A 144,179-nucleotide genomic window follows, 5' to 3' on the forward strand; every position below is an offset into this window, starting at 1 on the left:
ATACGACTCTGGCACAACCAAGGATTAATTCAACCATTGTGACAGAGGAGGCCCCTGACGCTGATGGTGTTGATTGGAGACTCCCTGGAGGAATAAACTTATAAATGTGATCAGGGCAGGAAGGTTCCCCCAAAGTGTATCCAGTAACCACAAAAAAAGAAGGAAGGAAAGAAGGGTAGAAACTGAGATACAGGGCAATAGGAAAAAGCTGAACCAATTGTCCATAACTTAACCCAATTTGAAATCCAAAATTTTCCAGAAGAGTTTATACATCAAAAAGATAAAAGAGGGCTGGTTGCCTTTTATGCCTCCATCCCATAGACTCTGAATTGACTTCAGCAAATCCTCAAGGGCATCATTGGGCAAACCTTCATGGCCTTAATCAACACTGGAGCTCAAATTAGAGTTACACAGCAGGTATCCTGCAAAATTCAAACAAGTTATCTTAGGGGAGTTCCCAAGTATAAATAGAGGACAGAGTTATATCTCACCTTGACCATCAGAACTATTGTCCTGCCTAAATTTCCCATGATCATAGAATTAACGCCCCAGAATATCCCAAAGTAAGCATGGATTTTCTGACCCACTGACTATGTCGCTGAAAAAGATGTGCAACCTAAAGTTGAGAATTATCTCTTATTCAGTGGATTTTCTGAGGACCTAAAGCCCAGGAGACAGCCTCTCAGATAGCTCTGAGGGACTGCCCCAAAGAGGTGAGGGAGGAGCCAGGATGCAGCATAAACAGGCGTTTTATGGCAAACAAAAACCCAAAAAACAGGTAGTCAGAACATCAGAAGATTACTGTTAATTGAAGAAAATTACAGATCTTAATAAATTTAGCATTTTTCTATGTACGGGAAGATACAAAACTCTGGGTTCACTGGAATCATCCCTTTGATGTGCACCTAGGTGTCTAGGACCAGTGTCCTGTGCTTTCCCCTCCTGAGCCTCCTCAGGCCTCACCGTGGGGGGAGCGGCTGAAGTGACTGATGGCTTGGTGGCTGCAGCATCCTGTGTTTACTGATATGGCAGGCCGCATTCTTAGTCCACAAGTTGTAAAATAAAATACATTTTAATTTACATTTAAATTAGGTCTTTGAAACTTACACGTGGGCTTGACAATAAGGGAACCCATAGACCAGCCCCCCCCCTTTCTCAAGTGAACTAGTTAATATGGTCCAAAGTAAATTAAAACAGACTTTCAAGGATGGAGACTCATTATATGGGAACTGTTTGGTAAGGGAATGATTATCCTCACTGCTTTTTCATTTAATCGCCAATTTGGCCTCTTCTTAAGCTTGAAAAGGAGGAACGGTGGATTACTACAACCTGAATGTTCTGCTATCACCGGCATTATTAAAATTACTGATTTCATCCAAACAGCAACTGGTAAATATTTTGCTAACACGGAGTTGGCTAAAATGTTCTGTTCATGCCTGTTTCAATAGCCTCCCAGCCACAATGTGCCTCCACATTCAGTGTGAGATAAAACACCTTTACCTGGCGTCCCGTGGGGTATCTCATCACACACAGTCTTTCCAGGCAAGATTTTTTTTTCCCCTGTGCTATACAGAAGAAATTTGTTTTTAATCTGTTTTTATATATAGTGGTTACCCTTTGCAAATCTCAAATTCCCAAATTTATCCCTTCCCACCCCCTTTCCCCCAGTAACCACAAAATTGTTGTTTACTGTGTTTGCAAGTCTGTTTCTGTTTTGTAGATGAGTTCGTTAGCATCCTTTTTTTTTTTAGATTCCACATATGAGTGATATCATATGGTACTTTTCTTTCTCTTTCTGGCTTCCTTCACTTAGAATGAAGATATCCAGGTCCATCCATGTTGCTGCAAATGGCATTATTCTACTGTTTTTTTTTTAAATCACTGAGTATAAATATATCATAATATGAAGATAACTCAAAAAACTAAAAATAGACTTACCATATGATCTAGCAATCCCACTCCTGGGCATATATCCAGAGGGAACTCTAATTCAAAAAGACACCTGCTCCCCAGTGTTCATAGCTGCACTATATACAATAGCCAGGACACGGAAGCAACCTAAATGTCCATCGACAGATGACCAAGCAAGACTTTAGCCACATCCAGCATTTTCTGGGAGCAAAGCTGCGGATGTTTCTAACAACACAGCCACTCATCTGTAGGTGTATGTATGTTTTAGTTCCCAATGTTCCTGTCTGGCGTAATTCAGAGAGGACCAAGCCCTTACTCCCAGCAGATTCCTGCAGGATGATATTGGGGCACCCGCTATGGGGATTTAGGCTGCATAAAGCTATCGTGCCATGTCACACAGGAGGCAAATTCAAACAAAAAAGACGTATCTGAGAAACAGGAGTAATGCTTTAAAAAACCTCAAAGGAATTATCAAAACAACTTCTTTGGAGGCTTTATTTCTTAAGATTCTTAATGGGGGTTATAGCATTTATATTTCACAATAAAGTTTCATAGCTTTGTCTTTTAATGGCATTTTATCCCATTCAAGTCTTGGCGTAGCTTTGGAGTTTACTAGCTTGTGCTTGGTGCCCCAATTATTACTGCGCTTTGCTGAAGCTCTCCAGAATGCAGCCACATTTGGTCAGCTTCCTATAAATCTGTCAGGTGGACATGAGTGAGAACTCGAAAGATTCTTTTAATTAAAGGCCAAGCGATCCCAAACGCTGTTTACTTTTTATTTGTTTGTTATTTAATTAGGACGAGGAAATAAAGTTCCATTTGTTCGAAGTTAGTCTTAATAGCACTTCCTCAAATTTATTTCCCCTGATTTTGTTTTCCCGCAGTTCAGCAGTGTGTGATAATACACAGCGGTGTTGTTGGCTTTTATCTGCTGCCGATGGTTTAATTTTATACACGACATTTACATTAAGGGATCTGAATTTTGTTTTATGGGTGTTTGTTTGTTACTGGTTTATTTATTTATTTATGTGTGCTGCTGGTTCTTCACTGACTCAAAATCTTCCCGTATCTACCGTCTAAGGCAAAATATGGCAATTATTACCCAGCGTAGTAAGATACAGTTCCTCTTACCATCATGCACCACTCCCCCCTTCTCCCATCCTTTCCATGATACGGCGGCGGCTTGAGTGGCCGCCTACAGTCCAGCGCTCTTGCTGTGGGAAGTGGCTTGCTGTATCCGCAGTGCTGAAGTTTCAGGAGAGGGTGCCCCCCATGACCATGCTGCCCTCAGTCCCAGTCTACACCACACGATGCTTTCTGACGTGCAGCAAACCCTGTTACGCAAAATTCACCTGTGCCTACCTCATGCCCCTCTGCTCCGACAGTCGACTTAAGCACAGTTTCAGCACAACTATTCAAGGACTTCTCTGAAAGCGATGATTGCGTCGTCTCTGTTTCTTAACATGCTTAATTTCTCCTTGGTCCTGTGTCATCATGTCTTATGGTTCAGTGCAGTTGCTTCGATACAAGGAGGGCCTAAAGACACGAGGATAATTGGGAAGATCACAGGCTCTGCAGTGAGGCAGAAATGGCTCCCGCCTGAGCCACAGCACTTAAGATCTGCGTGGTTTGGGGCATAGTGCTTCAACCTTCTGAGGTCTAATATCATCCTCCATAAAACAGGAATATACTGCAGTCTTGGTTACTAGGAGGATAATACACACGAGTGGTTTTTAAGAGTTTCTTCTCAGCAAAATAATTTCTAAAAGTGAAGTTAAAGAATATGAAATTGAATATATGTATGTATATATGGGTGTATATGTGTGTGTGTGTGTGTGTGTGTGTGTGTGTGTGTGTGTGTGTGTTTATATCAGTGCAGTGAAAGTCTGAGGAAAAAGAATATTTGAAGATTCTTCTACTTGTTGGCAGGTGGTAACTGCAGGGATGCGGGTCCCTGGAGAAAAATTAAATATTAGGGCCTGAGTCTCCATGCAGGGCTGTGACTGTGTGCGCCTTGTGGACGAGGCGTGGGGACATGGTTCAGAAATAATGAGGCCATTTGCCGTCACTGGTTTTGCTTCCCTTCAGTAGCGATGTCCCCAGCATTTGTGCTTTTTAGTCAGTGGTCTTGTTGGATGTGATGATAAAGCAGTTTTTCTTGAGCTTGGCCTTGAATCTCAGTGCACAGTTTTTCATACATTTATTATGATTAATAAAAATAGTTCAGGTTTCTGAAAAGTGTGTAGCATACCTGAAATCATTAAAGGCATGGTCCCCCTCAGGACCCCACAAATTGTCTCTCTTCCCCTCCTATCATTCCCAGCATTGCTACCAGAGTTATTGGTCCAAAATGCATAAATCCTGTGTGGCACCTCTTGTAGGAAAGCCACTGACAGATCAATGACTGCAACCACCATGGAATACATTCTGGAAAGTACCTCCTAAAGTGGATTTTCCCGTGGCCTGTGACCCAGCACCGGTCTAGAGCGCTGACTTCAGTTCCTCGCGAGACATGTACGCAAATGTCTTTAGAGCTACTGACCACAACAGCAAAAACCCGAAGTCGTTCGCACGCCTGGCAGTGGGAGGTGGACAGGACACTGGCGTGTATCAAACAATGCAGTGATTTCTAGCAGTGAAGACAAATGAACCACAGTGTTGCACAACGATACGGACTTCGGTACCACAATGCTAAGGTAAAAAATGAATCCCCGAATAAGCCAAAAGTGGGATACCCTCTCTCTAAAGTTAAAAATAAAGAAGCAAACTTTTGAATTCTAAAATTAAAATCTAATCAAAAATAAAACTACATTAAGAAGAAAGCAAGGGAGTGATGGACGCAGGATTCAGGACGTGAACCCCTAGGGTGTGTGGGGGGGGCCTGGGGATATGTTGGTAGAAAGAATATAATCCAATGCAGGTTGCTGGCGAGCTTTTGTTTGGGACCGTGGGTCCATGAATAATTGTTACGTATTTAAAATATCTAATTAATTTTTTTAAAAGCTTAAAAAAGGGAGGAAGTCAATCAAGGACCAAAGAATAGAATATACCATGGATTAAAGGCTATGATTTATCCAAGTCAGTGCAAGTTCCTCTGTAGAAAACACCAATGACTTGTTCTCCACAGCAACAGAATCCAAACGTTTTTATTTACGCAGGCCTATTTATGCAATGTTATTGCCCTGCACACCCCAAATTCATACACACAACGACTTTTAAATTATATACATATTCAGAAATGTATTGATTTACACATTTTAAAGAATTTATGTATCAGAATTATCTGACTTATAAAATTGATAAATTTTATAATAAAATTTTCATATTTATAAAATTTATAATATTATAAAATTTTCACTTTCTATAATATGGACAATACTAGTTATACCTCAAAATATTTTTTACCTCAGAATAGACATTTTAAAAGAATTAAGATAAAATAAATATATTCTTATTTTACTTTTTAATTCTAAAAAATTACTGGTAATATAACATAATTCATATAAATACATATTTAATATTGAGAGACATATAGGATTGTAAATGGCTTATTGTTTCTGAAAATTTTCATTTAAGCCATTAAATTACTCCAAATTGAAAGTATGGTGCTAAGCTGAATATATTGTGATACTTGAGTTTGATGATTGTATATCTGAAAATCTGCCTCATGATAAAAACACAGAATTAAATGGGAAACCTGGCTCAATCGTTCATGTTATGAACCACATTTTGCAATCTTATCTGCCAACTATGCAAAGATTTCTTACTGCTACTGGAGTTCAATAGGCAAATTTCCCTTATTATACTTAGTTGTTGTTGAAAAAAAATTGAGCACTTCCATCTTTTATTTTTACACAGGTTGAAAATTCTATTTCCAAGTTCTTTGGTTGATTTTGAAAAAAATTATAGCTGGCATAAATATATATTTATATAGTTTTCATATGTAAAAATCACATAACAATGAAAATATTTCCAGTTATTTTTATCTTTTCCATGTTAAAAAGGTTAGTTTTACTTACAAATTTAAAACATCTTCTTTACCTTCAAGGGTTGCATTCTGGCATCTCTAAAAAAAAAAAATGCGGCTAAATAGAATACGACTGAAAATACCTGTTACATAAAAGGATAGAAAATTTGGCACATTTCTTTTTTTAAGCTGAACAACTCTATATAGTTCTTTGTCCCAAGATAACCAGTGAACTTGTGTGGAGAACAAAAGGTTTTTTAGGTCAGGTACTATACTTTGAAGATGAAGGGCCAACAGGACCATCCAAATGACTCAACAGAGCTTGTAAGACACATGCTCGGCTGGCCCCAGCCTCCTCTCCATGCCATACTCGGAGTCTCTCCTCTCTTTTAAGTGCGCCATGTATCTAATTTCCCCCCACCTTCCATTTATTTTCCTGAGCATGGTAAGCTCTTTGCAACTCCATCTGTCTAGAAAATTCTCACTGACTCACCAACATTCAAAATAAGTGACCCCACTTCTCTGAAATCTTTCTTCAAGTTCCAGCGCAGAATTAGTCTTTGTGCGGTCTGTGTATTCACAGTTACTGACTAATCGCTAAGATTGTACATGTTACGATATATTATAGTTATCAGTTCAAATGTCTGCTTCCCTTGCTAGACAGTAATCAGCCCAAAGGACCTAAAACTTTCTACAACGTGGCCTAATCTTATTTACCTCCATACCTCTTCCACAGCGTCTGGCACACAGAAGGAATTCAATAAATCCTTGTTAAATGACAGATTAATGAATGAACAAGTGTTTAAATAAATCAATGAATGGCTAGATGGGACTTTAAAAAGGAACACTGAATCCCAGTGAAAATTCTGATGAAGTTAATTCAATTTTAGCCAGTTTGGCCACTGGACCTATGCAGACGGTTGGTACCATTAAGTCCTTTGCAGTCATCCCTGGGGTGTTTCGATAAACAAGCAAAATGATCTGTCTCATTTCAACTTCTCATCAACACATGTTGAGAGAATCATTGTGTGATTGGTTCTGAGGCTTGAAAAAATTAAAAGATAATGGGAGAAATCAGTGCTAGATTTAGTAGAGAGACATGTGGCATGGAAGCTGGTATCCAGGAGCTGTTGTTCTTGTAGGAAACATCCAGAAAGCCCCTGGTTAATGAAAATCAAGTCAGGACATGCCTGACACATGTCCCAAGAAAGCTGCAGAGGAAAATAAAATAACTGCCCTCCAGTTCTTTATGAGAGTTTTTAAAAGGGCTTTATAAATTAAAACAAACAAAAAAAACACCGTCAACTGCAAAAGATTGTCCAGAGTGTTAAAGGGGAAAAGTTTTGATGGGCCAATGGAAAGAAAGATCACTTCTTGAAAAGGTTCTAGGACTGTGTAGATAGTGGGTGATCTGGGCATGGAAACATGATTCCACATTCTGCAGCCACACACGTGAAGCGTCACAGTTGTGAAGCCACGTCCGTGACATGATGGATGTCAGGGGAACTTTCATTTGGCCATAATGGCCAACATTAGAGCTTGGGAGAGCCCCACCTCATGCCATTAGTTAAGATCCCCCAGAAAATGATACGTCCTGAAGGCCCACATGGTTATTTTATTGAGAAGCATTTAATGGATTGACTCATCTTCAAAAATGATGGGCGATTTTGTGTGCCCAGGCATGACATCCTTTCCTAATTTGATGTATTAAGTAATGATACACCTAGCCTCCTTAAGTGATCACCTTAATTACGACAGTGGGTAACTCTGATCATTAAACTAATGACAGCTGTCACCATCAGCCCAGGAGTAATGGATGAGTTACAAGATCAAATTGACGTGAACTTCGCAATGTCTGGTGATTGAAGAGTGAGTTGTGACATGGCAGGATTAAGAATGTCTCTCAGAAGCTTTAAAGATAACACATGTGACATCGTCTGTTATCATTCTCCCCAAAGCAGTCATGGAAGGAGGCAGCTCAGCCCCCAAGGTGCATCCAGGGAAGAAGGCATTCATGAACCATCCAAATAACCAGATTCAACCAATCTTTTGTTTTTTTCCACTAGCGATTGAGACCAAATGGAAAATCAGAATGTGACAATGGGATGCGTGAATATTAAAATTTGTTCCACACAACCTGCCGTTCCCCACTGCTTTCATAGATGCCACCATTCAGCCGCTCTCCATGCCAGCAAAAGATGTGTGGCGTCCACCCCTTCCTTCCAGGACCTAGCTTTTCCAGAATGCCTTACCCTCGCTCGACATCAAAACCAAACTTCCTTATCCTGTGTCTCCTGGCAGGGCCTGTTCTCTTCTTCTTAAGGTTATCAAGAACTAACTTGTGCTCAGTCAGTGCAATATATTTCTTACATTTGAACAGAACTCACTGGGAACAGAAAGCATACTATATAACAGATATAGTTATTCTTGAATTCTGAACTGAACCATTACTAGAATCCTAAAATTCAGCCCCCCCCTTTTTTTTTACTTTTATTTTTTTGATTACCAGGGAGCTCAGAATAAACTGTGTGGTCATTTCCCCTGATATCGATATTATAACTTATCCCTCTGGAGGTTTGGGGTTTGGGGTTTTGTTTTGAATCATTCTTTTTTTTAAGTTTTACATTTTAACTCCAAATACAATTTTTGAATTTTTCTTGATTTTATAATTCTACAAGTTTTGTTCTAATTATACTCAAATAGGTGGAACACACATGATATTAATAATAAAATACAGAACTAGAATGACTTGGATTGGCAGCCATGCCTATGGAAAAATCTCAGAGTTCAGTGTTGATGGCAAAGTGACGTGGGACAAAGTAGCTCTAACCCTTAAAATTAGTGTAAATGAGAGTCAGATGTGCAGATCTGAAGTAATACTCTCATTGTACTCTGTACTGATCAGATCATATTTGGAAAATTGAATTTGAATCAGAAGACCATAAAGGAGACTGTTAACTGTTGATGATAAATTTTTACAATCAGAGTAGTGGCATGGGACAAAGGGCTGCCTTGAAAGGCCTTGAAGACTTGTCAGAAATTCCCCCACTTAATCCCCTAGGAGCGCCCCCCGTCTAAAATACGTAAACTCAGACAGCACCAAGGAAAATGCGTTGGTTCACAAGCACACAATACAGATTCAGCCAACGTGTGTTCGTCTAATAAGCCTCCTGAAATATCAGCCTTTTTACTGCTTTTGAACTTGTCAGATGTGATGGGGTGAAAAATGTTTACAAAATATTCCAAAAATTTTAAACACAAGCAAAGCATGACTATAGTAGATCAGAAAATACATGAATACCCAGTTGGAACCACCACCCCTGAGCTAGGGTGTTCTCTGCACGTGGGGAAGAGTTGATAAAGTTTACTCCAGAGAAAGGCAAGGTAAAAAGCTCTAGAGGGCCAATCATGTGAGTAGCAGATTTGTGTTTTGACTCTGGTTTTGCTTTTGTTTTAAAGCAAGAGGCTCAGAGTAGGTGAGTAGATGGACTCAATGTCTTATAATTTTCCCAAAATTTAACTTCAGAGTGTGACCCACGGATTGCTCCTACAGCTTTTCCCAACACAGTGACTCACATTTTTTCCCATTACCTTTAAAATATGATTTAAATTCTTTGATCTGATAGTCAAAATTCTCTAAGATACATCCTGAAGGAAATTACTCTATTTCCTTGTAAATGTAAAATGTAAAACTGGGGTAGAAAGATGCATGTATCTCCTCAATTGTGGAAAGATGAAACAATGCAGCGTAAAGAGGGCACAGTCATGGAGAAGCAGTTACCCTCCATCACTGTCTTCATTAGCAGGTGTTTCATCATTCCACGGTATTTTTTATCTCTTTTCTCAACATACACACAATTTGGGGCTCCAGAGAGAGAGTGTACTAATCTATTTATTCTGAGTAAAAGAATAACAACGTTAATAATAAATTTTGTCACAGAAAAAATTTGATGTTTTGCTATTCTTCACATTTCAGAGAAAAAGGTGAGTCACGTGAAAACCATAAACCATCAAATGAATGGTTGCAAAACAATAAAGTCCTCCACTTCTTTCAGTGTTGTGAGACCATTGTCACTGTAATCTCCCATACCTTCCCTCTCTCTCTGTCTGAGCTTGAGGAGTCCTTGGGAGACGTGGAATCACAGAGTGGTCAGGATCTCATACTCGAGCCTAACAGACGAGATTTGCATCCTGGTTCTGCTGCTGACTAGCAGAGTGACCTGGGTCAAGTTACATACTTTCTCTGTGCCTCCACTTCCCATATTGTAAAATGGGATTACAAAAATGTGTTTACCCCATAGGGTTGTTGTGAGGATGAGCGATGTAGGATACTTAAAGCGGGTCCTGACACACAGCAAATTGGAGATGAGATGATGGTGGTGATGATGAAATGATTGTGGTAAAGTGAGAATTTATCTTCAAAGTGATTACTTGCAAGAGTTTCCATCATAAATACAAATCCAATTACATTTACTAGACTCAGATGACCGAGACAAAAGAAGAGTCTTAGATATTTAAGAAAGGTTAAAAAAAAAAGAACCACAAAAAAGAATTTCTCAGATGAGCCTTTAGTTAAAAATAAATTTTTAAGAACTCTTCTACCTCCTCCCCAGTCCCTAAAAAGTCAGCTAATGAAAGTACATTAGACACCTTTACTGTATAACAAATTAGCCTAACATTTAGCATCCTAGAACAACACACAGTTATGGTTTCTATGGGTTAGGAATTTGGGTAAAATTCAGCTGTGTCCTCTGATTCATGGTCTCTCACAGAGTTGTGATCAACTTCCTACCAGGGCCACAGCCAACTTGAGGTTCCACTGGAGCAGAATTTGCTTCAAGATTCCATCAGGAGTTGTTAGCAGGACTCAGTTCTTTGAAAGTCTTCTGCAGGGCTGAGAGTCTTAGTTCTTAGTGGTTGTTGACTGGAGGTCAAGGACTTCTCCATTAGACCCTTCAGAACACAGCGGCTGGCTTCCAACAGAGCAAGCAGAGAGTGAGGGGAGAGGGTGAGCAAAATAGAAGCCTGAGTCTATTATAAAAGAATCTCGGAAGTGCCATCCCTTAACTTTGGTCAAATGTTATTCTTTGGAAGCAAGTCGCTACGTCCAGCCCACACTCAAAGGGAGGAGATTACACAGCAGTAGGAATGATGGAGTGGGTATCACTGGGGGAGCATGTTAGAGACTGCCTACCACAACCTTGTATAAAAGATAATGGAATATATGCATGTTCATGTATAACTGAAAAAAGCAACACAACATTGTAAACTGACTATAACTCAATTTTTAAAAATGTAAAAAAAAAAAAGTAATGCACCATATTTGGCAGAACAGTCAAAAAAAAAAAAAAAAGATAATTGGTTCACATGTTACCAACCACAGGTTGGCTTCATATTCTATGCAGACTAATACAATCTTGTCGGTACGGTCATGAAGGGCTTAGACTGAAATCCTCTAGCTGCCAAAGTGGGGAAAGGTGGTGAATATGAATGTCCATTTGTTCGCTTGTTGCTCACTTTTGTTTTTTCTATTTTGAGGGGAACGTGAAAGGGGGGCATTTTCCGGTTGGTCGAAACTCAGAAATGCTTCCTCTTCCCATCCAAAGCCAGAAAATAGTGTAATATTCTTCCCACTGCTGCATCACAGATCAGGGAGGAGATGGGGAGGGAGAGAGAGAGGGGGAGAGAGGGCAGAATCAGAAGCGATGAGGCAGAGAACAGAGATGGCACAGCTTGAGAGAAGACCCGTCCAGCCTAAGACACAGCTGCAGCCAGAATGCTTCAGAACCTGGCAAAAGAGGATGCGCTGTCTCACCCCCCTGAGATGCAAGGCACACGGGTCTCTAATCACAGTCCATAAGGGCAATAACTTAAACTTCAGGGTCATTCAATTTGTAGTAGACTACTCCCACTTCATAATTTTTAACTCATTTTAATCTTTACAACAACTCTAGTGGGTCCAGTCATCATTCTTTTTGCAGATGAGGAGACCTAAGACATAAATAGGTAAAGGGATTTGCCCAACGTCATACAGCTTCTTAATGGCAAAACTGGGACCTGAACAGAGACAGGAGGCTCCAGAGACATCACGAAGCCACTGGTGACGATGCTCTACTTAGAACGTGGTGGTACCAGTTACCATCCCCCGCCATACGCATGGGCCAAGAACAGCACAGGGCAGAGGCAGAGTTAATGACCCTGAATGAGAAACAATGTGCAAATAAGCCAAAGCAGAGGCATTTTCTTTAACTGCCTGGTTGGTTACAGTTTTACCAATTGCCCATGAAGACAAGCACTGTTCCAGTGAGTAGTTCATTGTTCTATATATACTAACGCAGCTATATAATTAGAACAAATTTAAATACACAGTTTATCATCCTCATTCTGTGGGGTGAGTTCAGTTATCCTCAAGTAACCCTTTCCTTGTCATCCTAAAGCCCTTTCTGATGAAACTGTATCTAGTATTGGAACAGATGATCAGACAGATCTTGGCCATAAAGTATTATGTTGTTGTCTGTAGTGGGCAAAACTTATAATCAGTAATTCATACATAGCAACGTCTCAAAAAGGCTTACTCTCTCCTTAGTGTGTAAAGATTGCACTTATCTCTCTCTTACACACACACACACACACTTCTTATCACCTGGTGGGGAAGTGACAAAGGGAATAAGGAAATTTGCCAAGTCAAATTACCCCCAAAGAGTGTACTGACTTGCAATTACATTCTCCCAAAATGTACTGAGCATCCAGGATATTCCAGGAAGCATTCGCCTGATATCCAAGCTCAAACCCAGAGCCTTGTTTTCACGGTGAAGACAAGATGGAAGCTTCTGAAGCTTTAGACATCCACTGAGTCGGAAAGGAGATGGTGGCCATGACCAACGCTCGCGTCCACACGAGGTACAACACACAATAGGTGATTCTGAGAAAAAAAATAACAGAAAAGCCGATTGCTCCGTGTATAAAAGAGGGTCGGGGCGGGGGTGGCGGGGGGAGCAGGACTAGGTCACCTTGCCCAGCTGCTTCCTCTCTGTCCTTTTCCTCCTCTTACAGAAGATTGCTTGCTCCTTGGGGATTTTCAATTAAACAGGAACCTGAATACATTAACCTTTTCTGTTTACAATACATTCATCAGAACAGCCTTGGCATGCCCTTGGATTCCGGGGATGGGCTCTGAGGGAAGTTACCATGATATCCAGCAAACTGGGGGCAAAACTTGTCCAGGTGAGGCTTGGAGAGCTTGTGTTGGGGTGCATAAAGGAAACAACTTTTTAAAAAAAGGACCTTTTATAAGTGCAATTTTGAGGTGGAGAAAGTGCCCTAACTATATTTATTTGCTTAACTCTTTTGTAAAATAAGATTGTAATACTAAATAGCCATCTATCCACATTTTAACCACAAGGGGTGAAGCCCTATTCTTAACTTAGCAGACTCGTGTATAGCATCTCATTTGAGCCTCAAAGCAACCTGTGAGATAGGGAGGAGAAAAAGAAGGAAAAATAAAAGAAAATATTATCAATTGAGATACAGACTGGGCACTATGTTAGGGGCAAGTAGTTTTCATATTTTCATTTGTGTAGATGAAAATGTCAAGATCCAATAAACCTAAATGACCATGTTCAAGATCTCTTAAAGCAGGCATTCCTGGGCACGGCGAGCAGGACTGTTCTTTGATATTATGGGACTGGCCTGGACTTCGCAGCACATTTGGGATTTCTGGCCCTGACTGTTAAGCAGCATGAGTACTTTCCAATCAATTTTTTTTTGCATTCTTTTTTATTGAAGGATAGTCGGTTTACAATGTTGTGTCAATTTCCGGTGTACAGCATCGTGTTTCAGTCATACATATGCATGCATATATTCCTTTTCATATTCTTTTTCGTTATATGTTACTATAAAAAACTGAATATAGTTTGCTGCGCTATACAGTAGAAACTTGTTATTTATCAGTTTTGTATGTAATAGTCAGTATCTGCAAATCTCAAACTCCCAATTTATCCTTCCCACCCCCTTCCCCCTTGGTAACCATAAGTATGTTTTCTATGTCTGTGAGTCTGTTTCTGTTTTGTAAATAAGTTCATTTGTGTCTTTTTTTAGATTCCACATAAGCGATATCATATGGTATTTTTCTTTCTCTTTCTGGCTTACTTCACTTAGAATGACGATCTCCAGATCCAGCCATGTTGCTACAAATGGCATTATTCTATTCTTTTATATGGCTGAGTAGTATTCCATTGAATGAATGAATATATATATATACACACACATATACATATATATACACACACACACACATATACACATACACATACATACACACACATACCACAGCTTCTTTATCCAGTCATCTGTTGATGGACACTTAGGCTGTTTCCATGTCTTGGCTGTTGTAAACAGTGCTGCTATGAACACTGGGGTGCATGTATCTTTTTGAATTATAGTTTTCTCAGGATCTATGCCTAGGAGTGAGATTGCTGGATCAGATGGTAGATCTGTTTTTGATTTCCTAAGGAATCTTTATACTGTCCTCCGTAGTGGCTACACCAGTTTACATTCCCACCAATAGTGTAGGAGGGTTCCTCTTTCTCCGCACCATCCCCAATCAGTCTGACAGCTAGAAATGCCTCCGTGTACGTTCACACGCCACCCATCAGAGTAGTTATGGTGGGGGGGCATACGTACAACCTCCGTTTGAGATTTGGGGCTACAGCCTGCATTTGGTGATGCAAAGATCTCTTTGCCTCCATCTGCTGAAGAGCTGCCCTTACTTTCTTGGATTCACGTGGGCAGAGTTGCCAGCCTTGTCATGCTGGAGGAATTGAGCCCTAGTCCGGGGTTAGAAATTTCAGTGCGTGTATGTGTGCCTGAGGGGCATGCTTTCGGGGCTGATCGTGTGAGACATGAGTGGAAAAGGAGCAGAAGGAAAGTTCTGGACAGGACGGGTGGCCTGGATGAGGAGTCTGAGCATGGTTCTGGAAAGCGGGGCAGAACTCAGTAATGGTGTCAGTTTAGATCCAAGATACCAAGACAGAAATAGAACGAAGAGATTTACTGAGGACATGCCGGTGAAAGTAGAGCAGAAAGAACACGAGCAGGCAGGGGAAAGCCTTCAGACCTCCGTGCATGTCCTAGCTCCAGTGATGGGAGAGGGAGGGTGGGGAGGAGTGAGGAGGGAGAGGTCCAGACGGCAGGGCTGTTCTGGGCATCTCAGCCAGGCAGCCGGGTACCCGGAGCTCAGCTGCCGATTCGAGGAGTTAGCGGAGCTTCAGGCAGAAGTGACTCTGCTCGGGCAGCCCTGCCGTGCTCAGCCACTGGCTGGGAGCATCCCAGCCGCGGAGGGCGCAGCCTAGGCGGGCTGCTGCTGCACAGCCCAGCGGTCCAGCACCGGGCTGCCGGCCAGCTGCACTGCTCAGAGCAAGGGCTCCCTCGAAGGCGCTCTGAGCAGGCACCCCTACGGTTGCCTCCATCATGCTGCAGAGGGAGCGAGTCCCCCAAGGAAGGAAGGGGTGAGGTGGGAACATGTCTGTAGGCATTTTTGTAGCCACGTGAAGTGTGCTCTGTCTCTATTAACAAGAGAAAAAAATGAGAGTGGTAAAGGAAACTCTTAATGGCCACCCCTGTGCAAACCAAACGGGACTAACTGCCAGTCCTTCCTGTCAATCACGTAGGCAGGACCAGCATTCGCTGGAGTCAGAAGATGCAGTCAGATTCCAGGGAGGATCTGGGAAACCTCAGGAAGAGGGGACGTGGCCCCAGACTGGCTCCTGCACTCACGCGTTCACTCCTACCTTGCGGTATTCTGCCTCGTGTTAACTGGGTAGGCGGAGGCTGTCAGCCCAATTCTGTCCAAGAATATTTCTCATTTTAAATTCATTCATTTGTGCTCATAACTAGAAGTCTTTTCCCAAAGTATGTGAGGTGACGCATGACCGGCAGCAGGATAACACACATATTTAGGAAACGGAGAACGCTGATGGCACTGTCTGTAGGGGGCAGGTGGCTGCTTTTAAGCAACAAGAAGGATCATGGGTAATACGCTACCTGCGGCTGAAAAACGAGGCACTTGTTAGTAGGGGCAGAAGGAGGTGGATCAATCACATAGGAAACGGCACGCAGAAGGAATGGACACACACATTGTCCATCACATCTTTGCTGAGATCCAGCACTACCTGTCCACTAGGCAAAGGAGAGTGGCTTAAACCATGAGATTCTCAAAGTGTGGTCCCCTGACCAGCAGAATTGGCATCCTCTGGAAGCTTGTTAGGAATGCCAGGTCTTGGGCCCCACCCCAGCAGTCCTGAACCGGAGATTCTGGGGTGAGGGCCAGCAACCCCGTGAACAAGGGGTTCTGGGGTACATTCACGTGTGAGGACGACCAGCCTGCATGTTTTCACAGGGACCTTCACAACTTGACGCCTCCGCCTGTGTTAGGGGCCCTGGTCCTTGGGTTATCTTTTCCCTTTTCTCTTCCAGGTGCACGTATCCCAGACTCTCGTTCTCTGCACTTCACTTCCATCTACACACACGTGCGTGTTCAGGGACCATACACTTGATTCTTAATTCTCCGTGTATAAAAATATGCATCCATCTGTCTTCAGGAAAATTTCATAGACTCACCTCAAGTATCCTTACAGTCTGGACCCCAACCTAATCCAACAGGCTTCCTAGAGCCTGTTCCCCCAAGTGTAGGGAAATCATATTTGATTTTTTCTCTACCAAGTAGATAGAGATCGCATTTGTGGCTAGAAAGTCTCCATATTCTGATAGGTCCCAGAAGAAGCATAAGGACTGTTTTTGGCTGGGACTGATGACTGGGGGAGGGGGATAGTGTTAAATCCTTTCGTGTGCTTTCTAAGTGAGTGTGTGTGTAAGACAACCCTCAAAGGGGCGTGGCTGCTGAGAAGGGGACTGAAACACTGAGACCCATCCTTGGGTGATACTTTTCTTACAAACGGGGTAGAGTGGGGTCTTAGTGATACAAGATAAATTTAGAATTCTTTACATGGTGATGTGGATAACCTTATACTGTATGCATTTTCCTTTTAATTCCTTTTTTCTCTTTTGGTGTTCTTCCTTAAATCTTTAGTGAAATCTTAGCCCCCTCTGGCTGTTAGAGAAAATAAGAAATGGGTTAGGTATAAATGCTTGGCTAGTTTTCAAGAAAAAGAAGAGCATATTTTGGGGGCCAGTGTGGCTCTGGCAAACAATAAACACTGTGAGAGACCCCAAGGGATGGTAAACCTTGAGAAGAACAGTAAATTCTTTCTAGCCCATTGCCTGCATATTCTCCATCACGGTCCCTGTGTCCAGAAGATTCTAAAAGCAATGAAAATTAAAGTCCAAAATAATTTTAAGTCATCAATGTGGTTTGCATGAGACCCCTAGCATGTATTGCAAATTGCTTCTGAAAAGCAACTTTCAGTGCTGCAAAAATACAATCGTGAATTGTTGGCTGAAATTTGCTCCCTAACTTAGCTACAAGAGCATAATTACTCCCGTCAAGGAAAAACAGACCAGGCACGCAAAGAACTTGCTGGGAAGAAGAAGGAGGAAAAAAAAGTGCCATTGAGCCGTGGCAGACTGAACACTACTAAATGGTTTTGTCAGATCCAATTTTGATGATTACTAAGCAGTCTCCTACACAGGCATCAAAGTTCCCAGGGCATAGCCTAAATTGCAGAATATTTGTAATAAAAAGATACAAGGCTCCAACTCTCATTTTTGCCAAACATTAATAAAAATCGAATTAGAAGCAAGTGCCTTGAAAGGCTGCTGGCTAAAGGTTTAGTACGGTAACAACGTGAGTCTGATAAGAAGAGGAAATGCTCTTTACGTGTTTTTTTTATTATAGTAATAATCTAGAAACTAACTTTAAAGAAAAGTTGTGAAAAAGGCAAAAAAATTCTCATATTCTAATACGCCTAGAAATGCAGTTTTTTTCCCCCACTTTGCAAAGAATACACAGATATGAAAGGCAGGCACCGTGATTAAAAGCTGCACCACCACCTCAAACCACAATAGGCGGTCTGACTCCCAGTGCCCTTTCACGGTCCTTAATGAAACGCGACTTCATTCTCCCACACACTCGAAACTGTGTTAGCTGAGAGCTCAGACGTGGAAACGAAGCCAGACACGCAGAAGAAAAGCTCCATTCTCTGTGTTCAAAGGCCGTGTGAGGACGCAAGCTTGTGCCAGGCCAACACACGGGGGGCCGCGGAGGGAGATGGGACCGCGTTCTTCACTTTGGACTTAATCCCTGTTGGACTTAGGCTGGCCCTGTGGCTGCTTCGGTTTTCAGATGCTCTCGTGAGTAGAGGGAAAACTGGTTCTAGGTCGGTACTGAATCGGATACCATTTCAGAAGAGTTGCTCTTGTACATGGACACCCCTCCAGGACGACGCCAGGGTCCTCAGAGGTCCCTTTTGCTCTTCTATTTTATTATCTAAATACATGCACTGTGGTGTTCCCAGAGGTTCAGGGGGAAGATCTTGGGATGGGGTACTGGAAGCCTCGGGTCACAAGTCCAGTCCAAATTTTTCCTTAATCTGTGGGCTCGTAAGCAAAAAGAACATCAACAAACAGGCCAGTGCTAGTACCCTGATGTGGGTTAAGCGGCCCCAAACAATCTGATCACCGAAAATCCTACCTTTTCTGGGGAGAGGGTATCCCGTTAACTCTCTCTCTCCAGTGAGACCTGGAAAGAAGAGTGTGTAGTTTTTCTTTTTCTCATTTTAGATGTAAAGGTGGGAAAAGATATGAAAGCAGAGACTAAAGGGAATTAGAAAGATAATATGCTAGAGGCTCTTAGAAGTCCCCGTGAGGGTAGGTTTCTGTCTAATGAACTTTAAGAGCAATTCTATCCAGTACTGAGTTTTAAATTAATTTCTTTTTCTCCCCTTCTTTCTGCGTTAGTAAATCCATGTGTTGCTTCCAAGTCTTCCGTAAAATCTATGAGAAAATAAAAGTTTGCGTTATCAGTGCCACCTTAGGGGCAAATGTTTATGCAGACGCTTGAGCAGCATGGAGAGGCCGTGAGTCCATAAGAGGTAACTCAGTTCGGCCCATAGCATCACAGGATCAGATGACCTCATGAGAACCCTCCTGGAGTGGGAGGCTTCCCAGAGAGGAAGCTAAATATCCTGCAGGCACAGCATGGCGTTAAAGCAGAAGTAATCTCGGAAGTGGGGGCAACGCGGCGGAACTCGGCTTACGTATGTGAAATAGTCTCAGAGTCTTTGTTACAGGAATATTCTAAGAATTGTCAGTCCTTCAGAGATGAATGTTAGGGCTCCTAGCCATCCATCCACGCGGTCATAACTTTTGCTATAATTTGCATGATAGGTTAGCTACATTTGACTAACGTCATTGTCCCCCACTCCCCCAATTTCAGCACTCATTCTACTCTCCGGGAATAAAATGGACATCTGTAGGATATCACTAAGGGAAAATTGAATTGGGAATGTTACTGCAATATGGAAAAGCACTGCAAAACACTTTTAACAAATCAGTGAAGAAATCAGAAATATTTTAAAGATTACCAGACGTTGTGGGACCACAGCCATGTCCCCCCCTCCAGGCCATTATACTGCAGTACGTAAAGCTGACCCCCAACTGCCATTTTGTTTACTTTTCTCCTAGGATCTCTGATTCATAGCCAGAGAATATAAACACCTGCCCCTGTACCCAGAACTCATCTCAAAAGTGACCGAAGATGTTGGCGTATCAATTCCCCAGCTCCCACACCCCTCGTCACTCAGGGGAGATACGACTGAAGCCTCTATACTGACTCCCCAAGTTCCCAGATTGGTTTAGGCTCAGCAGCCTATCCTGATTACATCATGAGACACTCCATCATTGTCTCTCTATGAATCTCTGTCTCACTTCCCCATTCCTCACTGATACTTTCAGGAATCATTTCCCGAATCAAACTACGTATACTAAAATCCTTTTATTGGGGGGGTTCTTCTTTTGAGAGAAACCCTAACCTGAATTGGGTACTTTCTTTTGTCATCTTTATATCTATTGTTTTATTGAGAAAAAAAATCTGGCAAAAAAATAATAGAATTTGAGGCAGAAGTTATAAAGAGGATCAATAAAATCAGTAGAAATTTGAACTATAACCAAATAGTGAAGTGAATTGCAACAAAAATATTTCTCAGCTTGTACCAGAGCAGTGTTTCTTTAAGAAGTGTTATATTTTGGAGAGAAATACTAATGGGCTCTTGGATTTTTAGTAATCCAATTAATGAAGAGGATTTCATCATAACACATTGGAAAAATATAAGTTTTCTCCTGATTTGACACAGAACACTAGCACAACACAAGACTGAAAATAAACCGCCACGATGAGGACATGGGTGACACGTGGGTTAATGAGTGTCATCCATTCAAAGCGTGTTTAAGATGAGCCATCACACGATAAGATGTGAAACCCCCAGACATTTACCAGTGCCTTGATGGGAGGGGTCACCTGCAATGGGACCTGAGCGCCCCATGTATTCTTCCTGGGTGCAACAAGAAGGCAAGGTCCCGACAACGCTTTATCTGGGCCATTTCTCAGGGTTGTGTTTGCTGTGAGCAGATTTGAGGGATGAGGTAATGTCTCCCCTTGGACAGTGGGCTTACTTCCATGGGCCACGAAAGTGGTGACTCTCCCCAGCTTCCTCTAACACAGCCCACAGCACGTGCGTGTGCCCACGGTAAGATCTTTGTGTGACCCCCGTGGAGGGAATTGTGACCCTGCCCAAACCTGTACAAACGTACATTAATCTCCAGTTGTTGCTTTTTTATTTTTAATTGAAGTAACATCAGTTACAATGTGTCAGTTCCTGGTGTGCAGCACAATGTCCCAGTCATGCATATATATACATATATTCATTTTCATATTTTTTATTAAAGGTTATTACAAGATATTCAACATAGTACTATATAGCAGAGACTTTTTAAAATCTATTTTTATATATAATGTCTACCTGTTGTTTTTGCTGTAATAAAGACCCTTGTCTTTTGTGTCTGACCCACCATAAGGTCTCTGTCACAACTACTCAGTTCCGTCACCACAGCTCAAAAGCAGCCACATACATGCAGAAATGAGTGGGTGGTGCTGTATTCCAAAAAAATTAATCACGGACACTGAAATTTAATTTCATATAATTTTCTGTTGAAGTATAAATTGAGAGTTCGAGATTTGTGAATATTAATTTCATACAATTTTCATGTGCTATGGAATAATCTCTTCCTTTTGATTTTTTTTAAGCATTGAAAAAAGCAAAAAAAAAAAGCCAGTCTTAGCTTGCAGGCCACAATATGTAGACCCTTGCTGTAGACCTGACAAGGAAGTAGGCAAGCTAGATTAATGCAGCCATACAGCGCAGGCCAAGCTCAAACATATGAAAGCTTGCAGGGCAGGAAGATGAATGCTATAAAGAGAACGGGGGAAAAGGAAGGTGTTTTATTCTATAAATGCATGCTTTCAAAACTGCAAGCTTGGAGACTGCTACATTTTGAGCATATCTGTCATTTTTCCCCTGTTCTCAGGGATACTGTAATAAAAATAAATCAGACTCACATAGTCTCATCTTTCCCACCTTTGAGTCTCCCTGCTGGACCGAGAGGAGGCAAGAGGCACTCTCGTGTAGTTATGTGATCAATACATACGTGTTGTGGTGGCTGGTGTGACACACTGCCAGCCAAAGAGGTCTGAGGTTGTCTTAAGTAGGGAGCAGGGACGAGTTTCTCTACTTTCTATACATCAAGAGCCCTCCTGACACACCAAGAAATAGTGTAATACAGAAGAAAGCGTTGCCTGGGATATGGCTTAACTTCCCAGCTCTACAGATGATGTGTTTTATAATTTTGTAAAGATAATTCACCTTTCTGACCTCGATTTTCCAAAGTGAAAGATGGGAATAATAGTAACGTCTATTTCAACAGATTGGTGTGAAGATGGATGCTGTGACGTAGATAAAACACCGAGCCAACTGCTAGCCCCTAAGCAAGTGGTTAACAAGTCTTAGGAACACCTACCGCTCCTTTCTTCCCACGTCAGGTCTTTGCCCCTCGTGGGAAACCCCTTCAGTTTCCTTCGGGTCTGGTCCTTATTCATGTTTGCTTGTTGCTGTTTAGTTAACTGTATGTAGCCCATGACCTGTGCCCGGTGCTGGAATCGCACAGGGGAAGAGCACCATCCCTGCTCTCTAGAAGCTCCCTGTTTGCAAACAGAAGCTGGAGAGAGGATGGAGGAGAAAGAGGCAGGTGGACAGGTGCACACACCGTACCTTCCAAGCAGGGGAGAGGTGGTCTGTTCAGTACACCTGGGGAGCAAATCATATTGGGGTGGGGGGTCAGACACAAGGAGAGAGGAAAGGAGGAAACAAGGAAGCCAACATCCCTAATGTCCTGCTGTGCACCGCGTATCCCACCAAGAGACAGATGTATGTTAACTCACCTGAATAGTGGATTTGACATGGAAAGATCTTGAATTTTTCTGACGATCATAAGCTAGAGGTGAGCCTTAAGAGTGCTAGGAACGTGCCAGCCGGGGAACAAGAGTGGTGAGGCCTTGAGAAAATTCCAGCACAGCTCAGGGAACCAGGGATCACCATTTGGTGGGGAGCTGAGGGGAGAGAGGCTTTCTTTTTTTTTTTTTTAATGTAGTATTTTAAATATACAAAAATTCTTTAAGAATAATAGAAGGGATATCTGTGTGCCACCATCCAATTTAAGAGATGAAATTTTGCCCGCAAATTAAGCCACTCTTGGTTGCCAAGTGGTGCTCAAACTAGGGCTGAACTCCTTACCAGCTCTCAAAAAGCATCTGATGCCTGCAGTGGTAGGAGAGGAATCTAAAACAGGGCTCAGGGTTCTTCACCTGAATCTCAGCTCCAGCTTTATAGACATTTCTTCAAGTTCAAAGCTAAAAGAAGCTTTCAATGTATCCTTTTTAGCCAAATAGTCTGCACAAAGTTCTTTTCAAAAAGCAACACAGTCTCCTCTTCTAGAGGTTGTTCAATATAATACAGAAACCCTCGTTCCCCAAGATGATTTATGCATTGAGCTGCCTGCAGACAGGGCTTTGGTCTGAATGATCCTTTTATTCAGTTTTCCTTATTTTAATCTTATTACTAAATCCCTAGGAGTTAATGCCCCTCTGTTTGCTATGAGAGCAGGCAAACTGAAGTGTCAGATAAAAATGGAAATTCCTAGTCTGATGCTTTTCATTAAACGAGAAGGAAAATGTTAAATGGGATTTCTTTCATTTATTACAGTCAGAAAACGTGTGCAGGGGGATGATGTCTACATGAGAAATGAGAAATGGAAAATTGGAGTTGTTAACTGCAGTTGTTCAAGTACCTTTCAAATACTTTTTTCTGCTCTGAATTATCTAGTGATTTCAAGTCAACATAATTTTTGGCCACGTTTAGCTGACTTTGAGTCTTTGTTTGGATGAGAATGGACCTTTTTTTTTTTTTTAAACTTAACTGCAAGGCAAGTGTACCTTACTTCGGCATTAAACCACAGGGCATGGACATAATCATTGTGAAAAAGATGTATCTTCCGTGTCTGACTTTGCAATGGGCATTGCTGGACATACTACAAAGCATGATGGAATGCTTACTTGCAACGATGTTCACCTGCCGGGGCAGACAGCCGTCGGCCTCGCTTTTCCCAGACCAGCAGTACAGGAGTTCCCAAGGAAGGAGCAGTCTGGCAGCAGGAGGCAGCTGTGACATCTGTTTTAAGTTACTCATTAGAAGTGACGTTTGGCCGTCTCGTGAACCAAGCACCCAGCCGCTACAGAATCAGCGCGGTGGAAGAGGGCTTTCCAGACGTGGCCTCTCGGGGGTCGGAATATGCCAGTCGGACCCCGAGGCTCTTACTTGTTTATGTGAATTATTTCAGGCCGTGTGTCCTGCTCCTTATTCCTGGGTGTATGTTACCCTCGTCCATAAGGAGCCAAATATCAGGAATGGCTGATACATTTCCCAACAGCTTTTTTGGGGTTTACTGGGACCTGGTTCAACACACTGGTTTTAGAGCCAGAACAAGCAGGACTCAAGCCCTGACTTCACGCTGCTGGGCGACACTGACTTGTTTACTTCGTAACACTTAGCAGCGGCTTCTCATCTCCGTCTACAAAAGGGGCTTTAACACCCTTCTCCAGAGCCCGCCGTGATAACCAAGTAAGATAAATTAGGAAGTACCCCTGCTCCACTCGAACCATGAGCAAGTTCGTTTGCTCTCGGTACCCAGGTTTTCACCTATGAAATGGGTGCAATATTAGTGCCTGGATCACAAATGTGCTGTGAAATCCAATTAGTACACACACACACATAAGAACATAATTTACATTAATGTGAATATGTAACCTTTATATTTTTTATACGTAGATGTGCATACTAATTGGGTTTTCACGCCTTTGTGAGTGAGGCACGAATTATCCCCATTTTATGTATTTATAAATTAGCCCTATGTGTTTATATGTATGTATGTTTGCATATACATATTCTTTAAATATGGAGTAAATATTTGTAATATAAATACCTCAGATGAACCTATTGTGTTATAAGGGGTCAGTGAAGGCGGTTGTTGTTTAATGGTAATCTTATTACACTCCATAAATTATTATTATTAGCATTATTATTATCATAAGATAGGTCTAAGAATTGACTAGTGTTTTTCTGTCGGCTGTCCTGTGATCGCTGGGGAGGTTTTTTACGGTCATAAAGTGGTAATCAAGTTCGCCATCTTTGACAAGGAAAAAAAAGGGGCATAGCAGTATTCCCTGATGAAGCCTCAAGGAGAAGTGTGTTGACAGCAAGTTCTTAGGTGAATGTTGAAGCAAGTAGAAGCCTGCCTTCCTTGCCTTCCAAGTCTTGCTTTGCCCCTCAGACCCTGCTTTGGTTTTTCCACCTTCCCTGGCCGCCTCCAGGCCCGCGTGCCCCGGGAACCGCCTCTGAATTTCGCCTCCGTCTGCTCCTGCCTCCCGGCCCTGGTTCTTTCAGGCTTAGGTTCAGCACTTGCCTGCTTTGCTTGGAGGCGGTTTCTCCTTGTCTCTGTCCCACGTAACTGTCAAGCTTACATTTGGGTCGCACACCACTCCCACAGTGCACACTGTCCCCCGGAATGCACGCTAAGCACTAGCGAGTGGGCTGAGGTTGAGATGACTTTCCAACCCTAACCTCAAGGAGCTTAAAGTTTAGTTGAGTGGAAAAGAAGCAAGTGCCATAATTTAGAGAATTAAACAGAACAGAATTGAGAAAAAGAGAGAACTGAAAAGAACAGAAACTGGTGTGTCTCTGAGATTTTTATGCAAGACAATGGTTTGTTATTGAGAAGACTTCTCCCACTACAAAATAAAAAAAACCCCACAAAGATACATAATTAATGATAATGTTCAATTCAGTCCTCCCCAAAAAAGTATTCAAATATGAAATGCCTGTGATCTAACACCTCTCTGTATTATTTTAAGCATCCCTAATCACCATAAAAAATGGTTGCTAAGGAAAACGTTAAAATGAAATTGCTAATAACTGTAAACTTTATTAAAGGCTTACAGTGTGTTAGCACTTCCCTGGCAAATAGGAGGAACGGGGGCTGCCCCTCAGAGTAAGGAGAGTGAGTTATAAACGGGAGGGACCCAGGGACCTGTTCACTTCCCACACGCATTAGGAGAAGAGGAAGATTTTTTTCCATTTGCATCAAGAATGACACCTCTAAGGTCAGTCACTCCCCAGGCGCTCAGAACTGGAGGGAAAAAAAGGAAAGAAAGGATTGTCCCTTTGAGGGTGCAGAGATTCAGTGCGTAAGAACGAGTTGTTCAGAAGTCAGGTGCTTCCCAAACACGGAACTGCAGGTCAAGGTAATAAACAGCGGCAGTGAGCGTAGTGAGCTAGACGGAGTCTGATTTCCCACTCAGCTCTGCTACGCTGAGTCTCCTTGCAGGGCCTGAGGAGGCTGAAACGGCCGGGAGGAATGCTTCAGGCACTAGGAGTCGGGAATGGGGGGCCTTCCTGTTCACGTGTTATGCCCAGGGTTGTGGTGCGTGGGGAGGAAAGCGCGCCGAGTCTAGAAGGGGTCAAGGGCATTTGTCTGTGTGGAGAGGAAGCGGCCAGAAATTCATGAGGGGGCCGCCACGGGACCCACGGCTCGGGGTGCATTCGAGGGAAGTTACAACTGATGCCGGGGATCGGAGGGAAGTAACAGGAAGAGGGCTGGAGGAGGAGTCCGGACAGGCAGGGGGCTCTGTCGGTGCGGCAGGCGCTAACGCTGCACCGTGCTGGGGGGTTGGCGCCAACGTCAGACACAGCTTCGCACCGAGGGGCCCAGTAACGTGCCGATTTCCAAACGAGGGGCCATCCAGACACTGCTTCCCCCTCTAGTTCTGACACACGAGGCATCCTGTCGTTAAACGATAATTTTCAAAAAGTGGTAAGAATCATGACTTTCAGACAGGCATAAAAATAAACAGGTGTTTAAGGTCTTTCTTATTATTGAGAGAAATCATCAGATGTCACAAGCAGCTCCATAGACGTATTTATAGATCCATAATATTAAAATGGATGCAAAGCAGCCTCTTCCACAGCGAGGGGGGGGAGTCAGTTCACACAATCTGCATGTCTGTAGACGAGAATTATTTTGCATTGTTATTGGCTACAGTTCACAGAGTTATAAAAGAACTCAAAGACAAGGGAAGAACAAGTTGAGGTAGACTGGAAAGGTGTAATCTTAACAGCTCCTAGTTTCCTTTGAAGTCTGGTTTTTCTCTTGAGGCAGCTCTGCCTATTTCTTTAATATAAACTATGTTTATAATGCTGGAACCTCCTCCGAAGAGCCGTGATTTCAACTCTTCATCCATAAATCCAGGTCTCCACTGTACAGTGTATATGCCAAGCCAAGAACAACTAGCAGTTTGCAATTATTCAATGAGTTCTCTACTTTAAGTATAAATAAATGTCGGAACTTTTGAGAGAGTTGCTCTGACAGTAAAACAGAAGAAAAAAGAAGTATGGTAGAGAGCACTTTCCAGAAGAAACAGAGGACTAAGGCCGAGTGGAGAGTGGCAGGAAGTGAAGGAAAAGGGCGACTCTGATGAACTTATGAGGAAGGAATGTCCCATCTGGGGCTGGAAAGAGGAGTGTCTGAGTTGGGGCTTCAGGAGGTGAGTGGGCTCTGGACAGACGGAGCGCGATTTTGAAAGTCCCAGAGTAAAAGAGAGCGTGGACCGATGGGAGACCCCGTATAATGTTGGCATGTGGACGTAGCCAAGGAAGGGAACACTGTAACGAGGAAATGAGGCCAAAACGGTTTTTTTTTTTTAAAGCAAACCATATTCAGAATAGATTTATTTCTGTTTATAATTGTATTGTCTCTAACATAGACGGCTGATCCTTTTTCTTTCTTTTTATTTTTTTAAGAGTTTACTTTTTAGAGCAGTTTTGGGTTGATAGCAAAGTTGTGAGGGAGGTACAGAGACTTCTTATAAACTCCTCCTCCCATGCATGGCCTGGTCCGTTATCAATGTCCCTCACCAGAGTGGTACATTTTTTATCAAAGATGAATCTACACTGACACATCGTAATCACCCAAACTCCACAGTTTACCTTAGAGATCACTCTTAGGGTGTTGTATATACTATGGGTTTGGACAAATATATAGTGATGTATACACATCATTATAATAACACACAGAGTATTTTCACTGCCTAAAAATCCACTGTGCCCTTCCTGTCCATCACCCCTCCAACCATCACTGACCTGTTTGTTGTTTCCATACGTCTGCATCTTCCAGAGGCCATATAGCTGTAATCCTCCAATATGTAGCCTTTTTAGATTGGTTTCTTTCACTTAATAGCATGCATAATATCCACCTCTTTTCACGACCCGATATCTTATTTCTTCTTAGTGCCGAGTAACATTCCCTTATCTGGAGGACTACATCTTATTTATCCATTCACCTAATAAGAATATTTTGGTTGCTTCCAAGTTTTGGCAATTATGAATAAAGTTGCTAAAACTATCCATGTGCAGGTTTTTGCGTAGACATAAGTTTCCAGTGCCTTTGGGTAAATATCAAGAAACGTGATTGCTGGATCCCATGGTAAGAGTATATTTAGTTTTATAACAAACTGCTGAATTGTCTTCCAAAATGGCTGTACCATCTTGCATTTCCACCAGCAGTGTATGAGAGCTGCTCTCCTCCACATCCTTGCTGGCATCTGGTGGTGTCAGCGTTCCAGATTTTGGCCATTCTGATAGGTGTGTAGTGGTATCTTGTTTTAATTTGCATTTTCCTTGCATTTTCCTGATGACATATGACATGGAACATCTCCTCATAAGCTTATTTACCATCGGTATATCTTCTCTCATGAGTTTTCTTAAGATTTTTGGCCCATTCTTTAATTGGGTTGGGTTTTTTTTTTTTTTTTTTTTTTGGTTTTGTTTTCTTATAGTTGATTTTTAAGAGTTCTTTGTATATGTTGGCTAACAGTCCTGTATCAGATGTCTCTTTTGCAAATATTTTTTCTCAGTCTGTGGCTTGTCTTCTAATCATCTTGACTGTGTCTTTCAATGGACAAAATTTCTTAATTTTAATGAAGCCTAGTTTATCAATTGCTTCTTTCATGGATTGTATCTTGATGCTACTTCTAAACTTATATCACCATATTCAAGGTCATCTAGATTAGAGCTGCTATTAAAAGACATTTCCCTGGAGGAAAAGTTATAGAATAAATAGTTAATCACTGGCATTTAGCATCCAAATGATCCAAAAAAAAAAAAAAAAGCAGTCAATATTGCAATTCAATAGCACCATTGAACAACCAAGAAGAAAAAAATCAATTGAATTACTTAACAGAACTTGGCCTGCTACATCTGTTAATAAAATGAAACCTTTAACTATTTGCCTAGAAATTAAATAAAGAAAAAAATCATGTTTAGATTTATATTGTCCAGACTTAATATACTTCTGAAGTCAAAAAATGCTAGAATTTGTTTATAAGGAAGAAAAATGAAGCCCTAAGGGGAAATAATTTTCCCAAAGTCTTACACCTAAATCGTAGGATAGTAGGTACTGCCTAGAATTCTAGTCTCATGCAGCCATTCCAAGCCCACTCTGCTCCCCAGGGAAAGACTGTATTAGAGACGCTTAGTCTTTTTGTAGGGGATCACATATAAAGACTGGGTGTCTCTAAGTCAAGAAATGCTATGAAGCATTTTCTAAGAGATTTGACTATGGGGACCTAACATTCCTGATCATGAACACTGGAAAATGTTTTGTGCCATGCTTCCTTCTTTATGCAGTCATATTCATTCTTTGCTTCCCTCTTTTGTGCATTAATACGTGTTGTCTTCTATAAACAAAGATCATAATAAGACGTATAATTAACAAATAAGTGGCATCACCAGGAGAATGATAGTCCAGAGAGCACAGAAGATGGTAGTGTATGACCGTAACACCACTGACCCCTACCCATCTGCAGGGCTTTATTGTGAGTTGCATTCAGCTAAACAAACAGCTCTGAGCCCTGAGCAGTGGCTGATTAAAGATAAAGAACAGACATAATGGCAAAGGAACAGAAGACACTTCCCCTCATCAACCTATAAAGTCAACATCTGTGCTTGGTGCCCGCATCTCCTCCATTCTAATTGCTTCTGTCCTTTAAGAATAAAAATACTGAACGTAACTGGAACTATGAAGAATTTATTATGTGCCAGGTAAAATTTAAAGCACTTTCCATCCAATTCAGCATTAATTTCACAGACTAGTTCTATGAATTAAGCGCAAATATTATTGTCTGTATTATATAGATGAGGAAACTGAGGCTGAAGTGAAATGCCAGCTGTGGACCCACAATTTAAAGACAAAACAGAAACAGACTCATAGACATAGAATACAAACTTGTGGTTGCCAAGGGGGCAGGGGGTAGGAAGGGAAAGACTGGGATTTCAAAATTTGCAGATAATGTCAGGCATATGCAGAATACATAAACAAGATTATACTGTACAGCACAGGGAAATATATACAAGATCTGTGGTAGCTCATAGCAAAAAAAAATGTGACAGTGAATATATATATGTTCATGTATAACTAAAAAATTGTGCTCTACACTGGAATTTGACACAACATTGTAAAATGACTATAACTCAATTTAAAAAATGTTAAAAAAAAATTTTAAGAAAACAGACTGAGAGTCTTGTCCTTATGTGTAATACTATTCTTTCCAACTACATCATCTCCAAACATATTCCTTATCAAACCTCCAGAAAAGCAAGCTATATCTCATTCAAATTGTATCTGAGGGGATCATCACTGACATGAGATTGAAGGTCAAAATGAGACAGGAGGCTAGGGGGCAGGGCACAACCATTAAAAGAATGACACAGCCATTGAGGATAAGACATAAACTGGTCAGAACCAACTGGGCCCAAGATGGCGGAAGATACAACTTCTCTTAGACTTTGAGCCTCATGGTATGCTCATTATACCAAAATTAACCTTACAAATAAGAAGTAACCATCACGCACCAACATCATGATACTTCCAATCAAGACAAAATAAGGACAAAAATGCCTCCTTCCATCTGGAAGATGGAGCTGGGATGAAAATCAGGAAATAGGACCCCAACCCCCTCCCTCCTCAACGAATATTCCATCCATACATTTTTACGGCCCATATAATCAACTTGCCAGAGAAACTCAGTGCAGCTACTCCCGAGTCTGTCTGCTCTCCCCTTGAGAGCAGCTATCCCCTAATAATAAACCTTGCTTCGCTTTCTTGACCTCCTTGTCTCATCTATGAATTCTTCCTGCAACAAGGCAAGAACCTACTCTCTGGTAACTAAAACCTTAAAGCCACGATGAAGTGAGAAGGCAAAATCAGCTCTCAGAAACACAAAACAAAGGGCTTTCTTTTTGCCGGAGGTCTGGTGGAAAATGGGATAGAAAGGTGCAGGGATGGAGAAAAGGAGTCAGAGAGGGTTTATTTGCCCCTTAAATAAAGCTGTAAATAAAAGAATACAATAAAGTCATTTTGCCCTTATATGAAAGAACGAAAAGTTTTACAGGAATCCCTGCTCTCTTTAACATCAGTTAGCAAACTCAGTTCCACTTTTTTTTTCTTTCTTTTTTTGTAATGAAGAGGTCTAGTCACTGCCCATTTTCCAAAGCTAGCAGGAAAACAGAGCGCAGTGTTTCCACTTTCCACACCTAATCATGACGCCCAGGCTGTCAGCAAAATTGCTAGGCATTGTCACTTGGGATCAGCAGTCATCAGGCCCGGAGGAAGGAAGTTGAGAGCCCTGATACCACCCAAATCTGAGACAGCAGCTGCTTCACATCTTTACCACGCAGGCGTGGTTGCAGAGCAGTGCTTGGGAGGGAAAGACGGTCATGCTCCTTGGGTTCACTCCGATCCTGGGTTGTCCAAGTAGATCCCCTGTCCCTTGCCACGTATCACACCAGTCTCGACAGAGCAGAATGTCGTTTCTTCCTGCTTTAACCTGCTTCAGAAATGCTGGCCTCGTTAAGGCAAGTCCTTCTCACATCTTTTTTTGACATTTAATTTTTTTTATTCCAGTTGACAGAGCAAAGTGTTAGGTACAGATTTAACAGATGCTCAAATTAGTCGTTCCCAAAATAATTTCTTGCTAATTGGGCAATTATTTTATTTTATATTGATGGAGGGGAAAGGATAAATGCACTTCAATTACAGGATGAAAGAAAAAAGTCAAGACAATGAATACTTGACTTCAGTATTCGTTTATGAAGTGTCCCGGCCTGAGCATCCCCTACATCCTTCATTCATACCTACTAGGGAATGGAAAAATAGATAAAAGAGGGTAGGTTTTCAGACTCTGTGAAGGACATGTATCTGGGGGATAGAAGGGAGTTCTTGGGAAGAGCACATTTCCAAAGGATGAAATGAGCAAACTTACTTGGTTACCGCAAACCGGCTTAAAACAATACAAATTTATTATCTTACAGTTCTAGAAGTCAGGAGTCTTGAACGGGTTTAATGAGCTAAAATCAAGGTGTCTGCAGAGATATATTCCTTCTGGAGACTCAAGGGCAAAACCTGCTTCCTTGACTGGAAAAGGGAAGCTTCTAAAGGCTGCCTACGTTCCTTTGACTGTGGCCCTTTCCTCTGTCTTTAAACCCATCACTCCATCCTCTGCTTCCACCATCAAATCTCCTCTCTGAGTGGACGCTCCTGTCTTCCTAAAAGGCATGAGTGATTCTCCTGAGCCCAACCGGATAGTCCAGGGTAAACTCCCCATCTCGAGATCCTTAACTTAATCACGTCTGCAAAGTCCCTTTTGCCGTTAAAGATGACATCTTTACATCTTCTGGGGAATAGGACAGGGACCTCTCTGGGGAACATTCTTTTGCTGACCACAGTGATTTTCCTTCAAATTGCCCAAGAAATCACTCACTTATTTTATACACCGTGCCAATACTCTCTTTTATCCACCCTCGCCTTCCCCTGCTCAGCTCTGTATCACAGGAAATTACACTTCCAAGTTGCCACCTTCTAGTTTCCAGGTAAGTTTGATTATGGAACGGGAGGCAATGGTGCAAGATTGAAGAGCCTGGGAGAGGGCGAAGTCGGGGCAGCTCTCCCCTCCTCTCTCTCGTGACGTGTTCTGGAATTGGCTGCATCTCCTCCATCTCCAGCATCCGTACTCCGATGTCATCATCAGCACCCTCCAGTTCTTACCAGATGACCCCGTTGTCCTCTTGCTCTAGGGTTCATGGCAGCTTTTTGCCAGTTGATAATGTCTAAGTCCCGTCCCCAGCGTGGTTTCTTAGCTCTATTGACCTATAACAACCTCGAGTTAAAAAGTCTGAAAGATTGAGAGTCATTTCTTTGCTATGAACCAAACCCTGATTTAGATGCCACCCCAGGAAGAACCTAAATTGGTGAATTTACTCATGGATTAATTGGACCTGAGATGGGCGCCACAGAGACTTTGCCACCCAGTGTGGGCAACACCACCCTGCCATGCATAGAAACAGCACATGGCAGAGGTCAGACTCCACCGCCTTTATACTTGATTCATCATTCAAGTGTCTCTGCAGTGATGCTTGTAAACAACCCATGAAATGAACAGGCTATATTTCGATCTCTTATGCCGCACTGTGTGAATTCTGCAAGGTGGCCAGTTGGACAGCACTGAAGTGAGAGGACTTCACCTGGTGGCCATGTGGGAGGTGCTGGGTTCCTTGGTCACGTCCTGGAGATGTGAGTGGGTCCATCTACTCTCCCAATGTCGCTTCAACGATCAAAGACATTGGGATTATTTTGAAGGAAAAAAAAAAGACTGACAGGAAATCTAAAGGCATCTTTTTTCATTAGGGTTAATGCCAAGTTTCCTCAAGGCAAACCAAAATAGTCACTGAGGTACAATGTCAAGATCCAGTAAACCTAAATGACCGTGTTCAAGATCTCTTAAAGCAGGCGTTCCTGGGCACGGCGAGCAGGACTGTTCTTTGATATATGGCACTGGCCTGGACTTCGCAGCGCATTTGGGATTTCTGGCCCTGCGTGTTAAGCAGCATGAGTACTTTCCAATCAAAATTTTTTTTGCATCCTTTTTTATTGAAGGATAGTCAGTTTACGATGTTGTGTCAATTTCCAGTGTACAACATCATGTTTCAGTCATACATACACATGCATATTTTCCTTTTCAGATTCTTTTTCATTATATGTTACTATAAAAAATTGAATATAGTTTGCTGTGCTATACAGTAGAAACTTGTTATTTATCAGTTTTATATATAATAGTCAGTATCTGCAAATCTCAAACTCCCAATTTATTCTTCCCACCTCATTCCCCCTCGGTACAATGATTAGACAACATTCTCAACACGGAAAGACATTTCCAAATTAAGTGTGACTCCCTGGCCCTACTTCCCTGTCTTCTGGCACTCAGAATCCTACCCTGAAGTGCTGTAATGAGGTATTTTGTAGAGGCAGACTTTAGGGACTTCAAGAAGGATGACCTCCTCCAGCTAATGGATCTTACTTCAGCCAGACAGCCAGGTGTGGCACACGCCAGGGTTAGGAGCAGTGGTGAACTTTCCGTGGCCCCTTTTACATTGTCAGCGTCATTAAGGACCACGGTAGAAGCACAGCCTCTGTCTCCCAAAGTACCATCAAAAGATGTTATCCTTCCACGAAGAAGCAGTAAACCTGCCTAAAGTTGTCATTTGCCAAGTGTACTCTGGCAAGTAGCCTAAATATCTCTTGTCAAAATAGCAAAGCCCTCGGTGAATATAACAAGTGCATGGTAAGAAATTTCCAAGACGGGGAAAGACTGACACCGTTTCCAGGTTTTTAGACATCGAGTCATGATGGAGGAGGAGGAAGAAAAGGAAGACACAAACAAAACTGCTTGCTCACTTGGAATTCATACAATTGCTTTACTTTTCTCCCTGCCCCCACAGCAGGTAAACAGTAATTACGGTGGAATTTCTTTTTCTGTCTCTGAAGGACCACGTTTTATATTCAGTATTGAGAAACCATGCAAATCGTTCTTTTAAAAGTAAAAATAAATCAGAAATTAAAATGTTGACTCTATCGGAAGAAATGTATTATTAGCATCGGTGGTGGAAATGATCATAAAGGTGCTCTTTGACCCTTTCATGTTATAGACGAGGAAGCTGACCCCACAAAGGGGCTGTGATTGGCTGAAGGTCACCTCATACACACGGCAGGGCTTGCGGTGGGCTGGGATTCACACTGCACCCATTGGAGTCTTCTTTCTTTTTTTTTTAAATTTATTTTATTGATTTATTTATTTTCTTCTTTCTTTTTTTTTTTAAATTTATTTTATTGATTTATTTATTTTATTGAAGTAGAGTCAGTTTACAACATTGTGTCAATTTCTGGTGTATCGCCTAATGTTTCAGTCATATATATACATGCACATATTCCTTTTCATATTCTTTTCATTATAGGTTACTACAAGGTTTTGAGTATAGTTCCTTGTGCTCTACAGTAGAAACGTGTTGTTTAGTCTTTTCAATATGCAAGGATTCACAGTAGAATCCTGTACCCAAGCTTCAACTTTCACGTGAGAAGACTAGAGACATTTTGTGGCAGTTGTCCCAGGTAAACTAGACAAACGGGATGGATTTGAGAGGCACAGAGGAAAACCAGGTTACCTGTGATTTTATGACCGATTAACTTTATTTCTCGTAGCCACAGTAATGAATCCTCCAACTTCACTTCGCACCTGCGCAGTTACCCACAAGCCTCACAAAACTGGACAGAACGGTGTCAAGGAAACTTGAGCAGAGAATGTTCCCCGAGCTGACTGATTGAAAGTGGAGCCTTACAACTGGAGCTGAAGGGAATCCCCAGACGCCGTAAACCGTTCTCAGCCAGGCGTCTTCAAAACCTGACCCAAGTGTGCAGAAACCGGAAGAATGTTGACCTTGTATTTAAGAACAGGAACCTAGTATCTGCAGATACTAACAACTGTATATAAAATAGATAAACAACAAAGTCGTACTGTACAGCACAGGGAACTATATTTAATATTTTGTAATGGCCTATAATGAAAAAGAATATGAAAAGGAATACATACAGATATATGTATAACTGAATCGCTATGCCGTGCACCAGAAATTAACACAACATTGTAAATCAGCTGTATGTCAATTAAAAAAAAAAAAGATGCTAAGTTTCAGGTTACCGAAAATCCCTATCGCGACAAAAGTGATGAAAGGCTCTTCTCATCTTCTAGTTTTTCTCTCTGTGATGTTTAATAATGTATCTGTTGGACCAATAATGTAAATAATTAGAAGATTATATTTAGTTAAGCAATGGTGAAAGAGGAAGCAGCATCAGAGGTTATCAATAAGGTAACAGAAAAACTATAAGTGCATGTACTTTGGGACATGAGGATGTAAATCCCGCACCCAGATGTGCATCACAACAGCACACTCACTCTACGTCTGTCGCTTGCTCGGGTCAGAGCCTGGCGGCTAAAGAGTCTGGTCCAAATTAAGTACTTTATCAATTCCTTTCCTTCTAGTTATGGATTTATTCCTACTGTTGTATGCTTTTAACAGCAAAAACAATCCATAACTTGTATACATAACTAAATAGAAGAAACATTATTGTTTAATTGAAGTTTAGTTGATTTACAATATTGTATTAGTTTCAGTTGTGCAGCAAAGTGATTAGGTTATTCTTTTCTTTTGATTCTTTTTCATTGTAGGTATTAATAATGTTGTGTGTAGTTCCCTCTGCTGTACAGTAAATCCTTGTTGTTTATCTATTTTGTATATGGTGGTATGTATCTGTTAATCCCATCCTCCTAACTATATCTCCCCTCTCCGCTTTGGTAACCATAAGTTTGTTGTCTATGTCTGAGTTTGTTTCTGTAAGTTCATTTGTACTGTTTTTTAGGTTCTACATAAAGTGATATAATATACTTGTCTTTCTCTGTCTGACTTACTTCATTTAGTATGATAATCTCTAGGTCCATCCATGGTACTGCAAATGGCATTATTTCATTGTTTATGGCTGAATAATATTCCATTGTTTATATATACCACATCTTCTTTATCTGTTCATCTGTTGATGGACATTTAGGTTGTGTCCATGTTTTGGCCACTGTAAACAGTGCTGCTATGAACATCAGAGCACATGTATCTTTTTGAGTTAGAGTTTTTATCTTTTCTGGATATATGCCTAGGGGTGGGATGGCTGGATCATATGGTAAATCTATTTTTAGTTTTTTGAGGAACCTCCGTGTGGTTTTCATAGTGGTTGCACCAAATTACATTCTCACCAACAGTGTAGGAGGGTTCCCTTTCTTTTACACATTCTCCAGCATTTATTATTTGTAGACTTTTTGATGGTGGCCATTCTGAGTGGTTTGAAGTGATACCTCATTATAACTTTGATTTGCATTTCTCTAATAATTGGCAAGGTTGAGCATACTTTCATGTGCCCATTGGCCATCTGTATGTCTTCTTTAGAGAAATATCTGTTTAGATCTTGAGCCCATTTTTCGTTTCGGTTGTTTGTCTTTTTGATACTGAGTTGTATGAGCTCTTTGAAATATAACTCTGTCCATTTACTCACTTCACCTTTGGGGAGGTGGAAGATATTTCTGACTGGAAAGGTTGGCAAATACGATTTGGCATGCTTACTGAAGTTCAATCTTTCTTCTTACTGGGAGGAGTTAACCTTGGAAAGGGAGTATTTTTGGCTTCTTCTCCAGGGCCAGTCTCATCGGTGGTCTTTGGGAGCTTTTGTGTCCTTTGACAAATCTGTTTTTACTGGGGTTCAATTAAATGATCCATACAGTTTTCACACCAAGATGCTTCTTCCTTATACTTTTTCATGAGTAAAACTGATCTTACTATTTTAGCTGTTTTACTCTTTGCTCTTCTCAGCATGTTCAGAATCCAGAAAAGGAAAGGGAAAAATGAACCAGGTTATGGCTAACTCCGACCATGGATGTGCCACACCAGTCATTAAAAGAGTTGCCATCAAGGGTGCTATGAGGGTGTTAAGTCTTATGCACCTGAGCCAGCAAGCACGTATGGGCCGAGCATATGAAGTAGATATTGCCGGGAACTAAACCCACAGGTGCCAGACCTCCCTCTGGTCCATACTTAGTCTCATCCCAACATCTCAGCAGTCAGGAATTTTCTTTGTTGTCCTCCATCGAGCATGACTCCAGTGGAGAATAAAGATTTTAGACAACTATTTTCTAACTAGTTTATCTATCAGCTAATGAACAGATCAACACTGGACAATGTCCCAGAAACTTTAAAACTATTACCAAATATTAAGAGTTTGGCTCTAATTAGATAAGCAGATTAAGATTACATTAATCATTATTTTATTTAGAATCAATTTCACTTCCTTTCGATGCCATTCGTAATCAATTAGGATTAATCAAAGATTAAAATTCCAACCAAAAGCCTCCAACGTGTCCTGGTTTCAGGGATTCACATTTTTACAAGTCAAATTTCCATTATAATTAATTATCTCTCAATTGTTTGTTTTGTTTGTAATGATTTTTAATTTGCTCTTTATATGTGAATTTTCCACAGTTGTCCCTTTTATTAAAGACATGCCTTTCTCTATAAGTCAGTTTCTATCTATGCAAAATAATCTATTGGTTAAATAGTTGGTCAGGAACATTAAAAAATAAACCATGAAAACAAGATCTGGGTTAAGACCAAACTCCAAGTAATCCAAGAAATTATGATAGAAACAATAATTCCAACTATGATAATAATTTTAGCACAAATATTTACATGAAAACTTTCTATAGATCAGGCTTGTAACTAATTTATAATTTGCAAAAGCTTCATGCAAAAGCCAAATCATGCTTTTTTTTAAATGCTGATCATGAAAATTTTATTATTTGACATACTCTGTTCTTGCATAAAAAGATTTGATATTCCAAATGTGTCAATCAGCTCTAAATTATTCTAAAAATGTATGTAATCTAAATAAAAATGCCAATAATTTTTGGTAACTGGAAAATGATTCTTTAGTTCATATGACTATAAGTAAATACAACTTAGAAAATTAATACATCAAAATATAATCAGAGCTAAAATAATTGAGGCACTGTAATACTGGTACATGAACAGACCAACTCATCAGTGCAACTGGAAAATCTAAAAGTAGTTCTCCAAAATATGCTGGATTTTAGTGAGGACAATATGGATAATTTATTATTTTTTATTGAGATAATTTGGTAGCCATCTGGAGGGAAAAAAGGATTATTGTCTCACATCTAAAACCAAAATAAATTCTAGGTAAATTTTAGAGTTTAATGAATAAAAACAACAAGAAAACCACACCAGACACAGCAGTAAAGGAAACAAATAATATGCATATACAGCTTATAGTAAACAAGGTATAAATGAAAGATGTTTAACCTCTTAATAAAAGTGTAAGAAAACTATCATGAGTTTTTTTTTAGCTATTACATTGACAAGATCCAAATGCTTACTTTGAGATTTGCAGATACTAATATTTATAAGATAGGTAAACAGCAAGTTCATTCTGCGTAGCACAGGGAACTATATTCAATATCTTGTGGTAACTTACGGTGAAAAAGAATATGAAAATAAATACAGGTACGTTCATGTATGACTGAAGCACTGTGCTGTCCACCAGAAACTCACACAACATTGTAAACTGACTACACTTCAATAAAAATATATATACAAAAAAATGGAATGCTTAACATTCATGGTGAAGATGAGGGGGGAAATACACTCACAGAATGAAGGTAAAAATGAAGTACACTCAGAAAAATTTTTTTCCCTTATCTTTGACATGAGTGAAGGTGTGGGGAAAAAATACAGCGGGTAACCTCACGGACTGCTCTCCTGTATGGAGTCATGGTACCTTATCCCCACGATCTAAAGAAAGTTAGCTTCTATTTCATTGTGTGTTTTGGAAAGGTGAACGTACCGAGTTACTCACCTGATGGGAACCCTGTAATTTATCGTTTTCCAAAACGTGCTCCGTGCAACTTCGCTCCTTCAGGTTACTTTGAGAAAAGAGGGCTCCTGAGTAAAACCAGAGTACGATATCTATCTCAGTTCTCCTCTTGAAGTTTAATTAGACACATTCGCACTTTCAAGGCTTTGAGAAGTTCTGTAATAAGGAAACAAATGCAGGCAGGTTTAATTTAGTCTCTCCTAAAGTTGTCTGGTGACAGAACCTTCTTTTTTCTTGGTGAAAACAAATGTAATAATCTATGTAACATACTCATTGGAAAAACCTGCTTAGCCTGTTGGATTTGTCTTTACAGTCCTGGGGGAATCACAAATAAGATGAAGAATATGTGGGTTCAGAAGCAAGAGACCAGGAGCAGCGAAGCACCTGGAATGATACTCAGAAGTCAGTGACCTTTGGGTGCCGATGGGGTAGGAAAGGAGGACCCAGAGATTGAAAAGGGTGTTAGGAAGCCATGGGGTATTCAGACGGCAGAGAGAAAGTGCAAGGAATAAAAAATGAATTTCTAACTTCACATTTTATCTACTGACCTAGTTTAACACTACAGAACTGATGGGGACAAGAGCCACCGAGGACCAGTAGGCGCAATCCTTTAGGGTAGCCAAAGGGTCTCCACCCTGCCCTGGGAGAGGGTCTGTCACGGCTGCCATACCACCGCGGGGACGCTAACCAGGTGCGGAGGTTGGGCTTGGCACGGTGCTTGTCTGGCCCTGACCCCACTGGGCTGCTCTGTTCCTTTTATCTGCTTCTTAAGGATTACACCCATCACAGACTGTCAGAGCTGGACGAAGGCAGCGAAGATCATCATATTTAATGCTCTCTTTTTACAAAAAAGAAGGAAATCACACATGGAGAATAAGGAAAAATTTTTCCAAGGTCACCCAGTGAGCTAATGTGGGAGCCCAAACTGGTTAAGAATGCAAATTTAAAAATCAGAAGACCATGGATTTGAATGTAGGGTTTGCCTTTTATTAACCTTGCAAGGTTAGGCAGGTTATCATTCCCTCAGCTTTAAGTTTTTTCCCTAAAAAAATTTGTCAAAATTTGTCAAAGAATGAGATAAAATGGGAAAAAAACAGACAGCATCCTGTTGGCAGCTAGTGAACGACAAATGCCACCTGGTAGTAATGGTGGTTGTGACAACGTGGCATCAAAGCAGAAAGGAAGCATACAGATTGCACGTTCAAACTGGGAAGCCAGGAGGCCATCAGTCTCTGTTTCGTCTCCTTGGTTTATTTATTTGAGTCACTATTCATGCTAGTCAGAGTTCTCCAGAGAAGCAGAACCAACAGACATGAGCAATGTAATGTGTACATATGTGTGTGTGTGTATGTATGTCTATGAACATCTGTCTGTCTGTCTACATAGATAGAGTTGGGGGAGGAGAGAGAGACAGACGGAAAGAGAGTGAGAAAGAGAGACCGGGTGATTACAAGGAACGGTGTCACAGGATGACGGAGGCTGACACGTCCCAGGGTCTGCAGAGTGAGTTCGCAAGATGGCGCCCAGGAGACTCAGCGGCGTAGTTCCAGGCTCAGCCCAAAAGCCTGAGCAGTGGGGTCACCAAGAGGATAGCTCCCACCTGAAGACCAGCAGGTGAGACGCCGAAAGAACCAATATTTCTCTTCCAGCCCAAAGGCATGAGAAAGCCAGCGTCTCAGTTCGAAGGCAGGCAGGCAGGAGGAATTCTCTCTTGCTCAGCAAACGGTCAGCCTTTTTGCTCTCTTCAGGCCTTCAGCTGGTTGGGTGAGACCCACCCACGTCAGGGAAGGCAATCAGCTTCAGTCAACCTGCTCCCTCCAAGGATTTAAATGTTAATCTCACCCAAAAATACCCTGACGGAAACAACCAGAATAGTGTTTAATCAAGTATCTGGGCACCCTATCTGTGGCCCAGTCAAGGTGACACACACAAAAATCATCCGTCACACAACCTTTCAGTTCGTCAGGGAGACATAGAAACAGTTCTCACAAACTCCACAAAGAATCACGAGAAGTGCTTCTTCACAATTATTCTTCCTTCCATCCATCCACCCTTCCACCTGCCCATTCATTTACTCGTCAGTTAACAAAACTTACTGACCACCTGTCAGTTTTAGGCATTGTTCTGGCCCCTTGATTCAGTGTTTTCGCAACAAAATGGAGAAAGTGAAATGGGCTTTCCATAGCCCGTTTCAAGGATTTGATAACGACTTGAAATAACCAGTGCGGGGGAATTACTTGGGAGCGTTTCCTAGGCGTGCTCTAAGGTACAGAAAAATAATTACAGGACTTGAGAAAAAGCCTAAAAGGTCATTTAGCTCTACTTTTCTCTCTAAGGCAGATTATACCACAAAGACAAAGGAATTCAGTACAACACTGTGTGGAAACAAATCTGTGCAGAATGCCTCTGAAATGAACCCTGACGTCCACAGCACCGCCATTTTCATGGTGTAATCCAGCATGTCCTGTCCAGGCATTTTCCCCTGAACATCAGAGTGCATAATTAATGAATGCTCTGAGTGTTGTAGGACGATGTAGATTTTAATCCTTTGTGCATACAGCTGGCTATTCCTTGAGTTCACCTTGAATCTCACTCACACACTGTGAATAATATTTTGGAAAATGAATGAGAGCATGCAAACCTGGTGTTAATAACATGTTTTAAACGATGCTTTAATTAGAATCATATCATTTTTTCGCATCTGCTCTGTGTCTGCATCAAGTGCTGGTCAGCTGGACTGTGGGACGTAGGAAGCTCTGGAGTTGATCCCTGTGAGTCAATTATGATAAGAGGTGACCTCTGTTACCCCTTAGCTGGAATTCTGCAGCCGCATCTCTGCTTTGGCAGCTGGCTCTTGGGAAGACTGTACCAACAGGGGTAGTGACAGGGGGGTTCAGGGCTGGGAGAGGAAGAAGGGACTTGCTTTTCCCTGTTTGATTCTTTGTTTTCTGTCCGTCATTTTAACCCAGCAATGGTTACTCACCAGTTCTTTCCCATCATAGCAAATGAACTCAGTTTGCAGGATTCTTTTAAACTTTTTTCATCTATTTATGTATTTTAATAAAATAGCAACTATACTAAAGTTATATGATATGATTGTTCGATACACATAGTGAAATGATTACTAATTAACGTATCATCATTTTACCTGGATGCTGGTGTGTGTGTGTGTGTGTGTGTGTGTGTGTGTGTGTGTGTGTGTGTGTGTGTGTGACAGGTGCGTCTGGAATCACTCTCCACATACTTCCAGCATTCAATACAATATTATTAAGTGTAGTCATTATGCCAATCCATTAGCTCTCCAGACTTCAACCTACATAACTTCAGCTTTGTTTCCTTTGACCAACATCTCCCCATCTTCCCCATCCCAGTCCCTGGTGACCATTATTCTATCCTTTGTTGCTACGCATTTGATTTTTATTTAGATATTACTTAAATGGGATATTGTGCAGTGTTTGTCTTTGTCTGCCTTACTTAGTATAATGTTCTGCATACTGACACATACTCTCATAGAAGGCAAGACTCCCTTCTTTCTCATGGCTAAATAATATAATAATTCTATAGAAATAAATGTTCCTTACTCATGTACCCATCAAGGGAAGCCTGGGTTGTCTCCATATCTTGGCTATTGTGAATAATGCTGCAGTGAACATCAGAGTGAAGACATCTCTTTGAGATCCGATCTCACTTCCTTTGGGCGTGTATCCAGTAGTGGGATTGCTGGATCATCTGGTAGTTCTAGTTTTAATTTTTTGTGGAACTTTCATACCGTATTCTATCATGGCTGTGTCCATTGACATCCCCACCTTTTCTCTATATCCTTGCCAGCGCTTGCTAGCTATTGTCTTCCTCATAATAGCCATTCTTACAGGCATGAGGTGGCATCTCATTGTGGTTTTGATTTGCACTTCCCTAATAATTAGTAATACTGAGCACTTTTCCATGGACCTGTTGGCCGTTAGTATGTCTTCTTTGGAAAAAAGATCTATTCAGTTCCTTCGGTAGTATGGAAATTTTAATATGACTTCTTCCAATCCATGAACACAGGATACCTTTCCATTTATTTGTGTCTTCAATTTCTTTCATCACATTTACAGTTTTAAGTGTACAGCTTTCCTCTCCTTGATAAACTTTTCCCCAAATATTATTTTTGTTGATGCTGTTGTAGATGGGACTGTTTTTCCTGGGGGGGTTGGGGGGGATAGTCTGTGCTAACGTATAGAAATGCAACTGATTTTTGTATGTTAACTTCGTATCCTAAAACTTTACAATTCATTTCTTATTTCTAATAGTTTTTTTTTTGGTGACGTCATTAGGATTTTCTGTATACAAGATCATACTATCTGCAAACGGACAATTTGACGTCTTCCTTTCTAATTTGGATGTCTTGTTGTTTCTTCTTGACTAATTGCTCTGGCTAGGCTTCCAGTATTATAGTGATTAGAAACAGAGAGAGTGAGCATGCACGTCTTCTATCTGATCTTCAAGGAAAAGCTTTTCCCTTTTCACCATTGAGTCTGATGTTAGTTGTGGATTTATCACATGTGGCCTTTATTATGTTGAGGAACATCTTTCTATACTTAATTGTTGACAGGTTTTATCACGAAGTAGTGCTGAATTTTGTCAGACTTTTTTCTACACTAGTTGATATGATCATATAATTTTATCATTCATTTGTCAATGTGCTGCATCATATTTATTCCCTTGCGTGTGCATCCCAGAGATGTCCCACTGGATTGTGTTATGTAACCCTTTTAAAGTGGTGTTGAATTTTATTTGCTACTATTTGTTCAAGATTTTTGCATCTGTGTTCATTAGGGATATTGGCCTGAATCTTCTTTTCTTGTAGTGTCCTTTTCTGACTTGGTATGACAGTAATGCTGGCCTCATAAAACGACTTTGAGCAGAGTGTTCCCTTCTCTTTAGACTTTTAGAAGAATTTGAGAAGGGTTGGTACCAATTCTTTACGTGCTTGGTAGAATTCACCTGTGAAGACATCAGGTCCTAGGCTTTTTTTGATGAAAAGTCAGTTTGCAATTTTTCTAACACTACCTAATCAGCTTCACTGTGCTCACCTCAGAGACAGTAGCAACAGCAGGCCAGTGTGTCCTTCTCAGAGATCTGAGTCCCAACCTCACGAGGTCCCTTCTCCAAGATCAGAGATGCCAGCCCCAGCCGAGCAGCGCCCCATCCCCTGTTGTCTGAGTTTCAGCTATTAAGCTTCTAAGTTTTAATGATGCTAGCATCTTCCCTGTGTTATCTCGCCCTTAGTGATGGACGGGGTTTCCTGCACCTGCTACCTCCTCGATACCTTAGATGTCCCCCTGCTGCCTTTTCAGTTACCCAGTTAACAACTATCTGCCTAGTTAAGAATTCTTTATATTAAATTCCCTCCACTGAAATAATATGTACGGTTTCTGTCGCCTGACTGGATCCTGACTGATGGTCTAACCATCTGGCAGAACTAACCTGGCATTGAGACTCAGAATGTTCTACCTTGCGCTTGTGTGGTACAAGTTAGGGATCTGTACCAGGAAGACACAGGAAAACACAGAGTCAAACAAAGGAGAGGGGAATGAGAATATTTTGGTGAATGTTTTGGCATCTTCACTGAGATGAGACTCAACCCGTCGGACTATCATAAACTCTCCCCTTCCAGTACCTGAAATTCTCTAATAGATGACAGTTCCCAAATTGACACATGGGCAAATAGTGCCATTTCCCCCGTGACTACGTAGAAGAGGGGCCATCCAAATGGGGAAGTAGGCCTGGTTTACCCCCAATGCATTTCCATTTCCTCCTGCCCTACTCACCTTTCTACTCACATGTAAATGTCCTTCTTCTCTCTGCCTGCCCTTCCCTGCTTTCAACTGACCACCAGATTGGAGAGCCCAAGAGCGATTCACTCACAGATCAGAAAGGCCTCAGAGTGGTGTAAACAGTATGCTGCTCCTTTCAATATTACATGTAACCTGAAAAGGGGAAAACCTTGATTGGAAGAAACACATTCCAAGCAACTGAACTTGAAATATGCTGTATGCTCAAGTGGAGTAGGGTGGATACCTAAGTAGGCATATGAGGGAAGTTCCTTCTAGCCCTCACATCACAAGAAATTATTCTACCTACGGCTGTCATTGGCCTTGAGTGTGCCATTTCCTTGAAGAGTCTCCATTCACCTAATTGTTGACATCCTTTGTCAGTGACTTAGGTGCTGGAGCAGGCTCTGAAAGCAGCAAGTGTTTAACAGTTGTTTATTTTGGGTAATTATCAAGGGTTAGCCTATAAAATTATTGTATTTGCGCTATAAGTAGGGACTATCACCTCACTCTCTGTGCTGTTCTTGTCCCTCTAAGATCAACCCCGAGTTTTCCCAAACTTACAAAGAAATTTCTGAATAAGACTTCTTAGGAACCAGTTAGCAAATGCGGCATTAAACCGCTAGATTTCTTGCCTTAGTTTTCATCCATCAGACCAATATTGAATCAGTCAACTTTGAAGAGAAGAAAGGCTTATGGATTCTAATCCAGACGTAGGGAAAAAACACCCAGTTCAAGACGTGCCAAGAAAGACCCGAATCTCTGTCCTGAAGACTGCCAGTGGAAGTTGAAAAGCTCATGGCTTTAAGTCAGGTGTTATTTTTTCTCCTGTTGAGGTGCAGTGTTCTAGTCTCAAGAAAGAGAAGAAGGCGTAAAGAAGCCGGAACCCCTGGACTGCCAGAGAAGGGCCTCATAGTCTAGGAGTTGGCTCTGGTGGCATACAGCGACAGAGCAGCATAATTAAGGAGAGACCCAGGGCCAGGTGGCACCAGGAATAAAATGGCTGAGCTGGTGTGCCGAGGAGAGCGCAAAATAGAGAGCAGTTTATATGGAGGAAAAAAATAGTGTATTCTGCATTATGGAGTGAAGCTGATGCTAGAATCAGGATAGCTAAACAAATTTGAAGGCACAGAAGTGTCCAGTGGCCAGAATTGGTGTGCAGGGTTCCCAGCTGGGCTGCACAACAGAGTTTCAGAACCTGGAGGTAAAAATTTCCAGAATAAGCATTTCAAGATTTAGGCCTACGAAAAAGAAATAGATGGAAAGTCAAGGAAACAGAAAGTATCTGGAAACAGATCACTAACATAATACTGGTACTAAGACTGTAGCGAAGTGTCGTGCAAATGTGGGCTCACTTGATGAAAACAAGTTTATAAGATCAGCGCTCTCACTGCACCCACTTTCCAGAGGAGAAAACTTGGTTTACTTAAGTGATTTGCCCCAAATTAAACTTTTATGAAGTGTCATGGGATAAAGTTAAGCCTGGTCCTGTTTAATATTAAAGATCACATGTTTAACCGCAACACTGTAGTGTCTGTTCCCAAAAACACAAGCGGGTACGCCGAGCATTCCAAGAGCAGCTAGCAGCTACCCTCCTCTACACGAAGCTTGTCTTTCGGGTAGGGGCAGAGTCAAATTCTACGTTTGCTGTTGATTTTCTGATTGCCGCTTATGGTAAGGGCGTCTGGAAGAGCCCACTGGATGCCAGTACTGGGGAAAGCCCAGCGGTGGCCAGAGCAGCGCAGTCAGAACTCACCAGGTTGCCCTTAGAAAATAAATGCTCTTTAATTCGGAAAATTGGAAGGTAGACATCATCCAAATAATGAAAGAACGTGGGCAAGGGTAAGAAAATGCCACTGATTCCATCCATCTCGCACCTCAAGTTTGATGGCAGGTTTCTATACAACATTTACATAATGAAACAGCATCAAAAAATGTTAAATCCTTGCACGTGGGGGTTTGGCAGAGCAATGGGGCTTGATGTTACAAGAGATCTCGACCTGAGTTTCTGACGCTGGTTTTCTGAAGGATCGAGCCACAGAAGATACTTTCAGAGTGCCTCCTGCAGATGTTTTGGGAAAGGCAATTGAAGTCAAACAAAGAGAGTCTTAAAATTCTAGTCGGAAGTGGAGTTGTGAGCAGGCTTGACCCAACTTGCCCAGGATGACATGTTCAGCGGTTTAGAATATGTCCACATAGAGGCCAAATCCTTTAACCTATGATCCCAGATCCACAACTAATTAACCTGTCCGTTCTCATCACTGCACACCGTGCCAGCAGAGGAAACACACTTCATCATGACCTTCAGACGACTGGAGGGAACAAGACTAAATGCGACTCTCATTGACCTAATGATCCAACAGTTGACTGAAACAGAGACTCTCAAATTCTTCTAGGAAGAGAATTCCTAAGAGCAACAGAGTTGATTTGTAACCTAAGACTCTTGGGAAGGAAGACAAAACAGCCAGTGTAAGTGTACAATTTCTCTAAACTCTGACATTCTATTTTGCTACATTTTACATATTTTTTTTAATTCAAGCATAATCTGTTTACAATGTTGTGTGAATTTCTGGTGCACAGCACAATGCTTCAGTCATGCATGAACATACGTATTATTCGTTTTCATTTTCTTTTTCACCATGAGTTACTACAAGGCCTGAATATAGTTCCCTGTGCTGTGCAGTATAAACTTGTTCATCTGTTTTATATATATATTAGTTAGTATCTGCAAATCTTGAATTCCCAATTCATCCCTTCCCACCGCCCTGAGCTCCGATGTTCTTTCTAAGATATATACTATTGTCACTTACTACTTCATACTGTATCTGGACTTTAATGTAAAACTAATATTTAAAATTACCTAACATTTTAGCAAATAAATTAAGCTTGTCCTTTGGATTAACATTTTACTCTGGAACATCTATATAAGACCCCATGGGTACAGGGACCTGGGCACAGAGCCAAAAATTAACGTTCTCTTTTTAATGGAGAGAGAATGTTAGAAAAGGACCACGAGAATGGGGTTTGCTTCTGAGTGGGTTCAGCAATCGATATAAAATTCATGGCCAGGAATGAGATTCTCATCACAAATCAGTCGATACTCAAGCATGTTGATTTAATCTCTAGGGAGAGAAAGTGAATGTGAATGGATTAGTGCAAATTCTCTTCCACGATAATAATAAAAAAAAATTACATCACAGAAACCTCTTCAAAACAGACCACACATCTTTGGCAACCCTATGTGGGTACTTCCTAAGGGCTTGCTCACAGCAGAGAGCATTTGTTCAATGACTGGCAGTGATGACTGCTTATTGATAATGGATTATCAGCATTATTCTCTCAATTCCCATTAAAATTTTTTTAATTTTAATACCACGTTTTTGGCCCCTTGTGTTCTTGTTAGATCTACATCCCTCACCTAAATAATTCTGTTCTTCCAGGATCAACCCAAGTTCCACATCCTCAAGGAAACATCTTGGTGAGAACCGTAAGAGTTATTTTGTATTTTGGAAGATAAAAAGGAGCTTAAAAACAACTCTAATTTCAGTTAAGAAATGATAACATCATCAGTGTTACAAACAAAATGTAACAATGGGAGGGAGAGTCCAGAGGAGAGAATCTGGGGAGGCTTCAAGAAGGAAGTGGTCTTTGAGCTTATTTCTTAGAATGACGGGTAGAATACAGGTTTCTGGTCAAACACTGAAATGTGAGATAGAGTCAATCTAGGAGAATAAAACAGCAAAGGCAAAACACAGAGGCCAGGAAAACTTAAAATGTTTTGGTCCAAAAGAGTGAAAAAGCAAAGTATCACTTTTTTGGTGCCTTCCTTCTGTGCCAAACTCTGTACACGTGGAATTAGCTGCTTCTTCAAACGGACATGAGTTGGTTGTTAGCGATCTGTTTTGCATGTTCTTGTGAATAGGAAACTCATGCTTAGAAGGAATAAACAATTTATATGTCACACCACAGCAAGAGGTTTTAAAAAATCTGGTCAATTAAAATATCGTTAAGTGTCCAGTTTAAACATCATTTTGTATATCCTGAATGTAAAGGGTTTTTCATCAGAGCCCTGAGAAGACCTCCCCGGCCCATGTGTCCTGCTGATTGACAGTGGTCCCCGCCGCCCCATACTTACCCCACGAAGGTTGGCTTTTCTTCTAAGCAAGGGATTCCTCTCAAAATATCAGCAGGAATCATAACTAAAAAGCTAGCTAGCCACAAAATCCTTCCCCAGTATTTTTCCCTACCTACACAACTGAACGTCATTTCTTTGCCCCCTTTAAGTTTTCAGTGGCTTTATGAGTAGGTTCTAGCCCACGTGATGAAAGTTGAAGTGATGTGTGTCTCTTCTGGGAGAGCCAGCCTGTTGGGCAAACCATGTGCTGAAGATGCCAGAGCTTTCATTGGGGTCCTTAAATGACTAAGTGAGCACACACACACACACACACACACACAGACACACACACACACACACACGTATATATACCAATTTGCAACACATACCCTGGACTTTCAAATGAACTGGAAATGAACTCTAATTTCTTAAGTCAATGAACTATTTTAAAGTTTCTTATTACTACATATTAGCCTTTAAACTAATAAAACCATAGTACTTGAAGGTAGACGTTAGAATTCTGTCTTTTTCTAAATGTTTACCCACATGTGGACTGGCCAGGGAGAATTAAAGCAGCAAATTGAGGTGCTTTCCCAGTAGCCCCATCTACCTGATTTTCAGGTGGAGTATTGGGGAGATATGAATTACCCACCTATAGGTTTCCATGTCTCCCCTCTTTAGAATAGGGGCGCTATCTTACCTACGAAGTGAGATTTCCAGTAAAGATAAAAATGATGTGGAATAATTTCATAGCAGCAGTCTAAGATGACTGAAAAGGGCTTTAGAATTGTTTTAATCTCATCATTCATTTAATTCGGCATCATCTTTTCAAATACCCCTGGCTGGCAGTTTCTAACTACTGTTTACTCTCCACTGGGAATAATGAGATCATTCTTCTGTGACCACCAAAGACTTGCCATTAAAAAGTGTCTAAATAGTAGGTTTCCCTTGTCTGTTGGTGCACAGGGCAATCTCGTGGTTTGCAGACATTCATGGACCAGAATGAGGAGCTTGAATTTCCTCTCTGGAGTTCGATTACATCAAAAAATAAAGGTGGAGAGAAAGGAAAGAAAGCTTTCCTGCAGAGGAAAAGAACTAATATGAGAAAAGTAAAACATTCCACGATGAAGAAAAATGACAGAAATTCCAGGTACATGTTAGTAAAAGCTTTGGACGAGTGCATGAGCACATTTAGGTCAATAAGGAAACACTGAAGGGAGAAAATTAGTGAGAAAGGAACTGCTCAGCACGCTAAATATGACCCTGCTGACCTGAAAGTGTTAATATAGCTCTTAAATTGAAAATTCTTCCCAGGGAGCTGATTTAAAGCAAATATGCTTTGAAAATGCAATGCCATAGACTCTCCGCTTCCATTTCTCACACAGTTTCTGTAGAGTCACTTTGTAATGAACTCCACGAGACAACTAAATTGTTTGGCCACATCATAATTTTTGTGATAATGAATTTGCTGCTAGACATTGCATTTCCCGTGTGTTAGAGCAAGAGATAAAATCCAGTTGACGCGAACGCTTCTGCAGTGAATCTGTGAGCAAGAGGAAGTGTTCGAAGGAGAAGCAGAAATGTGCCAGGCACACGTCACTGTCACCCACTGATTCTCCAAACATCTTGAGTTCTGTGTCTTGGTCGTTTCATTAGGAGTTTTGGAAGTTCAGGTGGTTGGTGACTAGGGCTGCTGAAAGCTTAGAAGTACATAATGGAGAAGGGAGTTTAATGCTAATGGCAACCTCGTGGCAGGAAAAAAAAAATTGCAAAGAGCCCATTCTCTGCTCCCTGCTCACATGGTGGTCCACACAGTCAAGCAATGTCATGTATGGCTCTATGACTGCTCCCTAGGCGAGGCCAGAGAAAGTACTATATTATGCAGAAGTCACCATGTGCAAGGCATTGTAACCAGGCATCATTACCGTAAATTGCCACTTGGAAATTTCCTAGCAGAGTCTCTGTGTGTGAAATGAAAATGTGGTGACTATCACTGATAGTCGAGAAAGCAAAGGAATCCTGGTGCCGAGTAAAAGGAGCTGCCATTAAGATTCTTTTGGGGCTGCTGAAACTTACGTATGTTTTAATGGCAGTTGCGTCAAGGAATTCTTGATGGTGATGGAGGATGCTCTCCTAACCTAAACGCCTCTCCCGCCCTGTCCCTTCCACACTCTGTGGAATGAATTGCTTCCTCCACTGTGTTTCTATTGTCCTCTATTCATGTGTATTCATATGGCTACTGTTGCATTTGTCCAACTCTATTACCATTTTGCGGACGTGTGCATGACTGTTATGAGCAAATGGAGCACAAACGTTGGTTTTTATGTATTAGTGTATTTCCCATCAGTCCAAACTATGTCAAGGGTTGAACCAAACCCTGAGTGGACTCAAGGAACTTACAGCCTACTGCAAGAGGTAGAAACATGAGGGACATGAGAAGACACGCTACAGGGAATAAGGAAGGTAAGTTTGGACGTTATGAGAGCGTAAGGAAGACCAGCACCCTGCCTCGGAGAGTCCAGGATGGCATCCTGGAGACAGAACATCTGACTGTCTTATAGACTAGTAGATAAATCTAACTAGATTGCTAGCCAGGTGACGAGATGGAAAAAGTCAATCTAGACAGAAGAGAAAGCACAACCATGTGTGTATAAAACAATAACATTTTCCCACAGCAAAAACTGCTGGAGAGGGTGTAGAGAAAAAGGAACCCTCCTACACTGTCGGTGGAAATGTAGTTTGTATGGAATGCAGCTGTTAAGGAAAATAGTATATAGATTCCTCAAAAAACTTAAAATTGATTTACTGTATGATCCAGTGACCCCAATCCTGGGCATATATCCAGAGGGAACCTTAATTCAAAAAGATACATGCACCCCAATGTTCATAGCAGCACTATTTACAATAGCCAAGACATGGAAACAACCTAAACGTCCATTGACAGATGACTGGATAAAGAAGATGTGGTATATTCATACAATGGAATACTACTCAGTCATAAAAAAGAATAAAATAATGCCATTTGCAGCAACATGGATGGAACTGGAGATTGTCATTCTAAGTGGATTAAGCCAGAAAGAGAAAGAAAAATACCATATGATATCACTCAATTTGGAATCTAAAAAAAAAGAAAGAAAGAAAAGTAAAGAAAAGAGAAAACACTAATGAACTTATCTATGAAACAGAAACAGACTCACAGACATAGAAAACAAACTTATGGTTACCAGGGGGAAAGGAGGTGGGAAGGAATAAATTGGGAGTTCAAGAATACTAACTACTGTGTATAAAATAGATAAAAAATAAATTTCTTCGATATAGCACAGGGAACTATATTCAATATCTTGTAGTAACTTATAATGAAAAAGCATATGGAAACAAATACATGTATATATAGGGATGACTGAAACATTATGTTCACCAGAAACTGACACATTGGAACTGACTATATGTCAATAAAAAAATAAGACAGTAATATTTTCAATGATGCTAGATTATACTGAAAAGCCAAGTGACAGGAGATGAGGCCAGGCCTCGTCAGACAGGAGCACGTGGTAGAAGATGCCATGGGACTTGTTACAAGAGCTTAGACTTTACCCTGTACTAATGGGCTGTCACGGAGAGATTTTTTTTTTTTTATAAACAGAGAAAGGTTGTGTGTCTACAGTTACGATGCAGCTATGCAAAGAATGAATTTGAAGTGAGTCATCCTGGAGACCAGGAGCCTAACTGATCTTAAAAATGATTTTAGTAATCCATGGGAGAAATTGTGGGAGCCTGATGCGAGGTGATAACAGAGGTGAACAGACAGATGGGGCGTGCCTGGTTCTCCACTTTGGCTTCACATTAAAGCACCCAAGGAAATTCGAACTATCCTGGTGCCCAGTGCGCACACACACCTCTACCCTAGACCGTTTAAATCAAAGTTTACACTGCAGCATGAACAGTTTTAAAAGCTGTCCAGGTGATTCAGGAGCTAAGGTTATGCTCCTGACTAGAGGCATTTTTTAAGAGGTAGAATTGATTGAGGTGAAGTCGAGAGAGACAAGTGTTCAGTATGAAACCCAGATTTCCTGCTTGGAAGACGGTGTAGATTTCGTACCAGTTAGAGGACACAGGAAGAAGAGGATGCTTCTGTGGGACCACAGTGAGAGCAGTGTGCATGTGATATGAAAGAACTATGACTGAGTATCTGAAAGAGGTTATTTATGACCATCTCTCTGAGCAAGCCAAAGAGCATGGATGTAGGATTCGGCAAGCATGGAGTTTGAGGATTGCCGCTGTCACGGAGATGCCAGTGTCCCGTGACTGGCTAGCTGCTAGCTGTGGGAGCCTGCTCTCAGAGCGCGTCCGTGGCTGCTGGGCTGGCTTTCAGAAGCAAGTTATGGAAGCAGCCGTCATTCACTGACTGAATAGTTTCCAAACAAGTTCTGATGGTAACTTGTTACTAAGGCTACTGAATAATTAATTATAATTAGTATAATTAGTTAGAAATAATTATATATTCTATATATTATATAATTAATTATAAACAATTAATAATTAATTCGTCTCCCCTCCCCCCAAATCAACTTTTATCTCCTTGTTGGAATATTTGTTTCCTATTATATTCAGTAAGCATCGATTCTCTTATTTCTTTTCTTTTCTCTTTAGACAGTTTTGTTTTATTTCCTATTGTCTAAAGTTAATGTTTTAGAGCTTTTATTTTCAGCCTTTCTTCTTTACAACTAGAGGCATTTAAAACTGTAAGCGTCCCTCTAATGATCACTTTAACTGTGTCCCACAGGTTCCTTTTTCAAAGATATTTATAGATGGTAATTGTTTCATTAAGTCAAGTTTTTGAGTTTCAGTTTAAAAACAGTAATATTCATTCATGTAGGTGTACAATCCAACAAGCTTCTGACAAGTATATTCAGTCATCAAGCTCCACCAAAATTAAATTACAGTATGTTTCCATCAAACATCTCTGATTCCTTGATATGTAATGTATATTCTTGTTTGCAAGTCTCTATTGGATACATTAAATACATGGTATCATTGCATGGTTAACTGTACTGTCTTTTTAACTTTCCTCCAATTACGCTCATGGTTCCTTGCTTCTGTGTTGTGATTCTTTTTTAAATTCTGAGTTTATGTTCCTTGAAAACTGTCTATGGAACTTCTTTGATATTTCTATTGGATCGTGTTCCTTCTAAAAGGAATTTCATTTGTTTCTGTTGGTTATCTGTGGTTACTACCAGCCTAGATCACTTTCTTTCTTTATTTTTTTAACTTATTTATTTTTTTATTGAAGGATAGTCCATTACAATGTGTCAGTTTCTGGTATACAGCATAATGTCCCAGCCATGTGTGTGTGTGTGTGTGTGTGTGTGTGTGTGTGTGTGTGTGTTTGTATATATATTCATTTTTATACATATGTTCATTTTTATATTCTTTTTATTAAAGGTTATTACAAGATATTGACTATAGTTCCCTATGCTACACAGAAGAAATTTGTTTTTTTTATCTATTTTTATATATAGTGGTTAAAATTTGAAAATCTCAAACTAACTCCCAAATTTATTCCTCTCCACACATAAGATTGTTTATGATGTCTACAAATATCTTTCTTTTGTAGATGAGTTCATTAGTGTTATCTTTTTTCTTTTCTTTCTTCTTTTTTTTTTTTTAGATTCTACATATAAGTGATATCATGTGGTATTTTTCTTTCTCTTTCTGGCTTACTGCACTTAGAATGACGATCTCCAGGAACATCCATGTTGCTGCAAATGGCATTACTTCATTCTTTTTCATGGCTGAGTATTATTCCATTGTATACATAGACCACAGCCTCTTTATCCAGTCATCTGTCAATGGGCATTTAGGTTGCATCCACGTCTTGGCCGTTGTAACAGTGCTGCTTTGAACACTGGGGTGCATCTGCCTAGATCACTTTCAAATAAGTTATCTTCTGAGCATTTTTGGACAACATTCGTTGGTACCATGTTTTCAGACCATAAAGCTATGTAAGGGATGCTGCAACTTCTTCCACCCCTACCTCCAACTCTTCAAGTCTACGTAAAGCTAATTTTCTTACCGTCCACTTAATGTTTGCAATTGCATTACTCTTCCGCCTTGCGTTGGGCTTTCGCAGCTGTTTCCTACTAGGTTTGCATCGGTCTTAGTTACCTCCAGGCTCTGGTACTTTATGAAGCTACGGAAATGGAAGGTCAGGGTCACAAGGGGAAAGCCGGTCTGGGAGCTCACTTCCTCGAGTCCTTCCTCTCCCTTCACCTTGACCTCCGCAAAAGTCTTGCTTCCTTGTCGGCTCAGTGATGGATTTAGAAGCATTGCTTAAATACTTTATCAACCTTCATAGTTTGCTGTAATCAAGAGTGCTCTTCAGAGTGCCCACTGCCCTGCACTGTGTGGGAAGCAGAAACCAGCTTGTGCATTTTGAAAATGATCTCAGGAAAGACTCTATGTATAAAAAATGTGGAAACTACTGAGCCAAGCCTCATAATGTTTACTAAATGCCTTGATGTAAAGTAGCAAGAATTCAAATAGAAAGATTAAAAGAAAAAAAAAAACTCTAAAGCATTTAAAAATGTTTAAAAACAAATGCAAAATAAGCAGTTATTTACATAGATTCAATTTTGCAAGAACACTTAGACCAGACACTCTCCACACCTCTGTTGTGGTAAAGAACTTGAAAGAGTGTCAGTCACAATTCCTGCATGGTAAGACTAACAGTCATAGCACGATTAGACTTACGTATGTCAATGCTCACACGTCAAACAAGCTGATGGACTCTCATGACCCCACACGTGAGGGAGGTGTAGTTGATTGCAAGTAATTAACCCTTTGGTCCCTACCCTTCACCTCCATCCCCTTAAGCTTCCTTAGATAAAGCGGACTTGAACTTGGTCTTAGAAGTTGAGAGTCGTTGAGTACGCAGAGCAACTTCATTTTATTTATATAGGTACTGACATGCCACACAATATTTTATTTAAAAAAAAAAAAAGATCCACTGCTAAAATTGCTTGAAAAGCATCTGTGCTAGTAGATGGTGAGTGGGAACAGATTAATCGGATACAGTAAACGCTATTGATTTTAGTGCCTTAAAGTTTAAGGGGATTATTAAAATGATTTTCAAATTGCCAAGACAGGCTGAGTCACCCTGACGACAGCCATGTACGCTGCCTAAAATAAGGTTGGCTTGACGCTGCAGCAGACGGTTGGTATTCCTTGATTTAGCTCTTAAACTTCCTTTTTGTTCAGTTTTCTGGCTCGACTCCGAATTGGTAGTTACCTAGCCAGCTACCTTGTTCCTCTAGACTTCAAATATTATTCTCTCCCTTGACGCCTGCTTCCGTGACAGATAGACTGATAAATCTCCACACAGTCTTTTGAAATGTTTAAAATAAATCCTCTATTTTTTATTTTTGGTTTGAGCTGATACATAATCTCATAGCCAAAGGTCCTAGAAGGTATAAAATACAAAGTCAGTCTTTCAACTGAATCTTCCAGCAACTGAGTTTCCTTCTCCAGAAGCCACCACTGGAGTCAGATTCTCATGTCTTTGCGCAGAGACGTTCTCTGCATGTAGACAAGTGAACATCTGTATTTATTTTTTTCCCCCTTTTTTTAGCCAAGACACAACATACTCTTCTGTACTTTGCGTTTGTCACTTTGCATACATTCTGAAGATTGTTCTAAATCCATATCTGATGAATTCCCTCGCTCTTTTTTAAAGCGAACTCTTCCAGGATGTTCCACAACTTGTTTAATCAGTCCTCATATTTAGAATGCTTTTATGCTGTGCTGTCACAAATAGTGCTGCAAGGAATATATGCACATATTTATGCAAGGATCAACATGGAACAGATTCCTAGAAGTGGAATTACTGCTTCTGCATCAAATTTTCATAGACACTGCCAAATCATTTCTATAAATACAGCACCATTTTAGACTCCCAGGAAAACAGACAGAAGTGCCCATCTTCCATACACTCAGCAACACAATGTGTTTTCAAACATTTTAATATTTGCTAATAAAAAATAATATAATTTTGGGGGGAGGGTACAGCTCAAGCGGTAGAGCACATGCCTAGCATGCGTGAGGTCCTGGGTTCAGTCCCCAGCGCCTCCTCCGAGAATAAGTAAACCTAATTACCTTCCCCCTCCCCCGCCAAAACAAAGTAATTAAATAACAAAATAATAAATTAAAATATTTTTAAAAGGGTAACCAAAGCTTTACAAAATTATAATAATATAGTTTTAACTTATATTTATCTTATTTTGAATGGGTTTGAGTCTATTTGCACATTCTTAAGGGACCTTTATGTCTACATACCTCTGATTTAACTCTTCTGGCCATTTTAACTTGGGTGATCGTTATGAGTTCTTATTGATTCATAGAACACGTTTACCTGTTAAGGAAGTTCATCCATTTCCTCTTATGTGAATTGAAAAGTTTTATTTTATTTCTTATTTTTCTGGTGTTTTTGTTATGTAGAGTAGTTTTAGAATTGTCTAATCAAAATCATGTTTTTTTCCTTCCATAACCACTATTTTACTCTGTAATTGAAATGAACTTTCCCATTCAATGTAAGAAAATTTTTCCAAAGTTTCTTCTTGTATTTTAAGTTTTATTTTTCACATTTAAGTCTTCAACACGCTTGGAATTTATTTTTTGTATAAACTGTTAAGAGAGGATATTTCTAGCTAGTTAACTTTATTAATCATCTATCTTCCACATATGCTTTCAAATACTAACTTTATAATATACAAAATTCCTATATTTTTTCCTATTTCTGAACTTTGGAGGTTGCTCCATTTATCTGTCTCTCGATGCACTAAATCATCACTGGGCATTATTTTCTGGGAAAACAAAAAGGTGGGTTTTAAGATGTTCTTACAGGATTCAGTTTTGGTCCCTTGTTCATAAGCCAAGTCTGCTGTTGAGGGTAAATTCAAGCTTCCTTTAAATTCTTCCCAGGATACTTTCTTCCTCATGACCACCTTCTCAGACTGCTTTGAGAACCAGAAATGGCTGGTCTCCGGCTCAGACAAGTACAAATGAGACCTACTCTGACCCCAGAAGGCATTGCACTGGTATCCCGGGGGCAGTGTTTTTTGGGTTTTGGTTTTTTTTTTTTTTGGTTTTTTTGGACTTAAATGAAAAGTGCAAGGTAGCCCTCCCTTCCAAGAGGAACTCTAGGTCAGCTAAACTGCATGGTACTGACCGTGCTGTAGGAAGCAACAAGAAAGTACGGGCAGCAGAAATCCAAAACGGAAGTCCTGACTAGTCTGTCAAATGCCTGCAGACCGACGTGGATGATTCTCTGGTTCACACATGGGCCAAAGAGAATCAGAATGTGAGTTAGAGAAAGCTCCGAGGAACAGGTGACCCTGGCTTCCAAGGAAGCAAAAGGAAATACATAATTAATAACATAAAAGATTAAAGGAACACTGAACACCCAGGTCTATTGCCAACGTAAGATTCTGAAGGCCCTGAAATGTTCCATGTCCCAGGCGGAAGGAATGAAAACACAGATACTTAAACAAAGAACAAACCAATTCAGTGGGAAAACGCTGCCTGACTTAAAATGTGAAATGTCTGTAACCCTTACCGAAGTGAAATAAAATGATTTAACACAGAATAGAGAATAACATGTCTGTCTGGGACGTAGTGTCTCCCTCTCCCCTCTCCGCTCTCTCATTTCTTTAGTTGTTTTCTCTCGAAAGTGATCTGGAACTCACCACCTTCCAGCAAACCAGAATTCCTCTGTGACTGTAATGACTTCATTCTCCTAAAAAGATTTCTAAAAATAGAGAAATCTGAGAAGGAAGCTTAGTGGATTCTTAAATAGGTTCTAAGGAAAAGTGTCTGAAACGTGGAAATAGGCAAAAGAGAACATTGGATGCATTCTCAGGGCAGAGTTGGGCTTGCGTGTTTGATAGACGCTCTCTTGACCGTGCTATTTACAGCTTGTAAGGCCAAGGTTAACCTGTAGCTTGTATTTTTTTTTTAACTTTTTTATTATTATTATTATTTACTGGAGTATAGTCAGTTACAAGGTGTCAATGTCTGATGTGCAGCATAATGTTTCAATCATACATAGGCACACATATATTCGTTTTCATATTCTTGCTCATTATAGGTCACTACAAGATATTTAACTTGTCGCTTTTAGTTCAGTAAAGCTGCAATTAATTTTTCTCCTGGTAGAAAATAAAGCCTTTAATACTGTGGTTTATTATTCTCTAGGACTTTAAACCATTTTATATCAAGTCCAGTTGTTTTTTCTTCCCTAATGTTCCTCCATTAAATTGCTAATGAATGCCTAGTTCTTGAAATTCTCATTTCAACTGGTCTCAGTATCTTACTGATTACCTCATTAATTCCATGCATTCATTTTATATTTGCATGAGAGTCATGATTTTACATTGTGGAAAATTATGATTTAACAAGGTACTTACAGGTATTTATTAATTCGCTGGAGCCGCCACTCTCAAGGAACATGTCTTTAGTTTGAAAGCATACCCAGAGGTGACCAGGTTCTTGAAGAATGACTTATGCTAACCGATCTTAAAGAAGACAGTGGATGAGCCAGTTATAAATATATTTATTGGCAGCAGGAAATAGGTTGTAGTTGTGTCATACACAGGCTAACTAGATCCCTGGCTATCCAGAAATCCAAAAAGCCATGTTAATTTACTAAAACACTACTTGGGGAGGAAAAAAACAAAAACGGAACTATAGGATTTGGAAGATCGTGAATGAAATATCTTTTTGTCTATAGAAAAGTCAGCCAACTGTTTTTCTTCCTAGTATTTTGTGCTTGTTAGTCTTCGTTTGCCACTGGCCCTTTCCTTTCATGCTCTTCTCCAGTTGGCTCTGTGCCCCAGGAGGCTGGTATCGACAGGAGAAGTCACCTGGACAGCCCTTCTGGTTAGTTTCCTGTTAACTTCAGCAATGGGAGGCATCAGCAGGAGACCGGGGAATAGGGGGAGAGAAAGTTTGGGGGTGTTTTCACCCTGTTCCCTCCCTGCTTTGGTGCCAAACCTCATCACCACCAGCAGCACTCCTGTCACAAGCCCTTCCACCTGCAGCTCCATCTCTCATCAGGGTCCTGTGTAATTATTTCCTCCTCTTTCCCCTCCCTGTGGGCAGTAAACCCTAGTCTCTGGGTGCCTCGACATCTCTTGTCCATTCCCTTAATCTGGGATGGTTCTAAACATGTCTGTAAATATTTGCCATGCCAAAGTCTCTTTATCTGAACCATCTCTCCTCCTTGCCCAGCCCTCCACAAAGGTGCCAGATTCAGCTCTTTGTGCTCCACCTCCTCCCCTTAGTCCTTTCGCGACAACCTTTGCATCTTTGCTACATGCCTTGCCTCCCACTGTCCCAAAGTACTCAGCGATATTTCTTCCCTCAATCACAGACTCATGTCTCCAAAACACTCCCTAATCTTTCACACACATTCTGTTCTTTTAAAAATACTCCTTTCTCTTTTTTTTCCCCACCTGCAGAAAGGACTAATCATTTCGTATACCGATCTGCCAATCCCAGCCTTTCAAAGACTGTCATGGTCTGTAAGGCACTAGATTTGGAAGGGGCGGAATGTTAGTATCTCACATACCTCTGGGCACCAAAGGGAGCCTTGAATATCCGCTCATTATGAAATTCAACAGTACCTATACAGCTCCCTGCACAGCACCGTCTTACGTCTCTTGCCGCTTTCCAAACCCTGAATGTTCCCTAATCAATGGTACTTCGAGTACACCTGCTACGTTTCATTACCATTGTGCAAAAATAGCACCTTTAGAATATGAAAACGAATGTACTTATGTATGTGCACGGCTGGGACATCGTGCTGCACACCAGAAACTGACACATTGTAACTGATGACACATTGTAACTGACGGTACTTCAATTAAAAAAAATACATAGCACCTTCATGTTCAAACTACGTCTAAGGTTTTCCACGGCAACCTTCTTTTTTGTCATCGTTTAACCTTTTTCTCGTGCCACAAGTCTCAGTGCACCTGATCATCCCTGAGACCCAAATCAGAACTCACTTTTCTGTGGTCAGTTTCCATGACGAGTACCTTTCCTACCTAATCAGCACCTCTGAGGCCTCCCGTCAGCTCGGACAGCAGTACCAGGTCTAAATTACTCTTGTCATGTTGAAAATGAGTGAGGTCTGAAAAGTGGCGTCAGAAGGCATTGTCAGTACCCCTTCCCACTATGTTGGTTCCCGCCACACTCACGCTTGAAGAACCAGCTCAGACGGAACCTTCTCTGTAAGTCCCTACTTGACTGCCTTTGGTCCTAGACAGTGCTCCTCTCTTTCTCTGTGTGACCTGCACACGGCAAATGTCTCTGTTGTAACACTTCTCACACGGCACTGTCACGGTATATTTCTACATACAGATCTCTTGCTATCTTAGGAATCCTTAAAGGCTGTGTCTGAATTGTCTTTGTATCTCTGTCCCTGAAGATTGTGATCCCTGTTGCTGAAAAATGTGATCAATAAAAAAATCTGCATAAAGGAAGGAAGGGAAGGTCTGAATGGTATTGACTAGGTTACCACTTGCTTTGGTGAGGTTCCGCTTTGAATGTATGTCCTGGTCACATTCATTGGACTTGGTTATGTTCCAAGTCTCTTAGCCAAAGGAATTCTTTCATTTGATTGATTTCTCCCATTCTGAGCTGAAACTCGGTTGTTTGACTCTTAGGAAGGAACTTTATCTTTTGCTTTAAGGACATATTTTTGTATCCACTAAGACTTGTTTGTCAGTGGGGCTGACAGGGAGCTGAGCATGTTAATAGTAATAATAATATTTAATAATCACTAAATTAATAATATCATTTTATGATAAATAATATTTGATAATAAAATAATAACCATTATTAATAAAATAATAAAACTTTGTGATGTGCGAATCCTCAGTGAATCTAACCTGCTATGACAGTCCTTTGTCACCATCAGACAGCTCAGTCACCTTCTCTGGCTCTGAGCTGAGGGACACAGCTGACCACTCTCATTTGTCTGGAACAAACCTGCGTTCCCCCAGTTCCTGACTGGGAGAATGTAAGCTTGCATTCACAGAGATCATAAAGAGAGGTGTCTCCATACGGCGACCCCAGCAGCATCCGCAGTGCTTTGTAAATTATGAAGTGCCACAACAGGATGAAAATCAAACTGTCAGCACACATGACACGTGTACCCCTTGAATTATTTTAAGAAGTCATGTTTAACACGTACCTCGACGTGACACTTCTCAGAGTAAGTCTGCACGTGTCCGTCTTAGTTTATACAGATCATCTCACTGGTGTATTGTGGATAACTGCTGATAGTCTGACCTTGCCTTCCAGGGAAGGTATGAAAAAAAAACTAATTAAGAAAGAATATAGGAAAATGTCAAGAGCAACGAAGCTTCTACTCCTGGGCATTGCTGAACGCCGAACAGAGCAGAGGCTTAACATTTTCCAATTCTCTCCCTGGAAATTGCCAAACTTACCTCTGTAATCCTAGTACGAGCATTTGCTCTCTCTCGTTGCACAGGCAAACAGAAGAAAATACGTATGTATTGGAATCACCATATGCTTCTCTTGTTTTTCTTCCACTGCTCTTGTGACTTCTTTTCTTGTTTGTTTTTGTTTTTGTTTTTGTTTTCCAGTGGAGGTGCTGGGGATGGAACCCAGGACTTCTTGGATGCTAAGCATGTGCTCTCCTGCTGAGCTATTACCCTCCCCCACCCTTGTGATTTCTTATTAAAGCCAACACAAAGAACTGGCACCCAGCTCTCCCTCATTCCTGCCATGTTTATTTAGGAGACTCGAAATTTCTTTAACCAGAAATCCCAGGACTGCTCTAGGCACTGCCAATACACAGTTGAATATCACATGAAATCTGCCTTTAGACAGGATTCAGTCCAGCTGAAATTACACGTTGCTTTTAAGGCATGTTATTTGTATGGGTTGCTTATGGTTATAAACTAGGTTTCTAGGTCCATGTGAGTACACTAGGTGGGGAACCCGTGGGTGTCCTTTATCATGTGGCTGGGAATTGAACTCACTTTGTTTTTCCTTCTGTCTTTCCTTCCACCCATCCATTCCTCCATCTATCCTTTCTTTTCTTTTCTTCCTTTCTTTCAGTTTTTGCTCTAAACTCTCCACTCCGGCTAATACACTTCACTTACTCCATTCACTAAATGATCACCGGTTTCAACTTGGAGGAATTGGTCAGGTCTGGGGCTGGAAGTGATTCTTGTAAGAAAGGGGTGTCATGAATTCTCAGGGCGAGCGGTATCCTTCGGGGTGTTTGGCCGTCCCTCTCACCAGTGTCAGTGAAAGCAGGTATTGACTGAACGACCCGAATCATCCAAGGGGTGGCAGCCTTCTCATCAGCTGGATTGCTACGGGTAAATAAAAATTTAAAAGTTAAGCAATGCAAAGGCATGCAAAGGCTTCAGGTAATCTTTTTTCCACCCCTCCAATCTTGGGTTCCTCAGTATGGAGTCCATCTCTCTGTGGCTCCCATGTGCTCATCGCCAATTCTTGGGTTCTGAGGCTGAGTCTGCATCCCTGCTTCCCAAGGATGAGGGCTGCATGGACTGAGCGAACGTCCCAGCTCGCCTGATCACTGAGCCGTAAATACATAAGACACAGACTGGTTTTTCTGGGTTTACACCCAAAACCACAGATGGAAGAAAGAAGAGGAGAACGGATGCTGTCACGGTGTGTGGTTGTAGCGGCTACCTTTCAGCTTCAAAGGATCTAATCACACTTATTTCTTTCTACACGTAAAGGATTTACCTCTAAATTTCAAGAACTTTTTGGCAGTAAAGCTGGTTTTGATATTCTTCATGCTGCATCATTTTGCCACTTTGCCTTCTTGGTCAGGCTGCTCCTGGACAGTCAGAAAGACTGCGTTCCACAGCATCATACGTTTCTGTGTCTCCTGCTTAAGTGCGCTGCGTGGGGCTGGGCACGCAATAAATACACAGCAAGGAGGTGGCGGATTCGGGCAAATTGCTGTCTAGCAGATTATTCTTCTCTATCAGGAGGCAGTATATCTTTTTTAGTTTATTCTTCCTGCACCAAGCAGAGATATCCAAGATCTGTGATGGTTTAGAGTCCGTTCTAACTGCTTGACTTTGAATTTATCATTTAGTTTTGGGCTTTGCTTTTTTGAGGGGGAAAAACCATCACATTTGGAACACAGTCTTTGTTCTGCATGCATAATTAAAACTTAAGTGGCAGGCGTTTTCATTTGGACTTTGTCCACTCAATTAAAATATTCATTTGCGTGATCTTATGTTTACCAGCCTAGTGTGGATTGAATTTGCAGGTAAGATCCCAGGTTCATTTAATGATGTCGGAGTCCTAAGGGTAATAACGTTAGAAAAGATAGATGCTCAGGAAGGAGAAATGAGCTTTATTATAAAAATAAGTTCCAGAATCTCTATCTTTGAATTTTTTTCCTTCCCCTTCCTGCCCACACACACCTGTCTGTGACTGTGGGAACATACTTAACAAAAAGAAAGAAACCAGAATCTCTTTGAGCTTTCTTCTGTTCAGTCACATTCAGCCGTGCCACAGCGTGGTTGCATGGGGACCACCTCTGACTGAGTTGGCTCTCAAAATCTGGATGAAATGGGGACCGTTCCCACAGTGGGAACAGTGCGGCCTGGCCTGCCTCCCCCGAATCATTTGCACGCCACACTTCCGTGCTTGGAACACACCTCAGGGTCATCCCATGTGCTGTGGCCTCTGCCTGGAATGTTTCCTTTCCATTTCTTTTCACATGGCTAACTCCAACCCGGGCTCCGGCTCTCGACACAAATGTCCCTTGCTCGGGTGCTTCTCCTGACCCAGCCATCTAAGTCAGTCCACTCTGTTTTAGCACGCTAGTTTCCTTCATAGCTCTTACTGAAGTTTATAATTCAATGCTTCTCTGTGTGTTTGTGTACGCTCACAGCACAGAACAGTTCTTTCATAACAAGTCCCTAATAATTATTTGTGTTTGGGAAAAAGCTGTAACCTTTAGTCTCTTACTGAGATATAGTTTCCAAATTTAAGAGCTATTAATATCTTCCCTGCCCTATGTGCCTACTGCTCCATCCATCAGGAGGTGAAATCTATTTTTCCTTCCCTGGGATCTGGGCTGGCCTAGAGACTTGGCTTGGCCAACACAACATAGAGGAAGTGATGTGTGCTGAATTCAGGACAAGCCTTTAGGAAATCTGACACCTTCCTTTTCCTCTCCCCTGGAAATGAGACACACAGTGAATAGAAGCTGGGGAGGGTCGTTGAATGATGACACAGTACACAGAAGGGACAGGGATGCAGACAGCGACCACGTGGAGGAGCACTGAGGTGCCAAACGTGGTAGGGAGGCTTTCTTAGACCTGTCAGCCCAACCCAGCTTCTAACTAAATACAGCCGAGAAAATGACCCCAGCCAATGCCCCGGGCAGCAGAAGAACCTCCCTGCTGAACTCTGCACAGCAGGATCATAATAAGTCACACACTGTTGTTCTTTCAAGGTTGGGGTGTTTTGTTACATCACAATAGGAACCTGAAACCGTGGCCCGCCAGGAATCGTCAGTGTCTCTGGCAAAGAGAAGTGAACTTCAGAGCCGTCTAAGCAACCTACCCAAGGCCACGGAGCGAGTAGAAGGTGGAACCCTGGTTGTGTGAAGCATCTTTTTTTTACTTCCTAGTCCAGGGTTTTATTTTCAGTATCATGTGCACTTTACTGCCAGTCGGATACATTCTCTGCATTCCTACGTGGCTGTAATGTTGCAAATACGTGGTATATTGTGTAGCATGCATGTCATAGTAGCAGGTGATTGAGTGGTCTGTGAAATGCAGAAGTCAACGCACTGGGGGCAGAAGACCTTCAGGGTTAGGGACTGAAGTCATCACCTTCAGCTCTGAGTGCAGTTACTTCCTTTACAAAATAATGATCATAGACCTCATCGTCATTGTCTGTGATGAACCTTAAATAAAATCTTGTATTTGAAAGCCCTTTGTAAGCTGTAAAGAGCTGTAGACATATTAGCAAATAATCACCCCCAAAATTTTAGACTCTGAAACAGAGCCCTTTGAATTATTCAGAGGTTTACCGATTTTGCAATCACCATTAACCTTTGGGGTATTATGTTCATACTGATTCATTAGCATGAGAATGACACTGTTTCCCTTATAATTCTAAAGGAAACTTCTGCTTTGAGGGAGAAATAAATTATTTGTCTGAATTTTAGTAACAATTAAACGAAATAGCCTGATCTTTGATGAGGCACAGTGCAACTCACTGAATTCCAAAAGTTGCCCCAAACCAGGGTGGTCCCACATTCTCTACATAGGCTCAGGGATAAAATACATATACAGTTAGAAAAGTCTCATATCTCAAATCACATCCCGGGGGTGGGGAACGGCTCAGTGGTAGAGCACATGCTCAGCATGCACGAGGTCCTGGGTTCAGTCCCCAGCACCTCCATTTTAAAGGTAATAATAATAAAAAAATAAAATCATATTCCAATAACTGATTCTGAGGGACAGGGCCATCCATTAATCAAGTCAAATGATGGGTAAGACAGAATTTTGCTTACACCTGAGGGAAGAAGGGCTGGCATGAATACTAGGTGATTTAAAAAAGGACCAATCCCTCAGTTCCTGGCTGTAAAGTGGAAATAAAGAGAAAATAAAAAGAGCTGGGAAAAGAGTTTTTTTTTTGTTTGTTTGTTTGTTTTGTTTTTTGTTTTTTTACCAATTTCGTATTTTGACCAGGCGCTGGAGCGTCTCAGAGGTTAATTAGGTGAAAATAATCAGTGTTACATTTTCATTAGTCATTGGCTTCCCCTAACTTTGTCTGATTCTTCAGGTACTTCTGCATAACCATCCAATCATCTCTGCTTCCCTTAAAAATATTGCACAAAGTGGGAGGCACTGTTAATCAATCTTGCTGATAACAAAATCAGAGGATTCAAAAATAGTTGTCTCTGACCTTGATGCTTTGGCTGCACATTTGTGAACAGAAAAATAATAATAATGATAATGACAATGATAATAATAATAATAATAATAATAATAATAATAATAATAATAGTAAATAATAATGTCAGCAGCTGCAGTAGACGGACTAGCCATCCAGGATGTGGATCTCTGTTGCCTTTACACCCTGCAGCCCCACATCATTTCTAAAACCCAGCTAATCCTCAATGAATAGTCCGTCTTCCTCTAAAACATCCTGGGAGAGACGTCTTCTGGACGGGCAGAAAACAATCTGAACTCGGTGACGCCTAAGAGGAGAAAAACAAATTGACTCAAAGCCAGCTAGACTGCAGCCCAGAGATGAAGACGCAGTCAAAATTAAAATGAAAAAAAAAAAAAAATTCCAGCCATCATTTATTTTACGTACATGAAGTTTCAAAGAAAGACCACAGGAAGGAATGGAATCCTGTGAGACGCAGGGTCACATGCAAACCCAAATCCTGCTCATTTCACTCTGCTACAGACTGAGGTATAATTGAATATGAACACGTCTTGCCAACCAGTCATTCAAGTGCTTGAAAAGTAAGACCAGCCCAGTCATTTCCAAAATTCTCTGTGCATTAGAAGCACCAAAGGACTCTGTGAAAAAAACAGATTTATGACATCTGCCTTAAGTATTTAGATTTTTAGCCAAAGAAACCACTGGACTAGAAGATCTTAAAGTTCCCTTAGAAGCCCCAAGTTCTGCGTGTTACATTCACTGTCTACACAGAACCCATTAGCCTACACAAAAAAACCCAAAATTCAGTAAAATCTAAAGGGGAAAATCAGAGAGGGAAATACTCATCAATGTTTTCTTTTATAAACAGGAATTGTGACAACCTCTAGAGCTCGTGGGAACAAACTGACAGAGAAGTCATCGTGGAGTAACTTACAACTCCCTTTCCTAAAAATTAACACGCTGTTGTAGAAATTAAGGCAGGGCGTGGGAAGGGAGCTCGATTTCACACTGTTTGGAGCCCTTTAATTGAACAAGAATCAAGGACGTTCTGGGACAGCAGCCGTGGGTTTGTGAGAAGTGCTGGCTTGACTTGACTTCTCAGTAGGGTAACTGTGAAAATGGTAGCCCCAGTCAAGTGACTGACTTGAGGATAAGTTTTCTGAGTGACCCCACACAGTCACCACATAAATTCTGCTCTTAACAATGTAGCTCATAGCCTCTTAGCATTCAGTTCCCTTCATCTTGGCCAGCCAACCGCCATCTTGGGTTGAGTAATCTTCAAGATGACTAAGCAATGGATAACCTCTAGTGAAAACCGAGGTTCTCGCCTTGCCGAATGGTTGACAGGTGGTGTGGTGCTAATGATTCCTCTCCCAAAACCCTTCTTCCTGAGCCGTTGTAGCCAGAAGCCAGACTTCCATAAGCAAGGGCAAAAAGAGTCATTTTGTTCATATATTTCTCTACATTTCAGGGATACGTGAAAGGTTCTCCCAAGAAGGTTTTGTTTGTTTGTTTTTTTTGGTTTGGTTTTGGTTTTGGTTTTGGTTTTAACCACAGGGTGGGTTAATTAGGTTAATTTCTTCAGCAGGCATGCAGACAAGAGATGCCAGTATTCCATTCTTCCAGAAACCCCCAGTTTCTTGGCACGCTCCTCACTTGAACAGGTTGTCTTTGGAACAATTCTCTCCTTCACTGTAAAGAGGAAGGAGATAAAGTCCAAAGCTTATGCCCACAGCTAGTGCTAAATCACGGTATCTCGATACTTCCCTCTGGCTCCCAGTCTCCTCCTTATCTATATAAGGATGGTTGGAGATGGATGATTGAGTAACTGGCAAAGAACTCTTAATAGCTGTATCAATTTTTTATTACCGTGTAATGAACTGCCAGGAATGTGGTGGCTTAACACAATACACGCTTGTTATCTCACGCGTTCCTGTGGGTCAGGTGCCCGGGTATGGCTGACAGGTCCTTGGCACAGGGTTTCACAAGACTACAGTCAAGGTGCTGACGAGGCTGTGTTGTAATCTAGAGCTTCCGTTGGAAAAGACTCTGCTTTCAGGCTCACGCGGACCGTTGGCAGAATTTACTTCCTTGCAGCTGTGTGACTGAGCCCCCCAGCTTCTTACTGGCTACAGACTGGAGGCTGTCATCAGGTGCTAGAGGCCACCCACAGCTCGCTGACACGTGACCCTCCTCCTAGCAGCTCTCTTGCTGTTTGTCTTGGTGAGACTAGGAGAAGACTGTCTTTCTGCAGGTGGTTAGGATGGAGCCTTAGAAGTGGCACCGCACATACTTTGACATAACACACGTAAAGGACATTCAGTCCCTTTGACGTCTCACATAAGCTACTCAAGGGGATGACATCCCATCACTTTGCCGTGTTGTGCTGGTGGGAAACAAGTGTGGGCTCCACCAGACTGAAGAGCAGGGAGCTATGCTTGGGTGTAACATGTCAGGGGTCCCCTCAGGGTGCGCCCACCAAGCCAGGTGAGCCAGCCCTGCGGAGATGGGTCTAGAATCCCCATTTGGAATGTGCTAGTGCTTATCTCTTTATTGCAGCTTTGAGCTTTAGCTACAATTCAAGGCAAAAGGAAAGGTCTCAGACCTCTTTCTGTTACAAATAAAAAAAGAAATGGAAACTTAGGAGTCTATGAAAAGAAAGGAAAATCTGAACAAGGCAGGCAAGGGATGTGGGAACTGCTTATGTTTGGAAACGATTTAGCCCACGTATCAGCATTACCTGAGGTATCACTCTATTTGTGATCTTAAAAGAAATTAAAATAAAATGCAGCTAATGTAAAGCAGGGAAACGTGGCAGATAAGAGAAGCCGTTACAATAATAAATAAAAATGGCCTAGTTACAGAAAGACACTAAGGAAAGAAAAAAAAATGCCACAGCCAAACTGTAATAATATTAGTAATAGAAGGGGAATCAACATTGTAGAAAATACAGCAAGTGAGGTGGATGATTATGAAGGGCAGTTAAGAGTAAACACAAGTGGCCGAGCGCCTTCCACTCATGTGGCCTGTTTGGACCAGCTCCCCGGGCTGCCTGGGTGGTGGGCTGAGTCGAGCCCAAAGAGATGTAGGCCTGGCCCGGGACCCTCAGGTCTGTGAGGCTGTTGTTCCCAGCACTCTGCCGGCCTGGGAAAAAGGGAGGAATCTGTCCAGAATCCCCACAGGGAAAGGATGGGACGTCTCAACGTGGAAAAAAATCTGCAGTGAATTAGATGGCACTTGTGATAGGAGTAGCATCAAATGATTTGCAGATATGGGTACACTCTTCTCATGCTTCTGTTATCATGTCTTCCAGGATTACATCCCAGGAAGAGGGATGTGAGGAAATAGAGTCATTATACTCTGTCTGTTGATAATTTCTTCTGTGGCAAACATCTATCTTTCATGAGGCTAACAGCTTTCATGAGTGTGTTTGTACTATCTTTGGAAATTTCTTCTGACGCCATCTTCCACATTGTTAATTCCTTGAAGAAGTATTGCAGATTTTTGGCCAAACCCTTGCAAGCTTCATCTCTACGTCCTGAATATATTTGTACCACCGCCCACGGGCTCCTACTATAAATCTCCACTCATCCAGGCGAGCCACTGCGTTGGGCGGGCACACAGGTGCTCTGTAGGAGTTATTACCTCCCCATTGGTAACAAATGCCTCTTTGCCTGGCAAATGGTAGCCGTGCTGCTTACCCATCACTATGTGCTCTTTCCATGGCCTGCCATCCCGGCCAGTCCCAGCCTGCTTCCTTTCCTCAGCAGTCTCTGGGGAAGAAGTGGGTCCCAGTGTCTTTGTTCAAGTCTACCCTCAAAACTCTTGGGGCCTGTGTAAGCGTTCCCCAAATCTCTTTCACCATGGTCCCCTCAAGTCTCATGTGTGTGCTCAGAGTAGAGGACAGGGAGGGAAGCCAAATATATCTATATTTGTACAAATTCATTTCAAAAAATCTAACAGTCTGTAACTCTGACGTTTTCCATAGGCTGGAGTTTCCTGGTTGTGACAGAGGAAGGCGGAACCAATTCTGGTATCTTGTAAGTTCTACATGGCGTGTCCAGCACTTATCTTTAAAATATACCAAAATGTCCCAGCTCACCAAGCTGATCCTGAGCTTTGTGTCTTTTAGCCAAAAACCGGAGTAAGGAGAAGGTCCTTTTTAAACATCTCATTATAAAATAATGACATTTCTTAAATGTTTATGTTACAAATGCTCACAACAACTCTAAGAGACAGGCATTATTCCTATTATCACTAAACTTTACTGGTTTAGGCAGGGGTCAGCCAGGACACATTCTGATGAGATTTGCCTACAAGAGTTCACTGGTGCATGCTCTTAGGAACGGCTCCTGTTAGCAAGTGAGAGGAGCTGGAGTGGTCAAGAGAAAAGTTGAATTTTAAGACATTTACAGAAGAAACTTCAACTGATCCCAGCGGGACGGTATGGGTGCTCCAGAGCTGAGGTTACTCTTGAGATTCATCCTGGATTACATCAGAGGGACCTGGACTTTGTATCTGCATACTGACCACTCCCAGGGCCAGGGAGTTCCTATGACTGAGGGTGACTCCTGCAAAGGGACTCAGCTGTGCACCACTGTCAAATGAGGGGAGGGGTCCTTCAGTGCTGAAAGCATGGTCTGGGTGCATGGATTACATTTACTAATGACAAAAATACAGGATTAGAGAATTTAATCATATCATCCACTTTTTATGCAGCCAACGGTTTGTAGACACAAGAAATCAACCATGCACTGCCTGACTTTGTGTATTCTCATCAGGATGGTAATTGTGCCCATCCTAAAATCAGGTTATGATTGGAGAAAAGGGAGCAAGTGTGAGGACACATACCATAAAGGAGTCAAGGACGCGTATAAACAAAGGAGAAAGAAACAAGAACAAGAAAATGTGCCCTAGAAGATGTGGGACAATTGACCAGATCGCTGCCATTGAAGAAAACTGAAAGGCAAATGAAGATCTCCTCTGGAAAAAGGCACAATGACCAGACAGGTTTATAGATGAAGTTCATCTAACCTCTAAAGACTGGACAATTTCAAAGTTATTTAAAGTCTACCAGAATGTTCAGAAGTCTAAGAACTTAGCTCATCTTTTGAAGCCAGTGTACTTTTAATACTGAAACCTGACAAAACAACAGTACAGATAAAGAAGACTATCAAACCAATTGCATTTATGAGATCTGTTGCTTTTATGAATATATAAGCAATAAGTCCAATTACATTTTCAAAACTACAATCTAATAATTCATAAAGAGTAAAATGTTCGTGGACAAGTAGTTTATTCCACAGATTCAAATAACAGTTAAAATGTCAGGAAATTTATAATATAATTCATTATTGAGAACTGAGGCCATCTGTGTCACCATGACTTAGATAAGACCAGCCTACCTATGCCACCATAACTCACCCATTTCTTCCAGAAAACTTTGGCCCAGGAAAGATAAGACAGTAAACCAATAAATTATTTCACTGTTTGCCTAGAAAATTCTCTCAGAACTATTTATCAAAGACAGGGTCTGCTGACCTGGGCAGTTTACTTGTTAAGCAACATTTTATTTCCCAGACTTGCCTCAAGGCACTTACTTTCCTATCTCTACCAATCCAAAGCTATTGTATCTTGTGTTGTGCCTGATTCCAATCTGCCCTCCACCTTGAAAGATTTACCTTAAACCACTGGAGCCCACACACCAAAGTCCTATACTTAACTCACTTCTGATGTCTTTCTCTGAAACTCTGCTAAATCTTTACTAAGTGGTCTTCTCCCTGACTGCAGTGAGCTTTAATAAATGGTCTTGCTTTATCGAGTTTTCTTGTCACATTTTGATGTGTTCAACAATATCAATAAGTGTTATAAGTTACAACAATATGCACAAGTTATAACAGAATACAGCATTTAACATCTTTTGCCATTCAGGGAATATAAATTTGAAATTGTGATGATGTATCACTACACACCTATTAAAACAGATAAAATAGGAAATAGTGACAATACCAAATGCCAGTGAGGTTGTTAAGAGACTGATTCATTGATATATTCTTGGTGGGAATGTAAAATGATATAGCTGCTTCAGAAAATTGTTTGGAAATTTCTTATAAAAGAAAACATACATTTACCACATAACTCAGCGATCATATTCCTCAACCGTTTATTGCAGGTTAATGAAAAGTTGACAAAAACCTGTAAACACTGCAGTTTATTTGTAAAACTTTATTTATAAAATTGTCAAAATGTGGAAACAGTTCAAGTGCCCTTAGCTGTAGGGGAATGGTTAAACAAACTGGGGCATATCTGTACAATGAACCCGAGTAACTAATGTATTGATACACTTTTACTGCCTGGATGGAGCTCAAGAGTGTTATGCTGAGTGAAAAAAAAAATCTCAAAAAATTGTATACTATATAATTGCATTTATAGGCATACTTTGGAGATATTGCAGGTTTGGTTCCAGAACACCAGAATAAAGCAAGTATTGAAATAAAGTGAGTCACACAGATTGTGTGGTTTCCCAGTGCATATAAAAGTTGTGTTTACACTATTCTGTAGTCTACTAAGTGTGCAATAACATTATGTCATTAAAGCATTAAAAAATATTTTGTGGCTAAAAATGGCTAACCATCATCTGAACCTTCAGCAAGTCATAGTATTTCTGAAACAGTAACTTCAAAGATTACTGATTACAAATCGCCATAACAAATATCATAATAATGAAAAAATTTATAATAGTGCTAGAATTATCAAAATGTGACACAGAGACACGAAATGAGCAAATGCTATTGAAAAAAATGGCATCGATAACCTTGGCTCAATGCAGGGTTGACAAAAACCTTCAGTTTGCAGAAAAATACAATGTCTGCAAAGTGTAACAAAACAAAGCACAGTCAAATGAGACATGCCTGTACATAATGTTTTTAAATAGCAAAATTGTAGAGATGGAAAGCAGGTTCGTGTTTTCCAGGCTCACAGGAGTAAGGATGGGTGCAACTATAGAGGAGTAGCAAGCAGAAAGGGGACCTTTGGGGCGACGGAACACTTGTATCCCTTGATTGTGGTGGTGACGGCATGGATCTGAATTTAAACATGTGATACAGTTACTTAGAAACACATTCACACACACACACACACAAACAGCATTGTTAGATGTTAAAAGGGCATTTGATAATTTTGACAGTCATTCCTAAGAAAAACTTGAAGCATGTAAAACATAAAAAAAAGTAACTAACTGTAATAACTCTGCCCAATGAAAAGCAGTAACAAATCTTAGCCAAAATGATAAAGCAGACTTTTTGCAATAAATTAATTTATTTTGCAAGGAGTTCAGAGGTAATTAGACAATATGTAATTTTCTATTAAAATAGTGTTTATCACCATGCCGTATTTTGATACAACAGTAAATTGACAACCGTGATGAATTTTTGATTAAAAATAAAACAGTTAATAACCTTTAAAGAAGCAATAACAATAATGAAAATGATTTAGTTGCTGGTCCATGATGTTCTAAATCGAAATAGCCAAGTAAGTCTCAAGCAAAATATAGAATATGCAAATACATTTCTATTAGTAAATTAAAAATCACCAATTCAGTTTCAGAAGAACAATCTCAGACATCATATTAATATATTTGTTTAAATTTGAATGGGATTGTAATTTATTTAGAATTCTATCCTTTGCTTTGAGTTTGCGGTCAAAGGGAGTCATACTTAAGATTTTTATGGAAATACATACTTAAGAGAAATTATTATGAATAATTTGAGTCAGCACTGGTGACTATGAGGATTTTCTAAAAGTTCCCTTCTCTATACAAGTTTGATGAATATTATTATTTTTCCAGCATATACTCCAGGGAACTATCCATCACACAACCAGAAAGAATTGAAACTTTCTTGTAGGGTTATAGTATAATAAATCATCATAGGTCCAATTTTGCATCATAAAACTATAACAAATATTTAAATGCTAATTTGATAAGCATGCCATAAACATCTACAAAATAATTTTATATCAAACGATTGCTGCCAAGAAATAAAATTTGTGACCAATAGATCTGCAAAAGAAGGGAGACACATAATCAACATAATTTATTGTAGGAGTGTGAAACACCACGATTGTAAAAGCTCTAAAGTGGGAAGCAGTGTGCTGAATATCTTTTGTAACGATGCCATTAAAATACAAGCTTTCATAAATTGAGTTCCTTTCTGCTTTTTTATGACATTACTAACACTGAGAAGAGTTAAGTCACACGGCTTTTATTTTACACCTACAGCAGAAAGAGTAAATTTAAAATAAACGTCGCCACTGATGGTCATGAAAGACTCAAGGACCACAGTACGGGATGCAGCACAGAGGAAGCGTCCACTCATGTTCATTTCATTTAAATTTTCAAATCCAGAAAAGTTATGTTTGATTACTGAAGTAACTGCCAAACCTAAAGTCACTATTGATACTCTCAAACAAATCCTGAATATTGAGAAAGGTAAAAAAAAAAAAGTTTTGACCACAAAAAATTTATATCCAGATTTCTGGAAACCACAAATTAATAAAATTCATACTAATTAACGGCAAAATTCTGAACTGCCATTTTTGAAGAGAGAAAATGACAGTGTAAAAATGTCAATTAAAATACATACACACATAACCTGTATTAGATTCCTTCTTTTGCTAGACTACTGGCAAGCAGAAGCCATGGAAAGCAGGGGAGGAGAATGAGAAAGGCTGTCATATGAATAAGCTCCCTGATCACCATTGTCAAGCTTAGGGGCACAGTTATCTCCAGTGGAAAACGTCAGATTGCAAGACTGATGGAGTAGGTCTGGATATAGCTCCTGGGAGGTAATAGGAGTGGACAGATTATGACAAACAGCATGTGAGTAACGACCTAGGAAATACTCAAAAGAGTGAACTTAAGTTCCAGTTCTTAAGGATATCTTCACTCTAATTGGAACAAACATTTCATTTTTAAAAGATTATTTATGTTATTCTTTTGTGCCCACAATACACTGCTGGGTGTTTTGCACATTACATAAAGCCAACAAGTTAGAAAACCCAAGAGAGGGTTGAAATTAACATGCCAACCAACACAAAATAACATAATAGACCCCTACCAGATACTGCCCCTATCTTGATTTCTTTTCACAGTCTGCATTTCATAGAGAATTATTTATAGTCACTGCTTGAAATTCATTGTAGTCTATAAACTCTTCAACTCTTACCTGGATTTGTGTCATTTTTCTGCAAAAACTGCTGCCATCACAATCATTATGACCTTTACGTAGTTAAATCCAACAGGTACTCTTCATTTATTTATTTGCTTGACTTAACAATATTTGACGTTACCGACCATGTCATCCTCCTAGAAAACCTCTTCTCCTGCTAATTCTGACAGGCAGCACTCCAGATTTTCTTCCTATCTCTATAACCATGCATATTTAATTTAGTTGGCCGGTTTCCCACTGCCACTCAGGCTCATTGAGACTCTATCTTAGAAATTCTGTAACATCCCACTCATCTCGTCTCTCTTATGACCTCAATTACCATCAGGTGGCTGATGACTGAAAACTTCCAAATCTACACGTTCCAGACACGTATAATGCCGACTATCTACATGACATCCCGTCTTAGATGCAGGCATCGGAAGTTCAATATGTCACAACTGAATTTATTCTCTCTCCGCTCACCAAATGTACTATTCTCTGGTGTTTTGTTTTATAATTTGGTCAACAGTGCAAACAATTCTCCTGTTGCTTAAGCCAGGGATTTGGAAATCATACTTCATCTGTCCCTCACCCTCCTTGCCCACTGTGCACTTCTTCAACTCTTAGTGCCCCAACGTATTGTGTGTGTGCCTATGGACATACATATGGTGAATAAATGAAACTCTGATCTGTATCTCAAGGCTAGATGATACAGTTTGACCAGTTCAGAGGTCTTTCATGTTGCTTAAGTGAAGCCACATAATTAGTCACATCAGGAAGTATCCTGCAAATGTCTATGTATTTAAGGGCTAGGCTGGAGCTTGGAATTCCATTATGACATATGTTTCTGTAACGTAGGATAACTACAATTTTAGAGCTCTCATTTAAGTGCAGTGTTAATAAGGCCCACAAATTCAGGCTGTGCTCCCTGGTCACAGACTGGAGCCTTGAATCCAAACCGTGTTTCAAGAAATGCATATGGCACCAGAGTGGGAAGCGTACAGGTAGCTGAATGTATTTCTTCTAATAACTTCTTCTGACAACACTACCACACAAATTTTATTTGTGTAGTTGGGAAGGTTTTCGGTAAAACTGAATGAAAAGAATGTAAGAGAAGGTATACTTAATCTTCTATGCTAATTATGGTTCCTACTACAGCCCAAGGTAAAAGAGTCCTGTTTAGATTGTCTAATTATCCATAACAAGCCACCCCGAACCTCTTACTATCTTTGAATGTATCTGGTTTCATATGTATTTCTTGAAAAATGGTTTGGGTTTTGAATGGTGATATTCTGGGCTTCAGAATATGCTTTAAACATAAAAAAACATTTGTAGGATACATCTACAGGAAATATAGATTCTGGTTTCATCTCAGCAACATAAATGATTTTCAAATGTGTGAAACTATATCATCTGCTTCCTAGAGACATACTTCAAAGTTCCATGTGTGTATATATATATATATATATATATATATATATATATATATATATATATATATATAAAATGCACATACATATACACACACACATACACATACATGTATGTATATATATGCACATAGCATATATAGAAGTATAAATATAAATATATATCCTGTTATGTGCAGGCATTGAGATTTGAATACATTGTGGGCAGTCTGAGTGAGGGAAGAGTCAAGTATGATTCCCAGGTTTCTAGATTAAGCAACATGGTGATTACTTGTGTTGCTCATTGAATTGGTTATTGTATCTCCAGCGTCTAGAGTTCATGGACTCAGCAGGGGGATTCTTGTTTGGGGTTCCTCATATGTTTGTAGTCAGATGGCAGCTGAGACGGGAGTCACGTGAACATATGTTCTTCAGTCACATGTTTGGCACCTGGACTAGGACGGCTAGAGAAGCTGGAGTCTAGTCTGGCGTTTCTGTGCATGCAAAGCTTGAGCTTCTTCACAGCACGGCAATCTCAAGAGTTTTACAAGGCAGTTGGCTGCCTCCATGTCAAGCTGCCAAGAGACAAAGTGGAAGCTGCCAGTCTCTTAAGTCCTAGATTGAGCACTCTTGGCAGAACCATGTCTGCCGTATTCCACCGGTCAGAGCAATCACAGGCTGCACCAGACTCACAGCAGGGACGACAGATTTCATACTCACTGGGAAGAGAATGAAAGAATTTGTGGCCATATTTAATCTGCTACAGCCCAATAAGGTAAACCATTCATAAAGTATATCAAAATGGGCTCAACCTGGTTTTTAAGTTTTCCACTCTGTCCTTATGTCTGAACATTTTAAATCGTTAACCATTTTTCAGAAAATTCTATATTTTACCTCAAAGTGTTGATTTTGTTCTGTGATCAATCATATTTCCCTAAGAGTACATTTCCTTTAACCTCAGTCAACCTAGACTATCCAAGGTGGGTGCTGGTACTCCAAGTCCTATAGAAGAAGGTCATTTACAAATGTCTGCATCGGCATAAATTGCTGATTTGTCAAGAATAAACTCTTAGTCCAGACTCACTCAGGCCCAGCCACCCCCTCTACATACACACACACATACGCATGCATCTCCCACCACACAAGAGGAAACTTTAGGTTTTAAAACTAGTAAAATCAAAGCTATAGTCGATAAGCTGAATGCATTAAGGAGTCAGAAAATAAACATAAAGGATGAGGATGGCCCAGTCTAAGAAAGAGGGAAGGTGTGTTATAGAAAATAAGATACACTCATTTCTCATCTAGAAGAGGCCTTTAAAAGAGCCAAGTATTGCCTTCCGAAATAACAACACTAGCATTATCAAAGATTCGGTGCTGCTAAGAATGAAAGAGTCCCTTAACCAAGCCGTATATTGTTTCTCTTGGGTATCATATATCTCCCAGTACTAGCTTATTTTTATTTCCCAAGTAAAACTTCATCACCCATGTCTCTTACAGAAAAATTTTACAGACATGGATGAAAATATGCCAGTCTATTTACAATATTTAATTTGTTAATATAGTTATGTATACATATTTAAACTCACATAATACGAACACTAATATACTCATTTAGAAATAGTTTTATTCACATTTCATGAAAATATTCTAATTTTTCACACACATTTTCAATATTAGTATAGTTCATAGAGTTAATTTTTGAATCATTTTAACAGATATCTAGAATATAATATATTCCCTGCTTTCTAAGTTGTTTGAGATTCTTTTTTTTTTTGTAATCTGAGCTGGAATTTTTTTCACTAAAAAAATGTTCTAAGTGAGAAGTAACTGCTTCATGATATACAGTTACTGCTATTTATCTCATTAATTTTGTGGGAATAACTTCTTACTTTTTTCAAAGCCATCACTAATATATTGCTGTTTATAGTGGTCTTTAAAATCTTTCAAAACACCAACTTACAATGATATCCAACATTTGCAATTGTGAGATGATATCCCTAGAAACAATTACTAAATTTGTGTTAACCTTTTAATCAATTCCCTGAAGAGAATCCTAGAAGCATCCAAAATTAGCCTTGTTTGATTTAAAAAATTTTTTTAACCAAATGGTAACTGTTCTTTCAAATTAAGTAATTAAAATATCACTCTAAATAAGAAAATCAATATGGATTTTTATATAAGGTAATTTTGTATCAGTCAGCTTTTGTCAGGTTTTGCTGCAGTAACAACATAATCACAATGACTTTCAACAAGGGGTTTGTTTCTTATTCACGTTATATGTCAATTCCATGCCATTGTGTTCCATGTGCTGTCTTTATTTTGAGATTCAGGCAGGAGGAGTAGGTCCTACCAGTGAAATGCATTCCCATGGGTGAATTGTTGAATCACAGAGTTTTCACTTATCACATACATTCATATTTTGTCGATCAAAGCATGTCGGACCACCATGCTCAGCATCAGCGGGATGGGGACATACACATACACTCGTGCCACAGAAAAGCACTGCAAGTCACACAGCCACTGGCGGATGTGTATAATCTTCTCCCAGGGACGGCAGTGGGAACTGGGAACAAGAACAAAATCTAACACTAACTTCCCCGAGATCTATTTCTGAAGAGCAACCTTGTCTTGTGTTCGTGCATTTATGGAGTCTCTTAATGTCTGCTCTTAGCTGCACAAAGATACAGCTGAAGCGCTGACCTGATCACTTCTTGGGGATTACTTAGATTCTTAGTGAAAGCATTATCCTCTTCCCTAAGCCGGCTGGAGGTGGTAGAGGGTGTTGATGAGGGAACAGGACACTTCAAATGCAAAGAGCACTGTGCTGTCATTCCTGTGGCTATACACTTAATTTTTCTCCTCCCAGACCTGCCATTCTCAACTGAATCCCATGGTTACCAATGTTAGAAATTAATTGCATTTATTATCTTTGGGGATTTTAGATGCAATTTTGCCAGAGTAAAAAATTGCAAAAACCTGCTCTTGGGACGTGATTTTACTATTTTTGTATGATTAATCCTGTCTGGGTCCCATAACATTTATTACCCCACCATAACAATCATACAAAACAGTATAATTGCTTAGGTGCTGGTCATCAATCTTTTATAGAACTCCAAATGAGGAAACATAAAAAGGCATAGAATTTAAGTGGTGTTTCACAGATTCTGTTCCCCATTAACACAGTTCTCAAGGTTTAGCTCAAGTCTAGGATGGTGATTAAAAACCCTAGCTTTGTTTTATACAGTCTGGGTCGGGATCACTAATCAGATTATGCTGAGACCCCCACTTAACTGCCTATGCCTCATTTTCATCATGAAACAAAAAAATCAGTTTCTATTCATTCACTGTTAGGATTAAAACAAGCAGTGCACCTACAAAGCCTGGCTTACCACAAAATAAATATCCAATAATTGATAGCGGTTCCTGCAGGTTGTAATTATTACTAACATCATCTGAATGACTTTTAAAATTAAACTGAATTAATACGTATGTGTAAATCATTTAGAACAGAGTCTTATACATAAAATAAGTACCTTTAAAGTATTAGCTATAATATATCATGATGTATTTTTTTTTTAATTGAGGTGTAGTCAGTTTATAACGTTGTGCCAATTTCTGGTGTACAGCACAATGCTTCAGTCATCCATGGACATACATATATTCATTTTCATATTCTTTTCACCATAAGCTACTGCAAGATATTGAATATCATTTCCCCTGTGCTATACAGTATAAACTTGTTTACCTACTTTATACATACCAGTCAGTATCTGCAAATCTCAAACTCCCAGTTTATCCCTTCCCACCCCACCCTCCTTATCATGATGCATTCTTACCATCAAGATATACACTCCTCTTTCCCAGAATTGTCTACCTCATGCGTAACTAAAAATACTAGTTGAGAGATCTGATTGCCATCACATTTTTACCTTGAACATACTAAGACATAAAATAATGACATTCTCAATGTCTGTTTTCCCAAACCTACCTCACCGTTTTCCCTTTGCCCTTTTCCAGTCCTCCTCAGTCTGGCACTGTGGGAGTCAGGTTATTCATGCATTTATTTTAAAAGTAGGTAATATTAAGTCAAATACCAACACTGTCACTTAATATTTCTAACATCTTGAAAAGTCATTTAACTTCTTGTAGCCTGAATCTATTCATATTTAAAATACAGATATCATTTACTTCACAGAGGGTTTTGCATGGTTCAAGGGAAGTTACGAACTAAAGGAAACTAACATCTCTTGAAGTCTTACTATTTGAGAAGCAATGCATATAAATGAGTTATTTCATTTAAAAGTAATAATTTACTACAAAAATTCACTCAGCAGTAAATAGTCCTACTTCTCAAAGTTTTGAAAACTAAAGTGGCACTTTACGTGTTTAAGGACTATTTCAGAACCTTGCTACTTTTCAAGGTAACCTAGTCCATAAACTGATAATATTAGATTGTGTTTAAGAATATGTCTCCCAAAGCTTTTCCCTACCATGCTTATCTTTCAAGACACTTTGTGAAAAAGGATCCCTTGGTCGTTTAAGTTTGAATTTTATCACTATTCAAAATAGTGTATTAAAAGCTGTGATAAATTCTGCCGAGGAAATCTGTTACGTGTAGGAATATTGAAGTAATAAACTTTATTATGACCCTAAAGGCACTTTACATACAATCATTATTAACATTTTAGGGTTCTGCAAAACACAATGGGGCATATGCTTGTTCTTCCAATTTATTACTTGAAGTCACTGGCAGACACTGAAAGACGGGTGAGGCTGGGAAACCCAAGGAGACAGAAAGTGTCATCCCCCACTCAGGAGAAATGGCCACAGGGAAGTTCCTGTTTCAAGGTATCAAAATTATGCAGAAGGATGGGGGAGGGTGTGGCTCAGCGGTAGGGCACGGGCTTAGTGTGCACGAGCTCTTGGGCCAATCTCCATTACCTCTATTATAAATAAATAGATAGATAACCTAGTTACCTCTCCCCTCAGAAATAAATAAAAGGAAAATTATGCAAAAGGTTTTTGTGAATATGCTAAAGAAGCCGGGGTATTTTAGCTTGTAATTGAAAGACATCGTCTTGGTCAAAATAATTGGACACCTGGGAAGTGAACACTTGTTTTCTGACTCCTTTTGCAAACTGTATTTCTGAATTCCATGAAGAGGCTTCAACGCTGGCTGTAATGAGAAGCTTGTGGCAGGTCAATTATCCAACCAAAATCAACCATAGAAGCCAGATTGAATTTAAGAGAAATCTGGCCAAAGGCCTCAGAGAGCCTCTGAGGCAGCCAGGACTTGACGGCCTAGGACCCGGAGAGAAGGGAATGTTATCAAAGGGCTGCTTTTTTTCTTCTGGGCCTTTGCTCATTTTTGGCGTGAGGAGAGTGGCCGGCCAGCCAGGCAGAAAGTAGTTACTGAGACACAGAGAAGCTAACAGAGCTTTAGGACAACTCACAGGGCTGAGCAGTGAAGACTGATGGTCAAGGTCACCAAAGCAGGCGGGACTGAAGGATCCGGGTCCCAGGGGGAGGGAGATGCAAAGAAGCGAGCCTAACACGAGGTGCAGGGTCCCCTCAGGAAACTTGCCTGCAGGGCTTTGCAGAAGCCGAGAAGAAAGTGGCTGCGTGTCAGAGCGGAGACTCCTACCGTCTTTTAGACCTAGGGAGACAGGAATGAGGCTCAGGGCCCGCAAAGAGGGAGACCCCCTAGGTAGCAATGCAGGCTCTTAGTTTGTGTCTCTGCAGGGCTGTCCCTGAGAAATGCCGCAGAAACAGTATTGTAACAAGTCTTACAAATACTGCAGAGCAGTTCAAGTCCCTGACTCCAGCAAGGTGATCTGCCCCTCTGCTGCCTGCCAGAGAACAGAATGAGGCCCCTCTGGAGGAAATCAAAGACCATCTTGAGGCACTACAATTTTATATATATGTAAACTTTTTTATATATATATATTTATGTATATTGAATTTTATGTATATATAAAATTCAGCATTCAATAAAATTAATTACCAAAAATAGACCAAGAGGGAGAAAAAAAACAAGTAATAGAAACTGAAACTTAATTAACCCAGATATCAGTTTTATTAGAGACATATTTTAATTAATCTTGATTAATATGTTCAAAAATAATAGATGGCCAACATTTAGACTTTCTTGCAAGAACTAGAATCTGTAAAAAATGAATGGAATAGAAGTTAACTCTGCAACTGAAAAACAAAATAGCTTAAATTAAGAACTCAGCAGATGGACTTAATAACAGGCTGGATACAGCTAAAGAGAGGATTAGCGAGACAGAAGGTAAGTCAAGTTGAAAATATTCCTCCAACGCACTGAGAGCAAACAGGACAGGAGGTAAAGATGTGCTGAGTGGAGAGACTTGGGTCTCTGGGCATTCGAACGCACTGATTTTTAAAAATGTGTTACGCTGAAAGCCTTGAACTTGAGAGCGTTTGCTTCACAGAACACATCTTGTTTTGTTTTTGCTGCTGTTGTTAATTAAGCATGTTTGTTTCTGCCTTTGCCCATTGTTCCTTCCTTTGTAGTTGCAAGCAGTTTTGGGTTGAAACAAACCCAAACCAAAGTTTTGGTTGAGCCCTCTCCCAAAGCACTGCAAATTGTCTGGAGTCACCCATTATGATAAAAAGAGAAGATAAACCACATGTTTAGAAGAAATGGGACACAATTGGTTGTACATAAGCCGTACAATTATTGCTTATCACTAGAAAAAAATTGGCGGGAAGCGAAGCTAACTCGTCTATGTTTTATATTTTTTAATGTTTTTCATTAAATTCCCAAAGTGAGGAAATAAGAGTGACGCCCTTGCTTTTTTCAAAGTTATTCTTGACCTAAGGAAGTCTAACCTTGGTTCTAATGCACACTACAGACAGTAGGAGTCTCTTCCAATGATTAACTCTCTTCCTGCAGAGGAAATCATAAACTCGATGGCATTTAGGCTTCCATATAAGTTTTTCATTCCCTTCACTCTCTATATTCTAATCAGATGAGGTGGGTAAATAACATGCTTTATTATAGGGCTCGTAAACCTGGCAAATTCTTGTCCAAAAGAGCCCAGGAATTATACTCTGTTTCTCTCCAAGCAACTACAGTTCTTTCATAGGGCTGAACTTAGATTGTAACTCAGGAGGAATGGAGGGGAGACATCAAGAGACTCGGTAAGGTGTTCTCAGAAAGGAACATTCAGTTACTTAATTATCTAAGTCACAGGTGCAGATTGGTGATAGTCCCCTTTCTTTGGAGAACAAAAAGGCTGCCCTGTCACTAAGCACTGGGAGTTTGGATCTGAGATGAATTAACATACAGTTAAAAGATCCCAGCAGGATATTTGGATCAAAGAAATAACAGTCAGGAAGAGTGGAATGTATTATGAGTTCCACATCATGAAGTAAGACAGAAACCACATGCATCATTGTTGAATCTGCAGCTCTGTGCCTGGAGATGGCCAAGCCATGGGGAAGAGGGATGAGGTCACTGGACAGGAGACGGCAGCGGAGCTGGGGGCAAGAGCTCCAAATGGCATGAAGCAGCGATGTCCCCAGAAAGAGGCTGGACATTTATTTACCCAGCGACCTGAAAAGAAACAAATCACTTTTCTTCTGGTGATGGAACCAGGGAACTAGAAAATTTGATTAACTAGTTCACGGTCAACAGAATGCAACTGACTAGTTCAACAGAAATCTTTGAAATGAAAAAGAAATATATACTTCTTTTTAAGACCCATGACTCAGGGTAGAGTGGAAACATTCAAAATATGTAAGTTCTCTTTCCATTCTTGTGACATGAGTTCAAGACAAAGTCCCATTGGTGTATTAGGGTTGTTCAAGCAATGCCTAAAGGCGCAGTCCCTCTGTTACAGGACCCCCACTGGAGAAATTAGTGACCTATGTTCAGTGGATGCTAAGGGGGAGGATATGCTCTATTCATAACTCTACACGTTTTCCCCTAAAATTGCAAGCACTTTATAGGCTCCAGAGTTGGAACTGAGCAGCTAGCCCTGGGCCTTGTGGCCTTCATCTCAAGCTACTGTTGACCTGAGGCTCTGTGGTCCAGTGGCACCGCCAAAGGGCAGAGTCAGAGGTGTGACCGTTGGGTTCTTCGCCACCACTGAGTTTCCCAGGGGGCCTCTCACTACTGCTAAGATGCAGGGAACTTGCCGTAGTTCATTATCGGGGAGGGGGGTTACGTTCAAGGTGGACTTCTATTCTGCCTTGTGCAGAAGTTCCATTTCAATGTCGTGGTAATCCAATGTGCTCCTCCTCGGTCATCTGAAACAGTAGCCGTTCCTCCCCGGAAACGGGGTGTGAGGACAGCCAGGTCTTCCCTACGACACACTCTGGGGTTGTTGCCTTTGTTTCTTCCTCAGCCTGTTGTCCATTCCTCTGGAGTTGTAAGGTGTTCTGTGGTTGAAGTTTGCATGTTTGCAGATCTGTTTGGGAAAATCATGGTATTGGGTCAGCAAGGAATGGAGAAGCCAGCTGCAAACGAAGCTGAAGCGCCTGGCAGTGGTATAACCAGCACCTCAGGGGAAAAGCTCAGCCTTTCAGGATTTGGGGGCCAATTTAGGGCACACAGGGTGGGAAGGCAATTCAGTTGTCCATTGCTAACAGATTCCTTCCCTCTGAGGCAGGACAAAGTCTCACACAAATCCATGTGGTCAATTGGAGAGCCATGAACACTCAAGAAATCTCAGTCCCAGAGATTTCAGTTTGATGCATCCAAACCACCCCACAGAGCTGGGAGCACAGCTGAACGCCCTTGGACCAGGGGAGAAGAGAGAAGGGAGGAGGAAATGGCTCCAAGGAAACCCTGTTTGAAATATTTCAATACTGCCTGAAAGCTAACGAAGAACACTGGGGTATGGGGAGAAGGCTGTAGACTCACTCCCATTGGCGAGAGGGGAGAAAATAAAGTGGAGGCGGGTACTACACTTTTTGAAGCAGAGATGGATTTTTCTAGAAATTGTAAAATACTACTTTAGACTTCTCCCCTGACGAGCATGGGATCAGAGGTGTCAATGGACTTGCAGGAGGTACTGAGCTCAGCTGCAGGCTTGAGAGATTAGTAACAAGCAGCCAGGGGGAAATTTTTGGAGAGGAGGGTTGGAAATAAGATTGAAACACAGGTTCGTCCCAGAACGCGGAGGACTGAATGAAAGTCTGTACATTTGGGCTGTGATCTCCGCAGCTGAAAAGAAGGGTCTGGGCTAGGACTGGGATCCTGGGGAGGGTGGGGCGTGCACTGAGTGTGCGAGTGAACCCCTTGGCGCTCCTTTGAGCGCCGGTGGCAGAATCCTACTGGCTTAGTGCAAAAAGGAAATGTGTTGGCTGCATAGCTGAAAAGTATAGGGAACCCAGAAACTGAAACATCACTTGAAAAGACAGCACAGCACAGATCGAGGCAAGCTCTGAAGCCAGATGGCCTGGGATTAAATCCCAGAACTGGTACCTCCTTGCTGTGTAACTCGAAGCGACTCAGTCTTTCAGTGAGTCACTGTTTGACTTTCCTCTAAAATGGAGATACGACTGGGAACTTTCTCATAGAGTTTTCTGAAAGGTTTGAGTAAAGTTGATACCCAGAGCCCTCAGAACGTGCCCGGCCCATTTGCTTTGCTCACATCAGGACCCTTCCTCTCTCGTCTCTCTCATCTCTGCCGTCCTCTGGGTGGCTTCGTTCTGGCAGGTTCTTCTCATTAGGTAGCCGGCGCTCAGCTTTCCACCTGTTCTCACAGCGAGCCCCGTAGAAAGACAGCTTCTTTTCCCAGTAGTTATAAGACATTTGACTTGCTCTGATTGGATTGATTGGTGAGTGACAATTAAATTTCTGGGGGTAGGGAGAGTAGTTGTGGGGGGGGTGCAGAGGATGGACAATTCTGTCTTTTTATGCCTGAATCAACTACCCACCCTGCTGCTGGCAGTTAGGCTCAACTCTGCACAAGCTCTGTGGACTAATCGTAGAGTGAGATGCTTTCTCGAAGGACAACTGAGGCACAGTTACCAAAAAAAAAAAAAAAGAAAAAAGAAAAGAAAATGGATTCTAGGTAGATTAAAAACAGCAGGTGCATCTCACAGCCCTGAGTTAGAGGCCCTGACGTGACTTCACACCAGTTGGGAAGCATTAGGTGAAGAACAAGAAGAGACTTTTAATAATTTCTCACCTGAGCCCCAGTTCCTCTTTTATCAGCGCTAATGTTGTCAAAATTGTCAAGCTGGTTAAGTTCCTTTGTGATGTTCCTATATTTTTCTTTAAATTAATAATTACTACCATTTATTCAGTGCCCGTTGGAGCCAGGCACTGCACCAAATGTTTTCTTTACACGCTCTCTAATTCTCTAATCTAACAGAAATTTTGCCACCTTTGTTTGAAAGCTGAGTACTTTCTGATCCCCAGAAGTTGGCAGCCAGGAGTTAAACTCAGGTCTACCTGAACCTCAGAGCCTTGCTCTGAGACATCAGGAGGCCTCCCTTTGCATGTCCTTTCTTACTCTCCACGACCCACACCAACAAAATGTGTCACTTCCCCTGTCATCTCCAGGCATCACGCACCCTCTTTGCCTCTCCACTCACCCAACCGTCTTCTCAGAAGAGCCTTGGCCATCGGTCACTTATCATTCAGTGGCTGTCCATCCCAATGTTCCCTCTGTCCAGCTCCTTGGCATTTGAAACCTCATTTCTCATGGTGGAAGGAAAGGCGTGGCTCTTGGTTAGATGCCCTTAGAGGTCATCAGTCAAACAGCGGGACAGATTTGCGGGGAAGTATTCCACCTCGCTAGTTCCCTCTTCAGCCCTATTTTATGTTCCTGAAAGGGGGCTGTTACCCCTATTGGGAAGTCAGGATGAGGACTCAAGTCTTTAGCAGCTCTGTCTTTCAGCGACTGGCATTTATGGCAGCCATCGGTCACCAACGTTCCAGCAGAGACGCTCTGCTTCAGACTAGGGAGTCCCTTCGGTGCCCCTTCCACTGTTCCAACCTCACTGATATCGCACCAGCCTCACGTCCTGAGACGCTTCTCTCCACAGGCTCAGATCTTCTCTCCACATCAAACGTGTGCAAGAAACTCTCCCGGATTGCTCCAACTCATCCTTGCCTTTCATGTAATTTGTTTGAACTGCACAACCTAGTCTTTGCTTCAAAACGCCTTTTCTGTTTTCCAAACTAAATGACATACAGTACAGGACCAGGGTTTTGTTTTTGTTTTTTTTTTTTTATTGAAATGTAGTCAGTTACCATGTGTCAACTTCTGGTATACAGCATAATGTCCTAATTATGCAGATATATATGCATCTATTTATTTTCACATTATTTTTCATAAAGGTTATTACAAGGTATTGAATACATGGGTATTCCCCATGCTACACAGAAGACATTTGTTTTTTATCTATCTATCTATCTACCTATCTATCTATCTATCTATCTGGATATATATCTCTCTATATACATATAGTAGCTAATATCAATGTCCCAAAGAACGTGGCTGAGTTTCACACATGGCTGACAATGAATGAAGGAAAAGCTGGTTGATTTTTCTAACACAATAGAATGCTGGTTTCTTCTCTTTTTTGTTTCTCAGACTATGACTGAATTAGTTGGGGGCTGTGACACGACCATTCCATTTCTTCTCTCTGTTTCTACCAGCATAAAACCAATTAAGTTTCGGTGCCGAGTCTTATCTAAAATATTCTGGTTTCATAAAGCAAGGACCTCTTTTATTGCCCTGTCATTTTTCTGTAGAGAACAAACTAAACCTACTATTAGAAAGAAAATGCAGTCTAGTCTAGAAGTTTTCCCAGTATATATATATATATATATATATATATATATATAAATAAAAACACCATAAATTCTGTTTTTGAAGTCACAGTACAATTGCCATAGTCCTAAATTTATGCCTCTGAACAGAAGTACAATTCCCATCCCCATTACCTCCTGTCTTCTCTGTGGCCCTGCATAATTTACAGTTATTCAATAACAATTAAAACAATGCTCTCAACTTGGTTAGTTACAACTGAAAATCATTATGTGCTGACGGCTTCTGGGTGATGAGGCTGGGCGGAAGGGTGGCTGTTTCCCTCGTCTGTATCGAAGCGATGACCCAGAGATGAAGGCTGAGAAGCAGATGGGGCCCGAGCCAGGATAAGAATTCATTTCCAGGGTGGGGGAGAAGGAACAGATCTGAGCAGCTGTCACCATCGTGCTGCCACTTTTCCGTGGAGCTGAAACAGTAATTGATTTTTGGAGCTGTCCATCTCGGTTTGCTCCCAACATTCTAAAGTCTGTATGAGATTGCTTGTCTGAGTCACCTGGGAAAAGGGGAAAAAAAGTGGCCGACGAGGGAGGAGGGCCACTGAGTGACCAAAGCAGTAGACGGCAGCCATGCATCGCTCTGAAACTGAGACAGGAGAGTCAAAGGGGACTCAACCCGCTCTCCGTGGTCACGCAGAACTCAGACAGCCTGGCACGTGTGCTCGACTCGGAGTCAGGAAGCCCAGCTCCTCGTCCAGCCTCTGCGTGGTGTGAAAACAGACGTAAATCCCTTAACCTCTCTCATCCTCAGTTTCCCCATCCCTAACACTAGGGTCCGTGCAGGCGTTGCAAACCCAAGTGCTTTCGGTAACAGGAAAGCATTTCAGGAAATTCAGCAGTTCAAGGAGTCAAGAAGGGCTTGGAACAAAGGCACCTGGGTGTGCCTACCTACTCTCAAGGCATTCCACATTCAGCATCAAGTTATAGAAACAAATGGCATTTCTTCAGACCTCTGGTTGTTTTTGTTTTTGTTTTGTTTGTTTGTTTTTGCCTCTGGACTCATCTCTCAATCCTTTCCTACTCAGGCCTCCTTCAAACATGAATTCCTGGGAGAGCAGGATCTCATGGTCTCCTCAACTCACCGTATTTGTCCGAGCATCTGACAAACCCTGCCTGGGACACAGTAGTTGTGAATTATAATGTGTTGAGTGGCTGGTCATTCCCCTGTCACCTTTGCCCTTACAGAGTGAGGTCTGGTTTTGTTGTTTTGGGGCTGCTTCCTCATTTGAGAGTTCTTGGCTTTCCATCATTTTCCCTTCCCACCCGTCTAGCTCACCCCCAGCTAAGCCTTTCCTGACCTGCGAGGAACACGGTGGTTTAAGGCTTTATCTGCAATGCCTGAGATGGGCTTCCTGACAACCATCCTTCCATAAGCAAGGAAGTCAGCAGTCAGCCAGCAGCCCTGGCAGGAAGAGCATCTTCAGCCCTGCTCCAGATCTTCTGCTCCCTCCTTTAAGAAACAACCCTTTTTCTGTCTTGCCCATCCCCGACCCCTTTCCAAATTCCTAATTCAGTAACCCATTCAGCTCCATGGCTGTTTCTCTTCCTGTCTGTCTTCCCGATAGAGCTGACCCAAACTCGGAGCTGCTTCCAAGTTATTTCAAGACAGCTCTGCAGGGCAGAGCGGAGGCCAGGCCCACATCCCAGACAGCTCCAGGGGAATTTCCCTCCGTTTGCACTCCAGTCACACAAAGCGGTTACCCTCCCCTTCGGCCTCAGGTGCTTGCGAGACAATCCCAGTTTTCTATTTTCAGCCTCTAAGGTCTCCCATAGAATCCATCTCAATGGGAAATCTGAAACCTAACGCAAGAAATACATCGGTGGTGCTCTGTCTCGGCAGGTGAAGAACGAGTGTTTTGCACCTTGGGAGAGAGTTCTCATACATTCTTTTGTGATTGCAAATACATAATATGTTTGAAACTGGGGCCCTCAGGAATCTCCTCTTGGCGCTTTCCTTCACTCAGGGCCCAGAGCCATACGCAGAGTTAATCAACTCTCCTGGATGAAGAAACAAAGTCTTAGACCTGCAGTAGGTGGTCCCTCCTCATTGCTCTGCCTGTAAACAGCCGAGATGTGTTTTGTGCAGTTGCATTGCGTGTAGCAAGCTGCCAAGCACTTGGAAAATCTATCCCTTCCCCTAAATTGATTGCAAACCAATACACGTTGGTAACAGTTTAGGAAAAGGAAGATGTCCCTGAGGCCGGGAGCAGTGGGATTCTTTGGGAGCAGGGCAAGGGGAGTGTCCGCAGGACCATGAAGTGTGGGCGCGACTTGAGTGGAGGGAGACAGGCATGGGTCGGGCAGAAAGAAGTGATGGCACGAGAAGTGGTCTGACTTCAGGAGGATGTGTGTTGAGCTCCAACGGTGACAGGCAGGAGGGAAGACGCTTAGGGTAACCTCGCAGGCCAGGGAGGGCGGTGAGGCTCTGATGCAGGAGGCAAAACTGATGAAATGTCTTAAAGACAGAAGTAACATCATGAGAGAAGAGTTGTTTGCAGCGGAAGTGAGCCCACTGTGGGTATCTGAAACATGGCCAGCTGGATCCGTGTTAAGATCCTGCCCCTCTTCCCCTCACCTCTTGCTTTTTTCAAATAGGACAAGGGGGACTCTGTGGTCACAATTCTATTGAACTTCAGGGATAAAAAGGTGAGGTTTTTCAGGGGGGGTCATACTAATGAAAATAAGGTGTTCCCCAGGATTTTCAGTTTCTAAGTAACTACTTTATACCTTGAATGGCATCCAGTTCGACTTCGAAGTGAAAAGGCCTCTTTTCTTCCTGACACAGGCTTTTGTAGACCGTGTCATACTGGGGCTTTTATAGTCCTTCCATCCACCTCTCAGTATTTCCATCTGTAAATGGGGTTAAGTAAGCTGCCCTTTCAAAGCGGTGTGAAGAATCAGCGGGACGAGCACATGAACGTGTTTTGCCCGGCGCAGAAGGTCGTGCCTCTAGGTACTTCCAGCCTTGCCTCAGAAAACTGAAGTCTGCATCTTGTATGTGTGCTGATAAGTCTCGTACAGTGAGCTACGTCAGAAGAGGAGTCAACAGCAGCTGAATCCTAGTTCTCTCCTGGATGACTCGTTAAGCCTTGTAGCATCAGAGAGTACCCGGAGTCAGGGACAGAGAGTTCTCCCCGTGCACTTTTTTTTAAATTATGATGTGTCAATTTCTGGTGTACAGCATAATAGTTCAGTCATACATACACATACATATATTCCTTTTCATGTTCTTTTTCATTCTAGGCTACGAGATATTGAATATAGTTCCCTGTGCTGTACAGAAGAAACTTGCTGTTTGTCTAGTTTATATATAGTAGCTAATATCTGCAAATCTCGAACCCCCAATTTATCCCTTCCCACCCCCTTTCCCCCCGGGAACTATAAGTTTGTTTTCTATGTCGGTGAGTCTGTTTCTGTTTTGTAAATAAGTTCATTTCTCTCTCTCTCTCTCTCTTAAGATTCCACATATAAGTGACATTATATGGTATTTTTCTTTCTCTTTCTGGCTTAATTCACTTAGAATGACAATCTCCAGGTCTACCCATGCTGCAGCAAATGGCATTATTTTATTCTTTTTTATGGCCGAGTAGTATTCCATTGTATAAATATACCGTAACTTCATTATCCATCCCTACACTCTTACATCAAAGGAAAAGGAAGGGTCTTAGGTACAACTGCTCCCAAACCTAACCTGATAAACTGGCACGTGAGATGACTTATTTGGGGTGTGACCTCAGGCAGCACAAGTAAGGGAGTGGGGATAGTGAATCAAGGAAGGGGGAAAAAAATCAGTAATGGGTGTGCAATTGAGCAGGTCCTCACTGTGGACAATTGAGGCTCATTCGTGCCTGCCAGGCCCCTCTCGGGAGTCTGTAGGTGTCTCAATATTTTCACATGAGTGATGGGAAGTTGGGACATTGACCTATTGACTCCAGCCCCTCACATGTGGACAGTCACTCCTGGAGGTGTTGGGTGTCTGGTCATTCTGGGCGACCACCACTCATCCACAGCTCTCCAGCAAAGCCCTCAAACAGAGGAAGGCCCCGAAGGGGCAACTGTCCACGTGTACAGACGCTGTCACCTCAGCTGTGGGTGAATTCAGAGGTGAGAGGAGGGGGCATGAGACAGCAAGGGCTTCTGTTACAGGAAGTATGATTTGTTTAAGCATGGGAGGCAACATCATCACTGAAAATGCGATTATTCACAAAGAAGTTATTCAAAGGAAGTTTCTGGAACCTGAGAACTGATACACTGACTTGAGCTCGCTCAGGGTCCCGCTGGAAACAAGGACGGGATAAAGAACACTCTTTGTTTCTTGTGAAGTTTAAGTCTCTGTCAAAAATGGAGCTGACTGGCTCAGTGAAAATTGTGGCTTCGTAGTTCCCAACCATCAGCTAGAATATATAATTTCACACAGTAAGAGGCGTGTATACATTCCAAGTTGTGTTAAAACTTCCAGTAGATGTCTTTTAGCAGATCAGCAATCAAGGGCATGAAAATGGAAGGAAATAAAAAGTGCCTCAGAGATCTAGAGGGAAAAGACTTCACCACCATCCAACTGCCCAGTAATTAGCAACCTGGGAGTTATTCTTGACTCCAGTATAACGTGCAGACCCCTTGCCGTTCAGCCACAAAGTCTGGACACTTCATTTCCACGTCTGTTTTTGCCTTGACCGGGTCCTCACACTTCTCTCCTGTAGAATGCTGCTGTTTTTCTAACTGACTTCCCTGCCTTGCGAAGTGCCCACCTCAGATTAATCCTTTGCACACCTCCCAGAGTTTTCTGAGCTGCAAATTGTCTGTGCCATCCCCCGCTACCCACGGAACAACACTGAGGATCCTTGTTGACGTATAAAGCCCCTCGAGACCTGGGCTCTTCTACCTCTCTAGCCCCACCCACCCCCTTCTCTGCCTGGAACTTTATGCTCCAGCAATATTTAAATTGCAGGCAATCATCCTATGTCTCTTGCCTTTCATTGTAATAAGCCTCTGCTAGCAAGGTTCTACATCTTCCCCTGTCCAACCGTCCCACACAGACCACTGCCCACTCCTCTTTATCTGCTTGCTTACTCTTCAGTATTTAAAGATCACCTTAGTGGCATTTCCTTGCCTTGTCCCTAGCAGATTGCACAGTTGTGACTCCATTTTTCCGCAGCACTCTGTTTACATCTTTATCATGGCCTCTCACAGACACTACTTATGCATCTGGTTTTCCCACTACCCTGGGAGACATTCCGGGGCAGGAAGTAGGTCCACAACTCCAGGGTAATGATGTGAAGTGGATGCAGAACTTTTAAAAGCTATTCTAGCTCTCATTCTGTTTTTTATTTTTATATATTTTTTAATTTTTTGAACTACAGTCATTTACAATGTGTCAGTTTCTGGTGTACAGCACAATGTCCCCATCATGCACATACATGTACATATATCAGCTTTCGATTTATAAAGGCGACCTTTTATAAACTCTCCAAGCTCAAAGGATGAACTTGTCATTCATTCATTCAACCAGGATGTACCGACTACCAACCACCGTGTCAGGGACTGTGAATGCAATGATGAAAAAACATGTTTTATGGCCTCAAGAAGCTTATGGTTAAGTGCAATGACACTTTGCAAGATGCTATGCAATGGAAAATATATAATTCTAGAATGAGTCTCACAGGATCAATACAATGATTAGGGAAGAAGGTATCAGTGACATTACAGGAAGCCAAAGACCCAGAAGTCAGAGTTAGGCCAAGAGTCAGGCCTACCAAGAGAGGGGCCCTAATACAGATACAGTGTCGGGGGCGGAAGTAAATGTCGTGGACCAGTGTGGTGGGGGGAATTGAAGTGGAGTTTCAAGCAAAAGCGTACAGAATAACTGAAAAAAAAAAAAGGTTTCTGACATGCACGGCTTGGTTTTATGGATGAACAGAAATGCAAGACATTGGTGGTGCTGGTTCCAGGGAACCAGCAGATGACTTGCCACTGTGTCCTTAGAGGATCCCACCTGTACCCCACATCGGTGAGACGAGGCCCCACTGAGTGTAGGAGATTCTGACCCCTATCGTTTGAACTTTTTTTTAATAGGGTGGAGTTTTCTCTCAACAACCACATGGCTCTCAATACACTGTCAATCCTGACTCTATTTACATTATTAAAATAAAAAGCAAACCAAGCCCTTGATCATCTCATCCCAGGACTGAGCCACCTACAGGTTAGATAGCTTTTCCTACAGAATAGGAATACTAGGAGCCTCCTTTTTCCGAGGATGAGATACGATTGAGCCCCTTTGTTGGACGTGAGATCATTGCACCAGCAGCGTAGAGTACAAGAATTATGTGCAAGCTATGCGAGTCTCTCTGAGAAGCGTGCACACCCATCCCTCCAGGCGCCTTTCTTTCTCGCTGTACTTAGGAACCTTGCACTGGCTTCTGTCTCGCCCCCGCCCCAGGTCAGCTCTAGTTCTCCTCAGAAGACGTCTCACATCTGTTCTTGTATTATTGTCTCTGGAGAAGCTCTTCTCTCCCAGAATTCATATGTCTCCCTGCTCCTGCTGCTGCTACAAAGTTTGAGTTTCATGAGTTATAGACTTACTGTAATAGAACGAAAATGATAAGAAAAAAATCAGAAAATAATAAAGAATTAGCCAACGAATTAGGATCTCTGACCCTGTTCCCAGGTTCAGAGAGCTTGGGAACTCTGCAGGTGACAGAATTCATTTGCTATTGTTTTATTTTTTATTCATTGGTTCATTCGTTTTCATTCCAACAAATATGTGCTAAGCACCGACTATGGGGCAGACATTTCTAGGTTCTTGGTTCCTGCGTCTGTAAACCTTTCAGGGCTCGGATCATCTGGCTACAAACTGCCCCTTATTCCCGTGTCACTCACATTCACAAAGGCACACAGAGGGGGCCGCAGATCAACCTGTCGTTCTGTCAGGGATGTGAGCACTTCTGGCTTGATTGCTTTTCCCTCCCTTGCCTTGACACCCCAGGTTTAGGCTTTTCCTGTTAAGACCCCCGACACCTCACTCATTTAATCCAAATGGTCATTCCCTGTCCTCTGCATCCAATGTAAGAGGTACCTCAAGCCGAGACAAACGCACGCAGCAGCAGCAGCACCTACCAGCAGACCGCTAAGTGCCTAAGCAGGGCTGATCATCTCACTGCTATGATTCCAGTGTCAGATAAGCGTCAGAGTGAACTAGAACATCACAGTGTCCAAATGGCCTTGGCTGCCCCCCAGCCCCTGCCTTGGTGGCCCAACACATCCCCCACCTGGGCTTTCTGCTTTATGCGTCAGTTCACCCTTAAAGCAGGAGTGCTTTCCTGAACTCCAGCCCTTCAGCCTGAGGCCCTAATGCCCTTCCAAGCTCTTGCCAGCTTCACCCCCAAGAGAGCTGTTGACACTTCCTTACGATCTCTCACCCACTTCCTAGAGCTCTCCTTTCCATAGACCAGTCTGCTGAAACACCGCTGTTTCGCCCACCGCCTGCTTCCACCCACCTGGTTTCAGGTGCTCCCACCATCTGTAGCCCTGCTATCATGCCCAGTCACGAGCCCCGAATTTGCCAAGCCCCGGCACACCTCCAAGAACAATTAGGGTGCACAGATGGTTCAAGGGTGGGTTGAGGCTTCCATCTTGTGCGTGATATTTCTTTCCACAGGACAGCAAAAAAAAAAAAAAAAAAAAAAAAATCAAAATTAAGCAGTGGTACAATGAATGGAAATAATTTACAGATATTTTTAATGCTGGAGAAAAAAATAATGATCCGATTAAATCTTCCCCCAAGAAATCATTCTTCTATTGAGTTCATCCAAATAGCACAGTGTGATTTTAATTATTATAATGGAACATAATTGTCACTAAACTGAGGAGTTACTTATTCTGAAAATAATTGTGCCATTCTTCTACAAATAAAATGATACAAAAATGTATTTGGTGGTTCTGAGTGTTGAATAACACCAACACAGCCAATATATTTATTCATGTGAAACTTAAGCAATAGTCACTTGCGATTCACCCAGTCTTCTCCCAAGGGTTGGATTTGCAATTTTAAACTTGCAGATTAGATGGAGGCTGCATTATGTCCCTAATGGGAAACACAAAATTCTTACAGAAGTGCCTCAGAATTGGCATTTGCCATCTATCTTAAATGCCACCATCCGGTTGGAGCATTGTTATGGGTCTCGTTGAAGCTGCCTCGTTGTTCGTCTTTCCTATGTCATAATTCTTGATCCATGGGATGATTTCCAGACAACACAGCAGAGACCCAAAGACATGAAATTATCAGACAACCGATTACTCTCAAATGAAGGCCAGCATTGTATCCCTAGAGAATGGTGACTGTTTTCTAGGGTTCAGATTGAATTAACAGCTCTCAGAGAATAAGCTAAGGAGAATCTTGGGCAAAAATAATGGAGTGAAAAGATTTGGTAGCTTAACTCCACCTCCTTCTCTGGGAATTCCTTCAGTTAATTTCAGCATCATCGCATACCCTGTTTGTAGGCTTATTTGTGCTGGCGTCTATTCCATGGCCCCAACACCCCCACACAAGCCACTGCCCCCCGAGCCCATATTCTGGGATGTTGGACCCCTTTGCCTCCCATATTAACAGTTTAGTAAGAGCCCTTTCCTCTCATGGAACCTATTCTCTGAGCACTCACTTGAATCCATTAGAGCCATTTGCGTGACCTGCTATTACAAAAGCCTTTGGCTTGAAATTATTCTTCAAGTCGGGGGGGAGGGTATAGCTCAGTGGTAGAGTGCATGCTTGGTAGGCACGAGGTCCTGGGTTCAATTCCCAGTACCTCCATTAAATAAATAAAATAAAATAAAACAAATTATTCTTCAATTGCCAGTTGTGTCCTAAAGTCAAGATAAGGGGACGGGACCTACATAATCTGGAACTGGTCCCAACAAATGTGTCAAAGATGAGAGAAACACATAAACTGAGTGAGATTTAAGGTTTAGGTGAGGGAAGAGTCAGATAAAGATTAAGCGAGTAGAAAGTTTCCTTTGGGCTCCACTGATATTACTGAAAAAAGACCGCAGGTTCATAATTCAAAACCAAGATGCTACTGTTAAGAGCTGCAGTGCAGGAAGGAGTAAGGGGCCAGAGAACGCTCCAGGCCACTTCTTTAACACAGCAACGCTACAGACTTTCTTTCAGACCTAATTATATCCTATTATTTGCCTAGTGTTTAGCAGGAAGTAAGAGCGTCATAGCACTCAGCTGGTGAAGACGAGAAAACGCAGCAGTCAACAGGGCCGTGAGCAAGAGGAAATTCAGGGAGAGGCTTGTCGTGGAAACTCAGGAAGCAGAGTATTTTAAGAAAGAAGGAGAGGTCAGCTGTAGCAAGTGCGGTCCAGAATCAAGTGAACTGAGGAGAGAAAAACGCTTACTGAATTCAGCAACCTGTATGTCACAGGTGACTTTAACAAGACTTGGTCTAGTGGAAAGCTGAGCCTGGAAAGCAGATTAGAAGGGCGGAGTGGACAACTAGTGTGGACAAGGGGAAGTAAAGACATGGGGAAAAGGAAGAGATGAAGGGTTGGTTTGGTTTGGTTTCCGTATTGCTTGGAGAGACTTAAAGTGGGCTTAAAGGTAACAGTTCAGTTCAGAGGAAGGAGTTGGATACGTAGGAGAAAGAGAAAAGATTAAGCAGTAGGGTGTGGTCCCTCAACAGGCCAGCACTCATGGGACCAAGGCAGAGCCATCAGGGTTGGCTCTGGATTTGAGGAGGGGCAGGTCTTGGCTCTGTCATTAACTCTTTTTTGTTGTTGTTTTCTTTGGTTTGATTTTTGTTTGTTTTTGGTTTGGGGTTTTGGTTTTGTTTCTTACTGAAGTCTAGTCAATTTACAATGTTGTGTCAGTTTCTGGTGGACGGCATAGGAGTTCAGTCATTCATTTACATCCATATATTCATTTCCATATTCTTTTTCATTATAAGTTACTACAAGATATTGAATATAGTTCCCTGTGCTCTACAGTAGAAAAGTGTTTATCTATTTTATATGTTAGTGGTTAGTATCAGCGAGAAGAGGTCAGTAATTCCATTCTCTCAGCTGGGACCTGCTTCTCTCTTCCCGAAACGCCAGCAGCACAGTCAGGGTTTATTCCTAGGGGGCTTTCTCTGATCTGAGATGGGGACTACATTCTTCTCTCAGTGATGAGAAACCTGAAACTCCACCTGCTGCCAGATAGAAAGGCAATCGTGAGACCGCCCTGCAAGTGTGCAGCACACTCACTGTGCATGGTGTCCCCCTAACAGCAGTGACAGCCTGTGCTTATGTTCCCGATGTATCCTCACCCTGGGAGCAGGAGGCTGAGTTGCTTATTAATGCAGAAAAACAAGGTCGAGATACATCCTAAGTGTTGTTTCTGAGATTCATGGGGAAAAAAATTAAAATGAAATCTTTTTTTTTCTTCTTGTCTGTGGCATATGTCACACCTGTGGCACAATTAGTGGTCCTGGTGGGCCACCCCTGAGATTGTGCGGATCCCACAAGAATCAAGGAAACTAAAGGAAGAGCCTGCCAGTGGCCTAGGACAGAGATCCAGAAATGAAATGAAGCACACAGACGACTCCTGCACACCCTCTGATGTGTAAATGAAGCTTTATTAGAACACAGCCATGCCCATAATTTATGTATTCTCCACGGCTGTCCTTGGGACACAATGGCAGAGTTGAGTAGCCATGATAGAGATGTAGGACTCTCGTCAACTAAAATATTTATCCAGCCCTTTTCATAAAAATTTGGGAGACCCCTGGCCTCGAGGAAGGAGAGAGATAGTTGATGCCCAGGACTGCTGACAGAGAAGTAGAAAAGAGTTCCCAGGTGGTTACAAGGAGAAGCTTTCAGACAGGTGTCATGGTCAGAACCCACAGACCCAGCCAGGAGGGCTGGGACTTAAGGACAGGATCCAAGTTCTCCTAGGTGTTCTAATATCTTTACATTGATTTGCATCTCCTTCAGTTTATTTAGTCGGTGTTTTGTAGTTCTCAGTGTGCAGATCTTTCAACTCTTTGGTTAAATACAGTCTTCAGTGTTTTACTCTTTTTGATCTACTGTGTTTGGGATCGATTTCTTAATTTTTCCTTCCAATACTTTGTTGAGAGCATAGAAAAAATACAGCTGATTTTTGCATATTGATTTTGTATCGTGCAGTCTTACTTGATTTGTATATTAGTTCTAACAGTTTCTGGGTAGAGTCTTTATTTGGGGTTTTCTGTATGTAAGGTCATGTCATCTGCCAATGGAGTTCATTTAATTTCAATTTGTGTTACTTTTATTTCTTTTTCTTGTCTAATTCCTCTGGCTAGAACCTCCAGTACTATTTTGCATAGTAGAATTCTCCAATAAAACCATATGGGGGATTTTGAATAAAAGTGGAGAAAATGGGCATTCTTGCCTTGTTCCTCATCTTAGAGGAAGGGCTTTTAGCTTTTCCCTGCTGAGTGTGATGTTAGCTGTGGACTTGTCATAGATGGCCTTTATTAGGTTGAGGTCCGTTCCTTCTATATCCAGTTTGTCAAGAGTTTTCATCATGAAAGGATGTTAAATTTTGTCAGTGTTTTTTCTGCATCTTTTGAGGTGGTCGTATAATCTTTACCTTTTATTTTGTTAATGTGGTGTAGCATGCTGATTGATTCTGTGGCTGTTGAACCGTCTTGCATCCTTGGAATACATCCCTCTTCATCGTGGTGTGTGGTCCTTTTAATGTACTATTCAATTTGGTTTGCTAATACTCTATTGAGAAATTTTGCATCTATGTTCATCAGGAATTTTGCCCTGTCATTTTCTTTTCTTATAGTGTCCTTGCCAGATTTGGGGATCAGGGGAATGATTCCATCATTAAATGAGTTTGGAAGTGTTTTCTACTCTTCAATTTTTCTGGAGTGTTTTAGAAGGATTGGTATTAATTCTTCTTTAGAAGTTTAGTAGATTTCTCCAATAAAACCATATGGGGGATTTTCTGTATTGAGAGGTATTTTGTTTCTTAGGTTTTTTTTTTTTTTTTTTTTTTTTTTTTTTTTTTTATTGAAGTACAGTCAATTACAATGTGTCTTTCTCTGGTATACAGCACAATATCCCAGTCATGCACATATATACATTTATTTGTTTTCATTTTTTCCATGAAAGGTTATTATAAGATATTGCACACAGTTCCCTGTGCTATACAAAAGAAACTTTTTTTTTAAATTTTATTTTTATATATGGTGGCTCACAGAGAGTTTTTTGATTATTGATTCAATCTCCTAAATAGTCATAGGTATGCTCAGATTTTCTATGTTGTCATAATTCAGTCTTGGTGGGTTGGATGTTTCTAGTATCCAACTTTTAAAAGAATGTATTCACTTCTAGGTTTTCCAATTTTTGGTGCATAATTGTTCACTGCAGTTTCTTTTTATCTGCGATATTGTGTTACCAGTTGTATTGTTTCATTTCTGATTTTATTTTTTACAGTCATCTCTTTTTTTCTTAGATTAGCTAACGATTAATCAATTTAAAAAAGGCTATTATGTGTTTAGTGTCTATATCATTTATTTCCACTCTGATCTTTATTTCTTTACTTCTACTAACTTGGGGCTTCATTTGGTCTTTTCCTAGTTCTTAGAGGTATAAATTTAAATATGTATTTGATTTTCTTCTTAATGTAGATGTTTAATCGCATTATATTTTCATTTTCATTTGACTCAAGATAATTTTTGATTCTTTTTCCCTTTTCTTCTTTGCTCGATTGGTTGTTCAAGAGCAAGGTGGTCAGTCTTCACGTGATTTTCCAGAATTCCTATTATAATTGATTTACAGTTTTATACCACTGTGGTAGGAAAAGATGCTGGCTATGATTTCAAACATCTAAAATTTATTAAAGTTCATGCCTCAATCTATGCCAAGAGTCCACACAGGCCTGCCCTGCCCTGCAGTGCGGCTACACAATAAGGCAGGGGTGGCAGAGGACAGGGAAGTGATCAGCTATGAGGGACAAAGGAAACTTGCACTCAAGGCTGCATCTGAGCAGAGTGAGGGGAAGAGCTGAGGGTGTCTGCACAGGCAGCGCATTGGAGCGGATACAAGCCAGGAGCCCGCAAAGGCCCAGGTTGCTTCAGCACTCCTCCCCACCTCTGCAAAAAGGTCCCAGTGCAGAGAGAGGGGAGAAAAAAAACACACTTAAAGAGACCAGAGCTGGCTTGGGCTCAACCCACAAGGCTTATGATCCAGCAACTTGGGATCAGACCCCAGCCCTGAAAGGGTGGTGATGGCCCCCGAGTAGAGGGGAATTCTCTATGGAAACCTTCCTGACCCTCTTTTTCTTCTGCTTCATCACAAAACTACTTAAGGACTTATCTTTGACTACAATGGTTTTTCCCTAAATTATACTCTCGAGTTATTTTCATGTGTTTGACATATTATAAGTACTATCTCCTTAATTAGATTATTACCCAATCCTAATTAGACTGGGACATTTTCTATATATTTCTTGTATTTTGAACCTTGTCACATTCTGGGTAATAGGTTTATCACTGACTTCACAACAAATGACCATGCCTTTGAATTATAGCCTGTCTAAATTCAGCTATGTGAGCTTGGATAAGCTTTTTACCTTTTTTAATCCTCAGTCATCATCTGCAGTAGAGTAATGAACATGTTATTTTTAAAAGGTTGCCATAGGCACCCTCAAAGCAAGAACATCGTCCACCTCATTCGCGGCTGCATTCTAGTGTGCACAAAGAACAGTACTTGGTGAACAGTCAGGGAGCAGTAAATATTTAAATAAAAGTCGAGGTAATATAAAGGGATGTTAATCAAATTTACAGCTGACACATAGTAGAAACTCAATATAAATGTCCAAATCCTGGAATTATTCAGTGGTCAATTGGCTTTACCGTTAGTTTAGCTGAGATTCAATGATTTAAATCTCTCTTTCATTTGGAATAAAAGCAGCTTCCTCACTGAACATCACAAGGCAATGGGCGGCGACAGCCACGGCAGGGGAAAGGTGCTAGGTAGGGCACAGAGGCATTCTACAAAGGAGAGGCATGTCACTCTTGTCCCATTTATAAATATACAGATGGTGTGGATCACAATGCCAAGTGTCACTTCACTCCCTGAAACTCATGATTTATGATGTTTTCACATTAAGAAGACTATTTAATGACTTCTTTTAAATCAGTGGAGTTTTATCTTAAATTCCACATTTTGGGTTTAGAAGTTTTACCATGTTCTCGTTGGACTGGGTCCCTTGGTGGAATCCCAGCAAAACCTCTTGAGTGCAGAAAACTGTATGACCAGATTTCTTGGAATTTGTCTAAGGGACGTTATTAACAAATGTTAGGAAAAATTTTTTCTTGGCCCTTCTATTACCTTTCCGTCCTTAAGTGTCTTATGGACACTGCAGGCCATAAATGGCTCCCTGGAAACTCTGTATTCATTGCAGGTTGAAAAGGAGATTATTGGAATTGTGGTAACACTGAAGGCTCTTTAGAGGTTCTGGGACATGACAGAAGAGATAACATAATGTGAGAAGCCTGAGCTTTGGGACCAGACCAAATTGTATTTGAGAGCTGGTCTTTCCGTCATTAGCTGCGTGAGTTTGAAAATCCACTTAACTTCTTGGGTAGCCTTGTCTTCCTCTGAAGAATAAGGATAAACAGTAACCGCCTTTCAGGTTTGCTGTCAAAACGACAAGGAAGGAAAGTGACTGCAACATTTTACTGCTTTGTGTTTTGAAACCCCTCTCACTGGGGATCAAGTTGTTCCAACTATGAAGAGAACATGGTAACAGAGGAAGAAACAGTGACAGTGTCTTGGAAATAATGGGTAATAGTTCTGCGTGGTATGTGAGTTAAGGCAATGCCAGCCACTGTAACAGATAATTTCCCAGAAATTTAGTTGTTTGCCATACAAAATTTTAATTTCTTGCTCAACTAACAGCCCAATGAACATGTTCAGTGTGCAGCCTTCCACGTGGTGATTTACAGGCCTACTTTCTTTCCATCTCACGGTCCTACCATCGTTTAGGGCATCTGAGTCTTTTACTTCTAGCCAGTGGGCAGAAAAGAAAGAGGATGGTAAGCGAGGTCTGTTAGAACAGGTCTGAAAGGGAGAACCATCATTTCCAGCACATTTCGGTGGCCTCTGTCGTATGGTTGTATCAAACAGAGAGTAACTGGGAAATAAAATCTGCCTCTGTGCCCGGGAAGAAAGGGAAATAGGTGTGGTAAGCAGTTAATTTCTAACACAAATGGTAAATACTGATCACCAGACGTGTATGCGGGAGGGGGCCAACATCATGCACTTAAATTATTAAATTTGGGGAAAAGGGTGCAGGTTGCTGGGAACTAAAGAGAAAGAAAGACCTTGTGGAGACAGAGAAAAACAAAATTGGATAAAAAAAAAATGCACAGGCCTTGAAATGGTGTGCATTCTTTTAACAACAAGAATGAAGGTAACCATGAATCCAGAAGAAATCTGATCAACTAGAACTTAAGGATTCATTCAAAGCTTTAACTTATAATATTGACCTTCGAATAAAATGAATTCCATGCACACAAGTAAAAATTAACCAGTTGTGAGGCCTGATGCTACTAAGTTAGTTTCACCTGGGAGAAATTCTGGGTAGAAAGATAGGAATTTAGGAGGAGTTTATTCCAAAAAGTGGAAAAAAAAAAAAAAAAGATCGTGTCAAGATGAGGACAATTAAAACTTAAGGTTTAAGGATTAAATGAGTATCAGATGCTTTGCCAGCTTTTGGTCCTGCTGGCTTTGGCCCTGGTAAACAGTCAGTGATATGACACACAGCTGCATATCCCGGCCGGCCCCGGGAGGCTCTGGGGAGGAAAATCCCCTGTGACAGGCACCTTGACCTCGGAAATCCACGCGAGGGTCCCTGTGGCTCAGAGCAGTCCGGGCAGCCTGCGTCTTGGGTTGCCTTTCTCGCATATCTGTGACCTGGAAGGTTAAGCCAGCTCAGAGCTGCGAGATTCACAAAAAGGAAAAAGGCGTTCCGTGTCACAGCCTCTTCCGCATCTGACTTCTTCTTGCTCAGAGGGTTTACTTCTAACACTGGAGGTTCAGGGGGCATTAAATCAACTCTGTTGCTCATTTCTTTTTTATGTCAGTGGTTATTTTTACCCGTAATGAATAAGAAAGTTGCACTGTGTTCGGAAGCGCCTGGGTTTGACCCAAGGCTCTCTGGATCCCCAAGAAAGAACTAGAAAAAGATTTCATTTGGCAGACACAGCCCCCTTCCTCGGTGTTCCAACTCTCCTGCCACAGTGCCCTGGATCAAACATCTAATTTCCCTCAGCGTTTTTAGTCTCCGATGTCTCTCCCCTGCTTCTTTCAGTGCTAACGTCAAAGAAGTTTTACAACTTTGCCAAAGAAGTAAAAAAGTCAACGAGGAGCTCACGTCAGATGAAGACAAATCTGGAAGAATTCCTGGCTGGAGAAAGCCTCGGAGTCCGCAGATAATCCGGATGAGCGGGCCCTGTGGGCCAGTGCAGGCTGCTTTGTGCAACTGTGGTTGCAGACACACCGACCCGTGGCTGCCTTCCCGTCGCCGGACAGAGCCGCATCGTTTTGATGGAGACCGTGTGTGGCCCCCTAGACCAGATTTTTCATCCAGGACTAAAAGATTTACTACCTAACCCTTTGGAGAAAAGCACTGCCGATCCCTGACCTGCAGTGTCATGGATGGAACAATCCGGGTATAAAAGAGTAGCCACTTTACGGCAGAGAGGACGTATGAGCAGGTCATGAACAGTAAACAGCAAGCGGCTGAGAAAGTGCAGTCGGTGAAGAACAAAAATACACAAATATATACACGTGTGTGTGTGTGTGTGTACTTGTGTTTCCCTTTACATATTCATTTATATATTATATATGCATGTATGTATTTGCATATTATATATGTATGTGTATATATTCATATATACGAAATAAATATCTGTCTTTCATATATAAACATACATATGAAAGAAACATCATATATCAATTCATGTATATGAAATAAACATCTTTGAGAATAGCGATCTTATGTTTTGATTTTTTTTTTTTTAATCCTCTCCAGTCCGTAAAGCAGGGCTAATGTAGGAAGTAACGTTCCTGGTTAACCAAATGCATTTAACGTCAAAAAACTTTATAACTACCCACGACTCTGTCTCTAGCCACTTATCTCTGTTCTTAGTCTGGGCAAATACGGACTGTTTTCAAATGGAAATTCCTAGAGGAACTTGGTTTATCCCTGCTCGGTTAATGAATGGAGGACAATCTCTATTCTTCTTCAGGGTCACTCAACTGGAACATGTCTTGAGAATTAAATGGACTTTAATTAAAGCTTAAATATAACAAGAATGTTTGCCACTTTTTAATATTTTTCTTGTGGCCAGGCTTCAGTGATAATGAGACTGAGGTCATAGACTTGATCCCCATGTGGGCCGCTTAACTCTGATCTATTCCAAGTTTAAAAATATTATGAAGCTTCTACAGTGTGCCAGGCAGTGTGCAATTCATTAAGACTATAGCACTGAAGAAGCCACAGCTACTTCCTTCAAAGAGACTAGAGCCTGGTGGGAAAGATTGGGTAAACCTGTGCACAGACGACCACAGCTGGAAGCAATGCTGTAAGAGATCTACGCAAACTGCTACAAATATTCAAAAAAGAGAGCGTGGGAAGAATTATGGGAAAAAAATGTACAGAAGAGCCTGCATTTGCAGTGTGCCTCAAAGGTAGACACTGTTAGTCTTCAGGTGGGAAGATGAGACAGGGAACTTTGTAAGGAGAGAGGAACTGGAAAAAAAATGTGATGTGTTTAGTAAACACCACCAGATTCCAATTTCCTCAGAATACGGGGTATTACATACGAGAGTAAGGAGATTAAATGTTTGTAGAAGGCCTGGAAAGTCAAACTGAAGAATGTGAGTTTCATCTGGTAAACCAAGAAGAGCCTTGCTGGATTTTAATCAGTAAGAGTGGCTGAGAAGAGCCGTCTGGCAGTCTGCATAGAATCAATTAGAGATTGAAAAGGCAAGAGAGAGAAAATTTAAGGATATGTGGCCACAGTCCTAGGAGAGAAGTAATGTAACTCCAGCTGGGATGCTGATGCTGAAAATGGAAGAGAGAGATTTGAGCAGCAATTCCGAGACCAAGTCTAGAAGACTTGGGTAATAGGTAGAGGAAAAAAAAAAAAAAAAGAACTAAAAAAACTGTTTTTAAACCTAGAATGCTCAGTTTTTTAAAAAGGCCGTCCTATTAAATGGAAAATAAAGAAAAGAAAAGCTTTGTGGAGATGCTGAGGGGAATATAGGGGAATTCCACATTTGGTGTGTTGATTATAAAATGCAAGTAAAATCTCCGAGGAAGTTGTCTGGCTGGGCTGGAACTGGCAAAGTGGTGAGGGATGAACAGACAGACCTGAAAGTCTTCGACATAGACGCTGCTTACACAGATATTATTGTGATGAGCTCAGTGTCAGGAGATGCATGTCGAGAAGGACAAGTGACAAGTCCTTAAAATAGAACCTTGGGTTATGAATATGAGAAAAAGTGAAGTCATCCTCGGAAAAAAAATAAAAAAGTACATCAGCAGGGTAGTTTGGTGTCCAGGCAAGAGGGACACCTTTCAGGCAATCTTATCACAAACAGTAGTAGAGGCAACTGGGAATATGCGTAGAGGCACCTGCTGTAGAACACGCAGCCGAGATAACACAGTGATAGCCAAGCTCACAAAAACGTGGACGGGTCACCCTAAGAACCAGCCGGGAATCGGAGGCTCAGGAATTTTAAGAGCACCCAGCACTGTGGAAGTGCTGCTGGTTTTGTTTCAAGAGAATGTATCTGGGTCAATCATTCTAACACAGTCCTAGTAATTTGGGTGGGGTGGGGGTGGAGCGCTAACCCCATCATTGTCAGTTGATGGGCACACTGTCCGGAAGAAGGCGGCTAACCAGAAGCAGTGGGCAGCATGAAGCCTTCAAGAAGGAGAACAGGTGGCTCAAATGTGTCCGTGCGCGTCTGGCACCGTCCTGCTGACGTATCCCAGTTCTGCGATCTCTGCCGTGAAAAGCAACGGGCTAACGCTCCTGCTGGGTTTCATGCCCACCGTGCAATGTCCTGATGATAAATTGGCCCTTTTAGTTTAGCTTGCTGAATAGAGGGTAAATTTGCTGACTGGAATATATTCCAGTTTACATGGCATAATATATTAATAAATCGGCATCCTGATTTATATGAACGATTAATCTCTGGATATATTGATAAATTTGAGTGTCTGGACCTGCCTTCATGAGAGCCAGACATGAAAATGAACGTACTCCCTGTCTGGTTTCTATTGGCTTCATCTCATCTCACCTCTTAGCTGCAACTCCGTCTTCAGAGCTGGGGATGCCACCCTTGAGCTACCGCTGCTGAGCTAAAAGCATCGTCCTGGTTCCTCACTGCTGCTTTACAACACCTCCCCCCGCCCCGAAATTTCAGTGGTTTAAAGGCAATAATTAAATACTTCTCGCAAGTCTGCAGTGTGGGCTGGGCAGATCCATGCACGCCACGTGGTGCCCCAGAGGGTTGGGGGTGGTGGCTCGCACCTTCCTTCACGTGCCTGGGATGGCTGGATCCAGGAGGGGCTGGATGGGCCCCTCTCTCTACATGTCTGACTGGCACTTTCTCAGGGTACACGAGTCTCGGCTTAGCTGAACATCTTCCGTGGACACTGGTTTCCAAAAGAGAGGAAGCAGAAGCTGGCAGTTATTTTAAAAGCTAAGAGGAACTGGCATGACATCCCTTCTGCTACATTTTATTTGTGAAAGCAAGGTCAGCCAGCTTCAATGGGAGGTGAAACAGACTCCTGCTTTGATGTGAGGAGCGACCTGCACGAATAGTGAAGGAGGAATTGATGGCTGTCGTCTCACACACACAGGGCAACAGGCATGTAACAGACACTCAATAAATGTCAAATAAATACGAAGAAATGAGTCAGTGGCTTACAACCGGAGAAACTCTTCTGCTTGGAAGAAGGTCTAGTTCTCTCTTCTGGAGTTTATACTTGTCTCAAAAGAGCCTTGTTTTGGTACTAAATGGAGTTAAAAATTTAATTTATCTGGATGACAGTATACTCTTTGGCTATTTGTAAAGAGACAAAATTCAACAGAGAGACCTTCAGAATAACTCTGGAAGTAAAATATTAATATTCACAACAATGATAGATAATACACATAGGGCTTTCTATGTGCTAAGGCTTAATATAACTCTTCTACATTTAATAATTCCGAAACCAAGGCACAGAGCACTGACGCCAAAATCCCACTGCTGGTAAGTGGCAGGGCCCAGGCTGAAAGCCGGGTCCGAACCACGGCACTGCACCACCTCTCCCGCCCGAAGGAATCAGCAGGTCTTGTGTTGGAATAAATCGTTTCCCTTGTCACTTTTCTTCTTCCTGCCTCCCAGCAAAAAATAGAGTTTCAGTTATTAGATAGTAGTGAAGATAATGCTAAATTGCCTTCACGTTGGTACTCTGAAGTACACGAGTACCCACTTACTAATGGCACGTCCTTACGTACCTGAGGGTACTCGGCGGGGGAACAGGACCCAGCTAGTTGATAAGATCCGCCAGCCTTCAGCACACCCACCTTGGAGCGGCGAGGAGGAAGCCTGGAGCATTTTAATGAGAAACAGTTAGGATTTAGGTGGTGAAGTCCGTTTACAGTAAGATTGGTATTAACACAGTTCATGTAGGATTTCTGATGCTCGTTTCCACAAGCGATACACAGACGATCTAAAAAGAATCAGACCCAGAAGAGCCCTGGGGATCTTTCAATTCGTTGAAGATTTCTTCCTCGATTCTGAATTCAGCTCATAATTACACAAGTAGTCATTTTAGCCGACATGCCCACTCAAATCAAACAGTTATTTTACCAAGTTTCCTGTTGAAACATAGAAGAAAATTTGGGGAAACAGACAAGTGTTAGGATTTGATTAAGCTGTTGCTGGATTTTAATTTTATACCACAGGTTTGAATTCTGAACGTTGACTTCTAACTGGCTCAGTGAACCTGAGAATACCAGTTCACATCACAAAGATGTTTTTCCCATCTATAAAATAAACAAAACTATACTCATCTCATCATGCCTTAAAGAGGGTTGAGAAAGGATTTGTTGAAATACCTGTTTCTATGTCCTTAATTTAATCTCAAATTGTTACTTACAGAATTACTTGCTACTAAAATGTTTTGAAATATGAATATTTTGAAGCTTTTTGTGTCGGACTCTTTAAAACAATATGTCGTGGGTCATGATGATAGTAATACCACAATTTATATAAGTTTTGTGGTTTAAAATAATGATTTTGTATTTCCTGGAACTTTTACAACATGCCCTGAAAAAGCAAGGACTGGCACCCCCATTTTCCAATGACAAACACGGAGGCCACTGAGATTTACGTAGTTGCCCAGAATTCAGATTTTCTCTCTAGGACTCAACCACGGGTAAGACACAGCCTTTAAGAGGGCCTTTGACAATGAACGTGGTACCGAGAAATTTTACCAAACAAGTGGGTTTTTGAATCCCAGCTCAACCCTCAAGCTACCATCCCATCTGTTTCTTTTCCCCGAATAATAAAATTCTCGAAATTTCCAGCTGCTAAGCTGCCTGCACCACCTCCTTCTCACTCCCTCCTGACTTCATGCTAGTCTGTTCCTGTCCCGACCAGAGTAACATCCCCCGATACAGAAACTTAATTTCCAGTAATTCCAGTCCAATGGGGCTTTCCTGAGTCTCGATCTTCCTTGACGTTTCTATTGTAACTAATGCTTAAGGTCGCCCACTCTCTTAAACTCCCTCCCGAGGCTTGCTTGCTCTCTGACTGCTCTTTCTCTCTTAGTTTCTTTTTCCACCAAAAGATATGTAGGTAGTCCTGGTGGCTCCTCCTCCTCTTTCTACATTATTTTCCTGATGGAACTCATCCACGCGTTGCTTCTACTCTGATACCTGTATTGGCGACACAAACGTCTACATCTTTAGTGTAAACCTTCTTATGTAACTTCACTTCCATGTGCCAAGTGTTTCTTGCCCACCACCGCCAGGGTTGCCAATGGAAGGAGATTTAAAACCTTTTCAGAATCTTATAGTTACTGGGGGAAAGGGGGTGAGAAGGGATAAATTTGGGAGTTTGAGATTTGTGAATGATAACCACTATAGACTCCACATATAAGCAATTATCACATGGCATTTTTCTTTCTCTTTCTGGCTTACTTCACTTAGAATGACAGTCTCCAGTTTCATCCATGTTGCTGCAAATGGTATTGTGTTTTCATGGCTGAGTAATATTCCATTGTGTGTGTGTGTGTGTGTGTGTGTGTGTATACACCACATCTTGTTTATCCATTCACCTATCGACAGACATTATCTACGAAACAGAAACAGACTCACAGCCATAGAGAACAAACTCATCGTTACCAGCAGGTAAAGGAGATGGGAAGGGACAAATTGGGAATTCAAAAAGTGCACCTCTTGGGGAGGGATGGAAATGTTAGCCGTCTTGATTGTGGTGGTGGTTTCATAGGTGTCTACATCTATAAACATTCATCCAATTGTATATCTGAAATATGTGTAATTTACTGTACAGAAGCCATACCACAATAAAGGTGTTAAAATTTTTTAAAAATAATGATAACTACTATATATAAAAACAGATAAAAATAAATTTCTTCTATAAAGCAGAGGGAACTACATTCAATATCATATAATAGCCTTTAATGGAAAAGAATATGAAAATGAATATATGTATATATATATATGTGTGTGTATATATATATGCTATGGCTATTTATGCTGCACACTAGAAACTGACACATTGTAACTGACTGTACTTCAATAATAAATTATTCTGCATTGTACCATATTTACAAGTGGTCTAGTCCTTTCAACTCCTGAGCTCGTCTTTTTTTGCCTTTGGCCTTATATCAGAAATGCAATACTTCACCCCAAGCATTGGCCTTGGACCAGACGTCCCCAAGTGCACGTTGTTATTAGGTCATGAGACCCCCCTTTGTTCACCACAGTGTACGTAGAAACAGAGTAATCACCAGTGCATTTTTCTAATTTCTATGAGCAGATGCCTTTTGGATCATCTGCATCAGACAAACCGAAGTGTTCTGCTGAACTGAACAGGTTCTGTCTCCCATATAAGCGTGGTACCTCGTGAAAGCCACTTCCTGAGTCAGGCCAGAGAACATTTCACTTGCAAATCTGTCAGGTCTCTAATCAAAAATGCGTGTTACGCATATGTTGGAGTCAGATTCTGTGAGACTCTGAGTAGGCCCAGACCTTGGTTTCATCTCATTCAGATGCAAACAAAAAAATCTGTAATGAGATTTTTTTTTGAGAAACTCATTTGCAAGGAGTTTTGTGCTCCAGAGGTGTCAGGGCCAGGGAAGAACTGAGTGCTATTACTGATTCCAAACCCAGTCCTTTCTCCCTCCCCAGTGAACCAGCGCTGATCTATGGCAAACTCAGGGACTGGAAGCCTCATTATCTATTCAGGCAAATTTTTCACCTGGCTACCATGCATTGAGGGCCTGACATGCCTTTATTGAATGAGATATTTTGCTTTGGGCAAATAAAAATCCCTGAAAGATTTAAATAGAACATTAAATTAGTTTCACCTGCTTTCTTCGATGCCACCGGAGTCCTGGCGAAAACAGAGTGAAACGACAAATCTATTTCTGCCTTTTGCAAAATGCATCTGTGTATACAGCCATTCTGATTATCCCACTGATGAATTAACCCTCTGGCTTACTCAGCTGCCTTGTTCTAAAGCCAAACGAGAGCAGTTCTCGCCTCTTGTTGCCCTCAGAGCAACACTTTTCATTAGTAGGAAAAGTTGCTATTTTAACAAGTATTCATCGAACAATAAATACCAGGAGAAGGACCACTGCTGAGCTTCTGCCGTATAGTTCTCACTCTGCCAGGCTTGGGGACAGATGTCCTGCTGAAAGAACTGGTTTCTGACTGGACAGAAATCGGATGCATCAATGGAGACACAATACATAGAAACCACGAGCTTAAATCCAAAGCTAAAACAAGCTGCTGTTACACAGAGGTGCAGCAGAGTGCTGTGCAAAGTGCTTAGGAAGGAACAATAAGTTCCGTACGGAGGCTGTGAAAAGCCTTCAGTGAGGAGGAGGAGGAGCATTTGAGCTGGTCTGTGAAGGTCATGTGGACTCTCAAAGGTCGGTAGATGGAACAAGCGTTCCTGATTGGGAGGAGAAAAGTCTAGAAGCATGAAAAACCCTGCCATACACAGGGGTTCTCCCTCTGTGGCCAGAATATCCCTCATCGTGGGAAGCCGTGAGGAACGAAGCTGCAAAGACGGATCCCGGAGTGATCTATTTCAGTGGCTGGTGGACACGTGCCGATCAGGACTTAAGTGTCGAGCAGAGCAACCCTGAGTCCTTATCTGCCGGGAGCCTGACAGTGGCCAACGCCACTGCTGATGAGAGAAAGCAAGAATAATTCCATTTTGCTTGACATTCTATTCCCAGAGGGAGAGTGTGTTAATTGGGAGATTAAGTCTTGACCTGAATGAAAGCCTCTTAGGGCATGCACATATTTTGCTGGGCCTACATCTGATCTGAAATTGGGAACAACTTGAAATTATAATAGTTATTATTTTTGGTTCTCTTTCTCTGTGTATATATAGACAGATAGATGATAGATAGATATGTGTGTGTATATGTATATTTGGAGGGAGGGGGAGACAAAGTGTGTGTGTGATATATATATATACACACATATATAATATATCTTCCAAAGTGGTAGTAATAATATTAAGTATGATTTATTGAAGAGTTACTGTGTGCCAGGTATTTTGTGTTGTTCTCATCTGATTACTAATAGTTACTCTGCAAATCAAAGTTATTATCCCAGCTTTCAGGGCAGAAAACTGAGTAAGTGTTTGGAAAGGTTCAGCGTGCTGCACAGGACACGCAGCCACCGACCCTGCGACGGAGCGGCAGTTTAAGCGAGAGAGCCTCTGATACCGAGGACTTGCCGTTACACATGCTGTTGGAGGGAATGAGTGGTGCCGAATAGTTCAGATGTTTCAAGTTGCGAAGTTAGAAGTCTATAAGTGTCAGAGCGTTCTAAATTTTTAATTTTTTTTTCAAGGAAATGCTTTGAAAATGTGCTGTGACTTTGGCTTCTGTAACAGAAGTTCAAACATAAAATCCTTCATGAACTCTCAGGAACCTTTCAGTGGACAAATGTGTCAAACAACAGCATTCTTCCTGTTTAACATCTTTGAAGAATCAGCAGTCTGGACGACCTTCTCCTCTTCAAAACTCTCCCCTCCTTTGGCCTTGTGTTTAGCCAGACCCTAATCTCATAGCTCCTTCCAACCTTCCTGTTCTCGCTTATGATCCTCTGTTAGACTTTTTTCTTCTATTGCTCGGTACAGGCCAGTGATTCCCGCATCATCATCTTCTCACTCCTGTCTCACTGGTCTGCACATGCTCCCTGTGGGCTATCCTAGTCCCACAGTACCAGTTCCCCACTGTGGTAGGCTGAACAATGGCTTAATCTCCAGAACCTGCTAATATGTTACCTTACACAGCAAAACGGGCTTTACAGATGCAGTAAATTAAAGGTCCTGAAACAGGGAGCTCATCCTGGATTATCTGAGTGGGCCGAGTGTATCACAAGGGCCTCGTGGGAGACAGGAGGGTCCGAGACAGAGAAGACGTAAGGACAGAATCAGAAATCAGAAAGGAGAATAAATGCCTTGCTGCTGGCTTTGACGAGGACACGAGGGGCCACCAGTTAAGGAGTGTAGGCAGCTTCTAGAGGCTGGAAAAGGGAAAGCAATGCCTCCTCCTCTAGAGCCTCCTGAGGGATGCAGCCCTGCCAACACCTGTATTTTAGCTCAGTAAAACTGACTCCAAACTTATGGCCTCCAGAACAGAAATACAGTGAGGTCATGTAGTTTGGAGCCACTAAGTTTGTGGTGATTTGTTGCAGAGGTAATAGGAAAGAGTTCCTAAATACTAAGAACTTTCAAGTCTAGGAGTTCAGTTCACATCTCTCTCCTGAACTTCAGAGTTAAATATAAAACTACTTGTTGATTATCTCCACCCAAGCATTCCACAAATATGAAGTCACACTGACTGAAGTCCAGCTGTCACCACCGCCCACCTAGTGAACTGGCAAAGCACCTCAGGAGTCCTCTCTGCCAAGTCCTTCTTTGCTAATAACCCAGAGCCAAGCTTCGACTCAAAGACGGTCTTAATCTACCCTGACATAAACAAATGACAGATTAAGCCACAACTTTGCATCATAGAACAAATCATAATTTTAGCGTGACATTCATCCAAAGTTTGTCTTGCCATTTATCTACCAAAATGTTAAAATGTCTCAATAAGGCACAGATAGTCTCTAGCTATAAGACATGCGATTTATTGGTGAACTTTGGAATATGAGCTGGCTCCATTGGGGAAGAAAACAGAGATACAGACTAAATGTAGAGGAAAAAAAAAAGAGTGGTAAATGTAATTTTCTAAAAGAGTCCTCCCACATGGTGACTAAAGGAACTTAGATTCAAGAAATGTCAGTCAAATCCACACATCACTCTTCAGCTCATACCTAGGGAATCATATTCAATTCTTGACACATTTTTCTTCAAGTGATATCAGATTAACTGGGACTCATTTAGAGAAGAATAACCAGAAGGAGGAAAAGGAAATCATAAAAATTTTATATGAGGAATGAAAGAAGAAATAAAAAAGATTCAACAGGTCTGGGATATTAAAGTGTTCACATGGTATGAACTCAAAGTTTCAAACTAAAACAAAAACCTGAAAATGCATTTTGACTCCCCAATAGTTGAGGAAAGAAGGATTACCAATAGGAGTTTAATAGTATATTAATTATCATCCATATGGAATGAGTTATCTGGAGAAACAGGGAGCCTGGCATTATCAGCAATTAAGAATAAGCTGAGTAACAATTTGGTACCAAAGTTACTGAGAGGAAATACCATGCAGTAGAAACAAATGGGCTATGAAGTTAAAAACAAAACAAAACTTGATTTGCATTCTGATTTTGCAACTGTTTCATTAGCACGTGAACATATGTAGGTCCCATTACCTCTCAGACATTCATTTGTCTTCACTATAAATTGTAAATAATTTTTTTAAATCAGTAAGTTTTTTGTAAGTGAAGTCAAATAATGCATGAAAATGTTTAGCAAACCGCCTGCCACACACCAAATTTCAATAAATGGTGGCATCACTAGAAGTAAGAGAACTCAATGATGGGATAATACATTAGTCTAAGTGGCCTAAAAATCTGTTTCAAAAAAAAAAAAAAAAGAATAGCAAAATGGATCATTAGAAAAAAATTTTTTTTCTCTAAAAATAACTGTGAAATGCTAAAGAAATAGAACTACTTTAAAATGAAGATCTGAGGAAATAGGAAAACTAGGGAACTTTCTCAGAGCCATCATTCAAAGGAGAATGGAAACCAGAGTGGTTAAACTAAAGCTCTGGCTGCTCCAAGGATATGCACCCAGCTCCATATGCCACCGAGAGGTTTACCTTAAATGGCCTCAAAATGACGGGAGATAAATATTAGTTTTTGTGTGAAATGGGGATGTAGAAGTAGGACCCTGTAAACCAGCATGCTTGACACATAGAATGAGAAATGCAATCTCAACATAGAGAGAGGGGAGAAGGGAGCTTGAAGATCTTAACTCAGACTCTAATAAGGAAAAATCAAATAATAGCATTTTCTCCAGAGAAGTTATAAACCCAGGCCTGACTTCCCTCACCTAAGTGCATGATTAAGGATCCAACACACTGAATTGTCACATAAAAAGAGACCAAAGCAACCTAGGCAGATGACTGGATAAAAAAGTTGTGGTATATTTATACAATAGAATACTACTCAGCCATAAAAAAGAATAAAATAATGCCATTTTCAGCAACGTAGATGGACGTGGAGATTGTCATTCTAAGTGAAGTAAGCCAGAAAGAGAAAGAAAAATACCATATGATATTGCTTATATGTGGAATCTAAAAAAAGGACACAAATGAACTTATCTACAAAACAGAAACAGACTCACAGACACGGAGAGCAAACTTATGGTTACTAGGGGGTAAAGGAGGTGGGAAGGGATAAATTGGGAATTCAAAACTTGCACCTCTTGGGGAGGGATGGAAATGTTAGCAATCTTGAGTGTGGTGGTGGGCTCACTGATGTCTACATCTATCAAAATTCATCAAATTGTACGTTTGAAATATGTATAGTTTACTCTACAGGAACCATACCACAACCAAGGGGTTTAAAAAAAAAAGAAATAAAGACAAATCAATCAGGTCACATTTGGTGTGGAGCACTTAAGATTCTCCAAGCTAAATACCATCCAACACGAGTTCAAAGTACAAAACTAAAACCCCGCCAACAAACCAACATAAATGAGTAGACAGAAGCTACACTGAGTAAAAGTAAACTTGAAAAAAAATCGTAAGTAATTACCAGATACAGAATATACAATAATTACATTTACAATGATTTAATAAATTAAAGTAGGACATAAAAGATAAAGGAAAAAAATCCACCATTAGATAGATAGGCGTACTTGGAAAAAGCACCTATTAGAATTTCTAGAAATAAAAAACAAAGTCTTTGAAACTTTAAAACATTAATGAATTCCTTAAATATTGCATTAGCACAAGCTGAAGATTTAGTAAACTGGATATTAAATTTAAAAAATGTACCCAGAATAAGTTAGAACGATAAAATGAGGCAAATAAAAATGATATTAAGAGGAACAGAGAATACAATGAGAAGGTTTAAAATGCCTAATGTTCAGGAAAAAAAGAATAAGAATAAAGAAGATATCATATTTGAAAATGGCTGAGGCTTTTTCATAATTTATGGAAAATAGAAGTACTCAGATTCAGGAAGCACAATATGTTCAAATAAAACAAATACCACCAGGTCCACATTTAGGCATTTGTAATGAAACTGCAGAACTTTATTTTAAAAAAGAAGATTTTCAAGGTGCAAGAAAGAAAATGTAATTTATTCATTTTTTAAATTGCAAAGTAACAAATGACCATGAACAGCTCACATCATCTCACAGTTTCTATGGCTACGGGTCTGGGCAAAGCCTAACTTTATCTTTTGGTTAGGTCTCAGAAGGATGCAATTAAGTTGTCAGCAAGGGGTCTCCTCACCTGGATCTTGGGGTCCTCCTTCAAGTTCATTCATGCTGTCTGCAGAATTCAGTTCCATCCAGCTACAGGACTGCGGGCCTCAGCTCATGAGAACTGCCCTCACCATACCCAGTTCACAAATGGCTTTTTGCTTCATTCAGGCCAACAGAAGGATATCTCTCTCTTCAGAAGGTTCCAGTACATCTTTTGTGGACTTTCACTTCACTCAGTTCATCTCACATAGGATTAATCTCCCTTTTCTTTACCTTAAAATCACCCTACTTGTCACCTTAATCATGTTTGCAAAATTCCTTCAACTTTACCATGGAAGGCAACCCTAACGATCAGCATGTTACCCCATCCTAGTCCCAGAACCTGTGGAGCCTAAGGGGAGGGGTAACACAATGTGTGTACATCAGGGCTGAGAATCTTGGAAAACATACTAGAATTCTGTTCCTACATGGAGATGTTTCTGGAACGGAGTTACAATTGCAGCAGCTCAACAGCAGCCACATAAGCTGAAACACAATAAAATATTCTTTCAAAATATTGAGAGACAATAATTCCCAGTGTAAACTTACCAGGAGAAAACTAAGTTTTCATGTAATAATCTTCATAAGTAACTTATAAAAAATGTATATTGATCTTGTAATTACCTTTAATGGAAAAAAACATGAAAACAAATACATGTATGTATGTGCATGACTGGAACACTGTGCTGTACACCAGAGACTGACACGTTGTAATTGACTCTATTTCAATTAAAAAAAAAAAGGATGTATATTGAGAAGGAAGTTAAACACTGAATCAGAAGAACTAAAACACCGGAGGCAAAGAGGATCATTGAAATTATAACAGGGAAGAACAAATCTGACCCCACATAAGATGTTTCCTTTAATTTAACCTTTGTGTTCTACTGTTTTTGCTACAAGTCAAGAATGTTGCCTATAGGCTGAAATACACAGGATAGCCCATCCTCTAGGCTCTGACCTTCAAGAGTGTAACGCTTCTCCATCATTCATATAGAGATAAAAAGTTGCAGAGCAGAGAATAACAATTGCCTTGCTGGAAGTTTACAAGAACATCATGGCCTGGCCTAGGCGAACAGCTGTAAGAACAAAGGATTCCAACACCAAGAAGTGTGCAACAACCAACCACACCCCGCCCCCTTTTAGTCTGAAAGAAGCCCGAATCCTAAGTTCGGTGAGATGGCTCTTTGGGACATTAGTCCATCATCTTCTCAGTCTGCTGGCTTTCTGAGTAAAGTCACTGTATTCCTCACCCCAACACCTCATCTCTGGATTTATTCACCTGACATGCAGCAAGCAGTACCAACTTGAACTTGGTTTAAAAAAAAAAAAAAGTTATAAAATGTATGGGTAAATCTAAAAAAAAAACAAAAAAACAAAAAAAACAAACTGTTGACTAGGAAATAATGTGCAATACAGGATGGAGATGATTAAATTAAAACCCAAATTTCTGAGTTCAGTGCAAAGAGGTGATGTTAACTGTAGTATCCTTGAAAGGACATGTGCATGTTAAACCTGTAAGCCTGCTCACTGCAATAACAGAATTTTATTGCAATACTTGTAAGTAAGTAGGAGCAGAAACGTCAGTGAGAAAACGTAAGGGATCCTGAGGAAGGCAGTCCGCAAGGGGTTGGGAAAAGAGCCAGGAGAAACCTCGCACGTGGAACCCGCAATATCACAAACAACATCTGGAACCAGCTCCCTGACTGATACACAGGCGTTCAAAGCAAAGTTAAGCAAAAACAAGGGTAAAGGTAACCAGTTTGCAAAAGCAAAAGCAAGCAGGTGTAGACTCTTGGCCAGGTGTAGGTCTAAACTTTTGGTAAAAATCCATCCCGTGGGGATAACCATCAGATGCTTGAGAGAAGAGAAGTAACGTCTTAAACAGAAAAGTGAGCTCGGAGTCCTCTGGGATCATGGGCCTTGATAATACTCAGACCAGGCAGTTTTCCTCCACTGGGACCATCCGAAGGGGCCTGAAATCAATTAACTTTGGGAAATGGGTTTCTCAACGCCAGGACTTCTCAGAACTTCCAGCGAGATCATGAACATTGTAAATCCCTAAGAGGGCTGGAGAAGGTACCGTGCCGTGTTCCCTGATATTCCACTTGGGGGGGTGTCTGTGTGCACATTTATTTTTGCCAAGGAGGCCAGGGGTTTAGTGCACCGTTAAACACTTGCCTAGAGAAACTCAGGGGCCAGTCGGAAACCCCAGTGAGTTATCATTTGAAAATGCACTGAGACCATTATGAGAGTAAACCAGGGAAGGAAGTCATGTTATTTTAAGCCCCAGGCAAGTATAACGCTGGTGGAGAAGCTCTCTGTGAGCAAAGCGCTGTTGCGGTGCCTCGTGTAGTTCCCGCTCCCCGTGAACTGGGCCCTCTGCGAACACAAGCACTGAGCAACTAACTGAATATCCACAGCGGTGTCAAGTCAACAAATACTTAAATGAGCAAAGACTGCAGTGACTTTCATAGTATTTCTTTCTTCTTTATCTTGAGATGATTGTGTCTTAGTTTAGTTCTCCCTCAATCAAACATCTGCATCCCAATGGCCCTCCTTCTGGTGAGCATTTTAGTAGCCGGATCACTCGTAATGATGTGTCAGCAAAGAGTTTCTTCCTTGTGAATACAATGTATGCATTTCCGAGAACAATGCTTCAAACTACCTGCCAGAGCCCGCTCAGAACCCACCCCTCTCAGGGATGGATAATTTGAAAAAGTGAGCATTGCATGCAGTGAGCCTTCCTGGAGTGTCTGCTCTTATTTCTATGCATCTCGCCCGCTGAATTAATTTGGAAACTCATCGGACTACCACTCCTCCATCTAGATAAAGAAGTCAATAACAGATCCCTGACTGGGCTGCTGGGATGGTTAAATAAGACATGCAAAAGCTCTCGGTGCGCCGCCTGCAAGGAAGGCGTCCTCCCTTCTGTGCGGAGGACTAGCTTCGCTTTAGCTGCGGTCGACGAGCTGTCGTGGGATCCGCCTGTGCTCACAAGGTCTGTCTGAAGGACAATGCAGAAAAGACAAGGTTTGAACTTGGAAATTAACAGACCTGGGTTCCAATGCTAGTTCTGACACTCTTGGAGTGGCCCTGGACCAACCACTAACCCTCAGGATATTTTCCTGCAAAAGGAGGGTAACACAACTGACTATTCTAGGCTTTTCTGCAGAGTAAAATGTTATGTACATAAAAGTATGCGTATACGTCTGTGTACGTGTGTGTATTTATATGCACACGGAAACACGTACACGTATACATGTATATAAAGTGTTTAGTAAGTGCGAATTATCGTTACCGCCGCTAAGAGTGCACCCTCAGGACCTACTCCGTTTGGGTGTCTCTTCATGTCACCTGTGCACAGGGCTTATTTGGATGACATTATTGCCCGGAATGACAACCCTTGAGAACAACTTCCTAAAAGACGTAAATGGGACAGACAGTCCTTTCCTATTTAGTCAATCCTAAACCACACCCCCTCTAAGAGGGGTGCCTATGCCCCCGGCTTCTCCTCTTACCCCCCAAGAAGCAGCATGGTGGGGTGCACAGGGCAGAAGTCCTTCATCTCAGGAGGCCCCTCCTCTACTGCGTGGCCATGGACGGGTCAGCAGAGGGAGCTCACGGGCTGGGACCATTCCTTTCTCCTGCCTTTTCTGTCCTCCCGAGGAACCCCCCTCCAGCGGTGGTGGTCTCCTTTCCTTTCTGGAGCCACTTTTTGGAGAACAGGAAAGAGACAAGGCCAGCCCTTGCTGCAGACAGAGAGAGTACCATATTCAGGTTGCAGTGCAGAAGGCTCCAAAGCCACATGTCCCACCCTTGTGCCCTGCCATCAAGTGGCTCTGAAGGCAGGTAGGCATATGCGTTCTATGTCAAGCACCTGGGGAAGGTAAAAAAAACACAGTACACACTATAAAAAAATTGGTATGATTTACAGCATCCTTGGATGTCTTCTTGCCTGAAAATATCTCCTTTACCAGAACTGAATGCTGCTTAAAATTCCATCCTTAGAGAGTCAATCCTTTGGCTTAAATGGGGAGCATGCAAGTTCCCTGGTGGGATGCAGAGGGGAGAGAAATAGCATATTACTATTAGTATTCACTAATATTCTAAGCAACTAGGCATTTAAACCTTCTTTGAGGTTCCAGATAAACCTCAAACTCAGACCATTGGTTTCAAAATTACAGGTTTGGGGGAGAAAGGCAGTGTGACAAGAATATCACAACCGTGAGACCTTTGACGTCCGTCAGATGAGACAGACCGCTAAAGGAAAAATGCCGGGGATCTGTCAGTTCTATTTACAAAACTGGCCCCGGAGGGAAGGCGCAGTGAAGAGGATGTGCCTCAAGCGTTTGTAATCACTAGGCCATTGGAGGGAAGCTGGGGGGCCAGGAGAGAAAAACTGCGAGCAGGTAAACGGAGCCTTCTGGCCGCTGCGGGATGACTGCACCGCCCTCCCTCCGAGCTGTGACCTTCCCAGAACCCTGTCGTTTATACCATCTTAACAGCAGTCCCACACTTATGTGCCTCCCTCCAAGCTGCGGGCTCCGAGGCGCATTCCAGGAACAGAGCATTTGAGAAAGTGCACGCTAGGTGTCCACACACAGCTCTCTGTGGTCAGAAGAACTCGGGGGGGCGGTTAACACCAGTAACAGCAGGAGGCGGGGGAGATGCCCCAGACCTCGTAGAAGTTCCCCCTCCTCACGTCCCGCACTGAGCTCCTTAGGGAACGTGAACGGAACAGCAGGTCCACCGCTGATGCTAAGGGGGGTCTCCGGTGGGCTAAAAGGATGTCCTTCAACCCCTGACCTTCCTCTCAGAGCGTTGTGGGTGGCGCCCTGCTCCTCCCTGTGCAGACAGATTGTTACGCTTTGTTGTTAGATTGGCGTGTAGCCCACTAACATCGGCCTGTGGACGCTCCTCACCTCTCTGGGCGCTGATTTCTGTATCTGTCAAAGAGCAGCTCTGAACTCCCTTTCGGTCTCACTGTTTTTTAACTCACCTAAGACTGTTAACTCTTAACAGTCCCCAAACAAAACACATGCCCCACACTCAGAACACAGGTAAACCTGCCCCAGCCCTCCACCAGGGTCTTCCTCCTCTACTTTCTACGGATTAATCTGTCTTCGTATTTACAGCTATATTCATACATATGGAGAGAGAGATATATATAAAGCTGCATTCGCATTTACACCTGTATATAAATTCTTATTTCTGTTTCACACTCACACCAGAATCATCAATTTACTTGCAGAGTCCACTTGGCTCAGTATCTTTTTCTTTTCCCTGTTCCCAACCTTCTGTCCCTTCCTCGAAGGCAGGACAGTCTCTGCCCAAGGCTTAAACTGATAATTTTCTCTTTAGCAGGGGCACCCGGAGAGTCAGTTGCCTCACGATGTGATTAGCTGCTAAAGGGTCAGGTGTCCCCCTTTGATCACGGGAGCTGGTATCTTGCCACCTGCCACCTCCAAGGGGCCATTAGATAAAAGTTTCCTCGGTAATTGCTACAGGGGCAACAGGATTTGCTGGGAGATGAAATTATTTACCTGATGATAAATCAATACCCTTCTCAAAAGGGTTTCGTATAAATTCAGCAAAGCAAAGGTGACTTTTTTCTTTCTACTTTCTGTTTCCTTTTCAGATCTGTGCTCACAGCCAGCTTGATTTTGATAAAGACACAGAGGTGTGTGTATGAACGTGTGGGAACGTGTGTATGTGTATGTGTATGACTGTGTGACAGTCTGTGCCTGTGTGTGTGTGTGAGTGTGTAGTCGTGTGTGAGGGCAGAATGCAGTGTCTGCTGTGTTTTTCTGAACGTGCGAGGAGATTTTCTGGCCCAGAAATAAATCTCAAGTGTGCTGCTGCTCCCTTCTGCTCTAACCAGCCAGGTGACGTTCACATGTCAACCACCACCAACGTACACACGCAAAGAAAATGTTCGCTTTCCAAGGGATTGTTGGCGAAGGAAGGTCATGAGCGGCTAGGGCTGGCTGGTACCCTTTAATGGCATCATAATACAAGGTCGTATCCTGAAAGATCCCCAAAGCCTTACACTACGTCTTTAAATGGGACCACCTGTCGTGTAACCTGAAGTTACAGGACATTACATGACGATACCTACCTGCCTCGAGTCCTGTTTTGGGTTTGTTTGGTTTTTCTTTTAGAACAAAAAGGGAAAGGGGATTTACGTTACGTTTCCTTCACTTTGTCTAAGTGCTTTCGTCCAACTCGCCCTTTTTAAAAATGTTCGTATTCCTACTGCCGCCTTAATGTAAGCCCACTTCTCCGCCTGGCTCTTTGCTAGCCCCTCCGCCTTCCCACTTCCCTCTAATTGCACACATGATAACATGATGTCCTAGAATAGCACCGAGTCCCCGCAGAACAGCATACGTTCTCCTTTGCCTAAAATTCAAGGGCTTCCGCAGTCCAGCCCCAAGGCCACCGACCGAGCTTTACCCATCAGTACGTAAGTGACCCTCAGCCTGGTGCAGGGAAGAGTCATCTGGGGGGGCTCCAGCCTAGAGCAAGTATTTCAGAAAATCTACAGGAGGTGGGGGGACCGAGGCTGAGGGTTTTTCTGGGACGCAGAATATTCAGTGCTGACACTGAGAAAGTCCTGGGCAGACGGATGAGATTGGTGGACCCGAGCCCTCCATCAGAATGCTTCCCTGTTGTTTCTGAGGATCATCAAAAGGACATTTGCTTGCTCCCTGTGTTCATCCAGCTTCTTAACCACCGTCATCGGTGGGCCCTGCCCTAAACTGCTCTTTTCTCTGAGTCTCCTGCCCGTGGTTCATCTTCTCATGACAGTGTTATCTCTCTTCCCAGGTTCACCGCGAGGTTTTGCCACAGTTCATAACAGGGCACTAAGGCCGTAAACTTCCTATCTGAAGCTCTTCTTTGCTGTCAAATTCCTTCTGTAGGAGAGATAAAAGCCCTGCCCTCCAACACCAACAGAGAATCAAAAAGCCTCCCCAGTGCAGAGGTTCAGATTTCATCCTGGAGAAGTCCTTTATAAAGAGAATACTTAACACTCCAGTTGAAGGATTCGTACTTGGCATCAATCCACCGTGTAGAATCTTGATTATGAAAAATGAATACAATATTCGTTCTCTATTGAATGACCATACAGCTATGCTGGTGGCCATTTCCAAAACAAAAAGACGCATTTCAAAGCGATTTGCTTTCTTTATCCATAGAAACTACTAGAAAAATTTAAATTTAGTCTTCCTTTTTTTAAAAAAAATTTCTTAATTCAATGGGTTTTTTTTTTTTAATTGAGGTTTAGTCAGTTTACAATGTTGTGTCAATTTCTGGTGCACAGCACAACGCTTCAGTCATACATGAATATACATATATTCATTTTCATATTCTTTTTCACTGTGAGCTACTATAAGATACTGAAAATATTTCCCTAAATTTAGTCTTCTTGAAAAGTCTACTTCTAAATACTTTACTGCAAATACTTGCTGTATTATATATATATATAATACATATATATATATAATATATATATATATTTCTGTTTAAGTATCTGTGTTTTGCCGTCTCTCTATATATAGTGGACATAATAGAGATTACACGAATATAAGTAATTTTGTGTTTTCTCCCCATTTTTTTCCTACTCCTCCACCTTTCCCCATTTATTTTGTCAGGTTTCCAACTAACTCTCAGCTAGGAGAGGACCCAAAACAAAGCAAGAGAACAAAATAAATTAATTTTTCACTCTCGAATTTCAAATATATATTTGAAACTCACCAAAAAATTTTGAAGTGTCCCTACTTTTTATAATTGAAGTACAGTCGCTTTGTAATGTTGTAAAACCATCATACATTTGTACAATGTTGTAAAAATGTAAATTTCAGGTGCACAGCATAGTGATTCAGTTATGCATATATATATATTCCTTTTCATATCCTTTTTCATTATCATCCATTACGAGGTATTGAATATAGTTCCCTGTGCTACACAGCAGGATCCTGTTGTTTATCTATTTCACGTATAGTAGTTAGTATCTGAAAATCCAGAACTTTCAGTTCCATATTTTTTGAATTTGAAAAGTTTAATACCCAGAGAGTCACCGAGTCCTTGCAGTATGCCATGGGAGCAAAAAACAATGAAATTTAAATTACTAGTATTGATGTAATTTCATTTGTATTCACAACACGGTGAAATATTTAAGTTCTGCAAGCACACATTATGTAGAAGAGGAGGGATAAAATAAAAGAAATATATATACAGGCACAAATTTGCAGAGAGTGTCTATTTTTCTGTTTCTGGATAAAATCACAATGCCTTGAATGTATTAAGGGCTTGATAAATATATGTTGACAATAAAAGCAATGAGACCTATGTAGAAAAAAAATTTATCTCTGCTATTCATTGAATGTTGAGAAGAGTTTGAATACTTACAATTTGCTCTGTTTTAAATTATTAAAAATTATCTTCCATGTGCTAAATCTATTAACACTTGTATTTTGTTTAATTCTCACAACAATCTCATGAATTACTTATTATTTACATATTTTACAGAGAAGTAAACTCAAGCCCATAGAGGATATATAATTTGCCAGGAGTCAAAGACTAAAAAAATTGTAGAAATCAGACACCAACTCACTTTCTTGGGCTCTGAGAGTCAAGTTCTTTCTACAACACCACATTATCTCTTCCCACTCTTGACTTCATGCATTTCCAGCTCTGGCTTCTCCAGATCCCGTAAGAGCAGACCTCAATATCCCTGATAGGTTGTAAAGTGGGTTGCTGGTTAGAAACAATGTTACGGGGAATTTCATGACAGTGAGTAGGGAAATGGTGAACCCACACAGAGAGCCATTACATAAAGCATGCGGGGAAGACAGATGCATATTCCTGCAGGGTGCAAAGATCACTGCCTACTCTAGTGAAGATAAACCACCTTCTCTTCCAGCCAGAAGAGGGCTCATGTAATTGGCCTGACATGAGTCGCCAGTTAAGGGCTTTGGGATATGAGACTCTATTATGATGGAACTAATTTTTGCTGCTTGCAGATGAAGCGCTCAGAGAAAGCCACCTTTGAGGCTATGTTTAACTCTCCTCACGGTCACCAGAGCCACCTTCATCCATAAGTCCACTGAGTAAATGCAGAGTGCAGAGTATAGTGGCTGAATAATACCAAGAGAGACAATTATCTTGTTCACATGATGACTGAGAGCCGTGGTAATCACGGTGAGCATCCTCTTGAGGTACAAATATCCTCACATTCTGGACAATGTTAAGCCATCCACCCATGAACCTCTTACCAAAACTTCCTTGTCAATAATATTCCAATATCATCATGAATTTCAAGACTCTGACCATCTCCGCAAGCCACTGTCCACCCCTACAACCCGTGGAAGGGATACAGAGCCATAGCACAGACAGGGGTCTCTTCTTTCAAGAAGGGACGTGATCATATTTAGCACTTGTGTTAGTCCCAGTATGAGGATTCCCATCTCTGCTCTTGTACACGGACATCCCTGAATGGGGCTATAAGAGGGAAATGTCCCACTTTTGGCTGAGGCCAACACTTCAGACTGGATCATCTGTAAATAAAACTTCATTTTTTCTCTCCAGTGAATTGATAATAGGAGAACAATTTATGAGATCATAGTTTGGCTAGAAGTACAGTACAGCCTCAGAAGTGGACAGACACGGGACTATTAGTCATCTGAGCATACAATATATACACGTAGACAGAGACAGACTGGCAGAGGATAAAGGCTACACACACACACACACATACACACACACACACACACACACACACACAGAGGTAGATCTATCAGGTAAAATTGGCTTACACATGGTATGCACTGGCTACACAAACCCAAAGCCTCCAGAAAAGGCAGACAGAAAAGGAAAATCACGAAGCTGGAATTCCACTGTTTGCTTCGTGAACAGCTGGGAAGAGATTTATGTGTTGGACATGTGATATTATTTGCAGTCTCATTTTCTTCAGATGCCCAGACTGCCCTTCTTTCTGGGGCTTCTGAATATCCAAGAACAGGCTGAAGACCCAGTTGCAAGGTTTGCAGTTGTGGCTGCCCTACGTCCAGCCGCCATTTTTCAGAAGCAGCGTTTCCATTAGGATAACGTTCAAGTAGAATTTTAGTGTGTTGTCCAACTGATTCAGTCCCAGGAACACCTTGATCAGTAGCCCCTGCCAAGGCTACCTGCTTGCCAAACCATTCTGATGATCACTCCAGCCTCACTGATTGTTGAGGAACTCCTCCCAGTCTTGTTTCTTGGCCTCTTTCTTGACCCCAGAATCCCATCAGTCCCACTGCTGTCAGACAGCCTAGTTCAAGGGTAACACTTTCCTCCTCTAGTCTTGCCTTATTGAAGAGCGTCTTCACCACAGCTCCTTACAGACACGCTCATGCATCCCTAACATGACGTTTCTCAAAGTCACTGTAAATGGATATTTTCATTATTATCTTTAACATATTTAAACATAGGTGAGCCGTTGGTCCTTGGTAAGTCCATGCCATCTTCTTAAACTCTTTAGGCTTGTCTAATTTTTCTTCTATGAAACTCCGGAATTTTTGGCATCTCAACTTCATTTCATATTAGCCACTCATATCTAGTCTTCAATAAACAAGTTCCAGGCATTTGCTTGTCTAAATTAGAAACAGTTTATCCTCCTGGACTTGAACCTCAGGTCCTTTCAGTCAAACTGAGATATATCTGTAGTTACATAGATGGTCGGATGGAATACAGAGAAAAACAGGCATTCCCTTGGGAAATAACTGGTAACATCGTTTTCAAATAAAGCAGGAAGCACCTCACCAGCCCGGGGGAATAAGCGGCTGCTAGAACCGTCTGGTGACATTCCGTACATTTGGGGGTTCAGCGTATTCAACGTCAGCTAGATCATTTCAAGTACTCACGTGAGAAATTTTTATGTTAAACTTTTCCTCTAGCAATATCCACGTTTTTGCTCAAAACCTGGCCAAGATCTAAATTCCTGCCTGTGCTTTTTCATCAACTTCACCACCAGGCTCTGGATCTGCCTTTTTTGTTTTTTGAATTCTAGTCAGTTTACGATGTTGCATCAGTTTCCGGGCGCACAGCATCGTAGCTCAGTCACACACAGATACGCACATGTTCGTTTTCCTGTTCTTTTTCATGACGGGTTACTACGAGATATTGAATATAGTTCCCTGTGCTGCACCGAAGAAACCTGTTGTGTGTCTATTTATAGTAGTTAGTCCCTATGAATCTGGAACACCCAATTGTAATACCCAATGCCTAGAAGGAATGTAAGATACTTTTGAGGGTAGCTGCAGAAACCCCCCGACTCTTTGACCAGTTGATAACTGGCCTCCATCATTTCTGGCTTCATGCTTTCCAGTTCAGTTGGAAGCAGCAGCTCATCCCACTGCCATTAATTCTTCAAAGACAGTCATAATTTAATACCTTTTACCATTAAGTGTCACAGACGACCTGCGTTCCAGTCTCCACCACCGACTACCCCTACCTTCAGCCCAACCCGGTCAGGTAAAGAATCCCAACTCCCATCACCTTGCCTGAAACCATTCTGAGTCCAGTTACTGTCTCTCTCAAAGCTTTTAGCAGTAAATGTCATAATCTCTCACAGCTCTGTTACACAGAAAGGGATTTATTACAATTATCTCATAGATTTTCTAGTAGCCCAGATGCTAGATGGTAGGGGCAGGGAAAAAAGGCTTCTTAGCAAAACAGGACTCAACAAAAACCCACACTCCCTTCTGTTCTATGATGACACTCAAGCCACCGAATTTTTTCAAAGAGCCAGTCCGTGCTTGGGGCTGCTTCTCCACACTTTGGAATTCTTCTTTCCTAGTCTTACATGATGCACTTGGAATTTAGGTCACACACAAAAGGCACGCTGACGATTTTTAGCTTTCTAGCCTCTAACGCGTAGGAAGGTGCACCGAAGGGGGCTTAGAGTCGGCCTTGGGTAAGGCAGTCTGCACCAGCCAGGTAACGTGCTTCACCCGCAGGAATCCTGATGTAGCGACATTAATAGATATTATTGAAATAAACTGAACTCCTTTGAGAGGCCCTTCCAATACCATGCTTGGTTAAATGTAGTTTATCACTCTTCTGCATGCTTTTATGATGTTCCAACTCATCTATAGGTGTAAATCTGGCATTTTCCTTGCCCTGCTCCCATTAATGTGAACTCTTTGAAGACTGTGTGATGGCCTTCTCCCAAGGGCACATTCAAGGACATGAGAGGAGGAACATAGCTCTGACCTCAGACATCTAAGTTGACATTCCTGACTTCTTCATGGTAGTCAGTGTGCCGTCTTGAGTAAGTACTCACTTTTCCGGTTTTAGATTTTGTTCCCTATAAACTGGCAACTTATAAACCAGGTGGTATGTTTAAAGTAGTTAGTGCAGTCCTAGGAATTACAGACTGTTGTATGAATAGATGGCTGAAGAAAAGAAATTTTGTCAGTCCTCTGAATACAAAAATCTATAAAAAGTGAGATCAAGGAAAGGCATCTACCTTGGCATTTGGATGCGGGCAGGAATGATGTTAAGCTGGGCTAAGAGTTTTGGAAACTTGAACAATTTCACTATTTCAGTTAAGGATGAGGTTGAAAGTAATTTTTTTTGTAGTTGGTAACTGCTAAACGTGTTTCCTCTTCCTCTTCCTCCCACATCTCCCATTTGTTGAAAACTTAGCAGTCCAAGAAATCATATTTGTGTTGCTCCAAGCATTAGATAATTATTTGGGCCAGTTCTGCTCATGAGGGGATTGCATTTCTCTAGGCAATGGCATGGGTTCCAGGTAGCGTGTAAAAGCTGGGAAAGTTTCTCATTATTTCAAAATATCTGGGTATTTTCTCTTCCTCAGCTCCATACTGATTTGAACAGGTATCCGTTACGAAGTTCCCATGGGTATGGCAGTGAGGGTCTCAACTGAACAGAACAGCTGTCTTGATTCTTTGTATTTTTATAGGCCAGGTGTAGAAAGCCAGGGTCTCTGAGGCTGGATGTATTACAGCAAATAAACAATGTACTGAAAAGAAAACTTCTTGACGGAATTGCAGGGTGACTATTTCCTATCTGTCTTAGGCCAGGACAAAAAGCATGTCATCCAGATAATGTCTCATTTCTCTCTTTTTTTCCAAAAAAAAAAAAAAAGTAATTAGCTTTCACAACCTCATCTTTTTGAGAACAGACTGGACAAAGCAAAAAATTAGGATATTTGTAGACGACCTCACCAGAGTGGTCAGCATTAAAGTGTCAGAAGGATAGACCATTTTGGATAGCCTATTTTGTTTTTAACTACATTTCAAAAATGCTGGAAATATAAGGGGAGATGTCTTACTGTTGTATTATGCCCGTTTATTCAAATTTCACAAAACATCAGAGGAGAGTGATAAACAGAGACAATCAGAATCCAGTCCTGTCCCTTACTGGGATTTAAGTGTGGGCACTGAAACGTAACCTATTAGCGCCAACCGCAAAGAAACCCTCCCTTGTCCCCTCATTCTCCCGCTGGCCGCTCTCCACGTGTTTCGATACATCACAACACAAAACTGCTCTAAAAGGCTGGACAGGAGCCTCCTTCCTGGCATTTCACCCCAGTGTAACTGATTATCCTTAGGTGGTTTGGGGGGAGCTGCAGAGTCATTTGCTATATGGATCTGAGAGGCCGGTGGAAGCGCAGAGAGCTGGAAAAGTGTGTTGACAGTGTGCAAAGCAACATGAATCAAAGTTGAAGTCAGAAGAAAGGAAGGAGAAACAGTCTTAAAAGGTGTCTGTGGCAGGACTGTCGCCCTCAAACCCCCTCTCCCGTCTCTCTCCCCGCTCTCTTGCTGTCGACACTCTGTGGTTAAGCCGCCGTCTTAGGCTAACAGGAAATGCCTTGTGCTTCAGGTGATTCCAAAAAATGTGCTACATCTCTCGTCTGGGTTGTCTTGATTTCATGGTACTGTTTTTTTTTTCAAGACAATCTCTGATTGCTTTATTCATGATCATTCTTTTCATAGGCACAGTATTTGTATTACAAAAACAATATAACATTACAGAACATTTTGAAGAAAAAAAATTATCCATAATTCCATCACTCTGAAACAGCTATTTAATTTCATATATTCTCATGCATACTTTGTCCAAATGTATACCTGTTTTTATAGTTGTAATTCTAGCATACAATTTTGTTTACTTTTTTTTGCATTAAAAAAGTGTTTATCACAAAAGAGATCAGTCAATTGGGAACATAATAATACAAAATAAGGAAGACATAAAGAACGCAAATAGCAAAATGGCAGATAAAGGACAATAGGCACATGAAATTATCCTCAACATCATAATAATCAGAGAATTGCAAATCCGAACCACAATGAGATATCCCCTCACACCTGTCAGAATGGCTATCGTAAAAAGACTGCAAACAACAAATGTTGGCAAGGACATGGAAAAGGGAGCCCCAGCACACTGAGGGTGGGAATGTAATTTGGTGCAAACACTATGAGAACAGCATGAAGTTTCCTCAAAAAACTAAAAGTAGAACTACCATATGACCCAGCAATTCCACTCCTGGGTGTATATCCAAAGAAATCAAAAACCCTGATTTGAAAATATACTTGCACCCCAATGTTCATAGCAGCATTATTTGTAACAGCTAAGACGTAGAAGCAACCTAAGTGTCCATCAGCAGATGAATGGATAAAGAAGTGGTATATATGTGATGGAATATTACTCAGCCAGAAAAAAAGAATGAAATCTTGCCATTTGCAAGAAAAAGAATGAACCTAAAGGGTATTATACTTGGTGAAATAAATCAGACAGAGAAAGACAAACACTGTATGATATTTCTTATATGTGTAATTTGAAAATTAAAACAAACGTGAATATAGCAAAAAAGAAACAGACACAGATATAGAGAACAGATTTGTGGTTATCAATGAGGAGAGCAAAGGGAGAGGGGCAAATGGGGTATGGAATTAAGAGGTACAACTTACTGTGTATAAAGTAAATAAGCTAAAAGGATATATTGTACAACACAGGGAATATAGCCAGTATTTTATAATAACTTTAAGTGAGATATAATCTATAAAAATACTGAATCACTATGTTCTACAACTGAAGCTAATATGATGTCAATCAACTACATTTCAATAAAAAAAAATTTGAAAATTTCTGAACAATTTTTGTTGAGGTAATGCCAATGCTGTGTTCACTCAGCAAGGTTTATTGAAGACCCTTGATGTGCTATTGAGGGGTTGAGGGGAAGCACAAGTTACTACCCTCCATGGGGGTCATTGTCTTGTTGGGGAGATAAGACTTGCATCAACACTGTGATGAAGAGCAGGTCAGCTCGGACGGGCAGGCTGGGCCCCATGTAGAGAAGACGCAGGGCCGGTGGGACGGGAGCACAACTTTGAGAGAGAGGAACAATTTAGGAAGAGGCACAAAAGAGAGGGAACATGAAACCCAGATGAGAAGAGGGCAGACAGTATCAAAATGTGTCCCATCAGGACAGAAACATCAGAAAGCAGCCGAGGAAGGGTGGCAGGTGACTCTTCGTAACCCAGGTCTGGGGAGAAGCCACCGGTCCCCTATGCCACGCCCATTTCCATAAAGGATTCTCATTGCTCTGGGCCAGTGAGTCAAACCATAATAAGCAAATGAGAATGTTTTACTTAAGAGAACACCTGTTCCCTTTGGTGAATTCTAGGACGGTTAGGACAAAAAGCAACGTACCAGGCAATCGGAGCTGGCCCCAGAAGGAATGTTAACCTTGGGCAGATCAGCTAACATTTCTGCCTGCCTCTTCCTCATTTCTCTATTTCTTCTTCATCCTACTCTGAAATCTCTTCCCGCTGAAGGACTCTACAAATTTAGAAGTGACTCATTAACGGTTACGTCTTTGTTTGTTCGTTTTTCCAAACGAGTGCCAGCCGGCAGGGACTGACATCTGTTTAACTCAGCAAGATATGGGGTCACAGAAACAGGGCTCGAATTAAATTTTACTGAGGTTCCTTCTTTCTCCACAGCCCCCCCTCCCACCTCCGAGCACACAGCTGGCGGCACCGGCTAATACTGTCTCTCTGTCCTCCACGTGCTCAGCTGTATTTGCTTCCACCCCTGTGGGTCCTTAAAAGTCACTCTTTTCCAAGCTTCTCTGCCCTCTTTGTCTCTTGGAAGGGACTTTAGCCATTTAAATATACACTGACAGTAAAATGCCATTCTCTTTCCAAGGGTCTGCTCTCTTAAGGCAGCTCAGGGTAGAAGCTTCCACCTGTTTCTGTCCCTTCGTTTATTTCCAAGCATAGGACTAAATCTTCTGGATTTTAGGAGAGTCACTAAAACATGAGTTTTGGTGTTAAATTTCTGCATATATTATGCACGTGGTGGATACCCAATAAATGAATGTGCTGTTATAAAATCATCACAGTATTCATACTATTTGGAAGGTTTTTATGGGGTGAGATGAGTACGCAGAGTCATCGATGTTTCATTACCTAGGAGATTTACATCTAGGGGTCCTGGTTCACTGTCTGCCAAGCTCCTTGCTACCAACCCCAATAGAAGGGAGAAATGAAAGTGTTTCGAAAAGTTAAAAGCAACTCACAAACGTAGGTGGAAAGCTGGAGCCATTCTCAACTCTACAAATACCTGCTTTCTGATCTATTGCCCAGCGGATCCCTCCCCAGCTTCCTTCACCCCATCTAGGCTGGAGCTGTAATAAGTAAGATTTGAAAGCACAAATGTGAGGGAGCACAGCTCCCGGTATGGTGGAATTTAATAATGCAGCGAGTCCTTTTTGAATAGGAAATAACTCTTAAAAGTTTCTTTTCATGTAATTCCAGGCTCAGTTCAGTGAGATCCTTCTGCAATCTCTTGAATTTATGTCTTGCTTCCCCTTAAAGGCTCGCTAGGCTTTGCTATCTGGGCTCCCACAGCAGGGCTGCGAGATTGCAGTCTCTCCGCGTTCCTTGCAGAATATATGGCCAGCAGACAGTCTAAACAAGAAGGCAGAATAAATGCATAGGAGACAGTCATGGGGAATTGGTTCCAGGTCCGCTGCAAATACCAAAATCCTCCAATGCTCAAGTCCCTTATATATAATGGTGTGGTACAGTTGGCCACCCCTGCGGAAGGATGTGGTGCCTGCAGCCATAAAGGGCTGGCTGTCATTTAAAAACAACACCACCACCTTATTTACTTAGTGGATCATTTTTAATAGCAAAGTTTATTCAGTATTTTGGACCAGATAGTATTTACATAAATTATCCCATTTAATTCTATGTCACTTTCTCAGCTACTATTATTATCCCCACTTTACAGATGAGGAAACTGAGGCTTACAGGGGTTTAACAATTTGCTTCTTGTCTTACAGTTGCTAAAGGGCAGAGCCAGGATTGAATCAAAGCTGGTATTAAAGACATCCTTTGTTCCTTCCCTTGTGTGGGGGCAAACAGAACCTCTTGCATAGGTGTTTGGGGCCAAAAAAAATCTTATTTTTACTACATATTTTCAATCACATTGGGGATTACTTACGGCTACCGTGGAAAGGAGGTGCACTCAGCTTCCATTAGACATGTGCACTTCTCAGTAAACAACAAAGCAGATTCTATCAGGATCATTCTATCAGGATGCCATGTTTTAGTATGGAAAGAATAGGGTCCTTAAAAACGCATGGCCTTTGGCTTTATGGATGCGGAAGGGGACACCTCCACAAGGTATCACTTAAGAGTGCAACTGGTTTCTCTGATAACATTCACCAGGGTCAAATCCTATTGTTAAATATGATCACGGACTGTTGCAAGGCTAAGCATTGGCTTCTTCACATCCCTGTTGCATTGCTGGCATATCTGTCTTGAAACACATCGAGCTGTGTTTGGCTGAACTAATAAATAAAAGGGGAGCGAGACCTCTCCGGGTCATCTCTGGGAGAGGCTGTTGGTCCAGGGCTCCAGGTACCATAGCTTAAAAGGTGCAGGGGAGAGGAGGCTAGAGCAGATGAGTTCCACAGACCCCTGTAATCAAGACAGCGTGTCTTTCTATAAACGCCTCAGTCCAGAAGTAAGCTGACCCTCAGACACACTCTGTATCCAGAGCAACTTGCTGGAACCTGTGCGTACACTTGCATCCTCCTGTCCTTTATGTATCTGGGATGACCCTGCGTTTGCTTAGCCTGTATCACTGACATTTCTCATACTGACAAAAATTAGAGGAAGAAGCACCGTGCAGACGACCCCCGCTTTGTGCCGGGTTTCTCTTCCTATTCTAGTCCTCTTGAAACCCCTTCATTAACCCTATTTTTTCAGATAAGGAAACCGAGGTACAGAATCTATGGTGGGAATTCATCTTGCGATACATATGTTTACCAAATCATCACGTGCACACCTTAAACTTGCACAATGTTACATGTCAATTATATCTCAATAAAATTGGGGGGAAACTACAAATCCTTTAAAAACAAAACACTGAGGCACAAGAATTTTTCAATGATTTTTTTTTTTTTTTGGCACAACATTGGCAGTGGTTCCCACCTTTTGGTGTGTGTGCATGTATGTGCGTGTGTGTATCACCTAGAAATGTTTTTTCTTGTGGGACATTTTGCAATATAGCAGTGGTGCTCAAACTTTGAGTATATGAACAGTCACCTAGAAATACTTGAAAAATATACATATCTAGACCCCTTGACCAGCATATCTTGTGCGGAGGAAGGAGGAAGTAGGGAACTTTGCATATATTGAATACAGGAATGAACGGCACACAGTGGTACTGACCCAGGGCGGAGATGAGACTCCTGGCACTCCACTTGGACGCCTCTAACTACACAGGTGGGAAGAGGATTTTTTTTTTTTTTTGGAGACGATATTGCAGGTAACCATAAAAAAGATGGCCGTGAGAGATGTATTAAGGGTTTTGGCGTGGACTCTTTTTCTGGAGCTTCAACTACAGGCCAGATCACTGAATACCACAGGGAGGGAGCGTGGATTGTGTGTCTATATCAAGGGGGGAGACTGCTCAGGCTACCATGTAGCTTGAGGGTTGTGACTTCCTGGGATGAGAGAATACAGCTGGATCACTTTGGAGGACCTGAGAATTGCTCCCATGCCTCACTGGCAGACCCTTAACCCGAAGTAGAGACTGATACAGACTTTCAATCTTAAAATCTACCCTATAAATTTTAACCAAGTCACAAGAGGAACCTAGCAGAAGAGGGTGAACTGAACTACACTCACTCCTCCCCACAGCAAAGTGATCCTTTACAAAGCCCAGTAGTCTTTCTTCTATGGTCCATTTGTCAGTGAATCGCAAACAATTTTATTTAAATGTTCACATTTTCCCATGTTTACAGGAAATCATAAACTGTAACACTAATTGTTTCCTTCAGCAAACTGTTTAGTTATTTTTCATTTAAATATAATGTTTTTCATATTGTCATTTTATTTTATTTTTTCTTGTTTTAACTGAAGTACAGGCAGTCACAGTGTGTCACTTTCTGGTGCACAGCATAATGTTTCGGTCACACATAACACATACATATATTCGTTTTCATGTTCTTTTTCATTATAGGTTACTACAAGATATTGAATACAGGTCCCTGTGTTACACAGAAGAAAGTTGTTTTTTATTCTATTTTATAAATTGTAGTTAATATTTGCAAATCTCCATTGCCAAGATATGAAAGCAGCCTAAGAGTCTATCAACAGATAAAGATGTAGTGTATGCATATACAATGGAATGCTACTCAGTCATCAAAAAGAACAAAATCTTGCCATTTGCAGCAACGTGGATGGACCTGGAGGGCATTATGCTAAATGATGTAAGTCAGACGGAAAAAGACAAATACTGTATAATATCACTCATATGTGGAATCTAAAAAAAATAGAGCAAACTAGGGAATATAACAAAACAGAAGCAGACTCACAGATATAGAGAACAAAGTAGTGGTTACCAGTGGGGAGGGGGCATGGGAAATACAGGCCTTGGGGAACGGGAGGTAGGATCTACTGAGTGTTAGACAGGCTACAAGAATGCAATGTACAACATGGGGAATAGAGCCAATATTTTGTAATAACTATAAATGGATCTTAAGGTTTAAAATTTGCATTAAAAATTTTTAAGTAAAAATCTAAAAATAAATATTTTTAATTAGAGATGAGAAGCTGGAGGAAAACCCATGGTGTTTCCCCACAGGACAAGGATTTCTGTGTCTGGGTGTGTGTCTCTCTTCCCATCCCCTGAAATGATTAACTGGACAGGAACAGGAAGGTGAGACAGGTACCTTCACAGGAATGAAGCCAATCTTGCCCGTGAAATCAGAGACAGCTCCCTGTCGTGGTTGGAAGCTTTCACCTCCAAGTTCTGCACCCATCTTCCCCGGTGGCCCGAGTCAGAGACCGCTGGATTCTTCGCACACCTTGTGTGATCTGACTTCCATGACGATACTCGGAGGTGCTCATTATTATTCTTACTTTTTATGAGAAAAGACATTTAAAGGTAAAGTCCCTTTTCCCAAATCACAACGTTCATTTATGGCAGAAACACCGATTCCACTCAGGCCATCAGTCATTGGTTTCCAGATGAAAAATTGCTTCTCTCCTCCCCCCGACCTGAATTCCTGACGTTAGGGATTAATTTTCACAAGAACACAGTTACTCAGCAAGTCTGTCGAGAACTGCAGAGAGGGATCAAAAACAAGAACAGTCCTTTCACTAGGATGGTTATGAGAAGGCTTCCTGCCTGAGCTTTAGGGCCTCTGGGGAGGGTCTGGGCCTCCACGCGACTGGCGTCCATCAATCTGAGTCTTCCTCCTCACTCCCCACGACTGAGCAGTGGAAGGAGTGTGTAAAGTCACCATCTGTGAAAGGCTAGGAAGGATTCAAGCATCATCCACGGAGGAAAACTGAAGCACGGAAGCAGTGCGACACGCCTCCTAGGAGCCAGGGTCACCGTGGACCGAGCAGGAGGGAGACACATTAGTGAACTTACTTTCCAATCAGAAATCTGTCACCGCGGCGCGCTTGGCCATCTTTTGCTCCTTCCTTCTTCATCAGAAAGGTAGCCGGGGAAGCGGCGAGGGAAGCTTTCTCTGTGGTAGTTTCTGGTAACTGAAAGTTTATCAGAGACGAGAGGTTCCTGTCACAGTTGTGTCTGTTGGTGCGTAGGTTCCCTGATTCTGGTCGTAAGCGTTATGTTCACATCTGGAAATGGTGTCTGATTCCTTTTTGTACTTTCTTGTGGGAATTTCAAATATACCCAGAAGTTACAACGAAAAAAAAAAAAACTTTGTTTAAATGAATTAGAAACTGAGAGATATACTTGGGACTTAGAAAGACAGGTTTAAAACTTCTACACACCAAGCAATTTGAAGAAAAAATTACTCACAGTTACCCAGAGTCTAGCCTTGACTAAGGGAGAATTACCCTCTCTCTTGAGAACTGCCCAATATATGATACAGAATATCGACAAGAAAATAGGATATCTTTCTCCCAGCTTAGCCCACTATTTTGGTTATCTAAAATATTTAGGTTATTTCAGACATCACAAACATAAGCTCATCCAATTTTAAAAATAACTTATTTTCCCTTATGTTTCATGTTAGAAAAATGTGTTTATTAAGGAGCTACAAAAAGTTGATGAACTGCTATATATAAAACAGGTAAACAGCAAGGTCCTCCTGTACAGCACAGGGAACTATATCCAATACCTTGTAATGGCCTATAATGAAAAAGAATATGAAAAGGAATATATATTTATGTATAAATGAATCACTATGCTGTACACCAGAAGTTAACACAACATTCTAAATCTGCTATACCACAATTAAAAAAAAGAAAAAGAAAGAAAAAGTTTGGTAGTTGATGGATCAAATCTTACATATACATATATGTGATGTAATCAGACACATATACAAGATAGGATTATTTTAAAATATGTGCAGACTGGGAGTTCGAAATTTGTAGCTACTGACAGGTATATATAGAATAGATAAACGAGATTATACTGTGTAGCACAGGGAAATGTATGCAAGATCTTGTGGTAGCTCATGGTGAAAAAGAGTATGAAAATGAATATATGTATGTTCATGTGTAACTGAAAAATTGTGCTCTACACTGGAAATTACAAAACTGTAAACTGACTATAACTCAATAAAATAAAATTTTAAAAAAATAAAATAAATATTAAAATATTTAATTCTCCTAAACGTAGAATTAAGCATGCGTATTGAATTAGGTCACATCCCTGATGAATGATGGCCGTGTACTGAGGCGCCAGCCCTGGGGAGGGACTGCCCTGATCCGTTTGCATTCTCGTGTCCTCCAAACTTCTGGGAGGCGTTCTTGCTCTCGTGTCGCCTAGACACAGCACCATGACAAGCAGGCGATGTGCTGACCGGACTCTATTCAGAGACAGAAACCGTCACGAAGAGGTCATGACCAAGGGCTTTCCCAGCCGCCTTTCAGTATTTCCCCCGAGCTGTGTTGACACCAAGTCCTACATCTCATAGACGTTATGTCTGAAGAGGCGGGATAGAAAAGCCTTGGTGTTTATTCTGAACTTGAATTTGTACGACCTGTGGCACCGCTTATTATCGGGCCGCCCCTGCGTGTCCCACGTCAGACTGGTTCCTGGCTGAGCGCTGAGTGAGTGCTACCCAGTTGTCTTCACCTGTTTGGGCTGCTATAACAACATGTGGTAAACTGGGCGGCTTAGAGACAACAGCAGTGTGTTTCTCCTGGGTCTGGAGGCTGGGAAATCCAAGATCCAGTTTCCAGCAGATTTTGTGTCTGGTGAAGGCCCACCTCCTGGTTCTAAAAGACGGCCATTATTTGCTGTGTTGTATCTTCATATGGTGGAAGGGACAACCAGGAAACTCAGTGGGTCCCTTTATAAAGGGCCCTAATCTTATGATCGAATCACTTCCTAAAGGCCCCTGCCGTCTGTACCCTCACAGTGGGCGTTAGGGCTTAACCTGTGTGTATGGGGGCAGCACACGCGCCCGTCAGTCAGAAGAAAGAAAAGCCACTAGGCTCAGACTGAAAGCTGGCTTCAGCTCTGCAGGAGGGTTGGGGCAGGAGTAGCACTGAAAGTGTTTTCTGTTGTCGCTGGGATTTGGGGTTTGTTTTTTGGTTTGGGTTTTTTTGTTCGTTCAGTTTTTTTTGGGGGGGGGGGGCTTTCAAGGTGATTTTCAACCCAGTCCAGCCCCTCCCCGACCAAGCCCCAGTGGTGCATCGGCACTAACTCATATTGACTCACAAAAGCCGATGGTGTGTTTCTCTTCTCAAGGCTGCTTTCAGTGGTGTCACGTGGCAGCTTGAAATCAGCCAGGATGGGAGCATTTGTGCCCAGGACATGAGCAAACGCTACAAACTGTGTTTTTGTTTTTTTCCAGACAGTGAGTTAGCTGTTAAGCATTTTCCAGCCTACCACTTCCGAGCTACACTTCCCTTCACTCAGCAGCAGAAACCACGAGTTCTCTGCCCCTTCAGCACAAGCCATTACCATCACCAAAGCCAAAACCAATGACGCTGGGCATGCAGGGTCGTCTTACAAGAATCAAGCAGCAGATGACTGTTCATAACTTAAGTTTCTAAACATACTCTAATGCCCCGTCTAACCACCTAGAGGAATGTCTTGTTCAGCACAGAGTTCCTTCTTAATTTTTCTCTGTCATACTTTCCTCCCAGAGGTCTAAGAATTCTCTAAGGTTCTATTTCTTTCTTCATTCCGTAAAGCCATGGCATGTCTTCACAGCCTGGCAACTGTGCAGAGGTGGAAATGTGAGGAATTACGGAACTTTGTGCCCCAAGGTTCAAGCCCACTCTAATATGAACGAACTTCTAAAATTCTACCTTAGGAAACTGATGTGTTGACTTAAAAATCCTTTTTTTCAATGATCTGGAAGCTATCAAGGGTATGACAAACAGCTTTTTGTTTGTTTATTTAAAAGGGGCAAAGTTCCTCTGGGTTTCCTATGAGCTCCACCTAGGAAAGTGAGAAATACTTCGTTTTACACACACACACACACACACACACACACACACACACATTTTTTAAGGTAACGTGTTACACGACATGTATAAACTTGTTATGTTTCCTTGTGACTGGATGTGCGTAGTGTATAGTTTTGATTCTGTTACTGTGTTTTTACCTAAATTCTTTCAATCAGAGCTGAATTTCCCACAAGATTTTGGCCAGGGCGAAAGAGAGTAAGTGAAACAGCGTTTTCTTTTTTTCTGCCTGACTACTCTGTTTTAAGTGCAGGCAGTGTTGCCTCTTTCTTTTTTCCCCACAGGGTCCGTGGAAGAAAAAGAAGAAATTACGTGTTGACTGATGTGGAGGCAGGAATTGACTTACAAATGGAAACAGACAAGCTCAGAGACCCACACTGTTGTGAGACAGCCCTAAAAAGACCGCTAATGATCAGGCATTGCTGCTCGCAGGATCCCCGAGCTGAGCAAACATGACTTCAAAGGAAGCTGTAAGGGCTAAATTAAATAAAAATCCAGCGAAGGATACCAGAGTGGCAATGTCTGGATCAAAATGAGCCCATCGCATTCTCCGCCAAGGGGCATTACTTCTGTTCCTCGCACTCTGGGTTTTCAGATGTAGAATCTTTATGGTTCTTGAGAAAGTCCACATTTGGAATGCACCATTTCTGTGATTTTCAGTCCCTCTTCAAGGAAAGAAAGTCATGCTGCTTCTGATGACAGAGCTTTGGTAATTCGCAGCTTTGGTGTGGCTGTTAGACGTCCGTATCAGCCTTCGTGACAACTGTGCCAATGGCTGCGTGTTGAAGGCTTGCCACCTGCACTGGACTGAATTTTATTAGCGTGTAGACTATCTGGAAAGATTACAAACCTGTAGTGGAGGATGGACATTAATACTTCATAATTTTTTTTCCTTTATCTACTATTTAGAAATTAATTTTAGTTTTTCTTTCATTCTTCAAAGAGTATTTTTTAAATTTTTCTATTTTATTAGGTAGAATTGTTACAGTGTGACAGCACATATGCAATATATGGCATGTAAATACATATACACAATGTACTGCACATGTTTTTAACAATTTACATATATGTACTGTGCATTGTTCCTGAGAACGTTTAGAGCTTTAGCTTTTTAAACTTACATAGTTGTCAAAAGAATAAAGCCAACCACAAAATAAGAATTAATTCGAGAAGATATATACACCCTGCTGTTAACAACAACGTTCTTTACAATATCAAGTTGGAAGTCACAAACTAGATGTATAA

At 41.4% G+C, this 144,179-nt stretch overlaps 1 non-coding gene across 1 annotated transcript; it reads left to right on the plus strand.

Moving 5' to 3' along the window:
• The first annotated feature begins 98,442 nt into the window (after window positions 1-98,442).
• On the plus strand, window positions 98,443-98,515 carry TRNAT-GGU (transfer RNA threonine (anticodon GGU)). Its single transcript has one exon. It is a non-coding gene; the product is annotated as a tRNA-Thr (tRNA).
• Window positions 98,516-144,179: the final 45,664 nt, after the last annotated feature.

This window comes from Camelus dromedarius, chromosome 33, assembly GCF_036321535.1.
Source record: "Camelus dromedarius isolate mCamDro1 chromosome 33, mCamDro1.pat, whole genome shotgun sequence".
Lineage (NCBI taxonomy): Eukaryota > Metazoa > Chordata > Mammalia > Artiodactyla > Camelidae > Camelus > Camelus dromedarius.